The sequence below is a fragment of the Vigna unguiculata genome, chromosome 9, assembly GCF_037176805.1.
Source record: "Vigna unguiculata cultivar grain cowpea cultivar isolate G323 ecotype 2 chromosome 9, ASM3717680v1, whole genome shotgun sequence".
Lineage (NCBI taxonomy): Eukaryota > Viridiplantae > Streptophyta > Magnoliopsida > Fabales > Fabaceae > Vigna > Vigna unguiculata.
Window position 1 is genome coordinate 6,870,741 of NC_140800.1, and position 143,442 is coordinate 7,014,182.

At 31.6% G+C, this 143,442-nt stretch overlaps 14 protein-coding genes, 2 long non-coding RNA genes and 2 pseudogenes across 22 annotated transcripts in view; 7 read left to right on the forward strand and 11 right to left on the reverse strand.

The window, feature by feature from the left end:
- The first annotated feature begins 482 nt into the window (after positions 1–482).
- LOC114162894 (pentatricopeptide repeat-containing protein At5g66520 pseudogene) lies at positions 483–2,269 on the forward strand (annotated as a pseudogene).
- A 66-nt stretch (positions 2,270–2,335) lies between these two features.
- LOC114164144 (beta-glucuronosyltransferase GlcAT14B-like) lies at positions 2,336–5,814 on the reverse strand. Its single transcript, XM_028048689.2, has 4 exons — positions 5,124–5,814; positions 4,002–4,077; positions 3,776–3,891; positions 2,336–3,223 (listed from the first exon to the last, which is right to left on the reverse strand). Exons 1-4 carry the CDS (start codon positions 5,686–5,688, stop codon positions 2,709–2,711), a joined length of 1,272 nt encoding a protein of 423 aa, XP_027904490.1. The 5' UTR covers positions 5,689–5,814; the 3' UTR covers positions 2,336–2,708.
- A 5,959-nt stretch (positions 5,815–11,773) lies between these two features.
- Positions 11,774–15,583, forward strand: LOC114162746 (uncharacterized). The gene is made up of 8 exons (XM_028046710.2): positions 11,774–11,991; positions 12,089–12,201; positions 12,613–12,684; positions 13,965–14,000; positions 14,834–14,879; positions 14,971–15,058; positions 15,269–15,326; positions 15,413–15,583. Exons 1-8 carry the CDS (start codon positions 11,913–11,915, stop codon positions 15,461–15,463), a joined length of 543 nt encoding a protein of 180 aa, XP_027902511.1. The 5' UTR covers positions 11,774–11,912; the 3' UTR covers positions 15,464–15,583.
- A 2,490-nt stretch (positions 15,584–18,073) lies between these two features.
- On the reverse strand, positions 18,074–19,799 carry LOC114164134 (chaperone protein dnaJ 49 pseudogene; annotated as a pseudogene). Its single transcript, XR_014984329.1, has 2 exons — positions 19,598–19,799; positions 18,074–19,413 (listed from the first exon to the last, which is right to left on the reverse strand). The product of XR_014984329.1 is annotated as a chaperone protein dnaJ 49 pseudogene (transcript).
- Positions 19,800–26,964: 7,165 nt separating this feature from the next.
- LOC114162998 (uncharacterized) lies at positions 26,965–28,157 on the reverse strand. The gene is made up of 2 exons (XR_003599339.2): positions 27,942–28,157; positions 26,965–27,579 (listed from the first exon to the last, which is right to left on the reverse strand). It is a non-coding gene; the product is annotated as an uncharacterized LOC114162998 (long non-coding RNA).
- Positions 28,158–31,498: 3,341 nt separating this feature from the next.
- Positions 31,499–37,236, forward strand: EMB1187 (Protein kinase superfamily protein). Of its 2 annotated transcripts, XM_028048502.2 has the most exons (11): positions 31,503–31,832; positions 32,245–32,336; positions 32,563–32,669; positions 33,183–33,288; positions 33,750–33,872; positions 34,397–34,488; positions 35,303–35,387; positions 36,088–36,193; positions 36,271–36,337; positions 36,659–36,751; positions 36,838–37,236. In XM_028048502.2, exons 1-11 carry the CDS (start codon positions 31,696–31,698, stop codon positions 36,964–36,966), a joined length of 1,137 nt encoding a protein of 378 aa, XP_027904303.1. In that variant the 5' UTR covers positions 31,503–31,695; the 3' UTR covers positions 36,967–37,236. The 2 variants fall into 2 exon arrangements, with proteins under 2 accessions (XP_027904304.1, XP_027904303.1); XM_028048503.2 differs by lacking the exon at positions 32,563–32,669 and having other exon boundaries at positions 31,499–31,832; positions 33,202–33,288.
- Positions 37,237–40,086: 2,850 nt separating this feature from the next.
- LOC146883484 (uncharacterized) lies at positions 40,087–41,157 on the reverse strand. The gene is made up of 2 exons (XR_014984571.1): positions 40,742–41,157; positions 40,087–40,620 (listed from the first exon to the last, which is right to left on the reverse strand). It is a non-coding gene; the product is annotated as an uncharacterized LOC146883484 (long non-coding RNA).
- Positions 41,158–45,147: 3,990 nt separating this feature from the next.
- Positions 45,148–50,887, reverse strand: LOC114163958 (nudix hydrolase 19, chloroplastic-like). The gene is made up of 6 exons (XM_028048361.2): positions 50,169–50,887; positions 49,377–49,517; positions 49,187–49,291; positions 48,597–48,696; positions 46,178–46,270; positions 45,148–45,684 (listed from the first exon to the last, which is right to left on the reverse strand). Exons 1-6 carry the CDS (start codon positions 50,766–50,768, stop codon positions 45,392–45,394), a joined length of 1,332 nt encoding a protein of 443 aa, XP_027904162.1. The 5' UTR covers positions 50,769–50,887; the 3' UTR covers positions 45,148–45,391.
- Positions 50,888–52,598: 1,711 nt separating this feature from the next.
- Positions 52,599–55,394, reverse strand: LOC114162544 (peroxidase superfamily protein). The gene is made up of 4 exons (XM_028046467.2): positions 55,109–55,394; positions 54,146–54,325; positions 53,800–53,962; positions 52,599–53,131 (listed from the first exon to the last, which is right to left on the reverse strand). Exons 1-4 carry the CDS (start codon positions 55,307–55,309, stop codon positions 52,704–52,706), a joined length of 972 nt encoding a protein of 323 aa, XP_027902268.1. The 5' UTR covers positions 55,310–55,394; the 3' UTR covers positions 52,599–52,703.
- A 4,237-nt stretch (positions 55,395–59,631) lies between these two features.
- LOC114164872 (SPX domain-containing protein 1-like) lies at positions 59,632–62,236 on the reverse strand. The gene is made up of 3 exons (XM_028049646.2): positions 61,832–62,236; positions 60,781–60,907; positions 59,632–60,399 (listed from the first exon to the last, which is right to left on the reverse strand). The coding sequence occupies exons 1-3, from the start codon at positions 62,099–62,101 to the stop codon at positions 59,951–59,953; spliced, it is 846 nt and encodes a 281-aa protein (XP_027905447.1). The 5' UTR covers positions 62,102–62,236; the 3' UTR covers positions 59,632–59,950.
- An 8,369-nt stretch (positions 62,237–70,605) lies between these two features.
- Positions 70,606–71,721, reverse strand: LOC114164761 (ethylene-responsive transcription factor WIN1-like). Its single transcript, XM_028049519.2, has 2 exons — positions 71,564–71,721; positions 70,606–71,435 (listed from the first exon to the last, which is right to left on the reverse strand). Exons 1-2 carry the CDS (start codon positions 71,641–71,643, stop codon positions 70,889–70,891), a joined length of 627 nt encoding a protein of 208 aa, XP_027905320.1. The 5' UTR covers positions 71,644–71,721; the 3' UTR covers positions 70,606–70,888.
- A 3,377-nt stretch (positions 71,722–75,098) lies between these two features.
- On the reverse strand, positions 75,099–105,676 carry TTN7 (Structural maintenance of chromosomes (SMC) family protein). 3 transcript variants are annotated; one of them, XM_085667083.1, is made up of 30 exons: positions 105,535–105,676; positions 104,993–105,040; positions 104,712–104,787; positions 104,070–104,108; positions 103,904–103,971; positions 103,730–103,801; positions 103,306–103,385; positions 103,092–103,170; positions 102,867–102,984; positions 100,191–100,366; positions 99,094–99,339; positions 98,887–99,008; positions 95,948–96,092; positions 93,550–93,722; positions 93,235–93,334; positions 84,545–84,681; positions 84,116–84,317; positions 81,753–81,840; positions 81,518–81,668; positions 80,619–80,769; positions 80,312–80,503; positions 80,053–80,236; positions 79,898–79,968; positions 79,673–79,824; positions 78,737–78,905; positions 78,243–78,389; positions 77,877–77,969; positions 77,497–77,671; positions 76,513–76,704; positions 75,099–75,344 (listed from the first exon to the last, which is right to left on the reverse strand). In XM_085667083.1, exons 2-29 carry the CDS (start codon positions 105,005–105,007, stop codon positions 76,514–76,516), a joined length of 3,612 nt encoding a protein of 1,203 aa, XP_085523209.1. In that variant the 5' UTR covers positions 105,008–105,040; positions 105,535–105,676; the 3' UTR covers positions 75,099–75,344; position 76,513. The 3 variants fall into 3 exon arrangements, with proteins under 3 accessions (XP_085523209.1, XP_085523208.1, XP_085523207.1); XM_085667082.1 differs by lacking the exon at positions 75,099–75,344 and adding an exon at positions 75,926–76,242; XM_085667081.1 differs by lacking the exon at positions 75,099–75,344 and adding an exon at positions 75,926–76,262.
- LOC114164170 (uncharacterized) lies at positions 89,186–93,228 on the reverse strand. Of its 2 annotated transcripts, none has more exons than XM_028048730.2 (2): positions 89,618–93,228; positions 89,186–89,360 (listed from the first exon to the last, which is right to left on the reverse strand). In XM_028048730.2, exons 1-2 carry the CDS (start codon positions 90,204–90,206, stop codon positions 89,323–89,325), a joined length of 627 nt encoding a protein of 208 aa, XP_027904531.1. In that variant the 5' UTR covers positions 90,207–93,228; the 3' UTR covers positions 89,186–89,322. The 2 variants fall into 2 exon arrangements, with proteins under 2 accessions (XP_027904531.1, XP_027904530.1); XM_028048729.2 differs by having other exon boundaries at positions 89,597–93,228.
- Positions 105,677–122,226: 16,550 nt separating the features above from the next.
- LOC114162137 (Ribosomal protein L20) lies at positions 122,227–125,506 on the forward strand. Of its 2 annotated transcripts, XM_028045924.2 has the most exons (4): positions 122,239–122,440; positions 123,660–123,745; positions 123,824–124,028; positions 125,086–125,506. In XM_028045924.2, exons 3-4 carry the CDS (start codon positions 123,843–123,845, stop codon positions 125,263–125,265), a joined length of 366 nt encoding a protein of 121 aa, XP_027901725.1. In that variant the 5' UTR covers positions 122,239–122,440; positions 123,660–123,745; positions 123,824–123,842; the 3' UTR covers positions 125,266–125,506. The 2 variants fall into 2 exon arrangements, with proteins under 2 accessions (XP_027901724.1, XP_027901725.1); XM_028045923.1 differs by lacking the exon at positions 123,660–123,745 and having other exon boundaries at positions 122,227–122,440.
- Positions 125,507–126,384: 878 nt separating this feature from the next.
- Positions 126,385–128,360, forward strand: LOC114164356 (uncharacterized). Its single transcript, XM_028048994.2, has 2 exons — positions 126,385–126,622; positions 127,289–128,360. Exons 1-2 carry the CDS (start codon positions 126,502–126,504, stop codon positions 128,143–128,145), a joined length of 978 nt encoding a protein of 325 aa, XP_027904795.1. The 5' UTR covers positions 126,385–126,501; the 3' UTR covers positions 128,146–128,360.
- Positions 128,361–132,580: 4,220 nt separating this feature from the next.
- On the forward strand, positions 132,581–133,309 carry LOC146883485 (secreted RxLR effector protein 161-like). Its single transcript, XM_085666381.1, has one exon. It carries the CDS (start codon positions 132,581–132,583, stop codon positions 133,307–133,309), a length of 729 nt encoding a protein of 242 aa, XP_085522507.1.
- Positions 133,310–136,376: 3,067 nt separating this feature from the next.
- Positions 136,377–139,806, forward strand: LOC114196325 (grpE protein homolog 1, mitochondrial-like). Its single transcript, XM_028086935.1, has 6 exons — positions 136,377–136,640; positions 136,907–137,087; positions 137,172–137,365; positions 137,473–137,640; positions 138,572–138,700; positions 139,390–139,806. Exons 1-6 carry the CDS (start codon positions 136,512–136,514, stop codon positions 139,474–139,476), a joined length of 888 nt encoding a protein of 295 aa, XP_027942736.1. The 5' UTR covers positions 136,377–136,511; the 3' UTR covers positions 139,477–139,806.
- Positions 139,807–141,755: 1,949 nt separating this feature from the next.
- Positions 141,756–143,442, reverse strand: part of LOC114162129 (uncharacterized) — a 2,155-nt gene continuing 468 nt past the window's right edge. The window contains exons 2-3 of the mRNA XM_028045912.2: positions 142,494–142,646; positions 141,756–142,123 (exon numbers count right to left, since the gene is read on the reverse strand). Of these exons, the coding sequence (XP_027901713.1) occupies positions 142,022–142,123; positions 142,494–142,646 (255 nt within the window). The 3' untranslated portion in view covers positions 141,756–142,021. The remainder of the gene's footprint in view (positions 142,124–142,493; positions 142,647–143,442) is intronic.

A 143,442-nucleotide genomic window follows, 5' to 3' on the forward strand; every position in this document is an offset into this window, starting at 1 on the left:
TCGTTTAATAAAGGTATAAATACACATTTGGTACCCAAACTTTTTCGGAAAGTTCAATTTGGTACCCGAACTTTAGGAATGTTCAATTTGGTACCCCAATTTTCTAAAGAGATTCAATTTGATCATCTCCGTTAAGTTGGAGTTAACACCGTGTCCGTACAGGACACGTGTCAAGCCATGAATTTTTTTTTTTTTTTAATTTTTTTTTTCCAAAAAAATTAATTTTTTTTTCAAAGAATTTAAAAACTGGCACGTGTCAGTTTATCATCGTGTCACGTGACAGCTTACAATCATGATACGTGATAGTGTAATAGCTGTTTTTAATTTAGTATTTTAATTTAAATTTTTGGTTCAATTTAGTACCCAATTTTATAAAATCATCTAATTTCGTTATTTTTTATTTGACACTAAATTAGTAAATAAGCTTTATTAGAACCTCTAGAGACATGTTACAATTATGGAAGAAATAAAAGAAGTTGAAATTTAATTTAAAGAGCAAATGCATTGAGTTAGTGTTTAATTGTGCAGAGTGCGTAGAAGAAGAAATGCCCCTCCAATCGATGTTCACATGACCGTTAAGAAGGGGTTTCTCACAACCGTGGCGCAAAAATGCAACACTCTAATCAAACTCAAACAGCTACACGCTCACATCCTCCGATGCCGTTACAACGACGCGCCGTTTTCCCTCGCGCCGCTTCTCTCCGCCGCAGCCACCTCCAACGACGCGTCGTTTTTCTCCTACGCTCGCTCCATCTTCCGCCACCTCACCCACCGCAACACCTTCATGCACAACACCATGATCAGAGGCTACCTCCAAGCGCGTTTACCCATCCTCGCTGTGTCCTGCTACTTGTCCATGCTCCAAAACGGCGTTGCCGTTAACAACTACACGTTCCCACCTTTGATCAAGGCTTGCATTGCGCTTCTTCCTTCTTCGAACGTCGTTGGCCGTTTGGTGCACGGCCACGTCGTGGTGTTCGGGTTCCGCGACGACCCTTACGTGGTGAGTGCGTTTATCGAGTTCTACTCTGTTTCTCGTGAGGTGGAACATGCACGGGTATTGTTTGATAAAACGACAAAGAAGGATGTGGTGTTGGGGACAGCGATGGTTGACGGTTATGGTAAAATGGGGAATGTGGAAAAGGCTAGAGAAGTGTTTGAGCAAATGCCTGACAGAAACGCTGTGTCGTGGAGTGCCATGATAGCAGCGTATTCTCGAGTTAGTGACTTCAAGGAAGTGCTGGCTTTGTTTGCAGAGATGCAAAAAGAGGGTACAAAGCCGAATGAGTCCGTCCTTGTCTCGGTTCTCACTGCGTGTGCTCATCTTGGTGCATTCGCACAGGGACTGTGGGTGCATTCCTATGCCAAGAGATTCCAACTTGACTCCAATCCAATTCTGGCAACGGCTTTGGTGGACATGTATTCGAAATGTGGATGTGTAGAATCTGCTTTATCTGTTTTTCAGGGTATTGCAGATAAGGATGCCGGTGCGTGGAATGCTATGATTTGTGGTGTTGCCTTGAATGGTGATGCAGAGAAATCGCTGGAGTTGTTTTATCAAATGGCTGCTTCTGGGACTAAGCCGAATGAGACTACATTTGTGGCTGTCCTCACTGCTTGCACTCATGCAAAGATGGTTCAGCAAGGTCTTTGGTTGTTTGAAGAAATGAGTAGCTCTTATGGAGTTGCCCCAAAAATGGAGCACTGTGCTTGTGTTGTTGACCTTCTGTCAAGAGCTGGCATGGTAGAGGAGGCTGAGAAATTTATTGAGGAGAATATGGGTGGACTTGCAGCCAGTGATGCTAACGTGTGGGGTGCTCTTCTAAATGCATGTAGAATTCATAAAAATATTCATGTTGGGAATAGAGTATGGAAAAAACTGCTTGATATGGGGATATCTGACTGTGGTTCTCACGTTCTTACTTACAATATATATAGAGAAGCTGGGTGGGAAGCAGACGCAAAACAAGTTAGGAATAGGATTGAAGAAATAGGGATGAGAAAGAAGCCCGGATGCAGCATAATAGAGGTGGATAATGAAGTTGAAGAGTTTCTTGCAGGTGATCATTCTCATCCACAAGCACAGGAAATGTGCAGATTACTGGATTCCATTCTCAAGATGGGAATTTCAGAGCACTTCTGATGGGTGTGAGTTATTGTTTACTGCTGTGTTGTTTTCTTACATGCTTTAGGTTAATTATAGTTATTTGCAAAAACCTTGGACATGAAAAGAAAATCAAATATAAATTGTGGTTCCTTTATTGTTGAATTTATGAGGGAAGTGGCTCCACCAGGGAAAAAAGAGCAAAAGAAAGAAAGGAAAGGACACACAGGATTATACTGAAGTTAACATATCATGGCATAAAGAATTTGGAGAATATTTTACACTGGCTTATTTCAGTTTTCCGCCTAACAAGCATCTTGCCTACTTATTACATAATTGATGGTTACTGCATCGATGACTTGTCATTCCGTAAAGTTTAATAAATCGTGTGAACTGCTGATACATAGTGACAGCACACTCGTGGTCCTTTCATAAATTTCTCTGTAGAACATCAAGTCAAAGGTAGCCATTTCTGTTTTTCCTTCTGTTTACTCATTCGTCACAGCATCCTCCAGGCATCAAATGATAAATGAATTGTGCGCCTCTCAGCTGTTGGGTGGTGGAAATGCGGCAATGAACGTAATAGGCATTCCAAAGTCAGGTGTCAAGAACACTGATTTGCCTGAAAATTTTCTGCTGATAATAAACCACTGATAAGGCGTCCAAGCCTTTCAGCTCCAGGCCCTGGTCTAAGGTCGGTGATATTTCCTATGCCAGAATATTGGTCAATGGTGCTTGAATTCGCTTGACTGAACCACTTGCCGGGCACGTAACCATCTGCATTTCTTCCCAAGAGTTCCTTATCAATCTTATCCAAGACTGGTTCGTTCCTGCCAAATTTCCTAGCAAAAGGAGCATTGCTATCCACCATTCTCTGGTAATCATGATCTGTAAGAAAATGGGGATGTTGTTTTGGAGGGTTGTCCCATGATATAAAGTGGAGGTCATGATTAACGGTAGTGTTACGAAACTCCTCCGCATTGCAGATGACTGTGTGAAAATACCCTTCTGGGGAAGACAGAAAGTTGGCATAGTACATCAAGACTATTCTGGGTAAGTTATCCCAACCCCATATACAGTATTCAGTAAATGGGCGAGAGAGCATCATCCAGGCAGAACCTGAGCAAAATCAAGAATCAAATTTTAACAACTCCCATTACATGAAATTGAGACAACCAGTTTCAAATTACTTTAAACTGTGATTTCATGTAACAAATTAGTCGTACATGTCTTCATATTTAGGAAAACAAGTAAAGAGAAACTTTGAAATGGCACGAGTTTGAGCATTTGTAATTATGCCTGATTATGAATTAAAGGAATTTATGAGGATTGGAAGCTCAGAAGTTATGCTTGCCAACCAGCATTGGAAACATGTATATAAATAACTTCAAGATGAATGCCAGAAAATTGAGGACAAAATAAGCAAAAGAACGGGAGCATGTGTAGAAAAGGTATTGAAATTCACACTCACACAGTACTATCAAATATCAATATCTTATCTTTCACACTAAACATTATTAGTGTCGGACTAGGTTCAAGAATTTCCGTAACTGCTCTGAGTATTTGTAATTGTCTTTAAATCTATGCAGGGATTAGAATTAATTTTGAGCACTTAAACAAACTCGAATTTGAAACAGTGATTCGTGAAAATAATAGGTAAGAGTTTGTCACCTGTAAACAGTTTATAAGCCGTGGGCACATTTCTTTTTTCCGATACCCAAAATACATCAGATTTCTGCAAACTATAAAGACCTGGATCAAGTATGACTGGCTTGGCTCTATGAGACCTATTCAAACGAGTAAAGTAGCCCTGGTAAAGAACGGATACATTGATCTTTACAAATTTTATGTCACTTGACATTCATAAATCATGTAACGAAAAGAATTAGTAACTTACTCCTTCCAACCAATATCACTCGTGTGTTCAATGAAGTTCAGGTGCCTGGGAATAGACGACAGCGTATGCAGCAAATCTGTTGTGTATAAGAAACAGCAAATTGCAAAAGTTGGTCATTGACAATGAAAACTGGACAACACAGTCCGTGGTTCTCTGTGTCTATTTTTGAACTTCAAACAACTAGCAAAATTAATCAGTAGATCATTAAATTCTTTCACAGTGTAAATTTCTTGAAGAATATTAATACTTAGTATTATGTAACATTCAATCGCGAATATACTTTATTAATTTTTATAATAACTATCTTAAAAATATCTCAATAATTAAAACAATAAAACAAATAAATGCAAGTATTTTTGTTTAAAGAAAAAATAAATATAATATCAGAAGTTTTAAGTTATGCACGACAAATCTTAAGTCATTATTCGACAAAGAAAACACAACATGGATACAGTTTAAAGATAAAATTATTGTAAAAGTTAATATAATTACTGTGCATTTAATAATTTATAATTGAATTTCTACTTTACAATATTACTATCATATGACTCACCTCCACTAATATAGATTACTATAAATAACCCATTATTTATACAAAATATATATATATATATATATATATAAATAAATAAAGAAAAAGACAGTGAGTTTGCCGACAAAAATAACTATTGGTCAAGCAAGCAAACAAGATATAAAATACTTCTAAAACACAGATTGGATCCTGGTTAGGCTAACAAAAAATCTATACTTAACAGGGAGTAGCGACGAAGAAGACATATAAAAGATAAGAATGTCTAAAGACCCCAAGACCCCAAAAGAAGCAGATTAACAGAAACATCATTATTAGTGATGAAGATAATTTCTTTTTTTTTCTAACAAATTTCTTCATAAGAATAAGAAAACAAAACTGAATAAAGTTAAAACTAGTTATTTACAAATTAGTTTTAAAAAAATATAAATATATCAACTTTTACACAATAATTTTCACTTCAGTTCTGGATAAGTTTCTTATTTTTCTCGTAACAGAAATGTTCAGGAGAGGAGAAACTACGTTAGTATAACCAGGAAAACACGCATACTTGGTAAGTGTAAGTGTGCGAGGGAGAAGGAGAAGGTTCGTACCATCTTGGGTTACCAAAGGGTAATCGGAAGCGCTCAAATTAATGAACCAATCCCAATCCCGAGCTTGATTCAACAAAACGGCCGCGGCGTGAAGAGTATTAGCGACCATAGTGGGTCCTCTGTAGGTAACCAAGTTGGCCTTAACCACCGTCCTCACATTTCCGAATTTCACAAAGAGAGGCTCGTTGGTCACGAAATTCGCGAGCTCCAACCTCTCCCTTGCCGGGGCCTCGAGGTCCAAATGCACCGCGTAGTGGTTCCACGGATGGTACAGAGCCTTCAGCGTCCTCTTCAAACTCTCCCCGTCGCCCGCCGACCCCGAGATCAGGTAGGCGATTCGCGGCACCGCGCTCGTCGATGTGGGACTCACCCTGAGCTTCGACTCCACGAAATGTGGCCGTTCCGGCGGGGCTTGGGCGCGGTGGTGGTGGCGGCGTTGGGAGGAGGAGGTGGAGGAAGCGAGGAGCGAGAGGAGAAGGAGGAAGGTGGATAAGAAGAGAGAGAGGATGAGTGGGAGGAAGCAGTTGTTGTTCTTGGTGTTGTTGTGGTGCTTGCTGGGTTCCATGGCGTGCGTGTTGTGTAAGTTGTGAAGACGCAGGATCTATGTTGGCGTGAAACGCGCGGAGAAGGTGAGTGGAGAAGTAAAGAGTAGAGAAACATGCTACTTAATTCTTAGTGGCCAACCTTCACCGCGATGATTATGAAGGGAGTGGCCCATTATCAAAAGCATCCACTCTTTCTATTTTTTTATTATAAAGAATAAATAAACTTTTTTTATTGATTGTCATATATTATTTAATAAAATATCTAAAGTGATTTAAATATTTTGTTTAAACATGTCTTTTAAATAGAAAAGTGTGACAAAATACAAATTTTAAAAGGAAAACAATACTCCAAGTGTGAAAATGGGTTGGAATCTGCGAGTCAATTTGGTTCATTACGAGTTCGGGTCAGGTTGGGTTAAAATTTTTTTATAAATTTCAATACAAGTTGATTTTTGACCCGGCTCATCTAAAACTCAACTCACTCAGGTTGAACCATGGTGAGTCGGGTTGGCTCATCAACCCGCAAATAAAAAGTCACAAGTATTTTGTGTTAAGTTGGACTTTATATTTGAATCATGCTAGATTTTTTTTTAGCCAACACATATATAATTTGTATTGTGATTTTGATTTGTATTTCGATTGTATTAAAGTTTTTTTAATTAGAATTATAATCTAGTTTAAACTCAAAAAAAATAAAAAAATGTATTCTTTTTTATGAAGTAAGTCCGTGAGTCAACTCGTTTAACTCGCCAACCGCAGTAGGCCAGATCAAGTTGGAATTTTTTATCTTGCTAATTAGTAAGCCGAGTTGGATTGGTTTACTAAATAATCAACCCGTAGTGAGTCGAGTCAGATCGGACTGAATTATCCATTTTGACAACTCTAATTTAAACCATTAATGATTAATCGCCCTGATAACGATAACAAGTTTCATTAAATACTCCATCAGATAATCTTACCTTTTACCGTTTAAGAATAAACTCTTTCCATAATTATTATGTTAATGACCAAATTCTTTTGAAGATTGAAACCTGGTTTATTCAATTATCATTCTTAATTATACCCTTTCCTAATTTTTTTATTATTTTCATTCATATACAAGAAAGTTAATGGTCAAGTGGTCTAATTAAGTCTAAAGTATATTTTAGAAAATATTTGGCAATATCGTATAGTAATCATAAATATTCACAAAAATAAATTAAAGAATCAAAATAATCGTTGACATAAGGAAAAAATAAGGAAAATATAATTAAATCTAAATATTATTTAATTCTTGCACATTGAATGAGACAGGGACCATTTTTTTCTGTTGAAATTTAAGGAAATGTAAATAAATTCAATTATAGTTGGTAAGGTATTCAAATAATTAATATTTTAATGTATAAAATAAGATACTTGAAATATTTTCAATTAATGATCGTTTAAACAACTGGAAATCATTTGAACATCATTTTTTTCTCCTACTGTTTTCTCAATTCAAAAGATGAATTTAAACATTCTTGGAATTTGAATTATTTTTAAATCCATTGAGTTATATTATTTTTTCATAAATATTTCTATAATAATCTAATAATTAAATAAATATTTCGTATGTAATAAAATATGAATATAACATTTATTTGTTCATTTAGCATCAGAAATAAATTAGTAATTAGTTGTTAAAAGAAAAAGAAAAGAATTGACTTGTATTGACTCGTGAGTGGAGTTGGACAGAGGTCAGTGTGTGGTGTCACTCACGTGTGAGAATTATGCGTTCCTTTTTCCCTCTTCGTTGCAAAACTGCACTGCTTACACGCGCCTTTCAAAATAAAGGATTAGGGTTATAAGTTTTATAGGAAAATATTAAAAATAAATTACATTTACTAAAACTCCCCATATATATTGGTAGAAAATAGCTTAGGTTGAAAAAGAAAAATGAATTATAATGATAAACTCTTTAATACATTATTAAATAATAAAATGGACATCATCAAAAAGTTATTTCTTTTGAAACATGATCTTTAAATTCTCTATCATCAAATATGCTCTTTGAAGAAACTATCCAAGAAATGAAAAACTTCCTTGACTATATATATTTTGAGAAAATTCCCTATCAAGGCAAAGTGTTTTGTGAAGATAGTTTCTTTTATATATCTCAAATTTAATCTTTGACTATTCATCACAGTGACATTATTCCAAAGTTTTATGCATTTTTAGCTACACTATATATGTGATGTGTAAGTTGAGGAGTAGTTTTTTTCATAGGTGGTATTTCTCATGGGTTATTCAAGAGATTTTATTAGTTTATATATTACATGTTTTTACGTGTGGAATGTGATTGTAATGTGAATCAGTGAGATAATTGATTCAAACCAATTTAAAATCATTTGTGTAATTTTTATTTCCCGTATCTTTTACTATTTTTGGAAAGGAAAACTCATCTTCGGATTTGATTGTTTTAAAAAGTCTTTAAAAGTTTGTTAATAAACAGAGAAAAGTTTAAATGTATGCTAAAGATGACCTAGTTTTGATAATGTTTGTAAATTGATCATTCATTTCTTTTGAAATTGTTGAATAAAGATTTCTTAACTTAAATAGTCTATGACAACAATGAAGTTTAATATGATCTGAAAGCAAAAAGCTCAATACGCTAAAGTGCCAAGGAGATGTGAAAAGTGTTTGAAGTCGTCCATAAAAGCATGAAAGAGGTCAAGAACGGTAAGAAGAGCACACTCACACAATAGTGAGAAATTGAGGATGTTACGAGAAGAGATATTATATGATGTTCATAAAATGTTCACTCACATAGTGAATCATATCTTAACTTTGGGGAAGAAGTTGGATAGAGAGGAGTTAAACATCAAGATTAAAAGTCTTTGGACAAAATTGATCGCCTAGGTTAAGTCATAAACGATTAGACATGTGTCTACATCTATATAATTGCTAACAAGTCATCTAAGATTTTTGTTATAACAAATAATACTAGGTTTTATGGTTTGTTAGAAAAAGTTCAATAGACCTTATTTGATTTGATTAAGGACTTTTTATACAAAGTATAAAACAAGATTTTATAAGCATCAGATCTTGACAAACATAAGTGTTTTTTATCTGGTTGAAAAAATGCAAAGTATCTTACTTATACATCTTTGCCTAATAAGTTTTCGGTTGGACAAAGGCACAAATAGTTTGAACTAGTTTATGGTACATGTTAAATACTTGTAAATACTTATTCTATGTATGTAGATAATGTTAATATATTATTTTTACAAGAGGGCCTCACAAAGACATGTTTACATTTAACATCTCTTAAAGAACACGTTTAAAGTTGTTCCATTCAAACACTTTTTCGAAAAGACACAATGTTAATTTTGTGAAAATCATTAGCCTTTCTACGTCTTACACTTTACTCCATTTTGGGAAGAAGCTATTTATTAGACCGATAAGTCATGTCATGTATCAAATAGATGCATAAAGAGGATATACGAAATTAATGTTAGATGAAGAATATTTAGTGCATCTCTCAACTTGAACATGGATAAATTTTTGAAGAAAAATAACTCTTGAAGATCTCACAATAACTCCAAAGGATTTGCAATGGATTTTTTTCTTTGAATCTTTATATAAATAAGATAGTTTGAAGAAGAAAGATTAATAACAAACAATAAAACTTTTAACGCTCTTCATATAAATAAGAATTCCTTGTTAAGAGTAAAGACTTCACCAACCGAAGGTTTTAAAAAAAATGACATTTGTTTTATTATCTAGTGAGATGCTTCTATGATTAGCCCTAAAACCACTTTTTCAAAATGCACATTAATTTTGGTAGAAAAAACATGCTAAAAGATGAAGTTTGTTTTTGGTAGAAAAAAAGAGACTTTTAATCTAGAATGAACTTCAAATAATGTAACAAGTGATGGATTGTACCTAAATTTGTGCTTAATAGATTTTGCGTGTATTGAAGTTTTCTAATTAATCTTTTACACATAGAGGGATCCTTAATAGGGTCACCATCATTGAGACTATATTTTAAATTAAAATTCATAGATAATGTAGTTGATTTGTATTTAAAAAACCAATATCATCAAATAAAGATAAAATATATTTTCTCAAATAAGCACCCTTGCTAGATTTGATACTTTTTGAGTCTACAAAGTATTTAAGAGAACTGAGAATCTTTAACAAATAAATAAGAATCAAGGTCTCCTTAGGTGATGTTCACATAAATCAACAAAATGACCACTGAAAAATAAGAATATTGAGTAAACAAAAAATAATAACTTTTAGATCGTGTGAACCAGATTGCAATAAAGTTAAAGAGAACTTGTAAAAATATAGTGTAAAATCTTATTCCCATCCATATTTAAGTTTATTCAACTTGTAAACTATTTCATTTATGTATATTTCCTCAAATAATATTTATTTATATTTTATTCTAATATCAATAAAATTAACATTTGCCTTTTATTTTATATATTACATTTTTACTATTATTCATACTTTTCAAATAGAGGACAAAAACATAATAAAAATTGAAAACTTCTCTTCTGTACAAACTTCACCAAAATTTATTATATATTTTTTTATCTGGTTCAAAATGATCATACTTATGATATTCATAAATTTTATAAAAAAAATAATAATGAGAACGAATTATCATATTTTTACATTAATAATTAAAATTTGAGAGTTTAATAATTTATGTAGACCAATTAAATATGTTATCAATAATTATAATATTGTTTTACTAAATTTAGTAGTGAAATTAGTAATTGAGTTTAATTTAAATTTATATTCACACATATTATTGATGTTAACTATTAATATTCAAAAAATATAAGTATGATTTAAACTAAGAATACTTTTAGCATTTTAATTCGTTATATAATTATTTAAATTAACATTTTAAATTTCACATTTTAAAGTAATTAACTTTTATATTAATTTTACGGTCGCAAAAAAAAAATTAATAATTATCAATCTTAATCATAATTGTATTTTGTATACCTTTTTTAATAATACTCATAAAATAAAATTAAATATTAACAATCACTAATCATAACTAATTAATTCTTATTAAAAATACTTTCTAATAATTATTAACTATTAAGTATGTAATTACTAATCAACTTGATCTAATTGTTTTGGAAGTTTTTTTCTTTAAAATTATCTTCTAATTAATTTCAATGAAAAAAATTGGAAAAGTTAATAAGGAACTTGACCGGATTCTGACTTATTTTCTAGCTCATTCCTACAAATCAAGTCCATGGGACTAATTATATACCTCAACAATTATCAGGTTTATTTTTTTGTTGAATTTACCCGAAAAATCATATTAATAACTAAAACCCTTTTTTTCTCGGTTTCTCTATTTTATTTTGAACACTAAAATAATTTACTACTATTGAAATATATTTGATGTTAAAAGTACTTATCCAATTGTACAGTAAGCATAACCATAACCATAATATGTTAGGATTACACATAAATAGTTATTTTTATACATATTTGACTATGATATTTAATATTTATATCATTTTCATGTAATTTTTTAACAGTAAAGTATATTTTTTATTTTTAAATTTTGACATAAAATTCAAATTTTGTGTTACAAATTTTTATATAATTTGAATAAATACTTTAAAAATAAATAAATATAGTTCTTTTAATTTAATTGTATAAAATTCTTTTATATATTCTAGATAATTAAATTATTTATTTTGTTTGATACGTTCGACTCAAATGTAAATTTAAATTATTTTAATACTTAAAAAACATTGACAATGTTGGATCAAAAGAAGAATGCATATTCATTCTTCAAATTTAAAACTAAAGTGTATAAATTATTGAAAAATAAACGAATTTTATCTTAAAAACATATTTAACTATTTTTTTAAACAGTGAAATAATCAACTTTTAATTTTTTTTACACCTATTATATATTTATTTATTTATCTCTTTTATCATATCATATAATTTATAAATTTATTATTTTATTTTTTTAAATATATATTATGTTGTGAATTATATTTTTCATTGACACACTTTCTTATTGTTTTGTTTCTTTGGTAGTATACAAACAAAAAAAATGCCTTAATAGCAGAGACATTTTTTCAAACAGAAGGAACACATGTCGCATAGACATTGGGGAAACCACGTATATGTGTCTGAATTGGAATTGTGCTGCGCTCAGAGCAACGAAAGCAAAGTCAATGCTTAAACGGTGTGGATTTAAGTTTGGACATGCAAGAGCGAAACGTAGAACAGAATGGGTTGGGTCGCAGACACTCTTCACTCTTTCAATTCCATTCAACTCAGAGAAGTATTCAGCCAGATCATCACTCTCGGTACCATGCTTCTCTTTCCCCAATTCCTTTCATAATCACTACGCAAATTAATTACTTAATCGTTGTTAATTTCTATTGCTCTTGCAATCGATTTCAGGTTTGGTTGTATCATCGGCGCTCGTCACATGGAAAGGGTTAAGCTGTGTTACCGGCAGCGAATCGCCGGTCGTCGTTGTTATTTCCGGAAGCATGGAACCTGGTTTCCAACGAGTAAGTGTCTCTCGCTCTAGTCTCAGATTATGCATAAATCTTCTTTTTCTTTCAAGAACATTACACTGACACACATTTTTTTTACTTTTTTTACTTTGCATATTATCGCTTTAAATTTTGAAAGTGTTACATTTACTCTCAATATTAAAATCATTACAAGATTCAACTATAAGAGTTTTGGAATATGATGAAAAACAAATGATTTTATTTATATACGTAACACAGATGGTAATAAAAAATCCATTGTACAAGTGTAACGAGGGGGAAAACAGGAATGTAATTATAATTTGAGTTAGTGATGAAAAATGATATTTTTGGTTTATTTCAACGTTTGCCGATAATAATGTAAATGGTCATTTGCATTTTCTTTTGTCCCAAGCTTATGTGATGCTGGTTAAATGGTTCTTACAGGGTGACATTCTGTTTTTGCACATGAGCAAGGATCCCATTCGTGCAGGAGACATTGTGGTTTACAGCTTAGATGTATGTACCATCATCATCATCATCATTATTATTATTATTATTATTATTATTATTATTATTATTATTATTATTTTATTATTATTATTACTTTGTTCTGTACTGGTTCTGGATTTTGAGAATTATTTTATTAATTTCTTGGCATTGACCATCAGCCTTTTGTCACTACTATATTTGTCTTGGACAAGAACATGTTTTTTGTCCCATGAAAATATTACTGTTTTTTTTTTTTAATTATTCGTATTGATATAGAAAAATCGTAAAACCGAAAAGTACTCTCAATATTACTGCACAAGTAGCCAATGTCAGGTTGAAGCTGCTAGTGAAAATCCACTTATTTGAACTCAAATATACTTTTAGTATTGTTAAAATATTATTATTTATTATTTTAGTTTTTATAAAGAAGTGTTTAATTCTTTATCTTATGTTAAGATTTTAATCATTCTCTAGATACTGAAAATGTGTTACAAGAGATTAATGACATTATTTTGCTAGTTAGAAACTACAATTAACAAGATTTACAGAGAAGTTCAAACAAAAGCGTGCTATTTTCTTGCGTATAACCCTTTAACTCTCTTTTCTTCTCAACACTTAATTATTCAGCAAAATCTCATGCTGTTCCCATTAATGGAGAGTATATGAAACTATCAATATTGTACTTGTCAACTTATTCTGGAAATAAGACATTTCATGTCTATCTTTTCCTTAATATTAAGCGCTGCAAATGTAGTTTTCTTATACTCTGATAGAGAGAAACATAAGAGATAGGTTGAATGGAAATAAGTTAGTAGAGCATAAATATTTGAGAAATAAAATAGAAATTAGAAGTATTTGGTTGAAGAGAAATAAAGAAGACATGGGAAGAAAGATATACAGATAAGTATAAACGAGTTAGAAATATCACAATGACTCCCGTCAATTTTAAAATTATATTCCTGTTTTTTTTTTCATACTTAAATTCATTTCATCTTCACTCATCCTTTCAGTTTTTTCAACACCAAACAAAGACTGACCTTTTAACAAGTCTAGTAACATTCATGCATTGCAACATTGATGGGATCCTTATCATCTTGTTCTCAGAAGGGTACAAAAAAGTTCTTCACTTTTTTGTGGACTTCTTTTTTTTTGACACTTAAATATGTGTTTGTTATATATAAACCAGGAAAGACAAGCTTTGGCCATCAGTTATGTTCTTGCAATATATGCTAGTCTTGAAAGATTTATTTATTCTTAATGTGGCTGCAACAATACATTTTTATGACAAATGGCTACACATTGTGCAGGGAAAAGACATTCCAATTGTTCACCGTGTAATTGAGGTTTGTATGACTTTATTTTTCTTCTGCTCAGCATTTTAAGTTCTATTTAGTTCACCCAACGTAAGCCAATCATAAACCATGTATCATTAAATAAGAAAGTAGAGATTGTGCACACACTAATGTGTGATGATCTTTCCTTTGCTGTTGTGTGCCTGCTCTGCAACAGTTAGTTATTGTAGTATGGAAAGTTCATGTCATAATCTTAGTATATTGTGCATAATGTTAAGAAGTGGACTTAAGTCAATCCTACAAAATCGGTTTGTAAGGTGTGGCTATGAAATCTTCTTATCTCTAGTAGATGTGGGATTCCAACACTCCCTCTCACTTCGAGGTATATATATCTCGAGCGGAAGATTAGACATTAATGAATGGTTTGATAGTGGTCTGATAGCGGGTGACACGATAGACCCAACAAACAAATCTTACTAGGATAGGTTCTAACTCTTGACTCTAATACAATGTTAAGAAGTGCATTTTAAGCCTAACTCAATCCTATAAAATCGGTTTGTAAAGTGAGATTTGCACTCACTTATATACTATGAAATTGCCTTATTCTAATGTAGAATATAGATAAACGAAAACGAAAACGCAAAGGAATGCATATGAAAAAAGGATAAGGTTTGGGTCTAGGGTTTAGGATATTCTTTTTTGAAAACCTCAAACCCTAAACCTTAACATGCTAACCATGCTAGTTCTAGAATCAAAGGCTACCTGATTTGTTTTACTGAATTTTTTCATTTTACAAAATGGATTTATTGGCTTCTTCTACGTTTAGAATTTGAATATTATTTGATGACTATGATAGATATCACTCGATTTGTTGATTATTTTAGGTTCATGATCGTAAAAATACTGAAGAAACTTATATCCTAACAAAAGGTACAATACAACAGATATGGATGCCTACATAATATGTCCATGTCATATTCCAATTTCTTGTGAATTAGCTTTTTTGGTTTCAAAATTTCAGGAGACAACAATGATGAAGATGACAGGGTTATGTATAATACTGGCCAGAAGTGGTTACAAAAACACCATATTATAGGAAGAGCTGTAGGGTAAATCCTTTTACCTTAGGACTAAGCTTCACCTGTTGCTTCTCTTTTGGAATTTTTGGATTAAATTGAGAGAATTTAAAAATATTTGTTTTCAAATCAGGAGTCTTTGTTATTCATTTCTTTAAAGAAATTTGCAAAATCATTGTTCAAAGTATAAACCAAACATGATTTCATCACTTAAGTATCTATCCACAACTTCATTACTTGCAGGTTCTTGCCTTATCTTGGTTGGGGTACAATAATAATGAGTGATATTCCTGTTCTCAAGGTTTGTTCTTTGGGGCTACAATTTAATAGTGTGTCAATATTAGCATATTAATATTAATTCATCAATCATCACTTTCTTTTTTGCAGTATATACTGATAGGGACATTGGGAGTGATAGTTTTAACAATGAAGGACTGATGCAATTCTTGATACATGGCTTAAACGAACAGTAATTTAGTTTTTTTAAAGACGAAGAGTGTAACAGAGTATTGCATAAATTTATATAAGAATATCATAATCTTTTTTCTTTCTCAAATATATACATACCTCAAAGTTACATACTCTTCCTTGCTTTGGTTTAATATGACAGTGCAATAAAATGTAGTATGTGGCAGTCTTATGGTAACGTAGTACCATTGGTAGGAAAAGAAGGTATACAGAGAAAATGTTTTACCTATGAATTTGGGTGGGTTATAAATTTATCTAGAGATGAGTAGTAAGTTAAGTAGTACATGTATAAAACGTATTAAAGCTTGTGGGTAATAAATATTTGGATAAGGAAAATGTGTATGTGCATAATTTAATAAAAAGTTAGAAAAGAAAAGGTTTTGAAAATTAATAGTATTACTTCTTCATGTTTAACAAACTTTAATATTAATATTCTCACAAATGTTTGATAAGATTAACAGCACATACTTGGATTTTTGTTAGTTTATCCCATCTTGAATTATGTCTAATTTTTTTACTAATTTCAAAAGGAAATTAATATTATAAGTATGATTTATTATAATAGTATACATAAATCATTTTTTATTTGGACTTCGTACACCCCAACTTTTTCTACTTAACTTGAGTTTTGTTTAAAATAATTCTTAATAAAATATTCTTTAGAACGTAACTCTTCCTGACTGAGCGTTATAAAGATAGAAAGTGATCTAAAAGATCGTAAGGCTTTACTCGGAATAACATATCTTCAAAAAAATATCAGATAGTAACATGTTTTTAAACAAATAAAAGATTTTAACGCTTTCATGTCTTTAAACAAATATAAGGTTGAAACTTGGAATACTTAAAGCTTTGGATAATAAATTTTGCAACACTTTGACAACTCTTGATCATTATCTTTCATCAACTTAGAAGATTTTTTCTTTTTATGAAATCGAGAAAAGAGTTGTTGGAAATCTTTTTACTCGTTGATTCAAAACATTATTTTAAAATCTGTCTAAAGATACATTAAATACACTCTTATAAATTCTTTAAAAAAACATTATAATAGTTGGCATGATTATCAAGCCTTTTAATTCAGGTTTTTGCATTAAAATATTAAAACAAACTTCTTCCTAAAAACATTTACAAGAAAAAACTATATATTAACTTATTTATCCAAGACATACATAAACTAATTAGTATAAACACGGTATAATTTCTATATTTTTTTTAATTTTTAACTTATATAACTTAATTCTAATTTATAATTCTTTAACTTTTAGCTTTTAAAACAAATGATGAGCCGTAAGTTTATTCATTTTAAAAATTATATTTTATCTAGAATCAAACCAAATCTACGTCAATATGAAATAATAATGCATAGGCTCTTGACAAGCCATTTGGCCAATTATCTAAATATTAGTTTTAGTTATAAAGAAGAAGACAGGAATTAAAACTCACTGAAATAATTTCCAATAAACATAAGAAATCAGGTATAATTTAATATGTGCTGAGTCACCTGTACCATGCAGGGTGCTCTCGATTGATATACTTAAGGTTGTAATAAGACTTTGATCCTTGGAAAAATGTCGAGAGAGAGAGAGAGCACCCTGATGACCCCACAGTTTATGCCTCTTGTTAAGTACTTATGTCACAACTCAGGACACATTACAAACACACGACATTCTTCATCAAATGTGAAGTCAAAAGTGGCAAGCCAAACCGCCATCAAAATAAGTTGGCCATAAGTTGACACACTACCAAACAAAAAATGGCTATTATCTTCTGACCCTGATGAATTTGAAAAGGAGACGGACTAACATAATCCAATGAAAAAAGACACTACATTAATAAACTTTGCTAGTCCTAGTTCTGGCTCTCCTCAATCATGCAGACCCTAACAAAGGTGAAAACCAAGTCCCTAAGAAACGTGAAATTTAATATCCATGATGATAGATAAGCTATAATAGATCATATCATAGATGGTTCCTGATGGCCATAGACCTTCGACTCTCATTTGTCAAATCTTTTTAGCCACCCAACTATGCCTCCACTACTACCTCAATCAAAGAGCTTCCGCTTATCAAGTATCAAGGAATTAAAAGAAGTGAAATTGAACGTGATCAAGTGATAAGGCATGACAATAAAAGATCATTTTTAATTGAGTGTTTGTGTCCAAAAATCATGCTTCAGAGTATACACTTCCATCGTGTATGTTCATTAATGACATCAATAACTCCACATAATTCTGCTTCAGCAAGCGTTTAGCACCCTCTAAACACTATTTCCTTTTGATGATGATGTAAAATCATGGAAGCGTTAAACTAATCCCTCTCGATCTTTGCTTCCTCTTTTTGCCATCTCCAGTCATATGCTTATCTATTGTTCGCCCATTATCTTCTCCCATTCATCCTACTATATTAAGCTAAAGCATTAACGTAATATGTAAAAGTTGTCACCTAGTAGCAATAAAATCAACCGAATAATCAAGGAATTATAGCAAATTAATACTTACAGATTTACTCTGCCACTCAGCGTACCACTTAGCATGGAATACACTCCAATCAAAAGACAAACGTAAGTACAAAATTGAGCCAATGATTTCAGCAAGTAAACAAAAAATTCATTAGGGAGATAGTTGATGAAATTTGAGAGAACAATTCCAACAAAGAAGCTGGCTTATTGTGAACTTGCTTCACTAATATCAAAGTGAAAAAAATAAATTGTACATTCTATAATATCACAAACAAGTAAAATAGCTGTTGCATCTACATCAAAAGGTAAGACAATAATTAAAATAAGGATTATGATTCCACTTATCAATTCACCGACTCAAACTTCCGCAGCATATCGCAGTGCGGTGTTTCCCGGATATACCCCCATTGGCGGCGCTGCAACTCGAAATGACAATTCTGCCGAAGAACGCTAAAGTAATCCCTCTCCACCCTTTCTTCAAGAGTTGCTCGTTCTTCGCTCTCAGGCGGATACTCCTGAACAAACTTTGTAGACTTGACATAATAGTTAACACCCTTTGGTGTAGTTAAACGATGCTCATAAGGATAGCTCTTCGACAGCGAGTACAAGGGATCCGACGAAGGCAAAAAGTTTAGTAGCAAAATCAGTAGCACCGGCAGCAACTGAATTAAAGCACGAACATTAAACCCACCAGAAGCGTGTTCAGCAGGCCTATGAGCATTGAAGCCGTTGAAACCAGCTGGTCCAAAACTGAATCCTCCAAAATTGGCTGCAGGGGCCATTCCTCCAAAGAAGAAGTTCCTAAATATCTCCTCAGCATCAACATCAGCCTCATAGTAACCATTATAACCCCTAGCAGCTGGCCTCGCGGCACGTTGCTCGTAAATCGATTCATCTTCACCGGAAACATCATACTTTCTCCTACTCTCTTCATTGCTAAGGCACTGAAACGCCTTTGACACAGCCTTGAATGCTTCCTCAGCGCCAGGGGCTTTGTTCTTGTCCGGATGAACCTTAAGGGACAGTTTCCTATAAGATTTCCTCACATCCTCAACAGTGCAACTTTTCTCTAATCCCAATATCTCATAAAAGTTTTTCTTCCTCTTAATTTCTCTGATAATTGAAACTTGCTCTTCGGTATACGTGGCCGAAGAGGACGAGGACGACCCCGCCGTGGCCGCCGAGGTAGCGGCCGCCCTTCGCCGGAGAGAAGGCTGATCGGGGGGCACGGTACGTTCCGCCGCTGCCTCTTTGGCAGGAGACTTATCCCCTGCGTCCGCCTCTATCGTGGACAGTAGATCGTCGACGGGGAGCGTGGGGTCGAGGCGGCGCGCCTTCGTCACGAACTTCAACGCGCGTGAACGATCGCCGTTTTCTAACGCCTCTTTACCGATTCTCAAACATTTCAACGCGTCGTCCTTGTTCCCATCCATCGTCGAGGTAACGCTCGTGCCGGATCTTTGCACCTGAAAAATTAGGGTAACCGAGGGAGTGAACAATTCGAGATTTATATGTGAGATTTGAGATTAATTTTGGGGGAAAATAGAAAGAAGAACAGAAAATTACGAATTGAAATGAGAAATTGAAGAGATGCATGAAGGTGATTGGTGGATCGAGAGGGAGTGAAGAAAATGGGGAAAGTGAACTTACAGTTGAAGAGCGAAGACGAGCGTAGAAGAATTGCGCTATCGAGATCGGAAAAACGAGTCGATTAGGGTTTCATTTGGAGATAGAATTGAGATTGTTACTCAGTTTATCACTGCCCCACGATTGGAAATTAATGGAGCAACTCTTTGATCTTTCTCTTCTTCTACATATATACTTCGCCTCTCTCAACACGCGTATTCTATAAAAATAAAAAGATAAAAGATATATATAATATTTTTTTCTAAAATAAAATTCTTCTATAATCAAAATACTAAAGTAAATTATTAACTATATAAGTATACCTATTTTCTTTGCATATTCAGAAATCCGTGAATTCTAATAATGAATCGTCCAACATAACATAAAAAACAAAAGAGTTCGAAACCCTAAAAGGAAACATCTAATTAATAATTCATTTTAAATTAAGAAATATATTAAAATATTGTTATTCTAAGTGGTTAGAAGAGATGTTATTTTTCTTTTTTACCAAAATATCATCACTTATTTTAGAAATTTGATAACTAATAAAAACTAAATAAAGGTTATTGAAAAATTATATTTATTTTTTGTAAATAACCTATTAAAATAATAAATCACACAATATAATGTAATATCAATCGGTCCGCTGTAAAATAAAGTTTAAACTAAGATATCTTTATTACTAATGTAATATCAATTGGTCCGCTGTAAAATAAAGTTTAAACTAAGATATCTTTATTAATAATGGTTGATATCAAATTTTAAGGAATAAGGATATTCTTTAGAAACATGCAAAATTATTTTTTTAATTTGGATATATTTTTGTTTTCAAATTTATTAAAATGGTTTAAACAATACAAATGTTATTAAAAAAATAAAAAAATAAAATTATTATTTTACAATGTATTAGAAATATAAAATTATTTTATATTTAAAATGATAATTTTGTTGATTATTGGTTTGAGTATATAATAAATAATTTTTTGTAAGTTTTGTTAATAAAAGTTTATTTAGCATGGATAAAATAGAGTATGATTGAAAAATTTTATTTTAAATATTGAAAAATAAAATAAACAACAGTTTATATTTATAATTAAATTTTATTTGACATATAAAATTTTATTGTATATTTAAAGTATTATAGATTGATATGATAATATAAAAGAATTTAAATTAAACATAAATGAAATAATATTTAGAGATGAAACATTCAAATATAAAGATATAAGTTTGCAACTAAGAATAAGGTAAATAAAATATTTTTTTTAATATATACTTCGCTTCTCTCAACACGTTAAATAAAAAGATAAAAAGATATCACATTTCTTTCCATAAAAAGATAATATATATATATATATATATATATATATATATATATATATATATATATATATATATATATATATATATATATATATAATATTCTAAAATGAACTTCTTATATAATCAAAATACTAAAGCAAATTATTAACTACACAAGTACACCTGTTTTCTTTACATATTCAGAATTCCATGAATTGTAACGATGAATCATCCAAAAACAAAAATAAGAGTTCGCACTCTGAAACGAAACTACTAATTAACAATTCATTTTAAATTAAGAAATATAATGGAATATTGTAATTTCAAGTTGGTAAGTTGATGTTTTTTCTCTCTTTTCTTTTTAACAAAATGTCGTCACTTGTTTTAGAATTTTGATAATTAATAAAAACTAAATAATGATTATTAAAAAATTATATCTTTTTTGTAAATAACCTATTAAAATTAAAATTTATAAAAATAATAAATCACATAATATAATATAAATTAGTATTAATCGGTGTGGTGTATCAGATAAAGAATTTTAATAAGTGAGAAAAATAAAGAAATTGTTTTATTATATTATAATGTATTAGAAATATAAAATTCTTTCAGATTTAAATTGATAATTTTGTTGCTTATTCATGAATGGTTTAAGCAAATAATAAATAATTTGTGTTATAAGTTTCGTTAATAAAAGTTTAACATGGCTATTATATGTATAAAATAGAGAGTACGATTGGAAAATTCAATTTTAAATATTAAAAAATAAAATAAAAAACAATTTATATTTATAATGAATTTTTATTTGAAATAGAAAATTCTATTGTATATTTATTAAAGTATTAAACATTAATATGATAGTATAAAAGTATTTGAATTAAAAATAAATCAAACAATATTAAAAAATGAAACATTTAAGGTTTAATTACTCGTATAGTAGTCAGTTTGGGGTTAGTGTGTCAAATAGGTACCCGGTTTTAAAAAGTGTCAATTGCATCCCAACTTTTAAAAATTGTTTCAATTAGGTTCCTTTCAGACAAAGTTGACTAACACTGTTAGTCAACGTGCCACGTGTTAATCTGAGGGTTTTTTTTATTTTTTTTTTAAATAATTTTTTTTTTAATTTTTAAAATTTTTTTAACTTTTTTTTTAAAAATAAAAAAAATGTCACGTGTCAAGTCCCTGTGTGTGCCACGTGGCATTGTTAGTGCCACGTGGCATTGTAATGCCACGTGTCAGTATCACTATCAGATGTCATTATGTTGATTTCGATTTAGTCCTCATATATGTCTTTTTGTTTTAATTTAGTACCTAAATATGTATATCTGATTCAATTTTGTCCCAATTTTTTTTTAATAATTAAAATATTTTTGTAATCCATTTTTTATAAGATTAAAATTAATTAAATATAAATATTTTTACAAAATTAAGTACTGATATTTATAATGTTTCTCTCAATTTCAGACCAAATTTATTATTTCAGATCAAAAAAATCACAGATTGACAAGTGACACGTTGACTAACCGCGTTAGTCAACTATGTCTGAAAGGGACCTAATTGAAGCAATTTTCAAAAGTTGGGATGCAATTAACACTTTTTTAAAATCGGGTACCTATTTGACACATTAGCCCCAAACTCGGTACTATACGATTAATTATACCAACATTTAAATATAAAGATATAAGAGTTTTTAAAAGAGAGAGGGTGAGAAGCAAAATAAACACAACATCAAAGGAGAAAGGAAACGAACACCACAAAAATCCTAAAATCTTAATCCAAACAAACCTCAATCCATAAAAATCTCAATCCAAAAAATCCCGATCTACAAAATTCCCAATATGTAAAAACCCAATTCAAAAAATCTCAATCTACAAAAACCCTAATCCAAAAATATATCATAACTAGAAATCAACCACCATTTGTATGTTGTGGAAGTTGAAGCAAGTCCATGGTCATTAGAGAGAACGAGAAGCGTCATCGAAGTCATTTGAAGTGGGAGAAATGTCATGTGAAGTAGGAGGGAAGGAAATAATGGTTCTCGAAATGGGAAGGAATGAAGGTTGATGGAAGGGAAGTATGGTGGTTACTTTTGTTGTGCGTCACATCTCACCATCTTGTTCTCCCTTGCATCGAGGTGATGGTTGTCGTCATTGTGCGCCTCATCTCCCCATCTTGCTCTCCATCGTGTTCCATTGTATCATAGTGGTGGTTGCTGCTCGCAGTAGTGGTCGTTGCTGCTCGTTGTGGGAACCGTGTACGCACTAGTGGTGGCTCACAGTTTCTCACTGTGGTTTGCCTTTGTGTATGTGTGGGTTTTGTCTTTATTTAGTTAACAAACCTAATTCAATCTCATACTCTACACATGTCCAATATGCAACACATGAGTTTTTTCTTAAGAGCGGGTTGTGGGTTAGCTTAGTTTAACTCACAGACTGCTCTATAGGTTGACAGATTTTACGGGTTGGGCTATTTTGGATTGGTAGGTTGAAATGGCCGACCTAACCTGTTTTTTTTTCTTGGGTTGGCGAATGGCCCGTCAGGCTAGTCCCATTTTGTCATCTCTAATGTTGATACTTGATTGGATAATTCGTTAGAAATCTTCAGCTTAAGGTTGAGGGTCTCGTTGAGCGACCTCAATATTTGCATTTGTCAAAAACTGGAAAACTCAAAAAGTCAAATTAGTGAATCGGTTTCAATCAAATTTCGATTATATTAAATATAAAATACGGGTACAGACGAATTTTGATGGTCAGACTCAGAAGTTAAATTAAAATTTACAAATACTTGTCTCATTTGATATTCTTCAATGTGCATAGGTCTTTTCATCCATCCTTTTCATCGCACAACACTATAACTTCAGCAGAGGCATTGATTCCCTTCTTATTTGATTTTCTTCTTCCACACGAGACAAAATAACACTAGCCAAGACCATCGCCCCACCTCTGCGTCAACTGGCCTAGGTTAGGGTGCGCGAGGTTCAAGTAGTGCAAGTGAAGAAAGGCTCCCAAATATGCCATACACTTTACGTCCATAGAGTCGTTGTTCCTCAGATCAACCTCTTCAATGTTGTGTTTGAAAACCTCAAAGATGGAAGGGTAAATGAGACAACAAGCGAGCAGTGGAGGAGAGCGTCGACAACAATAACTACTCGATCTACTATGACTATGGTGGATCTATTACATGTTCACGATGGTTGTGGCCATTGGATCTATTCAACGACGCACGCGGCACGGAAGAGGTACCAATAAAGGATTCCTATAAATCTGCTCGTAGTGGTTGTGGCCATCAGATTTGTTCGACGATGCATGTGGAGGACGTCTTAAGCAATACAGAGGAGGAGCTAGTAGAAGAGGCATCCTGATGAAAGAGATCTTATATGAGTATAAAACCTTCAGATAACCTATTATCCATCCATTGTTAATCGTATTCAAAGTTACTCGAATCCGACTAACCTGAATTATTAAATGGTCGAATTGGGGGTTTCTCCCTGCACCCCAAACATTTTTTTGTACCTCCAAAAATTACAGTTTTGACTCTAATGGTGGAAAGAAAAATGTGAAACGGATTTTGACATTCGTTTCATTATTTTTTTTGTGAAACGAATGTCGAGACCTGTTTTACATTTTTCTGAAACAGATCTCGACATCCATTTCATTATTTTTTTTTAATTTTTTTTTTGTGAAACGGATGTCGAGATCCGTTTCACATTTTTCTGAAACGGATCTCGATATTTGTTTCATTTTTTTTCTTTTGTGAAACAGATGTCAAAATTCATTTCTCATTTTTCCTGAAACAGATCTCGACATCCGTTTCATTATTTTTTTTTGTTTTTTTTTTGCGTTTTAACTCTTTCAACCACCGAGATAGATAAAAATTTTATTACTGTCAAAACTATAATTTTTGGAGGTACAGAAAAAATTTGGAGGTGCAGGAAGAAGCCTCGTCGAATTTATATTTTATGTGGGGGTCTTCTCCCTACACCTCCAACACTTCTTCTGTACCCCAAAAAAGACTCTTATACCCTTATTTATCAGAGTGGGTGAAAGTCGTTAGGACGCAGTAAATTTCATTTACTGCGTCACCAACCTCCTACACCCCCAACTATTTTGTGCTCGTGTTGCGTTTCGTTTCTTGTCCAGTGCTTGTGAAGCTAACGTATTTTTCTGTTTGCTTGTGCTAGCTAAAGTTTTTTTCTGTTTGCTTGTGAAGTGAAACGGAATTTGTTTTTCGTTTCATAAACTATATAACGCGTTTCAAACTTTTACCAAACGGAATACAAAAGCCGTTTCTCCAAAAAAATCAAAATTTATGGGAAACGGATTACAGAATCCGTTTCATAACACTGTGAAACGGATTCCGTAATTCGTTTCATAAAAAAATTTGCAAATTTTTTTATGAAACAGATTACGGAATCCGTTTCACAGTGTATGAAACGGATTCTGTAATCCGTTTCATAAACACGAAACAGATTCCACAATCCGTTTCCAAAAAAAAAAGAAGTTACCAAACGGATTTCACAATCTGTTTTTGAAAAGAAAAATTAAAAAGGAAACGGATTCCAAAATCCGTTTCCTAAAAAAAAATCCTTTTGCTTTATGCATCCGTGATTACTAAATACACCACCTCACAAATACATAATAAGCTTATATGTCTCGTTGCCACTGCAGAGAAAGAACACTACGTAGAAAGAAATTGTTACTTGATTTTTTTTTCTTACTTTTCTTTTTTACATTTTTTTCTTACTAACTATAATTAATGCATTTTTTTTCTTATTTTTTTTCTACCAAATTCTTAATTTCTTTTAACCTCAATATTTATTAACATTCTTTAAATTAATAGTTATTTAATTTTTCAAAAGATATAAAATATGAAAAGTGTAGAAAAAGGATGCAAATAGTAATCTGATAGGTCAACGATGAAGAGGTCGTAAAAAATTACCCAAACGGATTCCACAATCCGTTTAGAAAAAAAAACAAAAAAAGTTACCAAACGGATTTCACAATCCGTTTTTGAAAAAAATAAATAAAAAGGAAACGAATTACAAAATCCGTTTCCTAAAAAAAAAATAACCCAAACGGATTTCACAATCCGTTTAGAAAAAAAAAACAAAAAGCATGGGAAACGGATTCCATAATCCGTTTCCTAAATAAAAAAAAAACTCGAAAACCCTCTCTCAAATACACAGACATCAACACAACCCACCTTCCACATTATTTCCGAAGCAGGTTTAAGACAAAACAACAGCATTCAAAGCTACAACTAAAATCAATTAAAATCAAAATACACACGTACCGTGAAAAATGGAGAACCGACGAGAAGAGAAGAAACGCGCTTGCCGACGACGCTGGGGAGAACAATGGTGTGTGGAGAAGAGAAAAGGATGGCGTGAGTGTTGTTGTGTGGGAGAAGAGGGAGAAGAGGGAGAAGAGGGAGAAGGTGGGTGTTGCTGTGTGGGAGAAAAGGGAGAAAGAGGGAGAAGGGGAGAAGGGGATGAAGAGTGTGTGGAGGGGGTGCAGAGAGTGCTGCGGAGAGAGTGCATAGAGTGCATAAAATAAAGGTCAAAGAGATTCCATGTGCAGGGGTGCAGAGAATCTGCTTTTGGGGGTGCAGTACGGTGAGGCACGAAATTTTGGGGGTGCACTGCGGTAAAAAACATTAACTCAGTTTTTAACCATGGGCAAAGATGGAATTAAAGTAGGTTTTGGGAGTACAGGAGAAATTATTGGAGGTGCAGGGAGAAGCCCCCTTTTATGTGTTAAATTCAAATCATGTTTGACTAGCTTGTCGGCCCAAATCTGGCCCAACCTTGACCGCTGCTCAGCTCTAATGAGAACAAGTTATATGAGTGTCGACCCAGCACCAAGCAAACACGACCCCGCACATTATGAATGCTTCCAAATCACGCTGGTAAGAGTAAAAACAATTGATACAATATAGTAAGAGTAAAAGAGATTGAGAATTAGTATTTGTAATTGTTGTCGTTCTCTGAAACGGTACCTCACTTGAACATTTACTATTAAAGCAATAAACCATTCATAGAAACTGAAATAGATAAAATGCATTAGTAATTGAAATTGTTCTAACAAAGGTTTAGACCACACAACTAATGAATGTAAATTAAAATCTTATGCGCGGATTAATGTCTGATTGTCATATTACACGACAGTAGTAGATATAGTCAACGATGGTATACATATTCGCAACGAAAGTGCGAGTAATTCTATCATCAACCTATTATCAGTGGAAGTCCATTTAGGAGCATTGTGAAGATACGGTACATAAAATGAATCATTTAGAATACCAAACAGTTTAGTTGGTTTCATTGAGTTCAAAAGTAATACCAGATAATTGTCATAAGTGGTAGACTGATGAGCAATCTTGTTTTGGTAATAATCGAGTGATCCGGCAAGAGGAATTCTCATACAAGCATCACGATTGTTAGCGTACAGGTCAAGAAACCAGTGAGAGATGTAAATACGAGCCAGAAAGGTGTATTTGTCAACTCTCAAGAATTGGATCAAAGTATTCTCTCTTCAACTTGAAGTGAAATGAGTACAGCTCCACTAGGGCGCTGAAGATGTTCTATCTTTCAGTAGATCGTCGACGGGGATCGCCTTCGTCACGAACTTCAACGCGCGTCAACGATCGCCGTTTTCCTTGTTCCCATCCATCGTCGAGATAACTCTCGTACCTGAACTTTGCACCTGAAAAATTAGGGTAACCAAGGGAGTGAACAATCCTCAACGCTCTTTTTCATCAACCATTCTCCAAAAAAAATCAAGGCAATATATTTTTCAATGAGCCACAACAACAAAAATGTAATAAAAAGACAAATAACTTCAAAGTATTCCTGTAATTTGTGCTACCATCCCCATTCTACTCTCTTGACCTAATCCTTCGCTAGATTGATAAGTATCTCTTCAAAGCCTGCTTCCCTCCAACCGCCGCCGCCGCGGCAATTTCACCAACGGCGCCGAAAATGACGGCGGATTCGGGTCCGGTGGTGGCCGGAGAATGAAGCACACATTTAAACCATCAAATGAGCAGGGAAGAGGGCAAAACGTACCTAAAAAGTGCAAAGCGATTAAAGCAGAGCAAACGAAATGGCCACACCCACGAAGAACCAAGTCGGAACTGAAAGGGTGTCACAAATTCAAATTGAAAAAGTGTGAAAATGTAGTTACAAAATTGTCCCCATTTCCCTCGCTGCCGTGAGACCCAGAAACATACATTTGACACGTGTCAAATGAATATCAAATTAGGTTGGCGTGTCAAAGTACCGGTTCCCCTTCTCCATATATACTTCGTTTCTCTCAACACACGGTATTTATATATCGCGAAAATTTCTTTCGTAAAGATCAAAGATATATAATTGTTTTTTCTTAAATAAACTTCTTCTGTGATCAAAATACTAAAGTAAAAGTATACATATTTTCTGTACATATTCAGAATAGTTCCGTGAATTCTAATAGTGAATCATCCAGCATAACATCAAAGGACAAAAATAAGAGTTCGACACCCTAAAAAGAAACATCTAATTAACAATTTTCATTTTAAATTAAGAAATATATTGAAATATAGTTGTTTTAAGTTTCTAGAGTAGATGTCTTTTTCTTTATCAAAATATCATCACTTATTTTTAGAAATTTGATAATTTTAATAGCTAAATAGTGATTATTAAAAAAATATACTTTTCGTAAATAACCTATTAAAATTCAAAGTTATTAAAATAATAAATCACATAATATAATGTAAATTAATATTAATTGGTATCTTGTAAAATAAATTTTAAAATAAAATATCGTTTATTAATAATGATTGATATCAAATTTTAATAAGTGAGATGAAATCAATGAGTAAATGTAGGCTTTGACACCTTCTAACTTCATTATTTTCTGTTCTACAAGTCCAATTATATTTAACATTAATACATTTCACCACAATCCTAAATTGCTTGACATTTTGACTTTAGAGGCGTAGTGATTTTTGATATGTGTAATTAATTTATTTTGATCGTAATAGTCAAACATCTATTTAAACAATTTTGAAATTCCTCAATTCTTAATTGTTATTGTCCATTCGATTCTTGTTCATCAGTGGGTCAGGTGGTACCTGCTAAAAGTATTTTGATACTAAAGTCAACCCAATAAATCAAAGTAATAAATATTGTAATTAATGCAAGACAAAATTTCCAAATACCATACACTTGACTACTTGTATTTATAATTTCCTCCATGGGTCTGTGATTAGGGTTGACCTAATTACGGCCAAATCGCTTTTATTATTGACATGTTAACGTTAATTAGATGATTAGGTGACAAATGTTATTAGTGTTCGATCTGGCTAGCCAGACGACTTGGCACATTATGTATAAAGGACTAGGATGGAATCCTATGGACAATCCATTTGACCCCACTAGGTAGGATCGCTCGAGACGTCTGAGCGACGACCGATCACATCTTAGGAGATCTTCTCAAAGTAATCTCACATGACCGATGACTTAGGCGTCTGGAGATCTTCAAAGTAATCTCACACGACCAGCCCATACGGTACACAATTTATTCCTCAAATTTTGCAAAGAACTAATCTCAAATGTAATGTCATCGATGGTTTACAAATCACATCCATATAACTCTTCTAAAACATTTTTTAAAGAGATAGTTGAAAGGTCATGTAACATGTAATAAAAGAGAGCACGAATAATGCAATCTTTATACTAGTTTATCCCCAAATTGAGTTATGTTAAGTTCTTGTTTACAATTTGTAAGGGACTTTACTAAATAAATTGATTACTACTATCACTTTTGGCTTACAATGAGCACACAAAGTCCCTCGTAACTATTTGATTATGAAACACCTCTTAAGCCTAGCTACACAAAGCCTCTCAAAGCTAGGAAAATATATGCACATCAAGTTAAGGTGAAGTTTTCATGGTAAGACACTCAAAGTTAGATGAAGTCTTTCAATATAAAACTTAACTTTCTCAAAATGCATGGCACCTGCCTTTATTGGATGAAGACTTTTGATGCATAAATAAAGACAACTAGACGTAATCACATAAAGTTTTAGTAAAGATACAAGTCATGTCAAGTTGAAAAATAATAAGATACAATCACTTTGAACCTCACATGCATTTTACATGTATTAATGTAAGACACGTCGCAAAATGAGAAACGTATAACAATTATACAAAATTGAATTAGAACTCATCCCATAGATTATTCTAACACAATGCATGAACCATATAATAATGCATGTTCAAAATGGTGTCATAAATTACAATAATCTGAGTGTACCACTAAAAGATGTTAGCCAAAAATGAAGCATATTATGAAAATGCATTAACCTATGGACAAAGTTATAATGCATAACTATAACAGTCTAATTTAGGACGTGTATAAATGGATTTTTTTTTGTATATAATAAAGTAATGAAAGCATGAGATAGACACGTTTCACGAAAAATTTTACATGTAAAGAAAGTAAAAAATCTTCAAGTATCAAGTAGAATCAATGGATCAATAAACCAAATTTTAGAAAGAGCTTATATAAGTAAACTATTTGCTTAGTAAAGTCAAGGCTCTGAAAATAATAAATGTTTATCTATAATATCTTCTCAGCGAGAGTTTTTTATAATACCAAAACAACTCATTGTTATATAGCTTGAAGAAACTTTGTATATTTAATTTAAAGAAGCACTATGTATTTAATAATCAATCTCAATTAAAATTAGAAGATATCCTAAAAGGATTTTATGCACTCTTATAAGACATAAGTGATAGAGTATAATACTTATCTTATAAGAAATATGTGTGATCAGTTGAATTTTACTTATCTTATAAGAGACATAGTTGAATCTTTTTGTTGGCTACGTAGGAGAATTAAATACATAATCATATAAAACTAAAATTTATACTACCTTTTTGTTTCATTTATCTCTCTAGCTCATCATCACCTAAGGATTTGCCGACCTATTTTTAATACCATCAAACAACCGACTTTAGCATCTAAGTGGATTAATTTGAAAATTTTTTCCAAAACAAACTCATGTTACAACCTTCATTAATAAAGTTTTCTTTTACAAAAGTTAGTGCATGTTTTTTTAAATTTATATTTTAATTCTTTCTGAAATAATTAAATTAAACAATGAATTAAAATTATAGTAAAAACAAAAAATTAGACAGGTGCCCAAATTTGTAGGAAAGGAAAAATTGAAAAGATAAAATGTTACAAAATTTAGATATTAAAAATAATATTAGATGGTCAGAAAAAATATATGTATTTTATTTATATGACGTACAGAATCTGAAGTAAAATTTGACTAATGATTATTCATTTTAGGAAATGACATTAAATTAACTAACTAAGAATCTACAAAATCAACGAATTACGGAGGCGTCAAATCACAATGACGCCGACGGGGCAATAGGCGGTGGCGTGCGTGCTGTCCAAATTGGTCATTTCGGAATTAAGATCCTCTGCAGTTTCAAAAAAGGTGCACAGATCTCAGCCGTACTTAAACTTAATTATAAATCATTTTATTACACCAAGGAGAGAGGAACATAGATTAACGGTGAGATTTATAGCTGCGCTTGGTGCATTGCTCTTTCCGATCGCAGAAAATCCATTTTCGTTTATATAGTGGGACAACAACAAAAAATCCTCTTAACGCCATTGTAGGAGACACCTCTCTGATTTGAACGTACACAACGCTACACAACAAAATTTTCTTCGAACATCATTTCCCATCACCGTGTTCTTCTATTTTGCCCTTCTTCGTTATTTGTTTTTTTTTTTCTCTCTTCTCGTTTGGTTCAATCAATGGGTGCAGAGGTTAAGATCTGGAACCCCGTTGAAGTCGCAGAGCAAGCTAGCCACGACTATGACTCGCAGATTCATTCCTCGCAGCTTACCATCGACCCTTCGCTCGAGCTTCCTAAAATGACACCTCTTGTCCTGTTCGTGATTTTCACTCTTTTTCTTTTTATTTCTTTTGTTTTCAATAAAAATAAAGAATAAAGTATTAATCTTTCCTTTTTCGCGCGCTTCTCTTTTGAACTTTCATGTTTCTGGGTATGGTTGCAAGGAAAAGGTGGGAAAGTGGGTGGGTCAGGTTTTGCTGGGAAGCCGTATCAATTGGGGTTTGGGGATTCTTGATTAATTAGAAATGTTCAATTTCTTTGGATTTGGTGTTGAGTGGGGGTGTGATGCCTAAAATAGAATTCTTTCAATGTTGAACCGTTGAATTCTTGTTTGTCTGTTTGTTTGTTTATGCTTTTAAACGTTGCTAAATCAGTTTCATCTCTATTCCTGAAATTGCATCATTTCCGACTACTTTTCTTTTTCTTTTTTTTTTTTGGTTTCTTGCAGAAATATGTGCAAGGACATGTTCAAGGCGTGGGCAGATTTGAATGATTCTTGCTTTGCTGTTGAGAAAATTTCCGGGGGAATTACAAATTTGTGTGAGTTGTTCTTGTTAATCTTGTTTTTTTCGAAGAAAGAATGAAATTTTTGTTCATCTGAAGATTGATTTTCACATGCTGAATGGCTATGTCTGGTGATCGGTTTACTTCACGAATCCAGAAATAGAGTCAGCTAAACTTTCATCTGGTTGCTTAATTACTTGTCGCTCATCCGTAGTATTGTGTTGTTTTTGATGTGGTTGATGCATTTGTCATTGTCTGTCAGTACTCAAGGTTTCAGTTAAACAAGAAAATTGTATTGAGGAAATTATAACCATCAGATTGTATGGACCCAACACTGAGTACATTATAGATCGTCAGCGGGAATTGCAGGTTAGACACTGTACTGCATGATTACATACAAAACTAGCCATGTCACTGAATGCTTTTGCGTCCTTTCTTGAGTCAAATATTGCAGTCATCGTGTTGATGTAGCCGTCTATATCTTGTTATTTCTGCAATGTTGTTCTTTGGTTGTGAATAATTGAAAGTTAATGTTAACTGAAAAGTACGTATGCTTGTGGCAAGCTTGCAGTAATGCTTTCCACGACTTCCAAAATTGTTGAAATCCACATCAACATAAATCCCTTATAGATGATGTGCTGCAAAATTTTGTTCATTAATCCATAAGAAAAGAAAGAAAACCTTGTTGAAATTGTACATATACTATTCATATCTGCCCCTGCTTAGATGTGCACTGAGGATCTCGGTTGTAGATTGTGATCAGAGAAAGATATGAATTCTGATGGTGCAAAAAAGATTATAGTTTATAATTGTTAAATTAGTTGCTTATCTGTATTTTACTCAATGTTTTACTTGAAGTTTGGTGTAATATTTGGTGTTTAGGCTACCAAATTCATCACAGCTGCAGGATTTGGTGCTAAGTGGCTCGGCATATTTGGGAATGGCATGGTGCAATCTTTTATTAATGCTCAAACTCTATCACCTTCAGGTACAAATGGGAAAACTTCGTGTTTTGAACATGGGTGACCGTCTCAAGTTGATTACTTCTAATAGATTTTGTTAATATCATATTTTTGGGTGTTATTGATAATATTTATAGTCTTTGTAACGAGTTCTTTACTAGATATGTTTCCAAAACTTTCTTCTTATTGTATAAACTTTAACTTAATTCTGATTAGGATTACTTTTTACCTTTATGGTTTATAGTTTTGTAGTAAATTCCTTAAGGGATTACTTTCAACTTACATTGATTTGTGTTCGCTAGGCTTGACCTAATGTTCAACTAGTTTAAATGTAGCAATTATGTACTTTCCTAACCCAACCTAAGACTTGATGCTGACTGTTGATCACGAGGAGGCTCTAAGCTAAAGTTCTCAATTATCTGTTATTATACTTTGTTTACCGCTATACTGGTTTAATGACTTCATGAATACATTTTCTCTGTTGCAGATATGCGGGAACCAAAGCTTGCTGCTAAAATAGCTAAGCAACTTCAAAGATTTCATGATGTGGAAATTCCAGGTTCAAAGGAACCTCAACTATGGAATGATGTTTGGAAGTTCTTTGAGAAAGGTCTATTATCTTTTCTTTCTTCTAGTGTGGTCTCTGTCCAATTCTATTTAAATTCATGAGTTACTTCTGTAATTTTGTTTGAAGTCAATTTGATTTGTTGATTTCTATTATTCCTTCTCTGAAGTTTTGAACTCCATTTTTCAGTCTTTTCAGTTTCACCATTCTCTGATTTTTAGTTTTGAAAGAAACTGGTTTTTTTAAAGATCACATGCTAGGCAAAGTTTTGAAAGTAACTTATAATACCAGAATGACCTGTTATGTCTTGTGAAGAATCTGTCATTGTTTTTGGACTGATTTAGAATTATTTATAAATATACTATCTATTTTTTTTTGTTACCTAAAAGTTTCTTACGCTCTTCATTCTGTATTCTTAGTCCTATGTGTGATGATGTACTGCTTCAACATATTAAAACTATCATCAAGCTAGATTAACCTCATGCTATATGCTTTTGACAACGGCTTCTGTATGTATATGCCTGAAAGATTGGTATTATTAGTATTTGAGTAGCCACTTTTTCTTCCAGCATCTGTTCTTGAATTTGATGATAGTGAAATGCAGAAGACTTATGAAACGATTTCATTCAAGGAACTTCATGATGAAATTGTTGAGCTCAAGGTAGTTGCTCTTTCCGACGTTTCTTAGCTGTTATATTTGTTTTTATCTTTGATTGTAATGCTGGGGTCAAATGAATATAAATTACCACCATTTTGGAAGTCCAACTCTAATAACTAGATTTGCAAGTTAAGTTTATATTTTTAGCGGTGACTACCATCTTTTTTGCTGTCAATGTCCAAACACTTTTACTAAATTTTTATTAGGACACGCCAACAAAGAAAGGGCCAAAGTTTCCAGGCATAATCTTTTCCATCTCATTTGTGCTTGTGAAGAAAACTTACAAATTTGTGATTTTTTTTGGTTTAATTAAGTCTTTAAATACCTCATCAATTAGGGATATTTTCAATTAAGTTCCTACTAAAGATTTCGTTCTATTTAGTGCATAAAATATTTTTTGTTTTCACCTTAGTATCCTACCGTTTGATTTTGGGGGATGGGAAGGCCATTACTTTCATCTTCCCATCTCCAACTTGCCAATCAGCTCTCTTGGAAAGGGAAGGAGCGAGTTGGAGAGAAAAAAATTAATTGATCGGTGAGTTATAGATGAGAAGGTAGAAGTAATGGTTACACCATTCCGTAAATGGCAAAAATCAAATGGAAAGGTATTTTAACGAAAATAAAAAAAAAAATTCAGCATTCTAAAACTAATTTTTTTGATAAGGATTCAATTTAAAATTCCCAAATTTATGAGATACATAACTTAATTAAACTAGTTTTTTTATTTAAAAGGCTAAATTAGTTTTAGTCTTTGATTCATTTTAGTTATGGTAATAATTTCTTCTTTTGACTAACTTTTTTTTTTTTTTTGAGACAGGGATTGTGTGATCTACTCAAATCTCCTGTAATTTTTGCTCATAACGACTTGCTTTCTGGAAATATAATGATTAATTATGAAGAAGGTATCTAAATACCTTGCTTGTAAGCATGCCTGTGCTTCTACTGTGTTAATGTATTTATTTATTTATTGTAGAAATGACAGTAGCTTATTTATTCTGCTTGCTATTCTATGTACACGCCATGTCTATGAACTCCCTCTCAAGAGTTGGGAGTTCTATAGCATCACTGCATCCACACACACACATATATATAGTTTTAATATTTCCTTTATCTTTCTTCGTAAAATGTGTGTATGCTATACTCATGAGCCAAGCATTGCTATAATTTCTTATTGCGGATTAGGAAACTTTAGCAACATTAAAAATGTAACGGTGTTACATTGTTCTGTTCAAGAAAAGTTGTCATATCTGTTTTTCTTCAATGGTTGCTAAAGGAATATAAAATTACCTCACTGTTAGGATCATGAGCTTAGTATACTAACTCCTATTTTAATTATTCAGGATTTAAACTAAAGCAGAAGAAGCAGACAACATTAGTCATAAACCAAAACATAATGAGTATTCTTTTGAATAAGTAATGCGTTTGTTTGTTAACAGGAATTTCTGATGTGAATCTATTAATTCTTTCATTTTATAACAGGAATTCACAAATATGTTAACATTCACATGTGAAGAGATGATGTTTAGATAACCAGCTTATATATTATTAATTCATGAGGTTTTCATCTTTTGTCTTTGTTAATTTACTCTGACATTTCTCCAGATAAACTTTACTTCATTGATTATGAATATGCATCATACAACTACAGAGGCTATGACCTAGGAAACCACTTTGCAGAATATGCTGGTTTTGATTGTGACTTCGACTTGTGAGTTCTTTATCCTTGCTTCTCTCTTTAATCAAGGTTTCTGTTAGTTTCTTCAGTTCATCATTTTCAAAATGCAGGTACCCAAATATAAACGAACAATATCATTTCTTCAGGCATTACTTACAACCTGAAAGACCGCATGAGGTATCAATCACAGTCAATGGGATTAAATATTTCTTTTTTATTTTATTTCATCGTCTCCAGATTGTCAATCATCTGTGAAATAAGATTCACATAATCCATCAATTATGCCATGATCATCTTATTTCCTGTTTATTTAGGATTAAATGTTTTACCACATGTTATAAGGGGTCATAATGTACATAGAATATAAGTTTTTAGTACTTAGCCTTGTTGCATATATATTACTTAGAAATTTTGTACGTAGAATACACTTCAGGGTACATAAGTTATTGGATATCTCCTTTGTTTCTTTAAGATCATCATTTACTTAATATAATACAGGTGTCCGAGAAAGATCTTGAAGCTTTGTATGTTGAGGCAAATACATTTTCCCTTGCCTCTCACGTTTTCTGGGCATTGTGGGGTTTGATTCAGGTAGTATATTCCTCTTTTATTTTCTCAATGTTTTCTTTAGTCGAATGATGTCCTTTACTGTTGATATTGTTTGTGATGATGAACAGGCAAAGATGTCCCCAATTGAATTTGATTATCTTGGTTACTTTTTCCTTCGATACAATGAGTACAAAAGACAGAAAGAGAAGAATTTCTTGCTTGCACGAACCTATCTTACAGGATGCAAGAATGAGTAGATGAGAGAGTTTACTGAATCACTTGTTAGTTTTTGTATGTCATGTTTGTAGCATGAATCCCTTGATTCATGTAGTTTATGTTTGCTTAAAATTTCATTCTAGACGCTTTTCAGAATAATGGCTTAATTAAGCGTGTACATTGAGCTATAGGCTTTTCTACCATCTGTGTTGTAATCCTAGAACAGGCTATAAAATTGATGCCATTCTTTATTCTCCTCTACAAAAATCTATTACATCCAATCTATAATGGAGGCAATTCAATTAATTAAATTCCTTGTATCACCACACAAAAAAAAAAGTTTCCTCTTTGCACATGAGATTAGTTCATGCTCAAGTTTGAGTCATGAATTCAATAACATGCAGTGTCAAAACTTGAAATAAAAGAAAGGGGCAAAACATAGAATAAGATAAGTAGATAATACATAAAGACAAGTGAGATGAAGAATTACTAGATTTTTTAAGAACCTCAAGATAAGATTGAGAAAAAGAGAACCGCACTATCAAGAGAAAATTCTCAGAGTTTACCTAAGAAATTCAATTCATTCGAAAGGGTAAAACAATGACACAAGGTGGCCTTTTATAGCTAAGGTTCTAATATAATGTTTAATACAAAAGAGAGAATGTCGAAATCCAAATCCAAATGAAAAATCTAAGATCTATAGATGAGACGCACCTCAAGCTGGCAAAGTACATGTGATTTCTTTTCTATATCCCTTTACCTTAAGGGTGACTATGGATTAAAATTTTTAGAATCCTGTCTAGATTATCCAATAAAATAGATTGATCTATAATTCAAATTATTTTAACTATATCAACTAGATTTAGATTTTTTAGTCCAGTTTAAATTGGATTAAATCTAGATTTAATATAATTTGTTAATTACATTAAATACAGCAAGATCAATTTGATATACTTGACCATTAAGTTCATTAAACATGGGTTAGACCAATTCGGCTCAACTTGGACCTAGACCTAGGTTTGGTTTACTAGACTTGACTTGGATTTGAGCCACTTTACCTTAGTAACATCCAAAGCTAACTCAAATAAACTTAGGCCTGGATCGACTTCACTTAAATTGAACCTGTGTTGACTCTACTCTACCTGAGCCCAAACAAACTCTTAGCTCGACTTGGGATCGGATCAATTGGGCTAGACCTTATGCTGACTTAGTCCAACCTTGACCCGAAATGACTCGCTATACCCTGTCCCAAGACAACTGAACTTAATCCTTCGACCTGGGCCAGTTCGTTTTAACTTTCTACTTTGAGCTAATTCGTTTTCACCTTCGATCCGAACCGACTTGTTTCAAACTTCAATCTGAGCCGACTCGTCTCTACCTTTTATCGCAATCGACTCGTCTTGACCTCTAGTCGTGACTAACTTGTCTTTATTTCTGGGAAAAATATATCTCAACCTTTGCCCATAGACAATTAGTGTTGATTGATCTCTGATCGGGGCCAACTCGTCTTGGCCTCCAACCCAGACCAACTCATCTCGAATTTCAATATTATTTGACTCATCTTGACCTCAAACCCATGATGATTCAGTTTGACCTTAGGTTGGGAACAACTTAGCTTGACCTCCTATAAACGCCTACTTAATTTGACCATCGGACAGGATGATTAGTAATAATGATAAATTTAATCTTGTATAAAAACTGATTTATTTTGAGTTTTTTACTTTCTATAATAAAATAATCGGTAATTCATTACTAATTATGTTTCGGTCACTAATTTTCGTAAGTTATGCGTTCTTAAATTGATTTCAATTTTATATTTTATATATGTTCATATAAAATTTAAGTCCAATTCATAAAATTTTCAATTGAAAAGGCTAAATTAAAATAAAAAATAAATTAAGAAGTCAAATTCTGTTTTAGTCCATTTTAAAAATAACAATAAATTTTTGGTACAAATGTCCTGTACAAAAGCTTGAGTTTTTTTTTTTTATTTTTTTAAATAAAACTCATTAAATATCATTATTTACTTTGATATCGCTAACGTCCTAAAGAACATCTATCTTTTATTATCATATAAAAAGAAAAAAAAAGAAAGACCAAAACAAATTCATGTAAAACAAATGAAAACATTTTTCAAAAAAACCTATATAATTCTGATTATGGAAAGAAAAAACGAATAAAAGAACAAACTGTCAAGAAAATTTAGACAAATCTGAACATAAAAAAAAAAAGAAAAAAAGAATCGTGTTATGAAAGAATTTCTTAGCTATATAGCAGGAATCAAAACCGAATACCTATTATCTTTATTTCATTCAAGATAATTTAATATTATAGTCTTATTTGGTCATGATTGCAGACATAATTTCGTCTACTAATATAAGCAAAATAACTTGGATAATTAAAAGGAAAATTATCTGTTGCTTGAACATTTTCTTTGTCTGCTATATACAGTACACTGATATAGATAAAAAGACAAGGCATTACTCTTTTCTTTTGATAACATAAATCATAATGTAATCCACAAACTCTCAAGCCTTAACTCATTTAAAAATAGAAAATAGACATTGCTCTCTTTCCATTGAATGTTATTACAAATTGCATCCAAGTTTTGATCTTCGTGTAGATTATTCAATCATGGCATTCATGATTCAGTAAGATCATCCCAAAGGGATGCTCAAGATTGGTCACATCATCTCTCTTTCTCTTTGTATTTGTAAAACAAATCTTTGCATGAGATTTGATATCATATCAATATCATCATAATAAGAACAGCTACATTTCTTTCCAACCATATTCATCTATGATGTGTCTTCAACTAGTGGAAAACATTTCAACTAGTGACCTCATGGAGCAGAAAACACAGTAACACATTCTACCATTAATAACTCAATTCTGATAAGAATTTATGAATACACTATATTCTGTCTCAGAACCCTCTTATTCAGCTTTGAAATTGAGGCTATAATTCCATAAACAGGTCAAACATGATGAAAAGAAAAAAACAAAGTTAAAAACAGAAAAGAGCCATAATGCAGAGGCTTTCCTAGAGTAACCATGTACTATATATATCATTATGTCTTCATACCAAAATGAAAGTCATTGTTTTAACAGATAAATAATCTTAAGACAAGCTGTTCAATTTTAGTTTTAGAAAGAAAGAGTAATCAAAACATAATAATATCATGATCCTTGTGACTGTATTGTATATACTTGTAGGAGAAAGAAATTAAGGGAACCAACTTGAAAGTATTCACCTACCATGAGTTCTGAACTGCATATGAATGAACACTTTTTTTCATAGTCTAAACTATAGTATACTGAGTTTTGTCCCAAAAGCTTGGTGGGGCTTGGCTCCTCTGCATAAAGTGATGATAAGGTGGAAAGAAATGAATAGTGTTCTGTAATGGAAAATTTGACACTGAACTGATTCTGTCAGAAAATGTCTAGGTGTTTTACTGAATCACATTTGGAAAAAGAGATTGGTCAAGTTCTTAAAAAAGTCCCTGATGTTGTTTTCTAAGGTTCAGATCTTGTGAGTTTGAAAACAAGGAATGAAATGAACAGCAATGACTATTGTGATTAAAGAAAGATGTTGCTTTGAATCATGAGTTGAGCATTCTTAATCAACCTTAACTTTGGTTATGCAAAACCAACATGAAATTATAAAGGTGACCTTATCATAATCATGGCACCACCTGCATAAAATGTGCAAGAACATGAAGTGAGTAACTTAATCAATCCATAAATAAATTTGGCCCCTTAGAAAGAAATTGCAAAAGTTACAAGAGAAAAAGGGAAAGGAGAATGACACTGTACTTTTATTTCAGATTTTCTCTTCATTACTTGGCCAAATATGAACTTGTGCACCAAATTTTCATGGAACACACTGATATCTAATGACAGAAAGTTTGAAAAGGCTTTGATTTGGTAAAGACAAAGGAAAAGTATATGGGAAAGTGAAGAAGTAGGAGCTCCCTTCAGTCCAAAACTGCATCAACTTGTGCATGGAAGCTTTGGGCTGCAAGGAACTCCCATTTCTGCAGCTTTCACAACTCCAACACATTTGATGAAGAAAAAGAATGTAAACAGCTTCATTTATACAAACTCCTCTTCCTTACTTGATTTCAACCAATAATGGTCTAAAAGTTCTGTTCAGTTCTACTCAATTTCTAGCAGTACCCCAGATAAAATTATGTAAAAGAAAAAATCAAAGTGTAATCATTTATAACTGAAGTTACCGTTACAACTTTCAAACCACTAAAAACAAAGTGCCTCCTTTTTGACAATTCTTGCTTTCATTGTTCCTCAAGAAGTGATTTTAGGTGCTTAAGTAGCACCTACCCACCATAGGCATAGCTGGAAAATCATTTTCCAATGCTACATGACTCAGTTCAAAGGGCAACCACATAAATGCTAGCTGGCAACACTTCTTTTTCAAACATACAGTGAAAAAGTTTTAGTCTTTAATAATATCTAAGTTAAAAAGAATAATATCTGTAGTACAATGAACCTGATAAATAATTTCTTATACCTATGAGAGTGCCTAACAAGAATTAACAACATTCTTATAAAGGAATATAACTCCCACCACTCTTTAGTGTCATTTCCCTTTTCCTTTTCCACTTAGGGTTACTGAGTTCCTATGATGTTGTTGTGTTTTTCCAACCATTCTTACTCTGTGGTCCTGTCTCTGCCTCAGAATTTTGCTGCATACACACACACACATATATACATACACATATATATATATATATATATATATATATATATATATATATATATATATATATTGGTCTGAACAAGGATTCTGAAAATCTCTTTAATTTGATGAAAGTAAATGTTTTGCTTTGTGTCCCATCAAGGAGTTGAGATGGGTGTGCATTCCTATCTTGATTCCTTTTATGAGCAAGTGATAGGAACTGCATTTTATTTCCAAAAAACTTTGGTGTCTTTTTTATTTTTCCCTTTCCATTTCAATGACTTTGATTCCCCTAGGGTCCTTCAATTTTTGCCACTAATTAATCTGTAGCAAAACTTCTGAAAGCTCTTCTAATCTTTTCTTCTGTCACTCCACTATGAACTCGGTGTCTTTGGCTTTCAACTTACCCTTTTAGATTGTTTCATGGTTTAACTTGTTTGTTAAAATTATACTCATTTGGTAAAGCTTTTAACATATTGTGAGTGATTATTTTACTGGTAGTTGATCACAAGGTACTTCACATAAAGTGGTACTTCACTTAAAGTTTGAAGTAGTATTAAAATATTATTTTAGTCTCTTTCCTCCTCACCATTTTATCTCAATTCATTTTTTGTTTATGTAAATTTTGTTAAAAATTTATGTGTGTATCTAAATTTTAGATTGAATAAATATAAGAAAATTGAAAGAAAAAAAAAACTAGTTTTATTAATAAATTTCTTTCATTTCAACTTTCAATTACCAATTTTAGTTTTTTCAGCCAATATTTCAATTTTAATTTGCTTGTCTAGAGTCGTGATACAAATATTTAAGTTTTTTTTTTCTTTTTGAATTCTTTACATATGTTCATGTAAAATTTACAAGGTTTTATCTCAAAATAGTTAATGTAAAAAATCATTTATTGTTTCCCTTATTTTTAATGTTTGGAACTATTGACTAAAGAGATCAAGATAAAAGACAAAATAAACTAAATTCTTCCCATGACTGAATTTTTCTATAAAGTTGAAGTCCATAAATTTATTTTAATTCACATGCGAAACTTAAAATTATAATTTTTTTTCTTTTATAATTTTTTATTAATATTTTAGTGGTGTTTTTTATTATAGATCTTAAACATATTATTATTATTATTATTATTATATATATATATATATATATATATATATATATATATATATATATATTTATTGTATAGAAGATCTTATATTAGCAAACGAGTTTTGATTTTCAATATGTAGAATATAATTTTCTACAAAGTCATAAAAAATTATATTACGAAATCACTTGCTTTAGATAATGTTAGAGAAAATGACTACTGTAAAACTCATAAAAATTACTTAAAATTTAAAAATGAGACCTACCATTTAAATGAAATTATAAAAAATCATATATCTTCACTGGTATAAAAATGAAAATTTATACTAAAACTACTTTATATACTTAAAAATATTTATATGCACATAATTAAAAAGTGCAAATTTATTTTATAGGGAAATCCCAACGGCCTCTTTAATTTGATTCTCCCTACTTTGAAATAGCTTATAGGCTTAACTTTTTAAGGTTCCTTTCCTTTTCGTTCATAGGTTCATAGCCAACAAAAAAAGAAAAATTTTGCACATAAAAACACTTAAGAAAATGAATTACTTGTATGCAGAAAACAATGACGTGACTACTAAATTTAGAAAAAAATGAAATTAGGAAAAAGAAAAAGAACCGAAAATGACAACCATAGAACAACTCTACTTGTTAGAATTTGAAATTCAGAAATAGAAGAATAAAACTTATTTAAGGATTGATCAACCACTAGATTAGGCATATATGTTGCTGCTATTCTTCCTTTTACTTGATTTTTAGTTCAATAGTAAATCAAGTATAATGCATGTAATAAATAATTTTACTAAGTGTGATCTCTCATGTTAACATAAAAGAATATCCATATATTATATTAAAAATATATGAATATATTCAAAATGTTCAGTAATTGAGATAATTTTCTTAATAAATCAAGATGTGTTCAATATAACAATAAAATCAAAGGATTATACAAGATTTAAATAAAAATGATTTATTTAAATATTGATGCTTATGTGGGTAGTTAAATACCTCTTTATGTTTGATAACTTGATTGTAAATATTGATGAATGATTTAACTTGATTTTGATTTTGTCTCGATGAAATGTAACATTCAAATATAAGCATATACATCCTCACTTATTGTTTCTATAACTTAGTGTTTTCTAAACATTTGAAAAATAGTTCCTTATATGTACAATAGCCCGTTGGAAACTGCATGTTATTTAAATATTTGCAATCATATATAAACTTATTCTTTATATATTTTTTATTATGCAAAAATAATATTTGTGATTACAATATTTTAGTACAAGCATTTATTAATAGGATTAATAAAACGGTTAGACTGTCTTGTTTGGATAATGACCTTCATCATTGAACACATATTAGAGGGTTCATAGCATGCAAGAATAACATGTATAGCATCTTACAAATGTTCATGTTTGTTATCATAAAAATGTTATCTACGGAAGAATGGTTAAAAATTTAACCTTGTGTAGAATAGTTTTCATAATTAAAAAATTAATAAAATAAAAAATGCGGAAGGGATAAAAAAATAAAGAAACTCAAAAATAAAGAAACTCAAATTGATGAGTAGAAGATTGTTACTTTAAAAGATTTTATCTATGATTCCATTGGAGGGTCTAATGGTTTAAGACAAACATCGTACGTTGACTAATGTCTTGTATGTCTCATAGTTCAACAGAAACCTTAAATTAGATGAAGTGCCTTGTTAAAAAAGAAAATTGACACAAATTTCATGGAGTTTTCAGGGACCAAATGCAACGAAAGTTGAAGAACATAAAGGAATTAAAGTGGTTTTCAAATTTTCTTGGAGAAACTTAAACTTCTAAGTCAATGGGAAAGTTCCTTATGGAAGAAGTTTAATCTAGTAACCTTTAAGAGCAAAATACATTCATAAAATTAAGATCAATTCTCATTCCTCAAGTGACCTTTGAGAGAAAAAGATGTTCATAAAAGTAACATCATTCAAACGTGATTTCAAGATACAAGAGAAGGCTATTTATATCCTTGGACAAACTCAAATGCTAATATAAGCTAAAATGAAATACAAATAAAGCTTACATGATGATATTGTAGCTTTTAATACACTTGAATTTTAGCTTCTATAAGACTCAATCATTGAAATTCATAAGCTAATACAACTTAAACTAAATGCAAATGAAGCTTCTTAGACACTCTTCTAATAGGCATTCGTCTAAGCTTTTCTTGCATTCCAGATTGTACAATCTGAGTACAATCTGAAATATACTTTCAAATCAGGAAATAATTTAAGTTTTTATTAATTTTTTATTAAAATTAAAACAGTAATTTCATCACGTCAATGAAAAATACTGCAAGAAAACATGGGGTGCAGGAAGGAATTACCTAAAATTAAGCTTTCATGATGTCATACTTCTGCCCTACATAGTCTGTGCTCAGCAAAGAAAAATGAAATATAATGTAGTCAGTCTTATGATGAATCATAATATCGAACATGTGTTTAGTATGAAAAACAATGTAAAATCAAAGGTAGGTGTCTCCAATTCTTGGTGTATGGATTCTTCACAATTTTTCACTAGAATCTCGTCACCTGCGAGGACATCCCTTCTTCACCTTCGTGAGATACACAACAATAACAAGAAAAAAAAAAAAAACATTATAACTAAACAGCCTTCAACAATAATTTGTCACTCTTACAAATTTGACATAGATCCACTAGGTTGTTTTGAACGGCATTCAATGCCATTTACATCTTTATCTGGGAATGCCCAGGAGGATATAAGGTGATGTGCTATTGCAAAGGGTCCAGGAACAAACATTGGAGCAAGTTCACCACTTTCCACATTGAACTCTTTAGACAAGCTGTGAGTCTTTTCTACTCCCTTACACATTTGTTCTACCTTTGATGCTGCAGTTTGTTGGGCTTTCTTGTATTCAGTAAATGCCAGAGCTTTTCTTACTTCTTCTCTACTATGCCACTGAGCATCTAGATAAGAAAATTGCAACATATCACTTGTCACAGCTCCAAAAACAAAACCAGAGGAGATAGAAAGTGCAAAGTGATGATAAGGTGAATGTTTTGGTAGTTAAACCTCTTTACAGTTCTAATGAAAGCTCACAAGATAGGAATGTAAATAGAAGTGAAGGAGAACAAAACTTAAGTTTAACAGTCTTCATATATACATCCACTATTTCCCATCCTCCCCAATCTTTTTCTTGTTGCCTCCAAAAGAAAGAAATAAAACAAAGGCCAACAATGATTGTAAACCAACAAGACTTCTAGAGGTTCAGGTTTACCAAACTACTTGGCATCCTCTAAGGCTCAATTTTCAGCCAGACAATGCACCTATACTGAGTGTGTGGCACAAGTACAGATTCTCCACACACAATTTACAGTCACACATTATAATTACATGAATTGAAAGTTGCGTCAGGTGAGAAATAAATAGTACGTCAATGCACGGAAATGCTGGATATACCTTCCAACTCTTCTTTGTCCACATTTATTTCAAGGGATTTTGCATATGCAAAGAACCCTACCATCAGCTGACATGGCATGCTATTTGGTCCAACTAGAAACAAAGTCAATAGAAACAACAGTTAATAGATATAAAAGAAGGAAAAAATTAAAATTTGTAATTTTGATGAGAAAGAAAACACAAATGTATGTTAATTGGGTACACTAGATTATCTTAACCTTTACTTGTTTGCTTTTGAAAATTCTGTGTACAAAGCAAAAAGAAATTTACAGTTCACAAACATGTTCTACATTAACTCCGATTTAAATTACTTTGGATAGAATCTTTGAACAGAATAAAAGCTAATAACTCTTCAAAGCTCTCTGTATGTCAAAAGAACCACAGTACTTATATTCTAGAATTATGGTGTTAAACATATTCTAGACATTAACTATGACTTAAGTTACTTTAAACATGATCTAACCACCATTGGCCTGCAAGTGATTGATTTATTAGTTATAATACTGTAAATGAAGAAATATTGTAAATGCAAAAACAGATCCTAAACTAACATGAAATCTGGAAGAAAATATTCTCATCTTTTTAAGAATTAAAGGGTCCAAACACAGGCCCTAACATAGAAGACCCATTACTAAAAGTGTACTGCAGAAGAAAGAAAAATTATCAATGTTAAAGGAGAATGAATGGAGGAGGAACAGTATAAATTGAGTGAATAGCTGAGATACGTGTGGATTTTTTCTTGTAATTGAATTGTATGTCAGCTTAAGGAATATTTCACTAGGCAGAGAAGTAGTCTCTGATGCAACAGTTTATTGATTCTTTCTACGCGACGAAGGCTACAGTCTAGAATTTAGAATCTCCAATAGAGAGTACATCAAGAAGTAGTCATCACAACTAGTGTTGTCAAAATCACAAGTAAACTCGTGGATTCATACGATCCTATGAGTTTTGGGTGAGTTTCGTGGTCACTTGCATAGAAGATCACACCTTGCACAGATAGTGTGAGTTTGAGTGGAAAACTGTTAGATCATTGATGAGATTTTAGTGTATTGTAGAGGCGGTGGGGTCTAGGTGCATGAATCAAGTGAGCAATTAGGGTTCACATGTAAAAGAAAAATGACAGTGAACATAGGGTTTGGGAGTGCAAGGATTGATATGTGAAATGAGCTTTATGTTTGGGCCGATTAAGGCTATAAGAGATCATCCAATTGAACCTGAATTTCCAGTAGCGTTGCATTGAACAATGGACAATTATCAACCTTTACTGATTTAGGCACTGGAACAGTGAATAAATTGAATACAGAAATTCCTGTGGTGTTGCTGAATTTGCAGGACAAGCTTCTCAAAGAGTCTACTAGGGAAGATCTTTCCTATTTTGTAATCAGTTTACAGATTTCAACCTTGCAGACAAGGTTGTTTCTGAGGGATGGAGTATTATTAATAATGAATTTAGGGAGCATCTAAAAATAGAAAAGGCCTTTACAGGTTTATTATAGAAAGAAAAATAAGGGAAAGGGTCAAATTGTAAATAAAAGTTTACTACAGTTGACTAGGTCAAGTAGTTAGTTATTTCCTTTAAGCATGTTGGAAGTCTTTTACGTATAGGATTCATTCCTATTCAGGAGAGCACTCCTTTTGGGGGTATACTTTGTATACCTTGGTTCTTGTAAGAGGTTTGTTGATAATCAATGCAGAAGTTAGACAGTTCTTTTTATGTCTTGCGATGTCTTTGTGTTGCTCTTTGTTTGGAATCCATTATCTTTTTCATTTTAGTTCAAGAGATTCCTAACAGAAGGAGCAGATATTTTCTTTGTAATTGAACTGTATTTCAGTTGGAAGAAAACATTTCCCTTGGAAGAAGTGTTCCTCTAATGCATTAAGTCATTGATCATTTCTACTCAGTTCTCTTTCCTTTCTTTTAAAACATAAAGACCAAACAATATCCTCTTTTAACCTCGTGTAGTTAAGCAAAATAAACAAAAAGAAGTAAGTCTCACTTTAAATTAACTTCTAGCTCACAAAAAGCTGAGTGTTCTTTGGTTTATGAATATTTATCAAGAAATTAAATGAAATAGAATCTAACAAAGTTGAGGTACAAGTTGATTTAAACTTATGCAAGAAGCTAGATTTCTTTTACCCTCTTGATTCATTATGTTTTATTTTTCTACAGTTAAGAACTTCATCCAAACTGACTCCAAAAGAATACTGATAACTAAATTTTTGGGATATGATACTCTATAGATAGAAACATCAAGTTATCACAAACAATTTTTAATGGCACAAATAACCTATAAGATTTACTATCAGATGTTCATAAAGACAAATCTTCACATTTTTATCTCATATAAACACTGGTGAAATGGTAAAAGAAGTACAAAAGGCTAGGAAAATGAAAATTGTTATATAGAATACACTATACCAGGCCATGGCTGAGAACTATGATATACAACTTCTCCTACTTCAATACCAACTTCTTCCCATGTTTCTCTTCTTACAGCCTCTTCTAAGCTTTCTCCTGGCTATAGGCAATGAGAGTAGACAGGACAAAAGTTTTACTGTATTGGTCGAGGAGGAATAAAATTAAACAGAAAAGCAATTGTATAATGAATTCTAAAATCAAAGAAACCTGACTTTAAAGATATCCTTTAATCAGTAGTAGAAGGTTGAACTTTTGACTGTTTAAACCTCCTAAGGAAGCATTTGCAAGGGCTTCTATGGAAACCAATTAGGATTATTTTATCATACACATACTTGGTTAAGCTTATGCAAGTAGCAGTTCGCCCCAATAGGTTCAATTTTGCTTGGTTTGATAAAACAAGCATAGTTCAATACCCTCTCAATTGCTACTAGCAATTATTGTGTTAAGATCTAATATGTGATAAGATCTTCAACATGAAATTAACTAAACTGTTTACTTCCTAAAAAATTAAGCGGTCTTAGATTAGGTAATAACAGCACAAGTTCAGTTCCTAAAAAATTAAGCGCTCTTAGATTAGGTCAAGCATGCACCTCTATAAAACCTGCCAAGCAGCTCCACATTCTAGGCACAAATCTTGATTGTTTGCTCAGAAGCGCACGATCATTCTCCGAATCAATTACTAGCATAATGACCACCTGCATAAGTTTAGATGACCATTGGAATTCAGAAAAACTAGATCAACCATTGATCACTTAACTATTAGAACATGGGATGTCAAACCGGGTCAACTCGTGGATATATCCTCTTTTTGCATGATTCATCTGAACACTGTTTCCGCCTCCCAGCTTCCATTGGCACTGTTTTCTCTCCACAATGTCCACAAAATCGTGATATATTATACCATTCAAGAAGTGCCCTGGCCTGGCCAAACCCAGTAATTAGAAAAGTAGAATTGCCTATTGCCCTTTGCTATCAGTATTGCAAACTGAAGTAGGATAAAAGGTCAATAAACCAAGAGAATTAACTAACTGCAAGCAGCTTGCATAACTATTTCAAAGAATATGATTGATCCATAAAACAATATAAAACAATACAGCACAAAGTATACCTGATTCCAAGCTCGTAAGTAGTAATAACATTTTTGTAACGGGGCTGGTTAGTTTCAGACAATAAATCTTTAAATGGGAACAAAGGGAGGGGAAGTAAAGTAGAAAATGAACATAAGGAAGTAGAAAATAACTTTCTGCCTCCTAGATTTGATGCCAAACACGAGGTCAATAAAATGGTAAGAAAAATTAAAATCACATACTAATCCCTGACAGAGTCTTGTCCGGATAGTATATTAAAAAAGAATGATAGTTTATTCATAAAATTTTAACATGTATACTTTCTCTTCAACTATTCACAGATTGATTTCACAGCCAAATATTGTGCCACTTAAATTGATTTAACAAGTAGGATTTACCAGCACCATTAACAAGGTCTTAGATTCAATTACCTAACATCTAAACAAATACCATGTACTTCTGCATTGCAAACCCAAGTCAAGAGCAATAAAGAAAATGAACTTACATGACCGGCAATGGCCAAGTTCCCCATGGCCTTCAAATCGACCCAGTCGGTAGCAACCATGAGCGTTCTCAGCTCGACAAAGCAGAGCTTCATGGCACCAAATTCAGCCACCAAACTACTCTCCCTTGACAAGTCGATCGCCCAATACACCGAATCCTCGTCCGCGTCGTACCCCAAATACACGAACGAGTCCGCGCTAAGGTTCACGCCCAGCAGCCTCTTCACTTCCTCCAACCTCATCCACGCAAGCTGCCACGTGTCACTGCTACCCGAAGACGCCAGGGGCCTCCCGTTTCTGAAAGGTAAAACCTTCAAATTCACCGACACGGACTCGCCCGCGCTCTCCGCAATTCGCGCTTTCAAGGTCTCGTGCGCCGCGGCGGGGGAAAACGGTTCGACCCGGTTCGGAGTCCGCGATCGGAGCGGGTTGCCGGCGAAGGCGTGTGTGCGTAGGTTTACGGACATGGTAGTGGTGGTGGTGGCGGGGTGGTGAGAGAATGGTGGTGCGAGCGGTGGTGGGAGTTTGGTGGAGAATGAGAGAATGTATCGTGAAAGGAATTTAGAAGATGAGGATGGAAGAAGATTGAGAAGCTTCAGCATGATGGTTCCATGAACGGTGATGTAAGAAGGAGACAAAAGAAACCGAGGACGGTTGCTGGTGAGAAAGCGTCACCGAGTGACATCTGTACCCATTTCTCCAACATGAAACCAAAATGCATATCCTTTGACCCTTTCTTTTCATTTTCTGGTTTTCTACATGTTTTGAAAAGTTTCATTAAGAAAAAAATATGACTTAATTTAAATTATTTATTTATTTAATTTAATTTAATTCATTTTTTTTCGTTTTTTTTATTTGACTTTTATGTGTACATTCTAATAATGGGTACTTTTAAAATGAGTTAATTATATATTTTTTCATCTACTTATATTTATTTAGTTTTTCTAATTTATAAAATTGTCTAAAACATCTTTTCATCCGATAACATTGTGAAAGATTTGTCACGTGAAAAAAACTTGTTATATTTTATATTACTTTTATAGGAATGAAATATGTATAAGTTTAATTTAAAGATAAAGCATACTTTATTAAGAACAATTTCTATGTATTCAATTTTTTTTTTCTAATTTCAATATAATTTATAGACATGTCAAAGTGAGCCAACCCGGCTCACACGGGTTGGCTCACCACGAGCCAGGTTGAAAATGAGTGAATCCAACCCGGCTCACTTTCTAGTGAGCCAGAAATTTTGTAACCCGGCTCAACCCACCACGGGTTGGTGGGTTAAGTGGGTTGGCTCACCAACCCACCTAAAAAAAATTTTTTTTTTTAGTATTCAAATATTTAAATAAATTTTTAAGTAACCCATGAGATGACAATCATAGTAAAATCAAGAACCAATGTTTTGATCATGCTCACCATCAATATATGAAGAATTATTTCCAAGAAAGTATCCATTAGTCTAAGAAAGCATGACTAATATTACAAATTTTTTGTCATACTATTCAACAAAACATAAATAAAAAAACTATACATTTTTTTCATGCTAATTTAGAAAATAATTGTTTGTAAGACGGTTACTTGAGTAATTTACTATAAAGATTATAGTTAAAGATTAAAGTATCAACATATATATAACTTGAAAATCAAATTAATTAAACATTCAAACTATTCAAATATAATTAAGCAACATTCTAGCATTTTAAAATATAAAATTGTGAACAAATATAATAGGAGTAGTAAATAATTATTAAAAAAATAAAAAAAAATTAAAAGAAAATTTAAAAAAATAAAAAAAAATTGTAAAAAAAATTGATGGGTTAAGTGAGCCAACCCACCTTCAACCCGGCTCGAACCCGTGGGTTAAGTGAGCCGGGTTGAGTTCAACCCACTTTTGAAAAAGTTGAATTTTTCTCAACACAACCCGGCTCGAACCCGTGGTGAGCCGGGTTGGCTCACGGGTTGAAACTCATTTTGACATCTCTAATAATTTAGTGTATCTCTTTTTATGTTAAATGTGTTCTATTATTTTAGATAATTTATTTGAAAGTAATTAGTTTTTTTTTTTATGAAAGAGTGATATATTTTTGGGTAAGTTTCGGAAAAACTTTAATTTTTTCGTCGAAGATATAATATTGAACGAGTTTTGAAAAAACTTGAATTTCTTCATCAAACTAATGGATTTCTTAATGTTGTGTTTTGGTTATCAATTATGAATTGAATTTATAGAAGATTTTTGGATGCTCAAGTAATAAAACCTTTAAAAACATAATATGGCAACACATTCCATCTCAACTACATCCTTAAGGTCTCTTGCAACGAAACGATATGTATTTGAATGCCATAATATGAACCCAATCTAAGTATATTTTGAAAGAAACCTCTCTTTAGATAAACAGGCACAAAAGAGAAAAGAAAATGACACCAAATAGTTGATAAAACTGGTGTAGCTCTTAATAATTTGGTGTGAATTGTTGCCACAATTAGAACATTACAAATTATTCAACCCAAGCAAACCATAACTAACTCATAATTGCTTAATAGAAATTAACTTTTGAGCACACCTTTCTAATCTCTCCTTGAGTACCAGTCTTTACCTCTACACTACCCAGTTTAACCATAGCCTTTCGAAATTCGTAATCAAATTTTAAGCCCAATAACCCTCTTATATTCCCTGCATAATCCTGCACTATACTTTGTGTGGCAGGGTCACCCCACAGCCTCTGATCTGACTCTAGAATTGCATTACCATCGCGCACATTTTTGAAGAAACTAACATCAAATTTGGTTGGACTATCTATGTCCAACGATACTCTTTTCAACCCATTTCCTTTATTTGGACACAGTGCTTGAAGTTGGGCTATGAAGTCTTGGTTTATAGTTGGATCTGAATTCCCAGTGGTGGTGAAATTATACAACCTGTAGCTGAAGAATCTGCATTCTGTTTGCCCTATGGTATGTGCCCCTGTACAAACATAAGATCAAGTGTCACATTCACATTCTTTTTACACCATTTAATATTGAGTCCAGATTCTCTGCTCACTTTTTTTTTTATGATTTTTTAGTATGAGCCTTCAAAATACAGTGATACTGGTATATTTTTATATAGTTTAAAAGATAAATATGATTTTAATTTTTAAACTTTGACATAAAATAGAAATCTATCTCCGTCCCAAATTTTGATACAGTTTTGTTCCTAAACTTTAAAATTAAATAGTTATAGTCTATCTAACACAACTGAATTAAATTTGTTTAATATGTCAATTTGCATTTAAAGTTAGATTTAAGTTGTTTACATAATTTGATATATTTAAGCTCAAATATTAATTTGAAACACGTGAAAGAAAATTAACTCTATTGAGTTAAAAAGATCATTCTCATTCATTTTTAAAATTTAACAACTAAAATGTATCAATATTTGAGATATAAGGGAATTTCAATTTCACGTCTAAATTTAAGAAATACAAACATATTTGACCCTATTTTAAAACATCAAAATTAGTATATATCGATATATTTCAAAAGCACAACAGGAGTGGCACCAAAAATTCACCAAGAATCCAAATTCTTTAACATTAGGATAATTATGAATCACAGATATAATACATGCAATAATAATGTAAGAAAGCTGACCAACAAGGGTTACAAGGTCATGGTCATCTAGGCCTTTGTCAGAAAACTTTTTCCTCTGCACAGAAACAGGGTCAAGAGGAGATGGCATGTTTGAAGCTTGAGATGATAAAGAAACCCTCCCATCTCTTCTTCCAGTAGGTACCGACCAACTTGGACCATCACTCTGCCATTTTAAGTGCTACTTTGTTAACAACCAACAAATCATCAATAAACTATATGTGTTGTTCATCTTAATTCCTCACTTTATCAAAGTGACATTTTAACAGTACTAACCTTTAAAGTAATGAGAAAGTGTGTGTTTTTATGAATTGAATGTGTGGAGTTAGAGATTGTATTTGTTTAGTACCAAGTCTACAGCATCACGTGCTGCCAATGCTAGTATGTCAGCACATGAGACAACACCAGGACACTTGGCCTCAAGTTGTGACTTTGCATCCTCAATCACTTCGAAGCCTCTTAGACCAGCGTTAGGTAACGCATTCCTCTCTGCAGAAGACCCTGCGATCAAAACTGAACCATCGCAGCCCTGAGGGAAACCATGTAACATTACTAAATAAACAACCATGTTCTTATACATTAGTACAAGAAAATCTCACGAAATGACTTATAAGATTATACTATAATTTGATTCTTCAAAGTATACCTCATTTAAAACTAAACATCATTCAAAAATGGATTTTTTTTAGTTTGACTCAATTTAATTTCACGAAATCAGCTTTATGTTCAACTTATATTATGTAATATGACTTTGTCTCTGATCAATATGCCATTTCCAACAAGTGTTTTTGTAGCAAATGAATGAATACAGGACATTGTCAAGAAGTGTGTAACATACAAAGTTGTTGAAAATTTCACTTTTAACCGATATATAAGTAAGACAATCTTTACTTTTTAAACCGGTTTTATAAAATCGAGTTAGATTTAAACTCGTTCTCTAATATATTATTAGACACTATTCTAACAAGATTTGTTAAGTCTATTGTATCTTGATGAACCTTCATGTCATTGTTAAAGAATTTTGTATCCTTGTACGAACGGATTAACCTTTTCGTAACAATTGTATTAAAGCCTTATAACGAACCCAATATCTCAAGTTCGAACCTTGGAGAGAACCTACTTCAACAAATTCAACAAAGGAGGAGTTCCGAATTCACTAGGGTGTCAGGTGCCGGCCTCTAGAAGAGGGACATTTGTTAAAGTATTTTGTGTTCTTGTACATACATGTTAACCTTTTCGTAACAGTCATAAAAATTATGCAGAAGCACATTATTTATTATGTGGGATGAAGATGAAGATGAAATTAGCAAACCTGAACAAAGCAATCATGAAAATGAAGCCTGAGAAGGGCAGGAGCAATAGTAGGATCTTTATTGAAGTATGATTGAACAGTGGACCGAACTGTGGCCTCTGCGTTTGGGCAGGAAGAAGAGTAAAACCCGGTTTTGAGCTGGCCCTGTGAACCCATAATGGTCAAAAGAATGGTTAATGAAGCCAACCATAAGTCTCCCATTTGGTGCTAACAGTGATGCAACTCACAACTTGGTATTTGATCGTTCACTTTCCCTTCATATGTTGCAAGCATTTGCTCGCTGCTTGTTACTTATATAAGGGTGTTCTAAGTGGGAAGAAGTGGATCCTCCATCATCATATCGTTAATCAGGTTTTCTTAATCTGTGTTATGACACCAACTTTAATGTGGTTCTGATTATTTTTCAGTATTCAATAATTTTAATTTTTCAAATTGAAGAATTAATAAATATTGAGCTATTTGAAATTGTTTTAAACTCATGTTTCTATTCAGAACACTACTGGTCCTTCAAATTCGAGATAAAATCAACGGTCTTCCCTGATATCATAGTATAAATACAAACACAAATAAAATACGGTTAAAAATTCAAGTGTGAGTTTAAGTTTCATATTGGATAAAAATGAGAAAGGAGAACACTATATAAAAATAAAGACTCATAAATCTATTGTCTTAAAGTTTTAGGTTAAGACTGTGTCAATACTTTATGTGATTGGACTCATGATAGCACCTGAAGGATTCTAGACGATCAAAACATTTTGCACATCAAACAAATATGAACTTGGATTGACCTGAAGACTAAGACATAAAAAAAATTAATAGGATCCGACCGGTCATGTAACAACTAGTATCTTCTAACATTAGTTCACATATTAACTCAATAAAGAAAAACTGTGATTGTTGCAGCGTGACACTACAATCACAATTTCTCTGCATAGTGCGTTCAGTTGTGTCAGATAAATACAAAATTAAGAGAACAATTGGAATGGCCATAACTTATGCAAATCTTCACAAAACAATATAGTTTATACTTTTATTTGATTTTGGTACAGTCAGATACCATTTTGGTAGTATTAGAGTGTAATAGTTTATAAATTTAGCAATCTTGACATGCCTTAAACAGGGAGAAAAAAAAATGTAACGTGGATTGCATTTCAAGAATCTCCCTTAGTCTTCTAACAATATTTTATGTGAATGTGAGGCACACAGTGGCAACATAAGGAAATGGCCACCACAATCTAAGCACTTTTCATCAAATTGTCTTCCTCAATTTATATTACTAGCACATGAGTACTTATTTTAATATATGGAGTACAATTTTACTTATTAATAACCTTTTGTATGTATTAGTATTACTAGTTGCTAAACATGTGTGATTCAAAACATTTTAATTTAAAAATTAATTAGGCTTTGTTTTTATGATAATTCAGTTTAATAACTTAAAAATATTGAAGAACATAATATATTTTATAGTTAATATATAAATTTAATTATACAATAAATAAATAGAGGGGAAACAAAACTGATTCATAAGCTAAAATTTGTATCTATTTATATACTATAAATTTGTTTTATTCGTGATCGATGTAAGATCTCTCCAATATACAATTTATGGGTAATTCGATAATACTTGATATAATAGGTCTAACAAACAACAAATTTCATTAAGATATATTTTAAATGAGTCTGATATCGTATTAAGGTAGTGAATTTAAATCTAACTAAACCAAATTAATAAGGTTGATCTTATGTTTCGCTATATGAATATATAGTAGAAAAAATATTAATAAGAGGGTAGTTTAAGCATATGAAAAGTTTAAAATTGTTTTATAGATAATTTTATAAAAATAAAATATATAACAATAACAAAAGTGAATGAATAAATAATATTTTGACAATCAAAAAGTTATAAATTATCATAGCAATGAATTGGAAACACTAAAATTAAATTAAAAAAAATATGAATAATTACATGAAAGATAACTCGTCAAATTGTTCTTCAAGATCACATGGAACCATTTTCTGGGTTTTGTCATTGGTGTAGAGTTACAAAGGTCTTCGTCAAATGAGGGTATCATATTTTGAAGTTGAACTATCACTATGGACCCTTTCAAGGTTATTGTTGTTCTTATTGGAAAAATGGTAATTACTTCCTATTTCTCTATGGTTTCTTTCTTCATCTTTGGTTCAAAGACAACCAAAATGATAGTGTAACAATTCTTTTCCCTTACGTGGCATGTGACATGGCATTAAGTTTTTTTTTTAAGTTTAAATTTTTATTCCACGGTGGTCTCAATTGGAGAGTGATTTGAAATTGTTTTCACATAGGCTTCATTTGGGGAAAAAGTTGTCTAGGTTTTGTGTTGTATTCTCCCATACACTGTCAACCTTGCTCATTGGAACGTTTTGTTGCGCTAGTCTTCTCTTTTTTTCTTTTGATCTTCTCGAGTCTTCCAAACAAAGTTTGTTGTCCTATGTATTTAAATTTTAGGTTTAATTAGTCGAATAGTACTTACTTTTATTCAGAAATTTCAATTTGGTATCTGCTTCTAAAATAATTTCGATTTCGTCTCAATTTTTAAAAAAATGTTTCAATTAAGTCTTTTTAAAAAAAATTATTAACGCTGTTAACGGCGTGCCACGTGTCAGCCTTTAATTTTTTTAATTTTTAATTTTGTTTTTGAATTTAAAAAAAAAATTGTCACGTGTCAAATCCTTAATGTGACACGTGGTATTGTTAGTGCCAAGGTACCAATAATTTTTTTCTGAAAAAGATCTAATTGAAACACTTTTTTAAAAGTTGGGACGAAATTGAACTTTTTTTAAAAGCGGATACCAAATTGAAACTTCTGAACAAAAGTGGGTATTATTCGACTAATTAAACCTAAATTTTATTAGATAATATGAAAATTTAAAATTAAAAGTATAATTTTGTTTGGGTTCAAAAAAGAAACAAAGCAAATAAATGAGGGAAAAAAATAAATCCAAAACAAATATGATGACCAATATAGAACCAAAATTTGGTAGAGATTGAACTTGGGGACAAGTGTGAAAACTGATCTTGGGATCCACTGAGAAAACTAAACTTGTAAATCATAGCAAAAATTGGGTTTGGGGGCTAGTATAAAAACTGAGCTTGGATGTTGGTGACAAACACATATTAGACACTTTCATTGTTCTTGATCTTTCAAGCTCTTTTGTCTCTTTTCTTATTATTTGATAAACTTAGGTTTATTTATTTTTTACTCTATAAACAGAGTAGTTCTTGCTATTTCTGAATCCTTAGAGAAATTCATGAAGATTTTGTTGTACCCTAAAGGATTTGTACATGCATCACGAATAAATCTTATTAGAATATCCAATGCTATAAGTGCAAATAAAATGGGAAGCACACTTGAATATTTTTGAAGGTCAATAAATTTTAGAAACAAAACATCTAAAATGGTAAAATAGTTATAACACCTTTCATTATACTTTATAATATACAAATAATAATTTTAATTATTAATCTAATTGTTTATATTTTATATACATACATATATATATATATATATTAATATTAGTTTGATCAAAATAGATAATTTGATCGGATTATGCAAAGCATATTATCAATCAAAAAAATGGTGAAATTCGTGCACATTAATTTAAGAAACTTTGAAATTTTTGTTGGGCTCTAGAAACAGCGTTGTATAGTGTTCCTTATGTACGGAATCAACTTCACGAAGATGTCTGTTGTTAGGCTGTTGCTTTCTGCATCCCATGATTACTAACTGCACCCTACTGCTGCACCACCAACACACTTTTTTTGGAATACATGAAATGCATTGTAAAAATTTTGTAGGGGAAATCTCATTCCGAAAATCATATTTCGGAAATTCCAAAAAGTTTGTTCTAGAATGAAATGTATACGAAAACTTTTGTTGAGAAAATCTTATTTTGAAAATTTTGAAAAGCTTGTTCTGAAAAATAGTTAGAACACGTAATTTGAAAATCACTTTTACAATAGCTAAAATGTTATTTTAAAGATTTGAAGGATGTGTGAAAAAGTTGTGGGGTACAGGAAGTAAAAGCCTTACTGTATAAGCTAGACAAGAATCTTCACAATCTAAACGCTTCTCGCACCAACCCAAATGTTTGCGGCATATTCTAACAAAAATGATAGAGAGAATACGTTTTTTCTTACTTGATAATCCATGAAATAATCTACTTGTACAAATGTAAATGAATACCTTGTCCTTTTTATTGTTCTTTTCTAGATTATATTTTATTCAGCAGCATATAAACATGCCATGTTTGCTAAGAACAATTACAACTGTTTTATGATCCAATTTACATCATCAAATCATAAGTTTCTCTTCCTTATCTAAGAAATGTTCTGCAATTTATTCCTTAATCTTTAGTTGCCTTCTACGTCTGATACCCATTTTCTCTCCCAAGTATATGAACTCACATTTTGTCATTACTATACAGAAGGATCCAATAACATTATAAACTAAATTTATGCCCAGACTAGAGCGCGGGAAAAATGTCAAAACATCACAATTTCTATAAACTCCAAGTTTTATAACTACAGAGCCAAATTCAAGGAACTCTGACCAACTATGAGACATGTGTGCGTATAAAGTGTTTGTATGTGAGCTTCAAGTATAGATACATTGTTTTGCACATGATCATAGTTGGAGAAGGTTTTTGGTCTTTCTTATATGAGTATATAATTCTTTTGTGTCAATATATATTCTCTATCTTCAGCATTTTACATCCGTGTTGTTTGCTATCTGCGGCATGTTACATCTGAGGCACTGGATTTTGAAATGAAAGAAAAAAAAGGTGAACTCTGATGGCAGGTTACTTAGCTGTCTGTTCCAGAATTGGGATTTTGTTCCATGTTTCTTCCAAACCACTCATCTGCAGCGGTGGCAATGAAAACATGCTTACTGTTGAGCTTCCCTTTCTAATTTCCTGCAAAACATGTAAAGCTGTAATGGTGCTCTTCATGTAGAGGCTCTCATCAATGTGCTGGTTGGCTGCTAACTCTTTAGGCATCACCAGATCATCATTATTCTTTGTGTTCGTTGAAGTTGAAGTTGAAGTTGAAGCTTCACACCCCTCAGCTTCCCCAGAAATCGAAGGATCGTTCACCGGAAAAAGGTGATCCAGCATTGTTTCACACTCCTTCACAAGTTTGTAGAGCAGGTCAGTGGTGAAGAAAGGCTGTTGCAAGACCTTCTGAATGAAAGGCAAGCGAATGAGAGCACCGGTTCTCTTATCATACTTCTTCAGTATTTTCACTAGTCCTGTACACACAAAATTGAAGCATTGAGATGAATCTTAGGCAAACCAAACTTCAATTTAGCAGAAAGTACTTTCGACTCAAAACACTACTATAAAGCTATTCAATTTGAAGCAACAACTTTTGTCTCTGTCTTTGGTTATAGGACCATGTCCGAGCTTTAAAAGGCGAGATATCAATTTGGTATGTTCAATTGTTGTGGCATTTCACTTTTAGTTGATGTGATCTTCGAAAATTTAACGCCGGAATAATTGCAGAATTCGTTATTGTGATCAACTCATGCATTGGGTTAGATAGCATGCTTCAGTTCAGATGTCAAAAAAATAGTGCCTATTGTGAGCAATCTTATGTAAGAACATATTAATATGTGAAAAGTTGAATGTACCTGTGTAGTTAAGAGCACTATAGTTTTCGAGCAAGACCATCTCTCCATGGAAATCCACAATTTCCTTGCGAATTTCCATTAACTGCTCATTACAATCTTTTACTTTGGCAACCCTATCTTGTAGCTCCTGCACATTTCAACCACAACTCACTGTTACTTGCGCGCCAAATCTAGGGTGCTCTTTATTAAGCTAAAGGTGCTGCCAAATTTTCAATTCATCTCAGTTAAACTTAATTGGACTGCATTAGGTAAGGGTTATCTTCTTGTATTTAATAATCTGACCTAATTATCATTCAATTAGATTGGATTGTTAAATTAGTAATTTAAAAAAATAAAATCATTTTCTTAGAAAATATTAATTTATAAAATTAAACTTTATATAATTTTTCAATGATTAATATTTTAGTAATCAGATATAGAAAACAATAACAATTAATACCAAGATATTATTTATAGAACTGGAATTAAATAAAAGAAAGATATTAACACAAAATGTATACATGAAAAAAAAAATTCAAATTCTGCAGCATAGCTTACATAGTTAAGAACCCATAAAAGATTAATTTTGTCAATCCAGTCATTCAATTATAATTCATTATTTTCATCATTATTCATGTCAATTATTTTAAGTGGTAAAGTGTTTTACATTGAATATATTAAAAAAATGTACGTCACATTAATTTATAATATTCTGTAAAACTTACTATGGTATCCCTCTGTATTAATATTAAGGGGTATCCGCTTCTCATTATCAAGTTGATAACTAAAACACTTCTATCATTTACATACATTTTTATATTAACAATTTTTTATTTTATTAATAACATAAAGGTTTATTCCAACTATATTCGCATCAGATTCCAAAGCTATCCAGATATCAATTTGTTAACAGTTTAATTTTAAGAATTTTCAATTAATATAATTCGAAATATTTTACAAAAAACAAATCACACAATAAACAATCTGAAAAAAGCTGAGTGAAGGGGTATTTAAGCAATGAGAAAAAAAAGAAAATGAAAACTCTAATGAACGATGAATAAACTAAACCTACCTTCAATTTGATGATGCACTCTTCCTCTTTCTCCTCAAAGAAGGTGTTGAATTTGTGGAGTTCTTGTTCGAGCGAGTTCCTGAAGTCAATTTCCTCCACGGACATGTCCGCATCGACCCTTGCGCGTTTCACTGGGCGCTCCTCGGAGGATTTGGGGGCGGCTTCCACGAGTTTCAACTTCTTCTTCAGTTCCTTGTAGGAGAGAAACTTGTCGCGCCACTGAGGCAGTGTTTTCTCGATCTGGTTGCTCAGGCTCTTTCCGAATTTCATGGTTCCGATAACAGATTGAAGAGATCAGAGAGAGAAAAAAAAAAAGAAAGAAACTTTGAGAAAGTTATGAGAATGGTAAGGGAAGAAAGTGAATGTGGTGAAGAATGAAGTGGTGGGGTTAAAAGGAGGGAAGAGGAATCGTGTGACTGGTATAAGGGTAACGAGGAAGAGAATATTCGCGGGTGTTTTTGGATATCCAATACGAATAAGAGTATATTTAGGGTTTTATTCCTTCTGTATGGAACGTGGTCGTTTAGTTTTCTATTCCCAAGTTATTCCTTCTTTGTTCTAACTTTTGAATAAAATAATATTTTATCTTATTTTAAATAATTTCTTTCTTAAATGGTTTAAGACATTTATTAAAAAGGGAACGTTTTCAATTAAAGTAAACATGTTTTATATACTATTATTCTGTCATAAATTTATATTCATTAAATTTCATTAACAACACAAACCTATTTCTTTTAGTTAAGTTTTGACTCAGTTCTAATTTTTTGAAGAGTTATGATAGGTTAACAAAGTTTTTGACAAAATTTCCTATTTAGGTAAAAAACATTATTTTATTAATTTATTTTAATTCTATTTTTAGAAACTTTGTTAAATTTGTTAAAAGTTTTTGAATGGGGGAATTTACCAACTTGTTAATGTACTCTGCTTGAAGAATATTTTCCCACAACAGTATATACCGTTTTTGTAAGACATTTATCCAACCCAACTTTTGCCAAAATAATAATACTGAAAAAGAATTTAAAATTATACAATAATAAATAGAATTTTTTTCTTCAAAACAATAAATTTTAATCGAGAAATTTTTTATTACTGAATGAATTTTACAGTTTCGTTAAAAATAAAAAATAGTTTGAAATTCTAATTAAAATGCCAATGAAATTATTTTATTAAAACACATATATTTGTCAGTACAGTACTAATAAGCTATTAATAGAACAATTAGTTGTAATGTAATTAAAATTAAAAGATTATTTTGACTGTCTTTTAAATTTATGTTATATTTATATAAAGTTGTTTATAAATTAAAATAATTTAAAAAATGTCGAATTTAAAAAACAGTCAAATTAATAAAAAAAATTCAATTAAAAGATAAAAACAGTTAATAAAGGATAAATTTAGAATAAAAGAAATATACAAAGAATAAAACCAAATGAATTGAATCATCGTCACATAGTATAAAAGTATAGATCATTATTATTATTTTAGTTATTATTATAATAATATTATATTTATAAAATTATTATTAATATTTAATTTGAATTTGTTGATTTAATTATTTTAAATTATTGACCAAATTATTTTTCGTAGCCAAAGTAAATATTTTTAATTTATTAATATTTTAAAGTTGCGTATGTATTAGATTAAAACATAAAAATATAATGTAAATATGCAAAAAGAACTTTAAATTAATATTTAAATTAAAAACTAGTGATTATATTTTTATTAATTTAACCATTCTGTAAATTTATAACTAATATTATTATTAAGGTAAATTTATTTTTAATATTAAATTTGTAAAATTAATATTAAGGCTTAAATAATGGTTTGGTCATAGTTTTCGTTTGGTTTTTTCAATGTGGTCATACTTTTTTTTCTTTTTCAATTTGGTCTTAATATTCGTCAATTTTATTCAATTTGATCCTTTTTGCTAATACCGTTAAAATAGTTTACGGATGTGAACAATAACTGTTACATGTCATTTTATATTTTTTTATTTTTTTTAAATATACATGTGTTAAACTCATATCATGCCACGTGTCATTTTGTGATTTTTTATTTTTCTTTTATTTTATTTTTAATTTAAAAAAATCCACGTCTCACGTCAATATCATGCCACGTGTCAGAGTCACTTTTTTATATTCAATTTGGTCATAATATTTATTATTTGTTTTCAATTTGGTCCTAATTTTTTTAAAAATTTAACATTTTTATTCTTCTCCAAATCGAGACAAAATATAATTTGTATATAAATACTATATGGATATTCTTATTAAAATGCATGTTTTTATTAAATATTTTTAATTTAAAATTATAGTTGGTTTAAAATTAAATATTTTTAACCTGTTAAAGTTTTAAATTAACGGTGTTATTGCTTTTTTATTTTAATTTTAAACTAAAATTCTAAATTAAAATTATTTAATAAAAATATGTATTTTAATAAGAATATCCATATAACATTATATACAAATTAAATTTTGTCTCAATTTGAAAATGAACAAAAATGCTAAATTAAAAAAAAAAATAGGACCAAATTGAAAACAAATAGAATATTATGACCAAATTGAATATTAAAAATTGACATGATATTGGCTTGACACGTGAATTTTTTTAATTAAGAAATAAATAAATTTAAAAAAAAGTAAATTTAGAAAAAATAAAAAAATCATAAAATAACATGTGTCATGATATGAGCTCTTGTACGTTTTTTCTCTCTCCATTGGTTATTAGGTTGAGTGCATCATTAAACCTGTTTTAGTCCTATGCGTGTGCAAGAAGTTGGAGCTTTTGTATTGGGCATGTGCAGGGTGATCAAGAATTCTTCCCGCTGCTGTGTTTCTCCATCTCCTTGGCCTCTTTCTTCCTGTACCTCAAAATTTTTTTCTACGTCTCTAACTTTTTTTTTAAATCTCAAAATTACTTTTTTTATCATTCAAGTAAAGTCACGACATCTTCAAATTACTTTTGGAAGTAAAAATATTTTATCAGAAATCGATTTTTCAAAATCAAAATATATTATCAGAAATTAATGTCTGAAAGTCAAAATATATTATCGGAAGTAGGGATGGCAACGGGACGGGGCGGGGACGGGTTTCGCTATCCCATACCCATCCCCGCATAAAAAATTCATCATCATCCCCATACCCAAACCCAACGGGTATCAAACTTTTTTCCCATCCTCATCCCCACCGGGTAACGGGTATAATCTCGTACCCATACCCGTACCCGTGTTCTAACTACTTCACTATTAATTTTTATAAAAGAAAAAAAATTACGGTAAAGAAAACATAATATTATGAAATATTCAATATTAGGAGGATTTTCTTTGATGCCAAATACCTTAAAATAAATTATAATTGTTTACATTTTATATTAGAATACCAAATAAAATTTCATGTGAACCAAAACATTTATTAAATTTGCAAACTACAACATTGATGAACTTAGTTGATAAAATTAAAAAATATTTCAAAAAAATATAAAAGGAAAACAAATATTCAAATTAAAATATATTTTAAATGTTTGTTTACTTCAATTTTTTAAATTCTAATGAATCTCTTTTTTATACACTAATAAAAGTTATAATATATCACTTGATCAAAATGACACAAAGAACAAATAATAAACATAATAATAAAAGGAAAAAAAATATTCAAATTAAAATATATTTTAAATGTTTGTTTACTTCAATTTTTTAAATTATAATAAATCTCTTTTTTATACACTAATAAAAGTTATAATACATCACTTGATCAAAATGACACAAAGAACAAATAATAAACATAATAATAAAATTTTGACATAGATTTTGTATCTTTTGAACTTCAATATATGTTGGATAGTGACAAAAAAATATTCATAGCAATTACATTAAATTTTTATATTGTAGTAAATAAAAGTTATTTATACAATTAAAGTGAAAAAAATTACAGTATGATTAATAGTGAGTTATAAAATAACAAATAATTAGATAGAATATATCGAAATATTATTCTACATGATGAAAATAAACAATAAATAAAAATATTAAAAAACTAACAAATGTCTGTTTTAGAAATAATTTGAGAGACTATCGAAAGAAATCGCACAAAGGAAATCAAATGTATAATTAAGGTATGATAAAATAAAAAATACATTAGAGAACTACTTATTAAATTATGTTTGAAGTGGTTAAAATTAAATAGAAATATCATTAGTGACCAAAAAATTTGTCATTAAATTACAAATAAATTAGTAATTAAATTGGTCATTAAATCAAGTATCGATTCGATCATTGAATCAGTCACTAATTTAGTCATTGATTCAGACAATAAATCAACTACTACCACCAATGATGAAAAATAGTGACTGATATGGGTTACTGACTAAATCAGTCACCATTTCATATTTTTCTTGTAGTGAATTATCATATACTATTCCTAAATATCATTATATATATATATATATATATATATATATATATATATATATATATATAATTTTAACCACTTCAAACAGAATTGAAAGTGAAAAAATTACATTATGATTAACAATGAGTTATAAAATAAAAAATAATTAGATAGAATATATCGAAATATTATTCTACATGATAAAAATAAAAACAATAAATAAAAATATTAAAAAACTAACAAATGTGTGTTTTAGAAATAATTTGAGAGACTATCGAAAAAAATCACACAAAGGAAATCAAATGTATAACTAAGGTATGATAAGATAAAAATATCTTAGAGAACTAAGAAAACTTTTCAAATATCAACATATATACTTAATGGTTGAAAAATAACGAAAATTATTTCAATGAAACAAAAGAGTTCTTCAAATTAAACAAAAATTAATAATAATAATAATAATAATAAGTAAAGAATTTTTTTATATTATCTTAAATTGAGAGTATAAACATTCTCATGTGAAAGGAAAATTTATAATAAATAAAAATATTAAAAAATAATATAAATATTCAAATGTGAGGCATAATATTTTTTTTTATTAACATACATCATTTTAACATAATTACATAAAGGTTATGATAAGATAAAAAATATATTGGAGATGAGAATGAGTTTCATGACAAATGAAATAATTAAAAGAAAAAAAAATAGAAAATATATATATATATATATATATATAGGAGTTACTTAATTAATTGTGAATATTTTAATAATTTAAACGAGAATGGAGATATGGCGGGGACGGGTATTATGGCGGGTATATGTACATCCCCATACCCATCCCCATACCCAACTGAAAAAGTCGGGGATTCCCCATACCCATATCCATACCCAGTCAATGCGGGGATTCCCCATCAAAACGGGGACGGGTTCGGGCAATACCCACGGGGACGGGTTTATTTGCCATCTCTAATCGGAAGTCGACTTTGAAAATCAAAATTTATTATAAAAAATCAACTTCCCAAAGTAAAAATATTAATTCTGTTTTAAATAATATTATTAAAATTTTGAATAAAAAAATTAAAAAATAAAAAATTTATACTGTATTTATTTAATTTTATTTAATATTTAATTTTTTAAAATAATATATCTTTAAATTAAAAAAATTATATATATATATATATATAAATTTTATTTTTATTTTTTAATTATAAAGTTTTTTAATTATTTTTTATTTTTTTTATTAAATTTTGAATAAAATATATTTAAATAAATTTAAATTTAAAAGTATAAATATATATATATATATATATATTTTTTTTTTAAAAATATGCTTAAATTTAATATTTAAATTATAAATAGAATTAAAAAAATTCAAATAAAATATGAAATACTAAACACATTAATTATATAAATAAAATAATTATAAAAATACTTATAAAATATATAAAATTAAAATTAAAATACAAAAATAATTTAAATTAAAATAGTAAAACTTTAAATTGAAAAAAAGAAAAAATATATATACCGAAGTCTGATATCCGTTTATATATATATATATATATATATATATATATATATATATATATATATATATATATATATATATATATATATATATATATATATATATATTAAATATTAAATTTTATTATTTTAATTTAAATTACTTTTAAATTTAAATTTTAATTGTTTCCTTCAATTTTTTTCTTATTTTGTATTTTCTAAATTCATTTTAGTTAAATTTATATATTTTATAATTTTTAATATGTGTTTTAAAAATAAAATAAAATTTTAATATATTTATATTTATACATATATAATTTTTTATAATATATAAAATTAAAAGTAATTAAATTTTAAATTTAATAAAAAAATAAAAGCAAAATGCAGAGGAAATCTCGTAGTAAAGATTTTGCAGTGAGGATTGTGTGGCACAATGCGGAGAGCTTCGCAACGAAACTTCGTGACGTTGGGTGGACAACTTTATGAAGGAACATTGCGATGTGGGTTGTACAATATGATGTGACAGAGACTCACGATGTGAGGGAGATCGATAGTGCTTCGCATGATGTGACAAAGGTATGCATAAAAAGAAAATAAAAGTGTAGGGTGAAGAGGAAGCGCTCAAATGAAAGTCGTGCTAGGGAAAGAAGCTTGTGCTTCTTTTTGTGTGTGAAAGTATTGTACTTTGAATGATATATAGTTCTCTATATAACCGTCATTATTTTTATTTTGCCTGACTTTTAACGATGATTCTTGATATAATCGTTGTCATTTCGACTTTTAACAACGATTATTTAAATAATTGTTGTTAAAAGGTTTGTTGAAATTGATAAAATACTATCGCATTTTTTTTCACAATGTTAGTTTTGTAACTGTCATTATTTGACGTCGTAGAAACTCATTTTTGCACTTGTGATTCCTCATTATTGGATACACATATCCTTCCTTTAAATCATAAAATCCCATCATCAACCATTGTAAACTCCTTGGCTTGTTCTTTGCTTGTAACAACGTTGAACACAATGCACGAGTTAATTATAGTTTAAAAATGAAAAGGGGATGAAGAAAAATGAGAGAAGACCACAACAAAAACCGTAGGTGTTTCCAAACGAAAACCAATGAGAACAAGACATGAAAAAATTTATCTTTTGCGATGGAGGATGAAAACAATGAGTACTGTAGTGGCAAAAGATAACAAGAGTTTTCGTAGGTAAGTACGAAATGAGGAAAAGGGAGGTGTAGACTATGGTTCCCTAGAGAAATCGTAACCTAAAGTGAGATAGTCACACTTTGGGCTATTGTTTCTCTTCATTAGTGCAAAAAACACATTTGAAATAGCTTAACAGACTTTGGTTTCAAGAAAACCAAAGTCTTTCAAAACGCAGTGACATTTTTGAAATAATTTGTACAATTATACACTTCGGTTCTAAAATAATTAAAGCCTATATTGTTATAGTTTTCGGTTATTTACATAACCGAAGCTTATTCTTTTAAAAAAAGTTTATTCCCTCCCACAATATCCATTGCAACTGCAAAAACCTCAATGTTTGTTTTTCTCCATCTTTACTACATCATCCTTTGTCTGATGACGTTCTTCTCCATTTTTTCCACCACTATAGTTCTCTCCATTTTTCCTCTATTTCCACCTTGTTTCATTTTCACCGTTAGTTTACTCGTGAGGTTCGTTCTCTATTCCTTCACCTTCTTTTGTTTCATTAAGATTTGTTATGTTTTTCCTAACATTTTGTGTTGTCATTCGTTTCCAAGTTTTTCACGTGACATTGTTGTAGCATGTGTTTCCTTGCTTCCAAAACGCGTTTTGCACTATTGCAATCCTGCCCTCACTATTCCGGTACCTTTTGCGCTCCTATGTTCTTAAAATTATATATATATATATATATATATATATATATATATATATATATATATATATATATATATATATATATATATATATTATATGTTGTTAATATATGTTTTGTATGTTTTGTTTCCGGTTATTTTGTATGTTTTGAGGTAACTTATAGTTGTTTTTTTTTTGTACATGTTCATAATGTAGGCAGAAAGTAAAAAAGAAAATATCTTTTTAAAAAAAATTCTAAAATAGATTTCGGTTATAGCAACAACCAAAACATATAATAAAGAATAGTCTTTAGTTACCTTAGGAATCGAAGCATATAATTAAATATGTTTTGGTTGTTTACAAAATTGAAGCATATTCCCCACTTTAGAATTTTTTTAATTGCTTTATACTTTGGTTAAAAACCGAAGTCAAAAATTTATTTATTTTTACTTTACTTGGATATGTTTGGATCTAACAGAAGAATAAATTTGAAAAAAACTGTAACAAAAAGCTTACACTAGGTTTTATCTTATTCATAATCTATATTTTGCAGTACTTTAAAAAATATCACCACCTCGTCAATATATGCTGCGTTTTCATGATTACATCAGTTTATCTGCAGTGCTGATATTTACTCGAGTGAATCTGCCATTAATGTGAGTTTTAAACTGTATACACAGTCAAAATTTTGAATGATAGTATTAAATTTCCTCCAACATTTGACTTGCAAGTACCTTTCTAACAACTCCAACCATGTGATTGGGACAACCTACCCTTGTATACGCATAAACTTCATCTTCGCATACAACGTAAAATTAGTTGCTAGCTAACACAAACCGTATCATATTATATACCAAATAAATTATATTAATACTTTTTGCATGAAATGTTCATAATAAAGTTAATAAAAATATATATTCATGTACATAAAAAATTTCATCAATATTTAGAAAAAGAGTAAAAATAACATGTCTATATAATATATGACGTAATACGAAGAAAATAAAAACACGTGTTTAATAAGTTTATATGAAATAATATGATCCAAATTCTGAAATTTCTTTACTTTTCATTTACACACATATCAAGGAAAAGAGAAGAGGCAAAAAAAAAAAAGTCACTATTTGTCTTCCATTCACCCCTCTCATCCTATCAAGTGTAAAATGGAAGTTCTGAAAAAACAAGTACAAGAAGACTAAAAACACGAGAGCAAGAACAAAACACAGTAATAACATTGTAACAACTACTTCTTAGGCAACAACAACTGAGGAGAAAATTCTTAAAAGAAACTGATTCCAGAAGAAACCTTGAAATTCTTTGTTCTTAACACATGTTGTTACATGAAGAAGGGCTAGAGGGCCAGTTTCTGCTGAGGAGTTCTTCTATCATCTGCATAGCGATTCTCTCTTCCTCGTCCATCTCCGTTCTCACATGTTCCTGTCTTCTATTCTGATCACACTCAGAAAACGAATCAGAAGAACTACGAGTGATCATAGAACTGTTTCCACCTTCATCACCACCCTTCTTTCCGAAGGGGACCATCATGACCCAGTTGGAGTCAGAACAGTGACCGGCGCGTTTCTGCCACACGCCGATGTGGGAGTTCTCTGGGTCGAGCCTCAAGCAAGTCATGGAAGGCGAGGGAAGCTTCCCACACTTTCGAAGCTTTGCGTGAAGAATCTCTTCTAGTTCCTTTGAGGTTGATGGGGTTTGGTGCGTGGGTGTTAGCGTCTTTGGGTCTCCCTCTGGGGTTTGAAGCATTGGAAAATTGGTTTTTGCGTTTCGTCCACTCATCAGAATCGCAGCTTGATCGTATGCTCGTGCTGCTTCTTCTGCTGTTTCAAACGTACCCAGCCACACCCTCCTTTTGCTGTTTCATGCACCCAATATAAAAATCTTGTTTTTATTACGTAAAAATGAAATAATGATGTAAAAGTAGAATGTTATTACGTAGAAGATCCTAAAGAAAGTGAGATTTGAAGGTGGAGAAGAGCTTACAGAAGAGGGTGGCGAATTTCGGATACCCAAGAACCCCAATGGCGCTGCCTGACACCTCGGAACTTTCGTGTTTGCACCATGATAATGATAATGAAAATGAAAATGGAAGTGAGTGATTTGAATTGAGTGTGAAGAGAAGTTATAAAGGGAGAGAAAAAGTAAGAGGAAGCAGGTGAGTTTAATGAAAACCTTTTCTCTTGCTCAATTTAAACATGCTCACCTAAATACTCTCCCTCAAAAAGGCAACTAACCCTTCAATAAATGCTGCTCTTTCACTTCCTCTCCACCCACTCCAATCCTTCTCTAATGTACATTTTACATTTTCTTGGCTAGGCAAACACCTAGATAGATTTTTTAAATTAGATAAGAAATAGGTATATATTTATCTAGTGCATATGTTGAGTACTTATTTTTGTTCTTATGATTATAAAGGATTTGGGATTCTTAAAATATTTTTTATGATTGGATTGGGAAAAATTATCTTTGTTGGTGAAAATATGCACTGAAAATTATTCAGGATACAAGTTTATTAGGTGTCAATCTCGCAGATTTTCTAATAGAACATCATAAGTTAGCGTTGACTTCCAAAATCTTATCGAAGACTATTTGGACGATTAATCTAGTTGTTTGTTTTGTTTAGTCTATACACATTTTATCTCGGTTTATGCATAAATCTCATAAAGTGCATTGAGAGACAACACTAAGGGTATTGAGATATTTGAATAAATAAGGGTGGTATTCTACTCCGATTTGATAATAAATTGGAACTACAAGATGGTGTGATTCGGATTGGCGGATTGTCTAAAGTTGTTTGACTGGTTGGGTGATGCTTTGTTCTTATCCAGTATCTTGGACAACTAAGAATGTTGCTCTATAGCGACGAGTACTTAAAATGATTGGTGATTTGGAGTGACTGATTCTAAAAAGATTTGATTTTATTGTGATAGTTAACCAACATTATATATAATTAAAAATCTGGTTTTCCATAAAAGAATAAAACATATCGGGATTGAGTGTGATTTTGTTCATAATGAAATAAGCCTAATTTGTTCTTTATATGTTCTTATACCAATGTACTTAGAGATATTAAGAGATATATTTGTAATCATATCTATGAACATAATTATAATCTTATTTATGTATATTATTTGATCAACATATTTTGCCTTATTTTGGTATTTATGCCGATAATTTGATGAATAAAGAGATAAGAATTTTGTTGCAATAGAACTTACTATGTATAATTATATAATTTATAAAATTATAAAACGAGAGTCCTATTTAATATGTCGTGGATCAATTTACAAAATGAAGAGACCTATGCTACCGTACTTAAACATGTATAATAGGTTCTTGCGTTCGTTGAAGACATTGAAATTGTAGATTGAGAAATGAGCATATATTTGATCTGAGGCACAACAAAGTAATGATTTGAAAGTTGAATATTGTGGTGAATCTTGTACCTAAACGTTTCAAACTAGTCGGCTAATTTAGTAGCCAAAAACTAGGGTTAAAGCGTTGCTATCTAATTTATACTGTTGCATATTGTTGGGACCATTTTGCACATGTAATACATCATGACGAAGTTGACGCTCAGTCAGATTCTATTATTTCCCATTATTATCTACTCACTTCCAATAATTTAACTTCTTGAAAGGAACCTAAATTCAAAGTGGTTGGTGCATAATTAAATCAACTATGGTAGTTCCTGCATAAACGTCTCAAACCACTGTCTAAGATCCTCATCTATATATGCATGCTCCTATATCAGAATCATAATCACTCATTTTATCTTATTTAACTAAAACCACTTTAAATAACAATCTCACTCTGTTCCTTAAATATACACGTAAAAAGCATAAATATATAAAAAAATCTGTCTTTTAATCTCAATTCAATTCGAGTGACATTACAAGGGTCAATCAGTACATATAATATATTGTTTATTTTAAAACTCAGTTTTTCTTTTTCATATTTTATCTTTAAAAAAAATCCAAGAATTAGAGAAGAAATTAGTTTATATCTAAATTATTCTAATCTCAATTTTTATGCATTGTAAATTAAGTTCAAGAAAAAATGAAAAAGTTAAGATATAAATAATAATGTATATAAACTCATTATTTAAAGTTTTAAATTGAAAATAATATCATTTTCTTATGTCTCGGTCTCATGTCTTATTTGGTATCGTGTCTCTCCATAAATCTTCATAAAAAAAAATCTGTCAATCAACGAGAGAAGAGAAGTGTAATATCAAAAAATATTGATAAAAAATACAAAAATCAACAGTGACATACCTACGTATACATCAAAACTAGTTTTGTTAAAATTATTACTAAGTATATAAATAATATTATTTTGCTATTTTGCTTCCCTAATCTTATATATTTGACCCTGATGATCGCTGCTCTATGATAGACCTACGTAGTTGAGAATGTAAAAAACACCACTTAACTTATCTCAATCAACTTAAAGTCTTACTGATTACCAACATTCTAACTTGAGTTAAAAAGTTAAATTCATCAAAAACATTAACATGAACCACTCCATTGTTGTGATCTGGAAGAAAAGTATCGTGATCACTTCCACAAAATTATATTAAACTCTATCATCTAATATTAACACCTCATCGTAAATAAAGCCTATTTGGTATAAAATTGGCCAATAATTTAGATACAAAACAGTAGTTAACATGAAATTAGTGTAGTTTCTTGAACCTATTTTGCAAGATATTGTTAAAGAAAGTGGATAGAAATTTAGGATTTTTAATATATTTTATTCAGGAGTAAGATGAAAATAAAACATTTTATGGGGGATGCAGGAAGAAGAAAGGGGATGCAAGAAGAAATGCTCGTAACCAAATAACTTACAAATCAAAATTCAAATTTCTTACATATTTTAAACAACATTGCAACTAAATAGAGCAGGTATGAGTTTGAATATACACGTGAATAATGACTCCCTAAAAATCTTGTTTTAAGGTTCTTTTATCATCGGACTATATTAGATAGTATAGTACTAATATGCATCTTCTATCACTTTTGGTAGATGGGCTTAGTAGATTTAGTCTTTGAGCATCTACCCAGACATGGACCATCTAAAAGAGCCGTTTATGAGATTGTCCAATTTTGTAATAAAAGGATTGTTCATGTGTCTTCTTCGTTAATTTAGACACATTTTGCACATGTCAATTATAACAATTTTGCACTATAAATAGGATATTTATATCTTCATATGAAACTAACATTTAAGTTGTATTATGGGTGAGAATTTGTTGAGAGATAAACTATAAAGTTGTAATCTCGGAGTTTTAGTGAATTTTCTCATAAATGTAGATTGAAGTACATTAACACTTTAATAGAATCATACTAACTTATGAGTGATTCTTTCTTGTTTCTTTTATTATTGTTTCCTTCTACCGTTTATAAATGTGGTTTCTCTGTTATCATTCTTTGCTTGTGTTGTAAAAGCTCTATAATTAGTTTGATTGAGCTAACCCTTACAAATTGGTGTAATGAACATAAAATTACGAAGTATAGAGTTGAAGATGAGTGTTCTTCTAATTCAACAAGGCTTCTCAAAACTTTGGAAGCTGAATCCAAGCTTGATGCATCCATGGTAGAGAAAGACAAGAACAAATTGTTGGAGAAGGCTCACAACGCAATTGTTCCTATCTTCAACGATAAAATGTTTAGTCAAGTCTCAAAGGAGAAAACTACAGTTGGCCTGTGGACTAAGCTTGAAAACCTTGTACACGACAAAGTCCTTGGTGAACCGCTTGAATCTGAAGCAAGCGTTGTACTCATAAGATAAATAGTGAGAAGGCAATCAGTGAACACTTGAATGAATTGAACCGCTTGAATCTGAAGCAAGCGTTGTACTCGAAGATAAATAGTGAAAAGGCAATCAGTGAACACTTGAATGAATTCAACTGGTTGATCCTCCTCATAGGTGTGAGGAAGAATGACATGCATGAGTGTTGTAGCATCTGAATCAACATCTATTGTTGAGAAAACTATTTTATCCAAGTCTGAAAATTATTGTGGAAAATATTTACTTTATCGATTCATTGTAATCAAATTAACAATTAGAGTAAATGATAACATTTTCATGTAAATCATTGTAAACTTTGACAGGTCTCACTAGTCTTGTTTGGTGAGTTTATTTCATGGACACTTTTGTACATGTCATGGGATATTTAAATATGGATAGATAAATATAATAGTTATAAGGTCTTTTTCAAAATACATTTCTTTAAAAGCATTTAATTTTCATTTTAATTTCTATTTTAAAGAGACTTAAGAACGAATATTGTTTCAAATATTTAAAGAATAAAAAAGTAATCTAAATATTTTCAGAAATTGATGGCAGATCAATAATTTTGCTTCATACTGACTAAATTATGAAGACCATCTATGGAGTCAGGAATAGTGTAATCATATTACATAAAGTACTTTTTCTCTAGGATTCGGAATGGTTCATTGGAATCATGATTCACTTTCACATAGGGTTAACTTACAACAGACAAGGATTGCCCAAGGTTGTCCTCACACCAGCCACTACACTACAGACAAATAGTAGGTCGAGGAATTTGAATGAACTTGAGTCTCCAATCTCTACATAACAATCTTCGAAGAGTGCCTAGTGTTGACATCTACTTCATAACGTGTGAATGAAAGCATCTAACAGCACATAAATACCACTTCAAAAACAGACAAAACATAACCGACTGAAAAGTTAGAGGCTTAAAAAACTCGCTCAAACAGGTTACACGTTTATGAAGCTCAGAGAAAAAGCTTTGTAATTTATCAATGAAAAGCATGCAACAATGGTCATAAAAATACAATTATTTTTAATCAGAGAAGGAATAACTCCAAATAGAAGTGGGGGGATCATAAGAAACGCTAAAGTATCATAGATAGTTACAATTGTGGAAAAGTTATAAGGCTTACCTTATTCAGCATTGTGCGTCTGGTCATGCTCAATGAATTCCAATGCATCTTCCTTGGATACAACATTAACACGACTGACCCTGTTTTTATGTGTTACACCATATATTTTGTCAGCAACTTTCACTAGCTCTGGGCGAAATGTTGTTGTGATAAATTGAGTGTTTGCTACGTCAGCCAAGCGACGAATCATATCTACGGATAGTTAAGAATCCCAAAAGGGGCACGATATAACGGGAAATCTATATGCAGTTCAGAAAGAATATCACAAGCATGAATTAATTTTTTAAATTTCAATAGATAAGAATCCCAAAAGAGACATGATATAACCCTGAAATCTACGTGCCATTCAGAAAGAATATCACAAGCATGAATTAACATTTTATATTCCAATAGCACCAGAAACACAAACAACCACAACAACAAAAGCTTTTTCTCACCAGAACAACCAAAACAGAGAGAATAGATACTGTATCTAACAATGGGATTATCACACTAATTAAATTACCAATTCTGAATAAATAGGAAAAAACTCATGAGATAAGAAAATAGGGTAATCAATGTTTACAGAGAATCAGAAAATAGGGAAATTAACCCTACAGGATAATCTTTTAAGATATGATCGCAGATTTTTTAAATAATAATTAAGAATAATATGTAAAGGATAGAATGAAACGGAATCTAATGATAATGCTTTCCATTCTGTCCCAATAACCCCTTCTTTTCCCTCCCTTCCAATTTAAGGGGACAAATATAAAGCCACCTTTTTTCCTATTTCATCTGAATAAACATCCAAACAATTAAGTGACAACTTTATTCTACTCCATTTCATTGCATCCCATCCCATTTCACACAGTAAAGTATCCACAGAGTTCTGAATTGAGCCACATTTTCAATGGAAGATGAGGTATGCAGTCAATCGAGATGGATGAAATGCACAGGACCAATCAATTGAAACAATATGGTAGCAAACATAAATATGGATACTTCCAACAGCCGTTCTGTACTGTGGATCCAGAGCTGCATCAATTTCATCAAATAGATAAAAGGGAGCAGGATCACATCGCTGTATGGCAAAGATAAGCGTAAGGGCAACCACAGTTTTTTGACCCCCAGACAACTGTTTCATGGACTGTGTTTCCCCTTGTCCAGTAAATGAGACCTGCAAGCAATAAAGGAGACCAGAAATGTCAGAACTTAGATGCTATGTACTTGTAATAGCAGTGAATAGGGCATGGCTATTTTAATGCAGTATGCTTCTGTCACCTTTCTTTCTCTCTTTAATGTACAAAACAAACCCACAAACATTCTGGCAGAAACTTTACATTAATTTTCTTTCTAAAATGGCACAAAAAGAATACACTTGCCTTCACTTTCACTCCAATGTATTTTTCAACTCTCCCCTCTGGATTTACTTCACGAGGACCATCCTCATCTTCGTCATCATCATGATCACCATCCTGAGGGAAAGAAAATTTAATACAGAAATACCACAGTTATATCAATTACAATAACTAAATAACCTTTCTGGAGAATCCTCACTATTTTGCAAAGCACAACCAAATAAAGCAATAATCAAGCACCACATTGAAACAACAAAGAAAAGAGGACATGAATACATTAAAAGAACAATGGCAGTAAGTTTTAAACATGAACCAACAGAACAAGCTACAAAGCACTATTTTTCCCATTCAAAAAAGAACTTAATGTATAATTCAAGAACCATCACAGACCTTCTTTTTCATCATAACCAGATGACCATGGCCACCCTGCACAAGTTCAGAAAATACTTCCCGAAAATGCCTAGCAACACCTTTGAAAGTGCGTTCTATGGATTCGTCCTTCCGCTGATCAAGCACTGATATCAGCTCCCTAATTTTCTGTAATTATTCAGTAGGTCAAAGAAATTAGTAATGCATGATACAACATAGCCAAAAATGAAAAAGTTGGCACTGGAATCAGTCTGATGTGCAAAATCAAGCTTGAAATCAAATAATATAAACATTCCTAGATTATTCCACGCATAGGGGATTGGTAAATAAGACCTACTAAAGAGGCACAAAAAGAAACAACAATGATTTGAGTCATTACAGAGCAGAGGCACCCAAATCATTTAGATAGCAAAGTGCAGAACTAAAAATATATGCTAGGCAGTGTAGCCATCAAAATTTTTTTTCTCTGGAAACAATTGTAAAGGGCATTCATAATTGAAATCCCTGTAAAGTACCTCATCTCCTGCATCAAGTTCGGCCTGTCTTTTCTGAAGTTCTTCTCGTTGTTCTGTAAAATTTATATACTGGTCCAGTGCTTTCTTGTTTACATGACTGAACTGCTGCAATTGCTCATTGCACCTGTGCAGCATTTTGTGCAAATCTTTTATATTCCTTCGTCTATACCTGTCATTTGCAATGAGGAAAGGAAAAAAGTAAATAACAGTAGCTAAAACCAAAGCACAGAGGAAGTGATATATAGCAACACAAGCAATATACTGTAATAGCATCATATCCGCCAGATCCTCAAATTGTCATGGTATAGAAGTCATGATTAACCCCAAGGAAAGACTGAATACCATTAAGTATAAAAAATGAACAAAACAATCCAGATAAGGGTTTTGGAAATTTGTTATGAACTTACTTGAGAGTGAAAATAAGAATGCTAAAGAGATTAATTTATCTTTTAGCTAATTCTTGTTTAGAACAATCCTTACATCACATATACACAAAAAGACTGAAAAGATTACACCTAGGAGACAGATGGGTACTGAAAAAATAAGTTAAACTATTCTAACAAGTTAACCTATTCAAAAAAGCTAAACAATTCCAACAGACTTTATGCTCTTGTTTGTTCATAAGCTCTGTCTCCGTGGCTGCAGGAGTTACTTCTGCCATATTTAAAGACAATGGAGCAAAAACGAATGTGTTCACTGGAAATGTGTCAAAGCAGAAGCTTGATGAGCACAAGGCTTACTTAAGAATGTGATAACATCAAATTCATTGTGGATGAAAATTGTCACTTTTCCTTACACAAGATATTACTAATAAAGAAAATGGAGAGCTTTAATACTTTCCATATAACTGAACTGTCATTTTTTTTCATATCCCTCTAATATAATTCATCTTATGCACACAGAAAAGGGAAAAATATGATGAAAGGAAATATTTACGCCTCAAAAGCATCTGATGTCAATGGTCCCAGTTCCCTTATTTTCTTGGCATACTCTTCTTCTTTAGCTGCATATGTATTTTTTTTACTCAGCAATTGCTCTAATTCTTTTGCTTCTTCCTGAAGTTTTCTTTCATATTCGTCCTCCAAAGACTGCAGCCAACAGATTTCATCATTGTTTGGAGCAAAATTACATACAACCAGCATCAAATTAAAAAATCGTTACCTTCAATTTATTCAATTCATCTTTGATCTTTTTAATTTGCCTTGTTCGATCATTTATACTTTCAGCAACTCCTGAGGATGAAATTTGATCAGAAAAGGAAACATATTCAAGATATAGATAAAAGACTATATTGATTTAAAATTTGAAGGGCTTACTTCTAAGCTGCTCTGTTAAGTCATCAACCAACATTTTAGCATCACTAAGTTCCTGCCCCTTGGATTCAGCCTCACCAACCAGAGAGTCAGAATCCACCGATGATATTACAGCCTCCAGCTCTTGTTTCCTTCTCCTAAGGTTAGTAGTAAGATTGGTCTCCAGTTCTGCTTTCCTTGCTTCAGTCTGTTAAAATTTCAAGTCAAAATAATAACACTAACATCAAAAGATTGTGAACACCAATACAATTGATTGAATAACCTCAATTCGATCAGTCTTGCAAGCAACAAGCTTCTCTTTAAGGTCTTTGATTTCAGGGTTCAAATCTGACAGGAGTTTCTTTTCCTCCGGTGTTAAATGATCAATTAGCTCAGTGCCCATCTCGGCATTTTTCATTGCAATACTAGCCTTAAGCTGTTCAATCTGGTTCTGGACATCCCCAACAGACTTTTCCTACAAGCAATAAAGGAAAAAGGTAAAACAAATAGTTAAAAATTCCTCAAGGCAACAAACAACCGAAAAGTAGCTCCCAGACAATAATTAAGAATAACCTAAAAATTCCGTACACCTTTTTTGCAAGTGCTTTAGAAATCAACTGCTTCTGCTTATTAGCATTAGCGATATCTTGCTTAAGCTGTTCTATCTCAGATTTGTCATGAGCACGCTTGGCATCAATCTTCTGCTGCTCAGCAACAAGTTCATTAATCTTTTGGTCTATCTGTAAGACTAATTCAGCGAAAACAATGGGAGGAAATTGTTTCATGACAAGGAATAGCTTAGGCACCAGAGAAGACATTCACAAAATAGAAATACGACATAACTCACATTGTCAGGACAAAAAAAAAATTGAGACTCTCTTACAAAAATTTTAGCACAAGATGATGCAAATAAATCACAGAAAGGAAAAGTAATCACCATCAATAAATAAATAAATAATTAAAAATAAATAAAAAAGTTCTAGATAATAGAGTCCCAAAGAAACACTGAAGTAAATGCTAAAGGAAAATGCATAGTGCAGTAAAACTTAACTTTTTGTCCCTGAAAACCCAGGTAGAGAATCTCATTATGGTTAACTTAAGCTTGACAAATTTCAAATAAAACAATTATATGGACCAATCGCCCTTACCCACTAAAACATCTTATAAGGCATCAAGATGAATATGACATGCCCCAATAAACAAAAAACAATAACTAGAAAAATGGAATAAAATTAAAGTGGTAAAACTGCAGTTAATTAGACAAATAGGCATCATAACATAAAGTGAACAAATGCAACTAAAGTTTCCTTTATCCTCACTCTTGGAGCTTATTTTTTTCCGACCAAAATACAATCAGGTAAACCAGACCATTTGGATTTTCTTTCCTTCGTTTCACCAAACATTTAATTTGCAGATTCTAAATAATGAGTTCTCACCTAAGAGAAACAAAAATTAAAAATTGAATGTAAATTTATTAACACAAAGGATATCCTGTAGATTAAATCTAACTTTCTCCAATTCCTCCTCTCTAATGCGAATAGTGTCTGCATTCTGCTTAATGATATTCATAAACCTTAATCTCGATCTTCGGTGATCATAAAATCCTCCTGTCATACTACCTTTCTTGCTTACTTGATCACCTGTAATAAGTCAGTGAGTTTGTCAGGGAAAACACAAGACCAGCCCAAATAAAGAAGACAGACAACGAAAAGAAGTAGGCCAACCATCCAGTGTTATGCAGTCCAGAGCATCAGTACGAGCAACCCTTGAAGCCACATCCAAATTTTTGCAGATGACCGTTCTAGCAAAAACCTAAAAGAAATATCACAACTGACTTTAAGGGACATAAAAAACAACTGAATAGTTATGTATTACTATACTGTCATCCAATATTTTTCCTACATCAGCATACATATGTAACTGTATATCTAAGATACCTTTTGGAAACAAACAGGCAGAACAACATTACCTTCCATGAAAATCCAGATCAATAAATCCATCGAATTTGTATAAAGGTGTTCAACTCCCGTCTTGTGTATCACAAGAATAATTTTAATTTGCCCAGACAACATTTTGCACAGAACCCGGGAGATTGACCATTACATGAACATGGCAGAAAAATTCATCTTATAATTTTACTAAAAAATATTAGACCTGGTTCATGTATATTGAGTAACATATGTAGGGAGACATGAATCCCTTAAATGAATCTCAATACTTCAAAGCATTAGTAATTGGATTTTAGCCAAGGGATACCCTAGATTCATGAAGAGAAAAAAACAATAAAAAATTATTAAAGATCAACTATTATTATTAATTAAAATGTTTACATAAGTTAACTGTGACATTTTAATTTGAACATTACACAGATCTCCCCTCAATACGGTACCTTTGAATTTTCATCCAAAAGCAACCATCTATGCTGTTGGACTCAAATTGAGGCCCGAAAATGAGAAATAAAAAAATTACATGCTGAAAGCCTAGGCAGTTGCTTCCTACACCCTAACAAAATCCTTCCTCCACCTTATCATTCACAATAAATAATTCCGGAATTTTTTTTTCCAGAGCCTGTTTTATTACGGAAAATATTTTCTGGAAAGAGTTTTGATGGGTTGGATGAAGAAATGTGAGGTAGTTTAGGAAGCAACACCCGATGGCCTAAGGACCCACAACCCATCAATTAGATTAGCTAGCGCCACAGCCTCAAAGTGAAGCGGTTCTGTGACAGAACACAAAGGGAAGGTCCGCAACAGCATAATGGAGGTTGTCCAGTGTCAGGCACTACTGCAGCTTACAGTTCGGCTTCATAGCGACAATGCTCAAACACCCTTAGCGGCCCCACACTGCCACTATTGCAGCTGATCCAACCACAACTCAAAAAAGCAACATGACAGATTGTCACAGAACCCTGCTCCACCGCAATGGTGGCCGCTCCAGCAGTTACTGATAACATAGCTTGTATCCACTGATGGACACATCTATATTTGTTTATGTTTTCGATCAAAGGGATAGTTATTGGGTCAGCAGCCACATTTTTCCTGCTTCACATTTCCCATCCTAGCCTTAAACATTTGTTAACATCATAATAATGTTTTTTAGGGGAATACACAGGAAATATTCACCACCATGTCATCAGCAAACCATGTAATAGATTATGACACTACCTTCTACTTAAGATTCTTAACGATCTTCCCCTCAACTAAGTTGGATTTTCTTTACAACAGGATTCTGCCACAACAGGACACTCTTGTCCCCACCATTTATCTCAGCACACTACCCCTGACCCCTAACTACTATTGATTTTTACCACGACAGGACATGCTTCCATATGTATGAACCGGTCACCAAGACAAATCATCAATTTAGATACTACTGTTCGGATTTTTCTACACGGATACACTGAGAAGATTCATCACCAATGAATCATGAGCAAATAGTTTGTTTTTGTGGATCTTTTTTCCTTATATGTAACTAAACTTTCATATTTCTACTCAATGTGACACTTTTAACTCATTTGCTTTCCAAACATAAACAAATTTCAATAAAACAAGAAAAAGACATGGCACCTATAACCCACAACCACAAGAAAAAGACATGTCAACAACCACAAATTCTCACAATTCCAAAGCACAATCCTCTAGGAAATCAACTCAAAACTCATTAAGAGATGGCACATATAACCCAAAGATAATAAAAATCCAAGACAATCCCAATAAAAAATTAGTTTCCTAATGCGTATACTAATGAAACAAAATTAACTATGAAATCCAACATGATAAATATTCTCCTAGGAGGCTAGGGGCATATAACCTATTGAAGATAAAATTCCCAAGAGTAGGGAAGTTCCCTTAAATAAGAGAAAATGTTAAATTTACTTTTAATAAAAGCATATTAATAGGCCATACAAAATAAATAATAATCAATAAATATCACAACTACTATAATTAAATTTCTCCATTATGCATCGATTTTTTCATGTTAAGTTGACATTTGATAGACCAAAACATCAGAATTATTTTATTACCAAATATCGCCTAAAGAAGTTGTACCCGCATGAAATAAAATATAACAATTTTCAGAAGCTAACCTGACTGAATGCAGGAGTATAGTCATGTTTAAAATTCAATTTCTTCAAAAGAGGTATGACATCTGAACTCTGAGGATAAGTGATGCGTGGAGCCTTTACTCTGTTAAGCGGAATAAATGTAACTCTACCACCTTTCTGTGAATTAAGATGTCTAATTATCTGGGTTGACTTGTCATCATTTTCAACAACAACATGAAATAAGCTGTTCAAAAAAAGATGTTAAAAATAAAAAACATTACGCCAAATGTGCAAAAGTATAAAACCAGTTAAGAAATTAGCCCAAGAACAAAGGACTGAAAATAAAAAAATTGAACAACTACAGGCTAAAGATGAGGCAAATTCTCCTTTCTTTCCCTTCACCCAAATACAATGTAGGAAAATATACTCAATGCAACAAGTGGTATTAAAATAAATATCAGTGAGAATGACCTGTTTCCTGCTGTAACTTCAACGGCAGTGAAGAACTTTTCATCACAATTCAGCAACTCAATAATTGGACCATGAACTCCAGAAATATTATACTCCCTGCAAATCTTTCTAACTGAATTCAGCCCTCTTCTCACATCCTGAACATCATAATAAATTCAAACATCAAGATAGTTAACCCTAACACTCAACAGAAAAACAATGGAATAAGATCTAAGTACCAATACACATTAAAAAATATACATACACGGACTTGGACTCATACTTGTGTGGATAATAATTTTAATCATCTTACCCCTTCCTTGCCAGTTGGATTTCTATTTACGCATATCTGTATATGCTACCCACATTTTAATGCAACAGAGTAATCAAAAAATATTCAAGTATTCTTTCTATAAAAGATTACAAACATAATTATAGGGATATAATACACTTCCACAACAGCAAATTTATAAACATTCAAGTCTGATGCAACAAATGTACACCTATACAACAAGCCGGAACCTATTTGCATTGGTTGAGTTAAAACTGTTAGAATGTTGTAAATATAGTAACAGTGAATATTTTCATTAATTAAATTGATTAAATATTTGTTATTAGCCTAGAATAAGGTAACTGAATATTTTGTTATTATGTTTTCACCCTTATAAATTTAATAGCTCTGTTGTGGTCTATAAACACGAAATACCCCATCTTCTCATTTCTCCCTCTCAACCTGTTATTAGATTCTAACAAGAGGCTGACTTTAGGATACCCCAAAGAACCCATTGTTCAATTGGAATCCAATGCTTTTTCCATGACATTGGTTCAACGACATTGTTCACACATCATTGTTCTCACCATCTAACGTGGTCTTTTCCAACTGAAGACCCCACCATAGCATCGTCTCTTCAACACCAGCCAATCCTCATCGGTCTAATAGCCACCAAAAGTCATTTGTGCCCACACATGTTGCCTCTCTTAGCGTTTCTTACATACTGCCAATTTTATAAGGCTCGACAGCACATTCAGCCTCAATTCCTGACATTGTCAACTTGGCTTTGCTTGCCTCTCTCCTCTACCTAGATTTGGTCATGGATCAGTAATTGGGCCTCTCTTTGCAGATATTTTTGTCCTATTTTAGGCCAATGATATTGTTAGGCATTTCCTCTCTTTTTCTAAGCAATAGCTACCATGGCATTTTGCAATCTAACATACATTTTTGCCTACTATGTTACTACCCCGCTCCCGTTTAAGTAGTTAGATGCTAAGAGCCACTCCTTTTGGGCTTCTCAATAAAATGGTAGATGAATTTTTCCCCAATGCAAATCATCCTTTGTGGAAAACGGTTGGCACTCAATCATGTCATAAGATGGAAACCACCATTCACCAATCTTTTCACGAAGTATTTCGCACTCAACTACATAATTGTTTGAACGCTGACTAATATACTTTATACAAACACTTCAACAAGCTATATCAAGTTTGCGAAGATCTCATGAGCATCCTTTGTGATCGTCAAATTAAGGATTCAATATCAACTTTTCTGAGCCAGGTCTCTGGCTTCTTTGTGACTTCAATGAATTCTTTCCTCTCATTGCCATTCATGCTACAAAGCTTCAAAATGACCAATTGTTGTTCATGTTCTTAGCCTTATATGATCTACTCATAGCATATTCTTTTGTTCGTCATGCTTAGATCCTAGGTAGCCCCACAACGACTAACATGAACAATATTTGGATGACTCTTGTTGTGTTCTTGCAAAAAGCCTCTTATGAGTATTTGTCTTGAAGAGATTACAGATAAATGAAACAGTGAAAAAACTTATCATTGTTACTGTTTTACTACTGTTTATATAAGAAAATAATAAACAGAATACAAAGAGTCAAGGCCCAGTCCTAACCCTAATCCCAAAGAAGGGATCCCATACATGATAAATAAAATATTACATCTCAACACTCCCCCTCAAGCTGGAGCATATAGATCATATGCTCCAAGCTTGGAACATATAAATTGAATTCTAGGCCCTCTTAAAGATTTAGTCAGAATGTCTGCAAGTTGTTCATTAGAGCCGACAAACTCTGTAACAAGATCCTTGGATAGTAATTTCTCTCTAACAAAATGACAATCAATTTCTATATGCTTTGTTCTCTCATGAAACACCGGATTGGAAGCAATGTGAAGGGCTGCTTGGTTGTCACAATATAACTTCATCTGCTCATTTTCACAAAATTTCAACTCTTGAAGGAGTTGTTTAATCCATACTAGTTCACATGTAGCTAGAGCCATAGATCGATATTCCGCCTCTGCACTAGATCGAGCAACAACACTTTGTTTCTTACTTTTCCAAGATACAAGGTTCCCTCCAAGGAACACACAATACCCTGTGGTAGATCTTCTATCAATTGGACAACCAGCCCAATCTGCATCAAAATACGCTTCAACTTGAGTACTTCCCTTGTTCTCATACAACAATCCTTGTCTTGGGTTCCCTTTTACATATCTGAGAATGCAAATCACAGCATTCCAATGATCAATGTGGGGATTTTGCATAAATTGACTAACAACTCCCACTGGATAAGAAAGATCAGGTCTTGTTATAGTAAGGTAGATGAGTTTTCCAACCAACCTTCTATATCTCTCTGGATCTGAGAAAAGTTCACCTTGATCTCTTGTTAATTTTTGATTTGAGTCCATAGGGCTATCAATGGGCTTGCAATTTGTCAGACTTGTTTCTTCCAAAATATCAAGAGCATATTTTCCCTGTGCAATGATGACACCTTCTTTTGATTGCGCCACTTCAATACCAAGGAAATATTTAAGACGACCCAAATCTTTGGTCTGAAAGTGGCTAAACAAATGGTTCTTCAATTGAGCAATTCTAGTGATATCATTTCCTGTGATAACAATATCATCAACATAAACCATAAGATAAACACATTTGTCAGGAGAAGTATGACCATAAAATACTGAATGATCCGCTTCACAACGTTTCAATCCAAAATTCTGCACAACACGACTAAATTTACCAAACCAAGCTCGAGGAGATTGCTTCAAGCCATAGAGAGAACGATGCAACTTACAAACTAACCCAGACTCCCCCTGAGCAACAAACCCAGAAGGTTGCTCCATGTATATCTCCTCTTCCAGATCACCATGAAGAAAGGCATTTTTAATGTCCAACTGATACAGAGGCCATTGGCGAATGGCAGCCATAACAAGGAAAAGACGAACAGAACTTATTTTAGCCACAGGAGAAAAAGTATCACAATAGTCAAGGCTGTAAACCTGAGTATACCCCTTAGCGACGAGACGGGCTTTGAGTCGGTCTACAGCACCAGTCGGACCAACCTTAATAGCATAGACCCATCTACAGCCCACAGACTTCTTACCAGGAGGAAGAGAGACAAGTTCCCAAGTCCTGCTGTGTTCAAGTGCCTGCATTTCATCAATCATGGCTTGTCGCCATCCAGGATGACCAAGTGCCTCATCAACATTCTTAGGAACCTTAATGGTAGACAAGGAGGAAACAAAAGAGAAATATGGAGGAGACAAACGATGATAACTCAAAAAATTATAAATAGGATGTGGATTACGAGTAGAGCAAATACCTTTCCGAAGGGCAATAGGCCAAGTGTGATCGGAGTCAAGAGAAGATGAAGAGGATGAAGGATCCATGATTCGAGAATCTGGTGGAGAAGGATTTGAGTCACAGGGGTCTTCAGGCAAGGAAGGAGTCACTGGAGTGCGACGCTGATATGTGAGAAGAGGTGGTTGAACAATGTCATTGGCATTTTGAGGTTGAGTTTCAGGAAGAACCAAGGGATCACAAGATGGTAAAGGAAGGACTTGTTCAACAGATGAACTCTCCTCCATGGAGGACAAGAAAAAAGGTGTGTCCTCAAAGAATGTAACATCAGCAGACATATAATACCTTTTGGTTGAGGGAGAATAACATTTATACCCTTTCTGAAGGCGAGAATATCCCAAAAAGACACACTTAATAGCCTTTTGCAGAAAGTTTATCAAGACCTGGAGAGACATTATGAACAAAACAAGTACATCCAAACACACGTGGAGAGACACGATACAAAGGATCATTTGGAAAAATTATCGAGTGAGGAATTTTATTTTCAATAGAAGAAGAAGAAGGCATCCTATTGATTAGAAAACAAGCAGTGAGGACTGCATCTCCCCAATGATGAATAGGAACATTGGTATTCAACATGAGAGAGCGTGCAGTTTCGATAAGGTGTCTATTCTTTCTTTCGGCTATGCCATTTTGTTGTGGAGTATGAGGACATGTTGATTGATGTAAAATTCCTTGGGAAGATAAAAATGAGGAAAACGCAGCAGAAAAATATTCCTTAGCATTATCACTTCTGAGAATTTTAATTGTCTTTCCAAATTGGTTCTTAATTTCATTAAAGAAGGACACAAATATGGATAAAAGTTCCAATCTTTATTTCATTAGATAAACCCAAGTACATCGAGAGAATTCATCAATCAACATTACAAAATAGTTAAAACCAAAAGAAGTGACACGACTTGGTCCCCAAATATGAACAGTAGAAAAAGCAAAATTACATCGTGTCTCAGACTTTTTAGGGAAGGAAGATCTAACATGCATTCCTAACTGACACGATTCACAATCTAAGGCTTGAATGTGTTTGAGACTCGGAACCATCATCTTCAACTTGGACAAACTTGGGTGACCTAAACGATCATGCAAAAGTTTTGGGGATGAAGTTGCAAAACAAGATACTGAGGAGCTTGGTTTTAGGAAATAAAGTCCCCGTGACTCATGTCCTTCTCCAATCAGACGACCCGTACCATGTTCCTGTATAGCAAAGGAATTAGCAGTAAAGGTTACAAAACAATTTAAGGAACGAGTCAATTGACTCAAAGAGATTAAATTGTAAGGACAATGAGGAATGTACAAAACAGAGTTTAAATTTAGTGAAGGTGATAAAGAAACTTTGCCAATTCCTTGAGATGCCACTTTGGATCCACTTGCAACAATAATAAAATGAGGACTTTTGGGAGAGGAAATGGAGGAAAATGAGGAAATGTTACCAGAGACATGATCTGAGGCACCTGAGTCAAGAATCCATGGACTAAGACCTTCCACATATTGAGAGATGCATGCAGTTGACATTGAAGAGGATGGGCCAGGATTGTTGGATTTCTCAGATTTGTACCTCAAGAATTCTTGGTACTCTTCACCAAAAATTCTAGATTCTGAATGATCAGACTTGGACACATGAGCAGCTTTATCGGGAAAACCATGTAAGGAATAACACTTGTCTTGGGTATGGCCCATTCTATTACAATATGAGCATTGAGGACGCCCATTTCGACCACCACGTCCTCCACGGTTGCTCCGACCTCCTCCTCTTCCTCGTGGTGCTACCATTGCTGATGTTTCAAAAACATCAGTTGAACTTTCATGTTTGACCAATGTAGGTACACGAAGAAGTCTAGTAACTAAGTTGTCCATCGAAAGGATTTGATCACCAGCTAAAACTTGATCACGCACATGATCAAAAGTCGAGTGTAGGCTCCTCAGAATTAAGACCATGTAAAACTTATCAAGTTTTTTGTTGATATCTTCTAATGAATCAGCCACAAAAAAACTCTTCAATTCTTCTACTGCAGCCCTAGCCTTTCCTATATGAGAAACCATATCATGATTGATTTGTTTGAGTGAGGCTACTCTTTGAGTTGCATCAAAGAGGCGTTGAATGTCGTTAGCAAAAATATCTTGTGCCCTTTTCCAAAAAGAGAAGCATGTCTTGTAAGGTCTCAAAATGTCTAAGACCCCTTCGCCGGAGTATACACGCCGGCGGCGACGGCGGACGGTGCGGTGGACGGCGGCGTACAGTTGCGGAAGACGGCGGACGATGACAGTCACTGTGACAAACAGTGAAGATGAACCAGACTCATGTTCTGGCTCTTGATACCATCTTGAAGAGATTTCAGATAAATGAAACAGTGAAAAAACTTATCACTGTTACTGTTTTACTCCTGTTTATATAAGAAAATAATAAGCAGAATACAAAGAGTCAAGGCCCAGTCCTAACCCTAACCCTAAAGAAGGGGTCCCATACATGATAAATAAAATATTACATCTCAACAGTTCCCTCCTATTTTTGTATGACTTTCTACATTGATTTCTGACAACAACAACAACAAACACCACAGAAGGCAGGCAAAGGATGTCTTTGATTCATATATTTGCACAAGTCAAGACACAACTTATAAGTGTTGGACTTCACATGGTTGACCTCTTTGCACTACTAGATTATTTAGAGTTACACCCCTCCTTCCTTAGCTTCTGCTTCCTTGTTGCCTTTGGATCTAGTCTCATCACCTTCCTATGACAACTTTTGCAAAAGTGATATGAAGACCATTAGGCTTCAGCCCCAATATAGTATTGCACACACCGATAATTCCTTTGTCGACAGTCCTTGAGTCCTTGAAATGGGGACACAGGTTAAAGTACTAGTAATATATCCATTTTTGTGCTCTAGCCTTCTAGTTATTCACATTTTGTTACCACGGTAAATGGTTGGTTCTCAAACACAATCCGGAGGTTTTGGTATTGTCCATCCTCTACCTTCCTTTTGTATTCATAATCCTCTACATTTTGTAACCCATCTCATGCAATCACAAAGGAAGTTGAATTTTGTGCTTGGCATTGAAGAAAAGAAACATAAATTTCTAAAACTTTTCCTTAAATTACATGACTATCACTCTCTCCTCCACACACACATGAGGGGAATGGGAGCACAACGGCAGCATGGGTACAAAGGTGCCCAAACCAACACCCATCTTCATCAAATTTCATTGTAAAAATATTCATAAGTAAAAGATGAGAATCAATCAATTAAAAGTTGAAGAATCGATAGAATATTTATTGATGAAATAATTCACTTCATCATAATCTAAAGAAACACTAGAGGAGATGATCAATTACATGAGGATAAAGATAGGGTTCTATTTACATGTCAATACCAACAACAATGAAATTTAAAAGGAGGAAAAAATGTCAACTTAAGAAAGCATGAGTTCAAGCCCCTCAATCCCCAAAAGGCTTGTTTCACTTTCTTTTTTCCATGTTTGGAGTAAAAGAACCTTTCAAGAAGATAGTATTTTTAAACTCTCAAAAATGGGATCTGTTCTATGGTTCCTCACACTGATAGGGTACAAATATTTAAATTTCATATTTTTTTGGATACTTTTTCAGACCTATTGCCAATACTAAGTTGCAACCATATATGTGCATCCATTGCTATGATATCATCCATGGATGATATATATTATGGAAAATTTAATTTGTCATGTTCCATTGGGTCTTGAAGTCAACAGACAAAGAGATGTCCATTAAGCAGGTCACCTGCGCCGATGCCCATGCCCACAAAGTGGGTTACACTAGCATCATGAGTAGTTTTAGCAAATATCCATAATATCATTGTCATTCCTAAACATTACACACTGTATTTACATATCCATTGTTAAAATTAGATTTAGCGATTAAAATGTTACAAATAATTATCATGAATTATTAAAGAGGAGTTATGTTTTTATTTAAAGAATGCCAAAAAACCATGCTCAAAATCGGAAACAGAATAAGGTACATCCTTAACCAACATTAATGTCAAACTTTGACTTTTTCCTTTTTACGTGTGCAAAACTTAATTAAAGTGATGGACAGTACTTGCTAAAAATCACACATGAACTAGAGATAAGATTAATTTGTAATATATAAATGGGTACAAACCTCACTTTACAGGTCAGTTCTGTAAGGTTGAATTAAACTTAAAATCCACTTCTTAAGATGTATGAAAGTCATCTGAAGTCTATTCTAAAATAATGTGTTGATTGTTGGGCTATTGTACTACCTGCTATTGGGTCACTATTGGATTAGCCCATTAAATTTAATTCCCACACCCGAGATGTATATACCACACACAGGTGGGCGTGTTGGAAATCCCTCGTCAATGAGAGATAAGGCGAATTTATAATGTATAAGTGAGTGTAAACCTCACTTTACAAACCAATTTTGTATGGTTGAGTTAGACCTAAAGTTCATTTCCTAAGAGTACTATACACATCTAAATTGTATTCTCATATTTTGTTACCTGGTTGTGGTTAGTTGGACTCCAACAAAATAACAAAGTCAGATTATGCTCTTTTATAGTCTTTGTTTTAAGAGACTCGATCTTAATTTTCTCAGAAACTCCTAAATGGATATTGACTTACACAAGTTGCAACCTAGTAACATTTTAGTGTTGTACTAAGTGGTAGCAAACCAGCAATTACTCAACTCATTTACCAAATCAAAAAATTAAAAGCCTTTCCCAACAGAACAAAAACATTTTATATCTTCTATCATTCTAAGTGTAGCATAATATCTGGAAGTAAAGTGTTTCTGCAATTCCCTTAATCTATATGCTGCATAAAAGATGTGAAAAAACAACAAAAGCCATGTCAAAATCATTCATATACTTTAGAGTGACATTGATTTACAAATGTCATGACACTATGTTAATTCACATCGAGTAGGTTATAAGTTAAAACAAAACTCTACACTTAACAAGCCCGTATTAGGCTGTACATGTTGAAAGATGCAATGCCTAGAAATACCATGTTGATAATGTTTGATAATTTAATGGCATTTACAAAAGGGATGTAAAAGAGGGATTACTCACACCAGGAATTGCATGATCAAGATTCTTTTCAGCCTTCTCAACTTCTGCTCTCAGCTTATCAATTTCAGCAGTAATTTCATTCTCTTTTGTCCATAGGGACCTAAAATGTAACAATTTATTATACTCATTAGCAATATATTATTTACTGGCAGTTTACTATGCTCCTCCTTTCTGCTATTGGTTAGGAGGGCAGGTATCCTACACTGTCAGTGTACTCATTCTTTAGTGTACCTAATTCTTCTTTCATCTAAGAAAAAGTATATCTATAAATTAAAAAAAAAAAAAAAAGGTGACAGAAGGAGGACTATTACATACTTCCTCTCGAGATTTAACTTGTCTCTCTCCAATTTGAAATGATTAAGCCCTTTAAATGACTCAGCAATGACAGATTCCAAAGCAGTAATATCTGATTTACGTTTATTTATGGTTTCATCACAATCATGCAGTTCTTCTTTAAGCCGATCAATTTCATCCAAAAGCTTTTGCTCCTGCAGACCAAAACAACAATTTATAACAAGGGAGCATGGTTCAAAAGAACACTGTCCACACAACAGAAGATAAAAATAATGATTTAAATTTGAAAATACAGAAATAAATAATGGAATTATGGCAAGAGTCACGGACCACATCCAAAGTTATATACTCAGAATATTCATATGTCAACACTAACAAGTTGAGCACCATTACATACTTCAATACAGGAATTTTAGAGACCTATGTTGCAATTGTAGGTTGTGTACACACAAAAGTTTTCTTATTTACAGCATAGAAGAGATATAGTGATAAGGAACAAAATTAATGACTATTAGTAAGAATTGTCAGCTGAGATATTGCTAGTGTTGGAGTCAATTGTCAGTTTGAGTCCCCCAAGATGAGTAACATATAAGGGAAAAATTCCATAAATGACTTCAATAAGTTTGCTTATTTCTTTTCTACTACACCTACCATCACAAGTCCAAGACTCAACTGGAAAAATTATCTGTCTTGGTCTGCCTACATGGAGTAATGGTTCCTTGTGTCAAGGATACCATGACCACATAGAAACTCAAGTCCGCTCTATTCCTGATGCACACCAATCTTAGTGGCAAAAGATTGACTTCCATTTAGAAACTGAAGTCGGCTTTATTCCTGATGCACACAGATCTTAGCAGCAAAAGATTGACTTCCAACTATGTGTTGTTTTATGGCAGTCAGTTGAACCCAATGTTTTAGAGATGCTCATATCCATCAAAACATGTGTCTTCTTATGAGAGAATGCGCAAGACATTTTCACTAATGACATTCAGCACCTTTTTGATGGAACTCAAAAGAGTAACTTTTTCTCAAACTAAAAAACCATGATATGATCTGAAGCAAAATCACGCTCCGAAAGCATATTTCATGGCCACTATAAACCTTTTCACATCGAACCTAGACCAAACACTTGGAACAGTCTTTTTCTGTTAGGGAATGTTTCTACTGCAGCACTAGCTAACAGAATAGTGGTGGCAAACTAGTGTGTCAAGTCCTAGTTAGGGTTTAGGGTTGTGTGTATCCTATTTAAGTCCAACATTTCTTGGTGGGATTTGTTGAACCAAAAAAAAAACATGGATGAATCTTTAACATGTTAACGAGCAACTGCATAACAAATTAAAAAAAAAGCATAATAAATATAATAGTATTAAAATATTTAAAACAGCATATAATATAATAATTATGTAATAATAAACTACTAAAAGCATAATATATTATGTAAAAATTTAAAATATATAATAAACTAAATAGATTTTGATCTCTCAATTTCTGAATGTAATAATGGATATTATAGTTTTCTATTTAGCTTTATTATGGAATTAAAATGCAGAATTATTATGCTATTTATTGGTATTGTAACCCTTTTTAACATTAAATCTTCCGAATATATAAGTTGTGCTTATGGAACCTCAAAGAGATTACTTGAACTCTCAATTTTTACAACGTTCGTAGCCAAACAATGTTTCTTGGATGGGGAGCCTAATAGAGACACGAAACCAGAGAACAATAATAACACTCAGAAAAGAATAATAGGGAAGAATTTTATTAGGAGTTGGATTTCTAAAGAAAACTGAGGGAGACAATCCAATTGCCTTCCCAGCCCAGCCTCAAATTCCTCAACAAAATATTCCCCCTCTCTCACGTATGGCTGCCCCACACAATAAAAAAAAGGTCTGACACTCTCAGACCTTGCCTCCCACTCACTCTCTCGCTCCCTCACTCTCTCGCTCTCTGCCAGCAAGGCAGAACCGTTTCACTCAATCATTGGAAAGATCTCGTGGTCCCCACATTATGGGTTTCCACTTCCTTCTCTCATGGACATTTTGTATATGCCTATTATGGCCCTCAATATTCTCACCTTTATCAGAGCCTCTCATGATTTCTTTTTTATTCCTTAATAACACACTGCATCTTAAATACGATCATTCACAAGATATAATCACCTTGTTATCAAAAGCTATCTAAAGAAGTTGGAAAATGTAGGTAATTATTCTCCCAAATAGACATGCACTCAATCTGTTAAGCAGAAAAAACATTAAAACAAGCATATACAACAGAGTAGGAAAATAATTTTGTTATCACACTTAAAATTAGTAGAAATCAAGATTAAATAAAAACAGACATCTTCATGTCATGAATCTGTTAAAAGAGTGTTCAGGAAAAAATTAATTATAGCTCACATAGATAAATGAATACTTGCCTGCCCCTTATTTGAAGAATGCACCCGTTCAAGATCATCAATCTCCTTTTGAAGCCACTTATCACGAGCCGCTTTACTTGAAAACTGGGTAGCTCGACCTTGCTTTTGATAGAGTATACTGAGTTTCTTTTCACGCTCCATTATTCTAACAATTCATTTATTTGAGACAAATACTGATTAGATCTGTTGAATATCCTCAACAAATGATCGAAATATGTGCCAAAACATCTACTAGACATAAACATGTAACATATATTAAAGAATTGTAGAATGGGAATATTAACTGGGTTGTGTCAAGTTAGTTTGCCCTAGCTAGCCGGCAAGTAACATCGAGTTATATTATCTCTGTTCTAACTTGTAACAGAATGCTGAGAAATGAAATACACTTTTTCTTCTTTCAAAATTCTGTCTCTAAATCTCTTTGTAAACTTTGACACAGTTGGGTATCAATATCCTGAAGGTAGAATACTGTACCCCATCTTGTTCCTCAAACACTGGCTCTCGTACTCGATCTCAAAGGAACTTAAGTCAAGTTAGTTCACCCTAGCTAGCTGACAAGCGACATCGAGTTATATAATCTCTGTTTTAACTTGTAACAGAACGCTAAAAGAATGAAATACTCTTTGTAAACTTTGACACAGTTGGGCACCAGTATCCTGATGGCAGAATACTCTACTCTATCTTCTTCCTCACAAAATGTCTCTCACACTCGATCTCAAAGAAACTTAATGACTTTGGCAACAACACGTAGAACTTATAATCAAGGCACAAAGCCTTCAAGAATGTTGAATCAACATTTCTAAGTGACTAAGATTCCTTTGTGATTTCAGAGTGAAGCCAACTGCAACATTGCAAAAGTAGTCCAGAGTACAAAGCCTAACAACAAGAGAAAATACTCTTATCATGGCTTCAGTCTTCACTTTACAGTTCCCTTCTCTCACAAGCTTTTTTGTGAGCATTCATTTATATCATGTTAAGGATAAAATTCTTGATTTTTTTCAAAAGCAAAGATGCACAAAAGTACACAGCTGCATACAGAACTGCAATCTACAACACTCTCCTTCCAAGAGACAATATACCCTTCAATAATAATTAATATGTGCAGGCATCCAATATGATCAAGTGCCTCATGATTAAAATCAGGAATAGTGGTAGCAAAACCAAAAAAAAAAAGAAACAATAGATGGCAAATAGACAACGATAACTCAAGAAATTACAAGATACGAATTACAAGTGGGCTGAATACCTTTCCTAAGTGTAATAGGCCAATCTAATGTTGAATCATGTGAAAAAATTGATGAAGAAGGACATGGAACCATAGCTCCACAGAAGCAAACCAAGATAAGTGGTTCTTCCAGTTGAGTTTTGTTTTGGTAATGGTAAGAGTAGATGAAAAGTAAGAAGCAGAAATAATAGAAGTCATTCCAGAGACAGTGCCACAAACATTAATGAGTATAGAGGTAAAAACCCTATGCCGTGAAGAGAGAGCCTTGGCCAGCTATCTAAGTGTGTCGAACCAGAAAAAAATAAAATAAAAAAGGGTAAGAAATGTGCCCAAAAGACATTGAACAGTGGTCCGATCTGATTTTGTACTGGGAAGGTTGAGCATGCAACACAGTATCTGGTGCGGGGTTGACAGATGACAGCACATCGTGAACCTTTTAGTCACACAACTACAAGGGGGGTCGCACTCCTCCAAGCACACCAAACCTTAACTTTGAGGAACACAATGACGGCAAACAGCGGCCGAAGATAGGACTTTTCCTTCTTCTCAATAGTAGCATGGCAATTAGAGAAGATGGGGGAATTTGTTAGGGATGCAGGGTTACTGCTGGAAGCCATTTTTCAGAACCTAAAAAAATACTAAAGTTGAGGGCAAGAGAAAACTAAGATCAAAACACCAAATCAGCTCTGACGGAGCAGAAACTGCAGGGGTACAGGGGACGACGAGGCAACCTGGATGAGATATGCACTGGTGGTTGGTACTCAGTCACTGCTGCATTCACTGGCACATTCCAGCAAGAGGCATGCAGCTATGCAACTGTGCGTGTGAATATGAGGGGATGTGGGTGGCTTTCTTAAGCTGTGATTTGTCCAGTGGCGTAGATTAGCACAACGCAATCCCAACAATACGTTCTTCGCCAGAGAGAAAAAAATGTCATCGGAGACAAAAAATACTGCCGTCAAGAACAGTGGCAAAACCTAGAATGGAACAGAAGGGTTTACTAAAAAATTCCTCCAAAAACAGTGGGCCCACTGAGCAAGCACAATTTACAAGAGGCTCTAGATACCACGTTAAAATATAAGATAAAAAGAAGCATTGAACTGAAACCTTGAGCTATGATAGCACTGGTCATTTATTTATGTTGGGAAACTAAAATCAATACAATAAATAGAGCAGATTTGGTTTCCTCAAATAATATAGACATGATAGTAGAATAAAAGCAAATAAATGTTACATACATGTTCTTTATTTCTGCAATTATAAAGATATGGTCATTATTTCTGTAATTATAACTAAACCCACAACAAAGAAAGACATTAGTTACTTTTGTTCTGCTTCCTGTATTGGCAAATCGCACAGGTTACACTCTCCTTTATCTACAACTAAATACACTTCACCATTAGAATTTAAGTTCAGTTATGAGGACCTTCCCCTGTCCCATCTTCAAATGAATTTCAATATTATATTTCTTTTGTTGAAAGCAGTACAAGCATGTTAAAGATTAAAAGATATATTTTACTATCCTATATCCTACCTAATCCAAGATTATCCCTAAATGAGACATTAAAAAAGATAAGATTAATCCAGTATAATAGAGTGCACTAAAATACATAACTACCATGTCAATGAGTCAGAGAACATAAACTAGGAGAGTTAGATTAGATACAGTAAGCTGATTCAAGCATATAAAAGACAAGTACAACCATAAACATACTGCATGGCAATGTCTTTTTCTTTCTGAATTTGATCCTCGTGTAAGGGAATGATTTTTTCCAGTTCAATGGTTGAATCTTGAATTTCTTTCTCAAGTATCTCCAGTTGTCTTGCAGCATCTTCCTGAAAGCATGTAGGTAAAAAATGAGCCGTGTACAAAACAATCCCATCAAAAACAACTCACAAAAGGTCTTCTTCAAATTAGTACCTTCGCTCGGATGTTTCCAGAGATCTTCTCTTGCAAGTCTTTGACATCAAGCTCAAGCTCTGTGTGCTTCTTTAGCGCCACTGTTCGTCGCTTTTCAATAGCTTCTTTTTCTTTGTTAAAGTTTTGAAGTTCTTTTGATACATCTTTTAATGTATTCTCTAAATCTTTGGATTTCTCATGGGCATCAAGAACATCATTATACTTTTTTGCTGATGTTTCAGAAACCTTGGCCCGAACATCTTCTATCTAAAACAAGGTGACAATCATTGAATTATAGAAATCAGAATAACAGAAAAGGGATTAAAAATGTCTGAACAATAAATATTTGACACTCAATATTATGATTGATCATAAGAATGTTTTGTTCATGATTTGTCTCTACTATTAGATAAACTCTATGCTCGTGTTTTTAAATGTGTCTTCTTAGGCTATTCTAAGCTTCAAAAAGGGTATCGGTATTACTCTCCTAAAACCAAGAAGTATTGTGTCTGCTAATGTCACAATTTTTAAACAGACTTCTTACTTCTCTTCATCTCTTCAAGATGTCCATTCAACCTAGCATGTCCTCCCTATGCCATTAGATGAGTCCATTATTCCTAGTGCTTCTGACAATCCCAGTCCTAATCAAAATCCTTCTAAACCATCATCACCTCCTCTCATTACCTACCAATACAGAACCCAAATGACCAGTCCAATGCTCCAAAATGAATCATCTTCCTAAAGTTCTTCTCAATCATTGGTCAATACCATGGCTCCTAGTGATGGTGATTCAACCTGGCCCGTTGCCCATTGAAAAGGTACTCTTTCTATTAATAATTCACATCCTATTTATAATTTTTAGTTATCAAAGGTTGGCACCTTCCTTTTGTTCTTTCCTATCCTCGGCAACAAGCAATGATTGCAGAGATGAACGCTCATGAAAACATAAAATGACAGATCCATAAAAATTTATTTAAACTTTCATTGTCTTATCTTTAGTTATATACTTGTGATTTTGAAGAACCAAACCAAAAGAATAATCACCAAAAATAAAAAACCAATAAGTCCAACAGTAAGAAATTGTGCAAATAATTATGAGATAAGATTTAACCCAAAACCTCTGTAAGTTTCTGCTGAGCATCTTGAACTTCTTTGCTAAAAATAGCATATTCTAATGATTTTCTTTGTTTGTCAAGCTGTTGATATTTTCTAAGTTCCTCCTTTTCCTCATCTAGTTCCTTCAGCCTTTCATCTAAATACTGTACAACTTGGATTATTTGCTTTCTTTTGTTACCTGTATAACAGAAAAATGCATGAGAATAACAGGAATAATAAACACTATATGTTGTAATAAACACTATAATGTAATACTTTATTTTCATATTATCCATTATTTACAAACAATGATGATATTAAGTCAATTTTTTTTACTTTTAATATATATATATATATATATAGATTATCATAAAATACTAAAATGAGTTTGGAATCTTAAAAACTTGATACTAACTTATTCAGTTATAAATTTACAATATAAAATGTATCTCACATAATAAAAATAGTTCTTTTATCTAATTATTACAAATCAAAATAATATTTTATACACTTTTTAATTCTTTATTGGAAGAACTTAATAGCAATACTTAGAGGATTAAATTAATACTACCTCTGGCCCTATGTACAAGAAACAATGACTCATTTTCAAACCTACTTGCTATTAAATCTCTTTTATGCCCATAATTTATTGTAAAGTCGATTTACTAGGAATTCACTTATTCTATATAAAAAGTAGGGCACTCACTACTTCAAACATTTAACAATAAGGGTATACTTAGAATAAAAATTGAATTTATGCTATCATTAATTACAAAACTAACCTAGCCACTTTTATTGATCTTGACGCATTAGTTATTTCTTTTTCACATATATAATTATCAAGCAAATAGAAAATTAACGTTTCATTCCTAAAAATGTTTAAGTATTAAGTTTAAAAAGTTAATTTATAATTTACTATATTTTTCATATTACATCAATTACACACAAACATACCTGCATACATATACACATACAAACGAAATGATTGATTAAAAAATAAATTATGTTTACCTACCCTAAACCAAAGAATTCTTTTCACAAGTAAAAAAAAAAGTATTAATCTAATCAAACTTAATTTAAATTGAATTTCGTAGAAAGAAAATTAAAGGTAAGAATTTGAAGGCTAATAAAATCTCTTTTTAATCTCATCCCAACAAGATACTTAAAACCAATTAATATATTTATTCATTAATAGTAATCAATTTATCAATTTAATTCAAATAAATTAACAAAATTTTATTTTACAATCCATTTGATACATCATAATTTTTTAACATTATAACAACAATCAGTTTTAAACTCAAAGTTAGAAAATTTTGAATACATTCAAATGCAACTAATAGTTTAATTAACCTTCACTACTTCTGAGTTGTTTCAAAAAAATAATCTTATTGCATTGAATAAATAATTTACCATATACATCAAAATTACATAAAAACAATATAATCTATGACAATATATAATGGGGATTCCCACATTTGTCTATAATCTATAATAATATATGACGGGGATCCCCCATTTTGTGTACATAAATTGTTTTCCTACTTTACCTCTAATAATACTTTTATGTCACAATACAAAATTCAACACGGATGTAAAAAAGCTAAAAAAAAAAATATGGTGGAGAAAAAATAACAAATAGGAAAGAGATTAACATATAGTGGGAATCATCCGTACAATTAAGCTTTAAAAGTTTAGAATGATTGATTCTATATAATTAAACCTTTTATTATAACATAACTTCAAGACAATGTAGAATAAAAAATATATTTAATCATCATATTTTCACAATAAATAAAATCACATAAAATAGAAAATAATACATACATATATATATAATTTTTTTATTATTTATTTATAGAAAGTTATTAATTATTTGTATCAAACAAGTTCTCAATGTGTTCCTTTTGTCAATAACTAGTAACAATAAAATTCAAATGCATTATGAATATAAAAATCAAGTATAATAAAATAAATTTTCAAATTCTTCTATCGAAACTTTCAAGAATGTGTATCTATACCATTAATAAAGGGGATTCTCCTTTTTTGTGTACACATTTTTTTCAGTTTTAACCTTTTAGTAACTACTTTTTTGAAGTCAAATAATTACTCATAATAAAAAAACCATTTACACAATAAAAGGATTACCTATAATAAAATTATAAGAATAATTTATTTTTATACTTACCCTTTTGTGAAATTTATTTTATAGTTTATTAATATTTTTTTCAATAATTAAAAATCATTTTATAGTTTAATAAAGCTTTTGCTATAGTAAGAAAAGAGTGGACATGCATGGGTATAGTGCATGTGTTTCCACTAGTGTACTAACGCTGATACTTATCATATATATACACAACAATTCAGTTTTATGATAAACTTGTAAAAAATTGTCAGGTCTGGCAAGTATAAATCTACAGGTAAGTAAAGAAAGTACTAAATGGACATTATGTTAATGTGTATATTCATTGTTCTTTATTGTGTGTGTAAGAATGTGATATTTCATTAAAAATCATAATCCATTTCTTAACTCCAGAATTTAGAAAAGAAAATTATGAGAAAGTGCCATGTGGTAATTTTAGAAGAATAACCTTATTATTAAAAGTAGATTACAAATCATGAACTCAAAAACTGAATGATAAATAAATAGGAAAGACTAGATAAATCATGAACTTAAAAAAAAAAAATCATAAACTTACCAGTTTCCTGCATTATTTTCAAACTTTCACGGCGCCTCTCCTCATAAACTCTAGTACCACCAATTTCCTTCAGCAAGTCCAGTCTTTCAGAGTCTTTCATCAAGGTTAATGATGCTATCTATGCAATATATAATGGAACAAGTTTAGAAATCAACTTCAAAGTGTATGAATATAACAACAATAAACCCCAAACCAAATTCAAGCACTGCCACCAAGAGTCAATACCTTTCCTTGTTGTACAACATAATAAGGATTTGAACGGGAGAACCCAGCACTCTCCAGCAAGTTCATCACTTCAGTTTTCCTGCAGATAGTACATAATGCTTAGAATCAGGGTAAATACTCATATTCCAAATCACATATGATAAAATATGTAGTTTTTCTCAATAGTGAAAAATAAAAGCAAACTATATTTGAAATGTACTTCTATTTAACTCACGTTATGTGTTTTCCATCAAGAAAATACTCATCCTTTTTCAAACCAATAGTCCGCCGCAATCGCACTTCCTCCTTGTCAACCTATTCACCAACACAGATAGAAGCTAAGGTAGAGTATATTTTATCAAGCAAAAATCACTATTCCCACAAAAAATAAATGACATTTGGTCTGACAAAGAAAGTAAAGAGAATCAGTTCAAAGCAATGCAATTATTACATCAATACCATTAACAAAATTTTACAGTTTAAGCTGAAAAGGTTATTTAATTGAAATTGTGGTGTAGAAGCTCTATGAAACAAAAACACTGCAAAACACGTCATTAACTGTATTACTCCTGAGCTAGCACAAAATATGCACCATCAAATAAATATGAAACCATGATATTGATCACTAGAAAAACAAGTTATTATCCTCAACATATTACCGGGATGCGGTTGTCTGAATTATCAAAGACAATCTCCACAAAAGCAGATAAAACTTGGTGTCCAGCTCCTTCCTGTGCACAAAGAATAATTTATTTAAGCATATTCAAAATCTATAGTTGATTATATATAGGCGACAACTACAAGTATAAATAAATGGATGAAGTGTGACATACATGGAGTAGTGCCTGTCGATCTTCACCACGTAGGTTTTGAAAAAGATCACTTAATACAAAACGGATGGCTACAAAAGAAAAAAAAAAGGTGTAGCAAAGTGAAGATCGGAGATTTGGCTGTAGTTACTTCAAAATTGTACACAGAAGAAAAGGTGGTCTTTTTTACCATGAAAAAAGTTAGTCTTCCCAGATCCATTAGCACCAACTGCAAAAATAAATAATTACCAGATATATTAAATTAAAAATAAATACAATTTAGATGCGTTCATCATTTGAACTAAAAGAAAAGATGATGTTCATCTTTAAAATGTAATTTAAGAAAAAGGAATGATGTGTAAGAGTGGAAAAAACTAAGTAATGAAAATGAAGGTAGTGAAGAGAGTAAATAATGCAGTTATGCCAAAAATACCGCATGCACCCTTTACCTTGGTGTGAGAACGTATCAGCTAATAATCAAGTACTACCGGATCACAAAATTCTTCTTCTTACATATCCCTCACACTTTTTTATGGGTAGAGTCTTTCATGACAATATTGACGAATAACCTTCTTTCTTAGATATCAACTAATAAGTACTATTATATGTATATTTGCAACAATGAATAATTTACAAATTTTGATGATAAATATTAACTACTATTATATCTACCTTATTACGTAGTCTAAGGAAATATGTCTGAATTCAAATAAAAGTTGCATTTCGCAGTCATCATAACATGTTATGAATGAAATGCCCACATCATACATGTCGAAGAGTTTCCAGAATCAATAGAAGATAGGATCTAAAAAATTGTCATTAAAATTATTACCAACACAGTTCACTTTAGAGCTGAAAGGCTCTGTGGAAATTTGCTCTCGATAACTCTTAAAACCTTCGATCACAACCTAAAAGCACAAACGAGCAAATACATCAAAAAACCATTTCCAAAGAGAAAACTCCAAAATTAAAATATCAACATAATATGTGGTGTCTATGATAGAGGAAGTGTTTATGAATCATAATACAAAACAGAATCTAGTCAAATCTAATAGTTTAGCTCACCGTGAAAAGTAACAAAAATTAAATAAACAAACTCCAAAATCAAATTACCTGCTTGATGTACATGTTCAAAGTGTCATAACCGTACCTTTACCGAAACTACAAAAGCAAATGAAAAAATTCCATAAGCGCAAGCACATTACAAACACACCACAGTATTGTACACACTTCCTCGAGTCACAGCAACGGTTTTTTTATAAAACAGAAGACAAGGTACTATATAAATCACGATAGCATTAAAAGATAATACAATTAAGCGTATTCGTATGAAGTTACTGCAGCTCTCACAGTCAGATGAAATGACCGAATCCTCCACAAATGGAAATTCAAAAATCAATACAATTTGGCTTCCAAACCAGAAAACACGCTGCTACTATGAACAATCTAGGGCAAAATCAGGGTATGAAGAGTTTTAGCAGCGAAATCAGAGTATAAGAACGGGGAAATTCAAACGAAGTCAACTATGTGGATGGTATTAGGGTTTTGAGGAGCGAAAACTTTGATAGTGAAAACGAAAATTGCGGAGCGAAGAATAAAGAGAAGCAGAAGCATATGAATAATTTGTATGAGTTTATGAGAGTGAAAAAGAGTACCTCAGAGAAAGTTTAGTGACAACAGGGTGGTAGTAGCCAAAGTTGAAGTTGGAGCGATCAGTTTTTAGTTTAGCGGGTTCCGGGGGTGCGAAGGATAAGACCTGCGCCACAGGGGCGAACTTTAATACCGTTGGTCCGAGTGAACGTGGAGGGAAAGCTAAAGTGAAAAAAAAAAAAGAATATAACAAAGGGGCAAATTTTGAGAAATGATTTATGTTTTCGTTTTTATTACTAACTAGTAATGTTGGACGACATGTTTGGTTTACAGTTTGTAGTTTAAGAAGAAGAAGAGAAATCAAAACTTATTTAAATAAAAAATTGAAAAAATAAAGTGGAATAATAAGCAATAAGAGCTCTATATCCATGTTTTTCTGATAATAAAGTAATTATTATAATCTATAATTATATATAAAGAGGATTCCCTCTTTTTAGAGATGTCAAGATGGGTTTGAACCCGTGAGTCAACCTGACTCACCACGGGTTCGAGTCGGGTTGGGTTGAAAAAAATTCAACTTTTTCAAAAGTGGGTTGAACTCAATCCGGCTCACTTAATCCACGGGTTCGAACCGGGTTGAAGGTGGGTTGGCCCACTTAACCCACCAACATATTTTCACAATTTTTTAATTTTTTTTTTAATTTTCTTTTAATATTTTTTAATTTTTTTAATAATTATTTACTACTCCTATTATATTTGTTCACAATTTCATATTTTTAAATCCTAGAATGTTGCTTAATTATATTTAAATAGTTTGAATGTTTAATTAATTTGATTGTCAAGTTATATATATGTTGATACTTTAATCTTTAACTATAATCTTTATAGTAAATTACTCAAGTAACCGTCTTATAAACGATTTTTTCTAAATTAGCATGAAAAAAATGTATAGTTTTATTATTTATATTTTGTTGAATATAATGATTACTCAAGTAACCGTCTTATAAACGATTTTTTCTAAATTAGCATGAAAAAAATGTATAGTTTTTTTATTTATATTTTGTTGAATAGAATGACAGAAAATTATAATATTAGTCCTGCTTTCTTAGATTAATGGATACTTTCTTGGAAATAATTCTTCATATATTGGTAGTGAGCATGATCAAAACATTGGTTCTTGATTTTACTATGATTGTCATCTCATGGGTTACTTAAAAATTTATTTAAATATTTGAATACTAAAAAAAAAATTAGGTGGGTTGGTGAGTCAACCCACTTAACCCACCAACCCGTGGTGGGTTGAGCCGGGTTACAAAATTTTTGGCTCACCAGAAAGTGAGCCGGGTTGGGTTCACTTATTTTCAACCCGGCTCGTGGTGAGCCAACCCGTGTGAGCCGGGTTGGCTCACTTTGACATGTCTACCTCTTTTGTATCCACATTTCATAATTACAACTTTACCTTTTACAATTTAATTATTTATTAAAATTTTAAAAATTAACAGTTACTTTTACAAGTTTTTATAAAATTATTTTTCTCATATTTTCTTCCTACATTTCACTTTAATTTTTATAAATATATTTTTATTTTTTTCATTAACTTAATAACATTACAATATCATTAATTATTAATATAATTCAAAAAATGTGTACATACAGGCACCATAGTGCCTATGTTTAGTTCTTCATCTTTCGAAATACGTACATTTAGTCATTTCAATCAAGTTTTGTCAGGTTTATGTGATGTTTTGTAGACATTTTAAGATTGTATTTGAGTTGTTTATACTGTATGACACATTTTGTTTTAATATTAAGTCAAATATTATTATTAAACGCGCTTGATTAAAATGACTAAATCCACGTATTTTAAAAGATGGATGACTAAATTTGTTAAAAATTTTGAAATTTACTAATTTTAAAATTCACTGAAATTTAAAGGATAAAAACATATTTAACACTTACAAGAATGATTCCACACTAATATGTGCAACACTCACACAAGTAGAACAAGCAAACCACTTACGTGTTTGGTTGAATGGGAGTAACTTTATATTGTATTTGAAATGTTTGCTTCGTGTCATCATATAATTTAACAACATTGAAAAGCTGTACAAAAAATAATAAATTGCTTGCCACTTAATTGTATTATGTGCACCAAGTATCAGACTTTATCGTCATAACTTCTACGATCCTATCTTGAAAAAGAAAAAATCAACAACACAATCAAATAAGAACATCTTTCAAAATAAAAACAACTCAAACCATAAAATCACTTTAAGTATAAGTACTTGCCCCTTCATTCTTTTTGAAACTTTGTTCAACTACAACACATCAAAATCACCTTCACAAACTGAAAAACATTACAATCATAACAGTGAAATCATCAAACTAGACCCTTCTACTGTCTATGTACAATTTCCTTTTGTGAAAGACTAAATTCTCAACATTTAATTTTTCTAATTTTGCAAGTTGTTTGCTCTTGAAATCCTATTTTCTGATGAACAAATTCTTAACAATATTTTCTATAGTTTTATAGATTTTTATATTTATAATAAATTACTTTATTAAAAATTTATAATTTTGTGTGAATATAAATTTAAAAAATATATTTAATTTAATATTTATAAATTAATCGGAAATAAATGAATGATTATAATAAATAAGATACTTTAAATATATTCGTAATAGAAAAATTATCATAATAAAATATTGTAATTATGTTTTTTTTTAATTAATTTTCATAAATGTATATTTATTTGGTTAAAATAATTTATGTAATGTAATAAGTTAGTAAAAATAAAACAAAAATTGTAGGTGGAAATATTTTAAAAGAATTTTGATGTAAAGTTAAAAATTAGTAATATAGATTTAAAGCATTTAAGTTTATTTATAAAAAAAACATTTAAAGAAAATATTTAAAAAGTATAGAATTATTTTTAAAACAGTTTTATTTAGAATATATATATATATATATATATATATATTTGAAATATAGGAAAATAGTAAATTTCATAAAAAAATTTAAAAAAAAATTAAAATACAGAAGGTATCATGTTAAAGAAATTTAAATTCAAATTGGATAATTATTTATTGAAGTTATAATTATTTAAATTAAAGTTAATAATTAAAAATAAATAAATTTCTTGTACTAAAATGTTTAGTTTTTTAAATAAAAAGGTTAGTAATAAATGTATATTAACAAATAATAAAGAATAATTTTAAAATCCAAATTCATACGGGTTTGTAACATATTACAATTTTTTAATAAAATAACACAAGAAAAAAATTTGCATATAATTGTCTTTAAAAAATTATAATTCCAACCATAAAATATATGCAAAACTACGAAAAAAAATTGATAAAAAATCAATATTTAGCAAAAGAAATTGTACTTGACCAGTAAAAGGTTCTAGTTCGGGAAAGCAATTTCTTAATCGTCTACTCAAGTAAATAAAATTTAAAAATAGCTTATAAGGGTAAAAAAATCCATAACAAAATGAAGGAGTGGAATGTTACAGTGTGTTTTGGATGAGGCAATTTAAGAAAATAATTCATTTATTTGGAGAATTTAAAATTCTTATAGGAAAATAATATGTTTTGAGGAGCAAATTTAAAAGAAATTGAATTTGAAAATTTTTAATAAGGTATTTCAAATAACTAAAAAAATAGAATTTAAAATTCAATAAAAAAAAAGAAGGAATTGAAATTCCTCCTAAATTGTGGAATTGCTCATTGGTTAAGACAAAAAAAATATACAGGTCCAATAAGTCGAGTCGGCCCAGACAAAAGGTTGAGACGATTCGGTTCGGGTCGAATGTCAAGTCGAGTCAGGTCGAATGTCAAACATGGTCAGGTAAAAGGTCAAGTCGGGTTAGGTTGGGCTGAAGGTCGAGTCAGCCATTTAGAATTGAAGGTCATGCCAGGTCGAGAAGAATGTCAAGTTGGATAAGTTGAGCCGAAGGTCAAGTAAAGTCGAGATGAACGTCAAGTCAAGTTGGCCCAAACAGAGTCAAAGGTCGAACCAGGTCAGGTCGAGTTTTTATTGTTGTCACTTGTAAATTCTTTATTGTGACACGTAACAATGTTAATGCCACATGGTAGGACAATGCTACATGTGTCAAATATCATCGTCGTGATTTCAATTTAGTCCCTACTTTTGTGTCTTTAATTCAATTTTGTCCCAATTTTTTTTAATAAGTGAAATATATTTTTATAATTCATTTTTTATAAGATTAAAATTAATTAGGTATAAATATTTTTATAAATTTAAGTACTGATATTTATATTAAAATTTAGTGGTCAAAGAACACATCGACAAAATATGGGTTAATAATATAATATTTTAAAAAGTAATTTTTAATAAAAAAAATATTAGTATAACATTTAAACAAATAATAGATTTGGTCTTAAATTTAAGAGACACAATATTGCTTTATTTAAAAAAAAAAAGTGACTGAGTATATTGTTCTATTAGTATAACATTTTTTATCACTAAATTTTAATGTAAATATCAATACTTAATTTTGTAAAAATATTTATACTTAATTAGTTTTAATCTTATAAAAAGGAGAATAAAAAAATATACTTTAATTATTAAAAAAAAAAGTGGAACAAAATTGAACCAAAGACAAAAAGTGAGACTAAATTGAAATTAGAACAATGACATTTGCCACACCAGCACACATGGCAACAAAAAGATTTTGCAAAAGAAGAAAAATTAAAAATTTGAAAAAAAAAAAAAAACATAGAATGACATGTGACATACTATTAAGGCGTTAATTATTTTTGTCGAAAAAGAACCTAATTGAATCACTTTTCAAAAATAGGGACGATTGACACTTTTTAAACAACGGATACCAAATTGACACGCCCCTACCAAAGTAGATATCATCTAAGTAATTAAACCTATTTTAATTTATTGAAATTGTTAAAATCCTCCGTCCAAACACAATTATGTATTTTCATAATTTGTTCAAATTTTTCCTGCCATGCCATTGGAAATTTGAACCCACCATGAAAATAAAAAAGGAATTCAGTCACCACTTACAAAAAATTATTCAAAATTAATTTTATAAATATATCAAAATTGTGTCAACAAACTATGTAAAAATATTATTTTCGTTATTAATGTAATGCTTCTCGTAACAAATATTGTTTAGTTAAAAACTAGAGTTGTTATCTTTTATACTACAAGACAAGACAATATTACTTGTACAATATAGATCTTAATGAAATATGGTATCAATGGGTTTACTGTTTTATATTTATGGTTTAAATACTTTTTTTTTTTCAATTTTTATTAAGTTTTTTCAAATAAATTTTAATTTTGGTTTTGTGTTCAAATAGGTCTCAATTTTCGTCAATTTTTTTCAATTGGATCTTTTTTGCTAATACTGTTTAAATCATTAACGGCTCGAACAGTGACTGTCACGTGTTACCTCTTGGTTTTTTTGAACTTTATTTTTATTTTTATTTTTATTTTTTTATTTATTTTTATTTTTTTAAAATGTACACATGTCAACCTAGTAGTGTGCCACGTGTCATTTCGTGGTTTTTTTTATTTATTTTTATTTATTTTTAATTTTTTTAAATGTGCACGTGTCAACTCAGTAGCGTGTCACGTGTCAAAGTCAATGTTCTATATTCAATTTGGTCCCTATATTTGTTATTTTTATTCAATTTAGTCCCAATTTTTGTTAACATTAACCAATTTGGTCCCTATCGAAGATGCGATCAAATTTAATTTTTATATCAAAGTTATAATGATGTGAATTTTAATATATTATATAAAAATATTTAATAAAAAATGTGAATTTTAATATAAAAAATAAATTTGGTTTCAATTTGGAGATAAACCAAATTGGTTAATGTTAACAAAAATTGTGACTAAATTGAATAAAAATAACAAATATAGGGACCAAATTGAATATAGAACATGAACTTTGACACGTGGCACATTACTAGGTTGATACGTGGACAATTTAAAAAAAATTAAAAAAGTTTAAAAAAAATCACAAAGTGACACATGGCACGCTACTAGGTTGACACGTTTACATCTAAAAAGTTTTAAAAAAATTAAAAAAATCAAAATCAAAATCAAAAAAAATCAAAAAATCAAGTGACAAATAGATCAAGATGTATTCTCACAATAGGATCTACTTGGATTAACAATGTTGTATGTTGTGTTTAAAAGGTTGATGATTATATTATATAGATATGAACCTTTTAAAGATCTTTCGTAAACTCTATAAGAAATCCAAGAGTATTAATCAGAATACAAAAGTACAAGATGACAGTTGTATTATAGATAGAATAGTTGTACATGACACATGCCTAAGTGTAACACGTGCCTAAGTGTAATACAATACTAAGCACGAGTGTTATCATACACCCCATTAACAATAATGAAAATATGAGTTTCTCCTTTCTCCCATTCTTGTCCTCTTCATAAGAAGAAACAAATAATAAATTTATTTCATTATACATAATAATGAAAAATTAGTTTCCAAGATACTATGTGGTGAAATATTTTGGTATAAAATGAGTGTAAATAGAAAATTGCAATCGAATAACCCTTATTGACATTGCATGTCTGGACTTCTCCTTTGTGGTTAAACTATATTTAGTTCTACATGACTCTTTTTGTTTTTTTGTTTTTATTTACGGAATGTTTGATAGAGAGAATTTTTGGTGAAGAGTTGAAACAACTTATTCTGATACTGAGTCTCATAATAATTACTTACATTGTGATAATGAAGTGTATTGTTTCATTAGCTTCACTTGTTTAAATGAATATATTTCATGCGTAGTGAATGATAAACTGGTAGGTAATTAAAGTTATGATGCGAGGTGTTTCAATGAATATATTTCATGCGCAATGAATGATAACCAAATCCAAATAAATGGAACCATTTGGATTTATGCTTGTTTTGGTCACTAATCAGAGATGTAATTTCTTAATAAATATGTGTCTAGAACTAACTGGACCATTGGATTAAATACACTAGACAATGATTGGAGTAGCTAAAATATTTGATACCACTACAATATTGTCCTTTTAAACCTTGAACTTAATGGAAAAGGTTCAAAACAAATTAATTTAATTAAGTGATAATTTGTAATATCACTACAATGTTGTCCTCTTAAATGTTATCCTACAAAAAATAATATTTGTTTTCGAAAAACAAGATCTCGTAAGTTTTGAAGGTTTTGATGTGTTCATCATTAGGATAATTGATCCATCATATAATTTTGCATTGAGGCACATCCATTTTTGGATGGAAAGTTTATTTCCATGGTCTCACACATGATTGTCATCAACAAATATGAAAAAACTACCTTATTCTAATTAATTAATACAAATGTTCATGTATATAGAGATGACAAATAAACTCGTCTCATGGGTATTGCCCAAACCCGTCTCCGTTTTGACGGGGAATCCCCGCATTGACTGGGTATGCGTATGGGTATGGAGAATCCCCGACTTTTTCAATTGGGTATGGGGATGGGTATGTGGATGTACATATCCCCGCCATATTACCCGTCCCCGTTTAAATTATTAAAATATTCCTAATTAATTAAATAACCACACACACATATATATATATATATATATATATTATTTTTTATTTATTCTAATTATTTGGTTTGTCATGAAACCCATTTGCATTTCAATTATATTTTTCATCTTATCATGACCTTTATGTAATTATGTTCAAAATATGTATGTTAATTAAAAAATTTTATGTCTCACATTTGAATATTTCTATTACTTTTTAATATTTTTATTTAATGTATATTTTTTTTTCACATGAAAATGTTTAATACTCTCAATTTAAGTATTTAATAGCACAAACATTTCGTTTATTAGGTAATATAAAAAAAATCATTTACTTATTATTCTTATTATTAGTTTTTGTTTCATTTGAATAACTTTTTTTATTTCACTAAAACATTTTTTGTTATTTCTCAACTACTGAGTATATATGTTGATATTTGAAAAGTTTTCTTAGATCTCTAAGATATTTTTCAACTTATCATACCCTTAATTATACAATTATTTTATTTTGTGCGATTTCTTTTAATAGTCTCTCAAATTGTTTGTAAACATTAGTTAATTTTTTAATATTTTTATTTCTTGTTTTTTTTCATTATGTATAATACTATTTCAATATATTTTATTTAATTATTTTTTATTTTTTAACTCATTATCAATCATACTGTAATTTTTTCACTATAATTATATAAATAACTTTTATTTACTACAATATAAAAATTGAATGTAATTGTCATTAATATTTTTTTATCACCATCCAACATAATTGAAGTTCAAAAGATACAAGATCTATTTTAAAATTTTATTATTATGATTATTATTTGTTCTTTGTATCATTTTGATTAAGTAATGTATTATAACTTTTATTAGTGTATAAAAAAGAGATTCATTAGAATTTAAAATATTGAAGTAAACAAACATTTAAAATATATTTTAATTTGAATATTTGTTTCCTTTTATATTTTTTTTAAAAGTATTTTTAAATTTCATCAACTAGGTTTCATTAATGTTTGCAAATTTAATAAATGTGTTGGTTCTCATGAAATTTTATTTGGTATTATAATCTAAAATGTAAATAATTATAATTTATTTTAAACTTTTATTATGATTATTATTTGTTCTTTGTATCATTTTGATCAAATGATGTATTATAACTTTTATTAGTATATAAAAAAGATATTCATTAGAATTTAAAAGATTGAAGTAAACAAACATTTAAAATATATTTTAATTTGAATATTTGTTTTTCGCTTATACTTTTTAAAAAATATTTTTAAATATTATCAACTAGGTTTCATTAATGTTTGTAAATTTAATAAATGTGTTGGTTCTCATGAAACTTTATTTGGTATTATAATCTAAAATGTAAACAATTATAATTTATTTTAAATTTTTATTATGATTATTATTTGTTCTTTGTATCATTTTAATCAAATGATGTATTATAACTTTTATTAGTGTATAAAAAAGATATTTATTAGAATTTAAAAGATTGAAGTAAACAAACATTTAAAATATCAATTATGTTCTTTGTATCATTTTGATCAAATGATGTATTATAACTTTTATTAGTGTATAAAAAAAATATTTTAAAAGATTGAAGTAAACAAACATTTAAAATATATTTTAATTTGAATATTTATTTTTCTTTTATATTTTTTAAAAAATATTTTTAAATTTTATCAATTATGTTTCATTAATATTTGCAAATTTAATAATTGTTTTAGTTCTCATGAAATTTTATTTGGTATTATTATATAAAATGTAAACAATTATAATTTATTTTAAAGTATTTGATATGGAAGAAACAATCATCATTCTAATATTGAATATTTGATAATATTATGTTTTCTTTATCATAAAAATTTTATTATTTTATAAAAATTAATTAATTAATATTGAAGTAGTAAGAAAATGGGTATGAGTATGGATACGAGATTATATCCGTTACCCGGTGGGGATGGGGATGAGTCAAAAGTTTAATACCCGTTGGGTTTGGGTATGGGGATGAAGATGAATTTTTTTTACAGAAATGAGTATGGGATAGCCGCCCCGCCCCGTTGCCATCCCTGCATATACATATCTTTACACCTCCACACATCAAGATAGAGTAAGTGTTTCATTATATTTAGTAAAAAAAAAATAGTAAATACACATTTTCTTTCTATATTTCTACTTTACCCCCTTAATTCTTTCACTCTTTCCATCATATTGTATAAATCACTTGAACATAATATAATAAAAATATGAATCATTTTAATTATTTTTTATTTATTTATGAACATAATAATAAGGAATAATAATTTAAAATCATAATTCAAGAACTAAGTTAATATTTTTTAAAATAAAATTGCTCATGTTGTTATGCCATTATACTATAAAATGCTTGGTGAATCTATACGTTAATTCTTATTTATATTCAAGCAATAGCGAGACTTAGACAAAAAGTTCAAGGATGCTAAATGATATTTTTTTATATAAATTAGTTTTTAATTAAAAAAATCTTCATTTTTTCTCCTAAAAATAAGCATACACAATAGTATAATAAAGAAAATGACTATCATTCATTATCATATCATACAATAATCATAAAAAACTATCATTAAATGTCAAACATTACTTTTAGTCAAAGTGTTCCTCTAAGTTCTTTCAATTTTCGATAACTTTAAATCTTTAATAATTGAATCAAAACTAAAGTTTGGTACAATATTCCTTTCAATATATATATATATATATATATATATATATATATATATATATATATATTAGTATATAACTTGCTAAAGAATTTTTAACTTCATTATATGTAATTTTATGAACTTTTTTTTTTAAACATTTCTTCAATTTTTTAACTTATGAAATTTTTTAAGTTTAGTTGATGTAGATCCATTTTTTTCATCTTCATTGCAAAAAAAAAAAAACAATTCTTTTACCCTAAACCTTTAACCACATATAAAAGGAAAATAGATTGTTTCATAAAAACAAAGGTAGAAAATTATCTTACTCAAACAAATAAATTGTTTCATTGAAAATGGTCCTTAACTCCTCAATCTCAATGTGGTGGATTTTAAAAATAATCAAAGATTGAGGTTGTTAGAAATGTATAAGCCATGAGAGAAAGAAGAAAGGATGCGTACAAAAAAACGCACAAGAAAAGTTTGGGTAAAAACCAAAAGAGAGTTTGCTTCCAGATTTATTAAAACCTTTTGTTCAATCTATAAAGTACAATGTCCCATCATATTGAAGGTAAAATAAAAAATAAAATAAAATAGAATATTTGATAATAATAAAAGAGAATCAAATATATGATATCTCTATCAATATAAATAAAAGTAGGAAATATATAATATCTTTATCAGAGGTTGAAAATTCAAATAGAGAAAAAATGTCAAAAAGAGATAGAAGTATGAAATAGAGAGAAAAAAAATCAAGAAGGAGGAAATGTTGTTTTCAAATTGAAAAAATATATATATTTTTAAACTAACTTGTATATATAGAGTGGATTTTATTATTATAAGATATAAAGCATAATTTATTGAGCAGAAGTCAATTTTGTGAGTAATATAATGTTTTTTAATACAAATGTTTGTGTAATTGAAAATGGGGAAGTTATTTTCTCTAATAAAAACAATCTAAAAGGAAAAGGTAAAATCATGATAAGAAAGAACAAACTAGGGGACAAAGATTACATCAGATAACAAAAACTGTTCAAAAATTTATGGGTTAATTTCTTTTTTATATTACCAATTTGGATCCATTTAAAAGAAAAAGTAGGGATAAAGTTAAGTCGTCTTTCGTGTGTACAATTTTATTATATTGAAGTCACCGATATTAAATGCAACTTTAGTGTTTTAAAGATGTTTTTAATGGTATTGAAAGTGTATTTCATATACAACTTATTCAAGATGCTTCAAAATGAAGTTGTGTTTCATGCGCACAACTTAATCCTATCTATAATTTTTTTTAAAACAAATCCAGATAGGTAATATAAAAAAATTATTACCCCCTTCATAAATGATCCAAAATTTATGCATTAATCACAATTTTGTACACATCTTACTCTCATTTGTTACTTGTAGTTATGTGTAGGTGCACAAATTGAAGCTAAAAATATATTCTCACACAATTGTTTGATTTGGTATGATAAAAAATAATTACTATAATAATTAGGTACAGGTGATAAAATACGCATAAAAAAATGTTACAATGACATAGATTAATCGTTTTATACACATACAAGTCGCAAATACTTAGATTAATTATTTTATAGATTAGTGTTTATTTTATAATTAATTATTATCTTTTATATCATTATATATAATGGATTCTCCCTTTTGTCTATACATCTTCTCAATCAATCATGCTAGTAACCTTTTTAAACTAAAATAATTATTTTACTAATTTTATTCTTTAAGTATATTTAAAAGTTAACTATTCTTAAATTTGATCATCTTCTACATTTTAACAATTTTTATGGAAGTACAATTCAATTAACATGACAATTAAATATGTTCATGGACAAATCACGCCACATAACCTTCTAATTGCTTCTACATCAAAGAAACACAATTCCCCATAATAATAACTCATTCATATATTTATTTATTTGGACAATAATATTTTAACCTACTCTTTTTGACATGCTTTTAATTCACTACTTCAATCATCATTAGATTATCACATCACATCATTAAAAAGAATCAAAATAAATGATCTAATGATGATTGAAGTAGTAAGTTAAAAATGGGTCAAAAAGGTGAGTTAAAATATCATTATCCTATTTAATTTTTGTCATGGATTCCTTTTGTTGAGTAAATATTTGTTGAATGACTTTATTAGGTTCAAAGTGGATGAAAGTGACAATGTCCATTTGGCATGATAAAGAATTTGATATTCACAATACATATTTTATATTTTATTTTATCTTTGTCTTTAAAAATTAACATTTTAAAGAGATTGAGTTTTACCATATCTTTTTTCTTATTTATTTATAAGATAAATAAGAATCTAACTTGAATGACTAAACAAACTTGGGATGAATCGTAAGAATATATCTACCGTAATCCTAAAATAAGATAGCAAATTCAGAATTTGTTACTTTTAATGTTGTGCAGGAATATGGACAAATTTAAAAGTGCATGATCAAATACTTACCAAATTTTGATCAAGAATCATTTTCAAATTAAAGTTAAATTTGAAGAATTAAAAACATATTTACCCTTAAGAATATTCAATATAATTTTATGTTTAAATATGGATGGACAAAAGTACTTTTTTTAACATTCATAATGATTAGAAAAAGATTATTAACTACACTTTTTTCATATCTTTTATATGTAAAAGATATAGTTGAAAAAGGAAAGTTTATGAAATTAATGATTTTCGTGTTATTGAAATGATCTCATGAGAAATTCATGTAGCCATAGTTTTGATAGAAAATACACTCTCATATTCATAAGTTATATATAAGAGTGAATTTTATATATATTTGCTGTAGGACATTATTTTCTCTCTTGTGAGTAAGCTTATGACCTTTCGTATCACAACTCTTTGTTTAATCATGAGTAACTACATTTCAAAGAACAAGAAGTGTTTTATCTTTAAGTGATTGATGACTAAATAATACTTTGTTTATAAATAAAGAGTGAATCAAATCCAAAATAATATTTGGTTGTATTTTTTGCGGTGGTAGTTTGCATGCGAAATTTGATCAATAATTGGACGCAGTCCTTGTTAACAAATGAAATAATATAAAAATATCAAGAGTAAATATTTTTCTTGACTTTATCTCTTTGTAATTGCATTTTATAAAATGACATCTAATCAAAGAAGGAGAGTTTTTTGAAACAAGATTCATGAACAACTTTTGATAGTGCATTTATCAAGTTCAAATTGTGTTTGATCATAGATGTTAATATTTTGAAAATCTTTAAATAATTTCAATACACAATTCAACCCTCATTCTTTATATATTCTACTTGTTTTCACAACTAGTATCAAAGCTTAGTTTCTAAAGAATTAAATATCTAGCAACTACTAGAGGTAAGAGATCCAACATAGAATGACATTTTAATGTCAAGGCAGCATCCCTTACAAGGTCAATATTATTCTTAAGGGAAGAATTTTCCTAGTGAAAAGACATGATATAAATGTTTATCAAGTTTAGTCATGGAAAATCATAATTAGAGGAGATATTAAGATTAATGCTCCAAACAAGATTGGATGCAAGAGAATATTGACTTTATGTAGAGCCTAGTACACATTTATTTATGTTTTATCAAAAGGTTGAATATAAAAAGGTTTGCAAGTTGAAACCACCAAGGAGATTCAAGACTTCCTTAAGATCAAGCATGAAGGAAACAAGGATGTTCAGTTGAAGAAAGTTGTCACCATGTTCCACTGAGTCATTTACCATGAAGATGGAAAAAAGATGGTGACTAGTTTGAAAGTATGCTAGTTCTTTTGAAGAGGATAGAAGCTTTAAGATAAAGCTTCTCTAAAGCTTAGATTAACTTGAACTTGTTGGATAACATGCTGAAGGTTTGGGAACATAAAACCACAACCATTCATGAGCCATGTGATTTGAAAAGGCTCACATGGGATGAATTTATATAAACCTTAAAAGTGCATGAGGTGTGTTGGGTTTTTTGAGAGAGGATCACCAGAGAGATACAACACCAATGAGACATGAACTCAACTCACACAGAAGGGATTAACACTACCTCTAACCCAAAACCTTAAGACAATGAATTTATGGGTCTTCATCCTTATATGATATGTAATTTTCTATTTTTACTCAATGTGAGACTTACACTCACACTTTGATTCCCAACAATCTCCCCTTCAAGTGTGAGTCCCTTCATATTGGTACTTCCCCCTTGAGCAAAAGCATTTCAAGCCAAGTACTCATTACTTGTACTATCATTCACATAACGGGACACACTTGCTTGACCCTTTGTCAAAAAGACTTTTGATACTGGGACTCGTATAAGTCGATCACCACACGAACCTTCGACTCTAATACCACTGTTGAGTTTTTTGAGAGAGGATCATCAGGAAAATACAACGCTGATGAGAAATGAGTCCAACCCACACATAAGGGATTAACACCACCTTTAACCCAAAACCTCAAGGCAAAATAGTTTATGGGTCTTCATCCTTATATGGTGGTCAATTTTCTCATTTTTACTCAATGTGAGACTCAAATTCAGACTTGGATTCCCAACAACATGCATCTCTAAGATCGTGAACAAAGGTCTTCAACAAAGGTTTGCATAAACACGGTACATACATAAGGAAACTAGAGTTCTGAAGGCTTTAGAGAGAAATAATGATTCTTTTGATGAGTTGTAAAACTCAATTGATGAGGAAATATTGTTGATGTTCAAAAAGCTTAAGTAGATGATTAAATTAAGGGTAAGGAAAGAGATAATTTGGCAATAAAAGAAAGGAAAGTCACATCTAGGAAAAAGAAGGACGAAGATAACCAAAAGACCATTTGGTACAAGTACATAAGATTAGGGTATATAAGGGCAAAATACCCCAAGCTGAAGAAGAAACCAATATTCAAAAAGAAGAGTCTAATGACTATGTGAGATGTTAATTCATCATAGGTAGGTAGTTTTATTCATGAGGTTTTAACTATGTAGAGGCATATGCTCGTGCCTCTTATCTTACACTTAGATGCATCATACTCTCTTCTTGAAGTATTACAAAAAACTTCAAATTTCCTTTGTTGACGAGAAATGATTAGCATTGGCGAAATGGTGAATCTTTCCTTCAACTTGGAGAAACTTCATTCACATCTCTCATCCTATGTGAAAGATTGTCCTTGCTTAGTGAGTGTGGTTAAAGATAAAGCTAGTTGGGAAAAATCCTTAATAAATTTCATTTAATACCTTCCCAAACTTATAAAAGCTCTTAGTGTGGGAAATGGTTTTAGGTCTCTTTCATTCCAATACAACACTCACCTTATCTGGTTCTAAAAACACTCACCTAATTCTTGAGTATAAATTCATCTTGTGATTGAGTATTTTTTGGATCGCAATCACTTCTAACAAAAATTGAGTATTATTTGAAATTCAAACACTCTTGACTAAGAACACAAATTTTATAAGGGTTAAATATGTTTTTGGTCCCTTAACTTTTAGTCAATTTTGGAATTAGTCCATTTCAAAATTTTAGACCAATTTAGTCTTTCATTTTTTGAAATACGTGAATTTAGTCATTTTAATCATATTTTGTTAGGTTTATTTGATGTTTCATACATTTCATGATTGTATTTGAGTTGTTTATAATGCTTGACACATTTTTGCTTAAATGTTAAGTCAAATATTATTATAAAACACCTTTAAAACGTCAAATAAACTTAACAAAATTTGATTAAAATGACTAAATCCACGTATTTCGAAATATGAAGAACTAAATTGGTCCAATGTTTCGAAATTGACTAATTTCAAAGTTGAATAAAAATTAAGAGACCAAAAACCTATTTAACCTATTTTATAAAATATTTGATATAAAGGTCCACGATTTTTGTTCACTAGAAAGAAAAGTAACGTCTTATGATTAATACAAAGATTATCACTTTTCTATATCGCTAAATGATGATAAACAAAAGTTTTTATAGAGCTTGGAGCACAAAAATTTAGCAACGTTTCAATACTTTGAATATGACTTTTTCTCCTGTTTTTCTTCTAGAAAGAAAAATTTATATATGGTGAAAAATAAAGAGTAATATTGCCAATATTTTTTGACCATCGATTAACTTCAGCTTAAAAAAAAAATCTTTTTCCGTCTGGTAATGCGTGAACATATAGTTGTATTGACTGTGCACTAGGCATGCGGTAAATGCTTATATTTTATTTAAGTAATATATCGATAGTTGACGTAATAATTATTTAAATTAAATGATAATAATAATAGTTAATTAAAAATATTTAACATTTTATGTTAACCTAATTTCAAAATAGTAATTACTTATTATTGTTACTCATAATTATATTTCACAACATAATACTCATAAATTTAAATTAAATATTATTAATCATTCATCATGACCGCTTCAGTCCTATTAAAATCTATTTATAAAATTTCAGAACTTTATTTATAATTTTTTAAAATATGAAAAATATATTAAATATTATGGTTGATAATATGAAATAATATTATTTAAAACTATCAAATTTAGATAGGGCATTTTGTTGTATTAACTTGGTACTCACCAAAAATAATTTCTCCTTCTCTACTCTCCTAATATCATTTACCCTTTTGAAAGCTAAACCAAGCTCTCCTCTGTGCTTGATCGTGACGGCCGGAACCCGCTCGCCTCCGCTCTGCTCCGCCAGTACACCCGTGAGAACCTCCGCTCCACCGTCACCCGTGCCGTGAGAAACTCACCTCACATTCGCGTGCTCTCTGTGAGTGATTGTGCCTCTTCTAGGGTTTTTCAAGGGCATTTTTTTTTTCTTTTGCGAATTTAAGAAACCAGATATTCTTTTTCTCTTTCATGGAATCAATCAAATTAATATTATTCTTCTGTAATTTTTTTTTATATATTTATCTGGGTGATGTATGCTTAATGTTAGTGAGTGGCATATTGCATCAGCATATAGTCGTCTAAATCAAATGTTTGCACTTTGATCATAATTGAGCACACCCTAACACGTTTTGCTTGCCGAATTAACTGTTCCTTCCCTCACCAGAAAAGAATTACGGTTTTCAGTACATAATTGTAAGAATTTGTTAAACTGCAGTGTAATACTCAAGCTTGTGTGCCCATCGATGACACTTTCACTTTCAGTCCAAGCGTCCATGTCATGATTCTTGATAATTTGAAAGAGAAAAATATAACTTATGGTAGCATAACAGCCACCATAATTCTTTCTTGACAGCATTTGCCTTAAAAGGATGTGTCTGGTGTAAAATTTATGGTAACATAACAAGGCCCTGTCTGGTATTCTAATGACAGGGTATGATCATGTACTCAAATTTCTTTGCACAAATCACACTCATACGTTTAATTTAATTTTCACCACTATGATCAATTTCGTATCACAAATCACACTGTTGATTACAATCCATTATCAATAAGTTAAATGATACACTATCTGACTACCCTTAAGTGGAGATCTTGGCAATGAAAATGCTCAAGTTTATTCATTTGCGAGACTCTGAATCTTTATAATCTTAGATTTTGAATTCTCAAACTTGCAGAGTTTTAACTTGATTTAGTTTTCCATTGTTCTTACCAAATAATATTAATTTGATTGATTCAACCTCACAGGGGAGAGAAGCAGTGAATGTGTGGTTACATTATTTGGTGATTTCTGCTCTTGATTCTGATTCTTGGATTTGTTCTGCACTCTTCGCTGTTCTCACAATCTTATATTCCGGATTAGATTTCTCAATCTTTATCCCTTTATTTTTATTCAGTTCAATCTCAAAATATGCCTCCTTTTACTGTTATTGTCTGCTTTGCTTAATGGGATATTAATTATGCAACATAATCAGGATAAACTTTTACCTACCAAGCTCCTAAAAACACAAAGTAATCTTTTTAAAAATATCCACTGCTGTGATACCTGCAGGTATAAAATTATTTGAATAATTTTCAAACTGAAATGTAGCATGTAACAGGGTATTTTTTACGGGTGTCTGTCTATTGACTATCCGTCTCTACCTGTTGTCATCCACAACTGCTGGGAGGGCATGGTTTGAGCAATGTCTGATAAATTATAATAGGGAGTGTTCTTACTTCACCCTTAGTTTGAGATTTGATGAATATGTGTTTTGCATTGTAGAAAGAACAAAGAGGAGAAAATGAACAAGGATAAGATCTTCAAGTTAGCAAAAGGGTTCAGGGGTAGAGCCAAGAATTGCATAAGGATTGCAAGGGAGAGAGTGGAGAAGGCCTTGCAATATTCTTATAGAGATCGTCGTAACAAAAAGAGGGACATGCGTTCTCTTTGGATCCAAAGGATCAATGCTGGTACCCGTGTACATGGGGTATGTCTTCTCGCTTCTTTTCTTCTCTTACAAATCCATAATCTTTCTCAATTTTATAGTTGACCAAGAAATTCAGTGTTAAGTTTTCAAACTTTCATTGCTAAGTGTGTGTTTGATTTTGGTTGAGAAAGAGCCTAAAATATGCTGATTATAGAGAAATAGTTATTACTGTTGCGCTTGCATGTTTGGGGATTGTGTTATCAGAAAACTAAACATTGTCAGCCGTTTTGCTAATTCTTATACATAACACATGTGTACGCATATAACTCTAACACCTTCTCCAGTTGAATCTTCTGCCAGAGCTTGTAATATCAGGATGTTTTCACACATAGACGTCTAACTTTTGCAACAGTTCCACTTGAAAGCTCTGGAAGCAAAACCTTTGTTTTATATAGTTAAACTGTTGCTTCCTTAAATAGGCTGCATGAAAAATATAATGATTGCCGTATTAATTTTGCTTTGTTGTGATGTTACCTATTAGAATAATTCTTTGCTATAGCATTGTCTGCAAACATAGGACTGGCTTCTCTGCTCTCGAGTTTTGTGTTTGCTTTTCTCTTGTTGGTCGTATTTTATATATGAAGTAACTTTCTATGAGTCTTCTCTTTCCCCAATCATGTCATATATATCCAGCATCTCTAGACCGAGCAACTGCTACTGCTCTCTTGTCAATTGGTTTTAGTTAAAAGCTCAGGATGATGTGAGCTTTGTCTGATGATTAATGGGATCAATGAATTTATGTTCCGCTAATACTTTATTTATTAAGGAAGCATAGGAGGATGCACGGGATGAACAAATCATTCAGAGATGGATTTTGTCTCTTTTGTATGATAGGAGTATGCCATGGAAATGAAAGTGTTCTTTGGTGTAAAATAGCTCGCTTGTTAGACAGATTGGATTATTTGGTGAACTTGCATCTGAACCTTATTCGCTGTAGTAAATGGCAACCTTTATTGTGCATTAATACCTTTATTTAGAGTTTATATTTGCATGTCATGATGAGGTATTTAATCTTCTGCCAATTTCTTTGCTGAACATTTTTTCCTTTATTTGCCAGGTCAATTATGGGAACTTTATGCATGGGCTGATGAAGGAGAATATCCAACTTAACAGAAAAGTTCTGTCAGAGTTATCTATGCATGAACCCTATAGCTTCAAGTCTTTGGTTGATATATCGCGAAATGCATTTCCAGGAAACAAGAATGTTGTGATTCCTCCTAGAAAGGTCGCCTTTTAGGGGTCATGACATGACACTTTAGCAAACATTTAGTGGTCGTTTATGTTAGATTCCTTAACAAATTTTGAGGAGTTCGGGTTTCGTACGCTATCTTTTCAATTTTATATGTCTGTAATTCACGAAGACATTATTATTGAATACTCTTTATCTGTATGATCTTCCTCCTTCGCTACCCCTTTTCAATGTCAGAAATGTTGGGACAATAATAAGCCTTAATCCCAAGTACGGTGCATTTTGCTTCCATTGGCCTCTACCAAAAATTAAGATTTTTTAGTACATGTGTCTCCAAGGTTTTTGTTTCCTCTTAGAACTGTTCCTTGAATCTGTAAGTTGAAAAACCACAGCTATTTTTTGTTTCATCTCGATCCTTAGCAATGTCACTATAATTTGATTATCTGAACACATTAGAATGTTAAATTCATAAGACAAGATCATCAAGATATCACAGTAAATTTTATTTTAAATTTCTGTGCTAAGCGGAGTTTGTCTAATGTTTTCATTACACATACAGTACAGATTTGATGATTCACTCTTCGAAAACTATTACGAAAATATTACTTTCTTTTCTCATTTTATTTTACGATTATAAAAATTTACATTCTTTTAATAATTATAGTCTCCTTAAAAATAGGTTGTGAGGTTATAAAAACATTATTTTAAAGGAGAAATTGAACAGTTACACATGCAGGCCTTATCAAATGAATATAAACAGTTACACTTGTCCAATGCTGCCCATTAACAAGTATACAAATTGTGTAAAGATAAGAAGGTCATAGAAATAGATAAAATAGAATGTGAAGAAGTGAAAATTGAGAATGAATGGTGCATTCAAACACCAAAGAATAGATCTGCAAATTTTGTTTAGACACTATTATATAAAGAATAAGCAAACCCTTATAGCAAGGAACAATCTCAAGTTCTCGTCTTAATTTACACATTAGATGTGTGTTTTGGAGAAGGCACATAGCTCACATCACCGAGCATACAAGCAAAGTATTCTTTGGAGAAACAATGTGTTATTTTCTCCTTCTCTTGCATAGGACAACTAAGAAAAGTCCTCAACATAGTTAAATCAATCTTTGCACGAAAAGGAAGAACTAGGTTCCAAGAAAACATATATAGCTAGCTGCTCTCAATGTGTATATAATCAACATAACTTCACATTTCTTTCACCAAGGGAAGAAACAAAGATACGTACACTGCAAAATAAGAGAAAAAGAAGAAACAAAGGTGAGAATGTCGTTAGATGAAAGGACAAATGCACAAGCAGCTGCTGAACCTGTTCATGAAGATTTTATACCACCCTCCGATTGGGATCGCCAGCAAAATAGTGACACGCTGATTCTTATGCTTCCAGGTTCAGTTCCCTTAGTTTATGCCTTATATATTTACTTAAAAATGTTACTCAAATTAATTCCATCGATTAAACTCATTTTCTGATAATACTAACGAAGTTATCATATTAGAATCATCACGATTTTATTTTTAAAAGACACTTCAGAATATGAAAAGAAAAAGTTGTAATTAAATTATGATTGGTCTTCACTCTTAAACGATATAAAAGTATTGGATGTTCTGAATCAAGTTCCAATCGAGAATATCTCAAATACGATGATCGATCTTAACGATATTATTTTAATGGACTTGAGGTTGACGTCATAATATTGACTGTGTTTGTAAAGGCAAAATTTCTCTTAATCCTCAATTGTGTTGTTCTAATCATTCAATATTCTTATATGGCATATGCATAGAGAGGACAATTTAAATACAACTTTATCTTTCCATGTTTAATATATTCTGCAATGACAAAATTATAATGAAAATTTCATCCTTCAACGCGAAAAATAATTTGAATGTAATATTAATCCTAACAAATTTATCTCGATACACACGAGAACTTCGACAAAAAAAAGAAACATAATATAAAAACGAAAAGGAAAAGTAAATTTTCTTTGTAGGTGTACAGAAAAAATTCTATGAAATTAAATAATTAATGTGTATGTATGTATGTTTGATATAACAGGGTTTAGAAAAGAGCAATTGCGGGTTCAAGTGTCCTCTAACCGTGTCCTAAGGGTGAGTGGTGAAAGAAAGATCAGTGAGAACAAGTGGCGTAGATTTCGCAAGGAAGAACCCCTTTCTGATTCTCATGACACCAGTGGAATCAGTGCCAAGTTTGAAGCTGGAATGCTATACGTAAAGCTTCCCAAAGTCATGAAACCACCGTCGTCATCACCACCACCATCATCACCACCACCACCCCCACCACCGTCACCAACACAACAAAAACCTTCAAAGCCCCACCAACCAACAAGTACAATAACCGATGATAATCACAAACCAGATGCTACTCAACAACAACATCATGATGAAAAAGACTCAAAAGAAGACACAACTGAAGAATCCAAGATTGAGGAACAACAACCACTACCACCACCACGACCACCTCAAGAACATGAAGACTCTCAAGTGATGCTGCAAAGGGAGATGAGCAAAGCAGAAACCGGAGACAAAAGCAGAAGTTATGAAGAAATGCATGAAACGACACAAACGACAGTGAAGGAGCAAAAGGAAGGTGATGAAGATTCTGAAAAGAAGGTGGCACAATCACAAATAAAAACAGATGATGATGAGAAAGATATGAGGGAAGTTATAGGTTCTAATAAGGCTGAAGGAACTGGTCTTGAAGGGTTAAGTAGGATTGGTGTAGCGAAGATGAACATAAGGCTAGAGAAGATTTCTGACATGGTTTTGGAGGTTAAAAAGCAGAATAAAGTAGCCAACTTAGTTGTTCTTGTCTTTCTTGTGTTGCTTATTGGACTCTACGTAAAGAGTGTGGTCAAGTCATCTTTTGCAGGACCCAGAAACCAAGAACTTTAATCAATTGCTTCATTTTGTGGGGTTTCTGTGTCAACATGCATGAAGGCCATGAGATTATAATTAATTGATTGTGATCTTAAGTTCTTATAAATAGATTGTGATCTTAAGTTCTTATAATTACTTTTTGTATATTTCTTCCTTTTATCATGTTCCTTATTATCCAATGTTGAATCTTATAAGAAAAAAAAAATCCAATGTTGAATTTTGAACTTGCACAGTCGGAAGAATTCTAGGCTAATGTCACAGTCAGCCGACTAACCCGATGAGTTTGGATATAAAGTTTGAAGCTTTAAATAAATGATTTCACTGTTTTTTTTCAAACATAATAATATTTTTATTTTGATCTAACTTTTTTTATTGACTTTTAATCTACTATTCTAATTATTTTTAAATTATCACATCACTAAAAAAAACTAAAATAAATAACTAAAAGGTACTAAAGGATGATTGAAGTGATAGGTTAAAAATGGATTAAAAAAATAAATCAAAATATCATTTTTTTTAATATGTGTAAGCAACCTAAATCATGATTAGACAACAAATAAAAAAAAGATAAATAAATATAGAGTTGGAGTTATCTTAAGATAAATAAATATAGAGTTGGAGTTATCTCGTAGCTCCATGCACCTCAATTGTTGAAGCTTGAACGGTCTACACTTCCATGGCTTCAATGCTCCACACGTCCTTGCTCAAAGTTTAGAAAGAAAGTGGTTCGTCCTTGTTGCATAGTGTGTCTCGGAGAATGAGGTAAATGGGTATGAGTTTTGTTGTTTTTGACATTGTTGTTGTTGAGATTTAAGTTAATGTGTATGTGCCTATGCATGGGGGGTTACGTGCATGGGATTAATTTTTCGCGTTTTCTGTCTAGTCTGTTACTTCTATTCTCGGTGTATATAAACATCACAATTTTCATACTTCAGTAATATGAGAAAGTCTTCATTCTCTATCGGTAGCTCTCCCATTTACATGGTATCAAGAGCTCTTTACGGTCCAAGGACGTGAGTTGTGTGTGCCTGCGACCAAATCAGACGTGTGTAGTGCAATGTAGTGATAGTGCATTCTTCCAGCAAAGTGGAAGGAGTGGTGTCTTGGTTTGTAATCAAGAAAGGTTCATGTGCATTCTTGATCCGGTTCGTGGTGTAGCATGGCCGATATGGGTGGGATGATACAAGGGGGTCTACCTATCTTTGATGGTAGCATGTTCAAAGACTGGAAGATTAAGATGAATGCGATCTTCATCTTTCAAGATGTGGCTCAAGTTGTTGAGCATGGTGTTTCACCACCGGGTGCGAAGGCTACTGATGATGATAAGAAGGCTTACAAGATTCAACACAAGTTAGATGGCAAGGCAAGGTACTTGATCTATCAATATGTTAGCTCACCGATCTTTAATAGGATTTCCATGGCGGGCACAACCAAAGAAGCGTGGGATATCTTGGTGGCTACGTATGGTGCGGGGGATAAACATAAGAAAGTAAAGCTGCTGGCTCTACGAAGACAATTTGAGTTCCTCATCATGGAAGAAAGTGACTCGGTGGTTGGGTTCCTCAACAAGATTCAAGAACTTGTTAACGACATGCATTCTTGCGGTGACAAAGTGTCTGAACAACATATCGTGAACAAGGTTTTGCGGTCACTTCCTCCAAGATTCGATCATCTTGTAATTACCATTGAAGAGACGAAAAATTTGGATGCACTAACCTTCTAGGAGCTGCAACATTCGCTCGAAGCCTACGAGTTGTGCATGTCTGAGCGGAGATCCTATCAAGAGCATGTTCTTCATGCAAGAACAAATGGAAAGCAGAAAAGAGATTCCAAGAAAGGAACTAAGATAAAGAAGAAGGGAGAGTCAGATGAGTATAAGAACAAAGACCAGAAACAAAATTCTAGAGAAGATAAGGAGAAGAAGTATGACAAGAAAAAAGTCAAGTGTTATAACTGCCAAAAGTTCGGGCATTATGCATGAGACTGCTGGGATGGTGACGAAGCCAAGAACAGACCAAAGAAGAATGTGCGAGTTCATCTTGCAGAGGAAGAAAATTTTGATGAAAAGACTGTCATGTTGATGGTTGAGACAGATGCGAAGCTCAACGGTGAAAATTTGTGGTACTTGGACTCTGGGTGCTCCACGCACATGATCGGGAAGAAAGATTGGTTCGTGCAAATAAGTGATGTAAGTCAAGAAAATATACATTTCGCAGATAATAGTTCCTTCACAGCAAAAGGAACTGGTAGAGTTGTGTTGCGAAGTGATGGCAAGGACGTGATAATTGAAAATGTTCTATATGTGCCCGGGTTGAAATCAAACCTTCTGAGCTTGGGCCAGTTGATGCAAAGAGGTTTCAAGATGACGCTTGAAGATAAATCCTTATGTGTCTTTGATCAAACCCAGAAGCTGGTTATATATGCTGGTCTTTCCTCCAATCGGACCTTTCAGGTTAAGATGGATGCATTGAAGCACCAATGTTTTGCTGTTGTCAGTGACAAGTGCGAATGGTTGTGGCATCTCAAGTTTGGACATCTTAACTTTCAGGACTTGAGAGAACTTGGACAAAAGAAAATGGTAGTTGGTATTCCTCATATGTGTGTTCTAGACGAAGTATGTAGAGAGTGTATGGAGTGCAAGCAAACGCGAAAAAAATTCAATAAAGAGGTATCTTCGAAAACTTCGGAGAAACTTGAGCTAATACATTCAGATATTTGCGGTCCATTGCCGGTTGAAACACATGGGGGCAACAAGTACTTTATTACTTTTACAGATGATTATACGAGAACGTTATGGGTGTATTGCTTGCGAAAGAAGAGTGAAGCGTTTGAAATGTTTGTGCGGTTCAAGTCACTAGTTGAAAATCAATGTGGCAAGCAGTTGAAGAGGTTTCGTGTTGATAATAGGGGAGAATTCAACTCTCTTGAATTCAAGAATTTTTGTGCTGAAAATGGAATAGCTCATGAGGCAACACCACCATACACGTCGCATCATAATGGTACTGCAGAAAGGAGGAATCAGACGCTACTTAACATGGTAAGGTGCATGCTTAAAAGCAAGGGTGTTCCAAAATATCTTTGGGGAGAAGCGGTTTCAACTGTTGCCTATGTTTTGAATCGCTCACCAACAAAGAAGCTTGATGGTATAACACCAGAGGAAGCCTGGTCTGGTTAGAAACCAGATGTAACTCATATGAGAGTTTTTGGCTCTCTTTGTTATCACTGCATTCTAGATTAAACACGTAACAAACTTGATGACAAAGGTGAGATGGCAGTCTTGATTGGCTATCACGTAACAGGCGGCTATAAATTGTTTGATCCAAACTCTCGAAAGGTAATCATATGCAGAGATGTGGTGGTTGACGAAGGCTCGTGTTGGAACTGGCAGGAAACGAGACAATAAACTCAATCAGGTACAACACCAACAATTTCACTAACTGATGATGTTGTAGGTGATGTCACAATGCAGCAGGAGCCTCATGAAAAAACTAGAAGATCACAGCGAGTTACTCAGCCACCTACACGCTTCAAAGATTATGAAGTTTTCAATGATCTAGCGGTAACAGAGAATGGAAATTTTGTGCATTTCGCCCTGATAGTTGAGGAAGATTAGATAGAATTCTATGATGCTATTTGAGACACTCATTGGGTGCGAGCCATGGAGGAAGAGATTGAAGCCATAGAGAAAAACAAGACGTGGACACTGGTTGAACCACCACCAGACAGAAGACCAATCTCTTTGATATGGGTCTATAAAATAAAAGCAAATCCTAAGGGTGAAATTGTGAGGTACAAGGCGAGATTGGTCGCCAAAGGATTCCTCTAGAAAACAGGAGTAGACTATGGAGAAATCTATGTTCATGTGGCTCGACTGGAGACTGTTAGAATCATTGTAGCAATGACAACGTGGAAGGGTTGGTCCTTGCACCAACTAGACATGAAATCTACCTTCTTGAATGGCTATTTGGAGGAGGAAATATATGTAACACAACCATTGGGTTTCATAGTCAAAGGAGAAGAGCACAAGGTATACATGCTTAATAAGGCACTCTACGGGCTTAAACAATCTCCTAGAGCTTGTAACCATCAGATCAATTAGTTCTTGGAGAAGATTGGTTTTGTGAGATATGTTTCCGAACAAGGGGTGTACACCAAGTGCTGGAAAGACTAAGACAAAGAAGAGAAAATAATAGTATGTCTTTATGTGGATGATATGTTGTTGACTGGGAGCAAGCCAGAAGCAATTGCAGAGTTTAAGTCTTAAATGCATAGTGAATTTGAGATGAGTGATTTGAGAAGACTCAACTACTTCCTAAGCATTGAGTTTCAGTTCACAAAAGCTGGAACTATTATGCATCAGATGAAGTACTCACGTGATCTTCTCAGCAGGTTCGGGATGAAGGATTGCAATGTTGCAGTAACTCCAACGGAAATGGGTCTGAGATTATAAATGGGCACTGAGGAGGAAGATGTTGATCACACAAATTTTCAAAGAATCATTGGGAGTCTGAGATACTTGTGTAACACCATACTCGATTTGAGCTATGGTGTTGGCATTGTTAGCAGACATATGCAAAGCCTGAAAGTTAGCCATATGAATGCTGTGAAACGTATCTTACACTATTTGCGTGGAATGTGTAATCTTGGTATAATGTTTCCATACAAGAAGCCATTGGATGAGATGAAGTTTGTGGGATTTGCAGATGCAAATTGGTGTGGTGACAGGGAAGACAGAAAAAGCACTGCAGGTCACAAATTTTACTGTGGCGAAGGACCAGTGTCCTGGAATTCAGTCAAGGAACTCGTGGTGGCTCTCTCCTCTTGTGAAGCAGAGTATATAGCTGCTGCACATGTTGCGTGTCAAGCAGCATGGCTTAGGATGCTATTGAAGGAGATGAATGCAGAATTTGTCCAACCACCAACACTATTTGTTGATAATAAGTCTGCAATAGACTTAGCTAAACACCCATCAGCTCATGGAAAAAGCAAACATATAGAGATGATGTTTCATTTTTTGAGAGAGCAGGTTAATGACAAGAAGCTTGAAGTAGAGCACTGCAGCACAAAAGATTTGAGTGTAGATATCTTTACAAAGCCTTTGAGGCTGCTAGATTTTGTAAACTCAGAGAGTCTTTGGGAATTGTTCGGTTTTAACTTATGGAGGCATGTTGAGATTTAAGTCAATGTGTATGGGCCTATGCATGGGGCATGGTTACGTGCATGGGATTAATTTTTCGCATTTTCTGTTTAGTCTGTTACTTTTATTCTCAGTGTATATAAATATCACAGTTTTCATACTTTAATAATATGAGAAAGTCTTCATTCTCTATTAGTAGCTCTCCCATTTACAGTTGCTAACTGAAGTGTATTCATGGAAAGGGATTTCTCTTATAAGATTTTTTTTTCCAGATTATGAATACATATCAAATGTTGAATGAGATTTTGAATCTGAAAACATACAATCAGGTATGCTTCTGGATCTGACTTTAGTCCAACATATTGAATAATTCAAAATACATTACAAATGGGGACGTCCTACACCACATGCATACAATTGTTGGGAGGAGTGTCTTGACCAAGAGAGGTGCTTGGAGCTGCTTTTGTTTGGGGAAGATCCTCGACAAGACCAAATCTATAAGTGAGTCAGTTCGACTGATACGGGTTCACTCACCATGAGTTAGGTTAAAAATGAGTGAGTTCAGCTCGACTCTTTTTCTGGTAAGCCGAAAATTTACAACTCAACTCAGCCTATTACGGGTTAGTGGGTTAAGTAGGTTGACTCATTAACCCATATCAAAGATATCAATAAATGTAGAAAAAAAACTATGAAATCAGGATTTCTTTTTTTGATTCAAAGATAAAAAATACGTTTTTTAAAAAATAAGTTGATTCTGAGTTAAGTGAGCCCAAACCGTTTTCACTCATGACTGAAAAAATATTCAATTTCTCAATTCGGTCCAACTTAAATTCGTGACGAGACTGGTTGACTCACGAATTTGGTCCGTTTTGACATGTCTACTTATGAGGTGAAAACAAGGCCTTTAGAAACTTAGTCTACGGTGATTGTGAGTCTTTTAGAACATGAAAATTTTTTAATGGAGAGAAAGAGCAATGAAATTAGGGAGTTTAAAGGTTACAATAGTAAAAAAAAAAACAAGGTGATTTTTTTGGGAAATGCCAAAACAAAAAACAGGATGAATCCATCTTTAAAGTCTTCTCACCATTGATGGAAGAGATCGAGGTGCAAAGGAACACATTGAGAAGAAGCAAAAGGTAAACTAATTTTAAGTTTTTTGTTTTATTAAATTTTCCATTAAGGGTAATGAGGTAATGTCAATAAAACTATAGGGGTGTAAGAAGAAATCATGGAGGTGTAGGGGAATGAATATAAAAACATATTGGGCCTACTAGACCATAAAAAGAAATATGTGTAAAAAGAAAAAAAAAGGATGGTATATATGTAAAAATGAGTTGGGCTTTTAACAACATAAAAATAAGGTGTAAAAACCAAAGCAAATGTGGTGTAAAATGATAAAGTTCCCACAAATCATAATGAACTGATTCAAACAAACTACTTGCAATATGCTCACTTGATAAAAAATTCTTTTTTGTTTAGTACAAGGACAAACATCACATTCTATTATTATTACTTTTACTAAAGTGACTCACATGGGGATGAAATTTAACATCTTGTATGACGAGTGACCCAAATGTCTATATGATTGATCAATTGACAAATCTTTGTTAAATATTAATGCATGTACCTTTCGAATGCTTTGAACAAAAAAAGTCCATTCATTTGTTCACCTGTTTCAATCAATGTCGTTGTCTTTGGATCCTACATTACACACAATGTATGATTGAATTGAACAATACAATTGGAGACATCAATTAATTGTGATATAGAGATTAATTTGCAAGTTAATCAAGGCATAAAAAGGACATTATCAAAGTGCAAAGCACTGTCTAAAATCACGCTGTCCTCCTTCGTATATGTGACAATTTACCCCATTCGACAATCCTACCTGATTGTGTTGTAATCATTTTCAACAATAAATTTCTTGATGATGTGAGACTTCTTATTATGAAGATAGTCCTTGATTTTGGAAACACTCAAATATAAGAAGTTGTTGTCGTTGCTCAGTGATGTCAAATATTCATGTTGGCTCAATTGGATTTGAAAGAGCATGAATCTAACCATCGTCATTATTTCTACATGATATCTTGCATTTTGAAAAGAAGAATAAAATCCTATAAATTTTCTAGGTTTTTATACCATGATAAGCTTTATATCAAGAAAATTTATTTTTCTTTATTTATCAAATATATATATATATATATATATATATATATATATATATATATATATATATTACAAGATTCTAAATAAGGTAAAATTACATAATTATAATTAAATATGTTAAGAATATATTTCTTATGCAATAATAAAATGAATAATAATAATAATGATAATATAATAAATTGTAAATGTAAGTCTTTTTCTTTTTTTATACTATTTTTTGTATTCCTAAAATGCTTTGTACATAAAACTCTTTGTATATTTTATTATTGTTGTTTAAGTGTTTGAAATCATTATAACGTGACTTTGAAAAAAGTCACTATAAATATTAAAATGACGAGATATTTGTATTATTTTACAAAATATTAAGAAGTAATTTCATGTGATTTAACATCAGGTTAAATAAATTTTGAGCAACTCTAAAATTAATCGATAGTAAATTTTTTCAGTCCTTTTTATTTGAATAATTTAATAATTATATGAAATTAGCCTTATGTAATATTGTTAAAACATTTCAATAAGATGATTATATGTCAATAATATTTACTTAAGGTTGGCAAAATGACTTTCAACCAAATTTATATTTTTATTAACTTTTGATGTAAAAAGCCCTTATTGTTTTTTTTTCTCAAAATATTAGTTTTTAAACTAACACAAATTTGTTTGATGTTTTATTATTTAATACACGTGACATACATAATAACACGTTAAATTTTTTTAAGTTATAGATTTCTCCCACCAAAACATGATAAAAAGAAGAAAAACAAAACATTAACTAATATAATAGATGATTTTCCTCATCAGATTGCACATCTATTTTTCTAGATTCTTCTAGTTTGGAAACCCAAAGGGAAATTCCCATTTCATCACAAAGAAACTAAACATTGCAGTTTCTAAACCCAAAACAGAAGGGTAATATCGTCAACATAGAAATATTTCCCTTAAACCCTAACCCCCAACATTTTGTTTTCTTTGTGTCCAAGCAAATTTTCCCTTCTTCATTTCCTCAGTTTTCAACTCAAAAATCACTTTCTCTCTTCAATCCCAATTCGGATCTCTGCTCAATCCGTTTTCTTCGGCCATGTTCTTCCACAGGGTCTTGTCCCGTTCCTCTGCAACCCTTTGTCGAAGCTTCACCCTCTCTGTTTCACGGAATTCCCAACCTTTCTCCAATCACTTTCATTCTCTCCTTCACCCATCACCCAACAAGGTAACCCTATTCTAAAAACCTGAACAGAATTTTCTTTTTTTGCTAATTTTAGTATTGGGGTTTAAGTAGGGTTTTAGGGTTTATTGAAAACATTACAGTTTTGGCATTTTGTATTCCATGTGTGAGTTGAGTTTATCATCATGATATTTGGCAATGAGTTATTGTGTAGATTTTGTAATTGTTCTATTTTGTTCCTTACAATTATGTGTTCAGGAGATTTTGCTTTGGCTAAGTATTCTCATCATGTGATATTTCTGATGTTTCAGCTTATTCCAGTTCAAGCTACTTTGCGGAATCCACTGAATTCATCCTTGACTTCGAGATTCGGAGTTTCTTCTTCGGCCTCTTCTGAACCTGCCAGCAATGACCCTGTAAAGGCATGTGAGGAAGCAAAGGTGACTGATCAGTCTGAAGAAGCCAAAGCTGCTGATGAAACCAAAGAATCAGGTTTCGTTTCGAAATCTCGGTCTTAAGCTTGATTGGTCGAAATAAATATTTGAAGTTTTGAATGAACTGCGTTTTCTGCTTCAGATGTAGAGAGTGAATGTGATCAATCCAGGGATGATTTAGTAAAGCTTGTTGCTGAGAAGGAACAGCTTTTGAAGTTGAAACACAAGGAGATTGCGGAAATGCAGGACAAAGTTCTGCGAACTTATGCGGAGATGGAGAATGTCATGGGCAGAACAAGGCGTGAAGCAGAAAATTCGAAAAAATTTGCTATACAGGTCTTGACTTTTGACCTTTTTTAAATTCGAAAAAATTTGCTATACAAGTCTTGACCTCTTGGTACTCGCTCTTCAATTTTTTGCTGAGTGGCTTTAGTGTGATGTAGAATTTTGCGAAGAGTCTACTAGATGTTGCTGACAATTTGGGAAGAGCTTCCTCTGTTGTAAAGGAGAGTTTTTCAAAAATTGAATCTCCTAAGGAGTCTTCGGAAGCAGCGCAACTCCTGAAAACACTTCTTGAAGGCGTTGAAATGACTGAGAAACAACTTGCAGAGGTAGGTAGACTGTTATACTCTATGGCTTTGTTGTTTATTTGCAATAGTCCTAGCTAACATAATGTATTTTCTCAGTGTAAAGTTGTTTTACCTCTTGTTGCAGTGTTCCACATTTAGATGGGTTTCTGGGTACATAAGGTTCATTGGGTTGGGTCTGTTTGAAAAGGGTTTTGGAAAGTTGATATACCAGGAATAGGAAGTGGACTTTGGCTTAAGTTGGTGACTGTCAAGCTGTCAGGGTGTTATCTTCACTTTCTAGGATTGATATTGGTTTTAGAGAATCTTAAAGGAAAAATTAACTCTGGTACTTTGGTTTTGGTGGGTTGAATCGTCCATATAGTCTGCAAGGGAAGTAGCCTGGCTCTAGAGAAAATCGAAGAAGACAATAGAAGAGATTAGAAGAAAACTAGGGAATCAAACCTAGGGTCTGATTGTGCAAGCACCTTCTAGAAGATACAAATTTGCTGTGAATTTTAATAACTAATCATTCTGTTTTTTATAAAGCGTTTTCAATTAGACATCCTTCAAGCATTACGATAAGAATTCTAATCTTATGTCCCTTGTATTTAAGATTTAAGAGAAGCTTGGACACAAATTAAGAACACATTAAAATCCAGTTTAAGCCTGAGTCCAAAAAAGACCAGTACAAGAAAAGTGAATGCATAGTTAGGCTAATACATAAGTAACAGTCATGTAGTGATTGATGGAATATTAAAATCAATCCCTACAATAGGTCCGTGTTTCGATTAGAGTTGTCTAGAGTGGTTCATTTGGGAGCGAAGTTGGAATAGAGTTCATTACAGTGGTTGGTAAGGGAGTGAAGTGAAACTAAGTTAATCGTTTTTATATATTTTGCTTGACTTGATGTGCTCCTAGAAATAGTTCCAGTGTGTAATCTTGTTCATTTTGGTTGACAATCTATTGCTTATAGGTACTGAAAAAACATGGTGTAGAAAAATATGATCCTACAAATGAGCCATTTGATCCACACAGGCACAATGCCATCTTCCAAATCCCTCATGCTACCAAGGCCCCTGGCACTGTTGGAGTTGTTCTAAAGGTATTCTATATACTTGTTTGTTGTAGTACTATGGTTTTTTCCCAGTGTCAACATTTTTTTTTTTTTTCAAAATTGTGTTGTATTTGGAAAACCTTTTCGAACTCGAAAACTATACGAAGCTAGGTTGACGTGTTTCATTATTAATGATTCGCTTTTTGTTTATTGTATTTGCCATACTAATTATTTCCATCAATGTTTATCAAAGGTCTCAAGAGGTTTTGTATTTATGCTTGAGTCCTTGATAGAAAGGGTGTGTTGGAGATATCACTTTGACTGGAGATATCACTTTTACTTATAAGATTGTACGATTACCTATATTACCAAAGTTTAAGTCTATAGTGTTACTTGCTATTCAGCTGTCATCAAATCACTTGCAAATATTAAGTTTCAAATTCAAGATGTTCACTCTTCTGTGTAAGGAAGTATGTTGAAAATCTCACATTAATTAAAGATAAAAAATAATTATAGTATATAACCGAATGCAAACTTCATCTTTCATGTAAGTTTGATGATAGTGAGTTGGATTTAAAATCCACTTTTTGAGAGTTTGGAATAAATGTGGTCTTGTTCTTAGGTTTGCTTGACGGTTCATTCATAAATACTCAAACAATACCACCATTAGTAATTTCCTTTGTTTGCATCCCTTACCATCAATCCTAACAAGGCTTAACCCCCGGTCACTTTTACAGGCTGGATATATGCTCTATGATCGTGTTCTTCGTCCGGCAGAAGTTGGTGTAACTCAAGAAGTAGATGATAACAAAGCAACTGAGTGATGATGGCATGAAGGAAAGCCTGATAGTGAGTTCTTGTTGAATACCATTCAATGTTTTTTTTTTCTATATGCTTCTATTGTTCGAAGTCTTATTTTTTTAATAACAAAAATACCATGTACGATGAGCTTAATTCCATGAGATTTTGATAGTATGCATGCTATTTGCATGTTCATTATAGTAACATCTTTTGTAACCTCTCAATACCCGCACTGAGTTCAGGAGTTTTAGTACCTTTTTTCAATCATAATTTTACAAGGGTGAAATTGTAAGACTTTGGTGCCTGAAGGTTAATTTTCACATGCAGCTGCTCCCTTCCCCCATTTTTGTCCATTTATTGAGTTCTGTATGGTTTTCTACATATCATTATATCTAATGAATACTTGGGTCAGTAATTACAATTCTTGGTCAGTTAAAAGATTTTTTTTACTGTCATCAAATAATAGATGGTTAGGTATGCATCGCAGTCCAGGTTCTTTGCTGAGATTTTGGTGGTGTTGTAGAATCTTTAAAATATACTTATGTTAGTATATTAAATTTTTTTTAATATATTTTAAAGCATAAAAATTAGTATTCTTCAGGCTCTTTTGATACTCAAAACTCATTCAAATTCGCATGCATGGTGTGGTTGCCAATTTTTTTCAATTATTTTAGAAGTCATAATTAAAATGATTTTAATTGGTTGATGCAAATAATTTGTATTGAGAGTATATATTGAAATTATGATTATTTTTAGTTTGTGCTTTATATTATTTTGTTTCACCAAGGTTTCTTAGATGGGGCTATTAAAAAATTACATGATTTTTCATATAACAACCCTTAAATGTCTAATCATTTACAATATATACTATATTGTAACAGGCCTTAGCAAAAATTAAGCTGAGGAATTTAATTTCTTTTAATAGTCCTTAGCAAAAATGTGTTACTCGTCATTAATACGTTCAATTGCAGAATTTGCAGAATGGCAGAATTGCAGTTTCTTCTGAGAGTTTATGAATGCGATAAAGATTCAATCATTATTATTGGTATCAGTAAAAAACTGGAAAAAAAAATTGTCATTTTCAAAGATTAATGGTCGATTTGATTTATGAGTATTTGATATAAATTACATGATTATAAGAAAAATTGTCATCCAAAACAAAAACGGAGTATCTCAAGTGATATAGAAACGAAGACGGATAGTAGGTTAAAGTGAGAACTAATTTTATTTAATTTTTATGTAAATTAACAAATTTGAATCCATTTTAAAACGAAATTGAATCAGGTTGCAGATTCATTAAATTTCTGAATAACATTATTAATATTTAAATAGAATTTACAATTTAAGTAGTTATATAATGAAAGGAAACTGTACTTGTACTTAAACAATGTGACATGCCATTTTAAAAAATAAAGGTTAATAAATAAAGCTTAGTGTTAAAATCTAATTTAGATGCATATCAATAGAAAGAAGTTAGTTTAACGTCTAGAAAAACGTTGAAACAGAAGACGCCGAAAGTTATAATATATGGTTCTAAATTCAATTCTGTGGATGTGGATAATTTTTGACAATACTAAGTGTAAGTTTAAGTTTAGTTTAAATTCAATTGTTTTATAATTAATTTTGATTTTCAATAAATATTAATTTTTCATATAAGAATTAAGTGTCTAATCATATACCATATATACTATAAATGTGCATTTATCAAGGGAAAAAAACCCACTACAGAAATATTTAGGAGCAATTAGGTCCACTTAGTTGGGTGGTAGACAAGATAAGTCTGTCATCTAAAACCGAAAAAAGAAGTACAAGATAAGGAAAAATTATTTATACAAGTCACGTTTTCTCTTACATTAATTAAATTTTTATTCATAAAAGTCATATTTTCTCTTAAATTTCCTTCAAATGTGAATTTTTTGTTTAATTTTAAAAGTATTTTTAAAAAAAGTAATTACTAGCAATTAGGTTATAATTAGAAAAAAAAAATTAGCTAAAAGTATCTCTTCATGTCAATAAAACCAAAATCTGTAACAATTTTTTTGATATACTATTTCAAATAATGTATTGAAATAAATTGGTTTTAGCTTTTTTCTTCTAATACTTTTTTAAAATATTTTTTGATAAATATCTAAGCAAAAAAGTAATTTTTTCTAAAAAAAATGCTAAAAGAAACTCATCCTTAAACTCTATGAATCTAAACAGAGAGAAATTTGTTTCTCTATTACTAAAAATTGAGAAATTGCATCTAAATTTTGTCCTCCAAATCAATATGCAAAGACTAAAATGCAGAATAAGAAGGCAGTACACAGTAAACATCACATCATGCATATGATTATCCATCATGAAAAATAAGTGATCATCCCTTGTTGACCAAAACTAGTCACTGATCATTCCTATACTAGTGGCAGCACTATACACAAGATTATGGCTAATTACATTACATGTCAATGTACGATGGTAGGTGATAACAGGTATTATATACTAGCTCACTATTTCTTCAATCAACACTTCGCTGCCTCACACTCATTTTCTACTTACACATCACATACTCAGTTCATGGACCAACCGCTACACATTATTTTCCAATTCAGTATCACTCTTCTTACTGGTTTCATCATTGTGGCTTTTCAACTCCACCAAACCATCATCCTTTTTCACCATGTTTGAATCCTGCAACACATTCATATGTAGACCAATGTTAACAATGATCCTCTTTTATTTGATCCTGGGACCATTTTATTTAGTACAACATATGCAATGTTTATAGTGTTATTATACCTGAGTTGGAAAAATAGTTTTGTAATCCACTAGGGACAAATAATAGCAGCAGTCTATAGCAAGCACACATGATTGTTCTTGAATGTTGACACAAGGTTTGTTTGTGTCAATATTGTAACTTAGCAAGCAAAGGGTAATCTTAGAGGAGTATAATGAAAGAGAGGAAAAGATATTTTTCAAGCACATCAAATCCGGTAACTTTGAAAGTCTGAGGAATGTTCTAAATCATTCATAACAGGAATGAAGGACTCTGTCACTTTACCTTTGTTTCCTCCGACATTTCATTCATGTTCAGTTTCCCTTGCATTTCATGAGTCACATTTGTCTCTTTAACTTCAGATTGGTCACTCTCAGTTGCAGCAGGTTCGTTTTCTTCCTTAACCATATTCTTTTTCTGTTCTTCTAGCACAGCAATCTGCATCATGAAATTGACCAACCAATCCTCGGTATGATGAAAATGACTCATTTGACAGAAACAATGATCCACCAACCCATCATCCCATACACAAATTTATAACATAACGAGTTTCTACCAGCAATAAAAGATACAAATTTTAACACTCAATGGAACCACAATTTCCACCCAAATAAGGACTAAAGCAACCTTGTACATATATGTCCACCTTTTTCTCTTATATCATTTCCTTTCTATTTTGCCCCCTTATTTCTCAATTGTAATGCCCAGTTATTGTTGTTGTTGTACTTTTAGAAGTTAAACTTATTTTTTTCATTTTCCTTCAACCAAAAACAAAAAGAGAAATGTGTTCTTTTACCTACTTTTGGTCAAACTACACTTAGTTCCTATACTTTCAAAATTCTCCAAAGATATGACTTTAATTAACCCCTTTTCCAATTTACTAAAAATTAAAATCAGTAACTGAAGATTGATCATGAACTGGGCTAAATTACATATTTTAAAAAATTAGAGATCAGAATTCATCAATTTCAGATTACATGCACCAAAATTCAGTTTCATAGAAAGCAGAGGCATTAAACACATTTTTCAACAAAAAAACAAAAAAACTTTAAACTGTACTTCCTTCTCTCTCTTTTCTTCCCTCTCTAACACATATATCACCACCTAAAATTCACACATAAGGCAGCTAACAAACCACTTTATCACATCCCCAAACCCCAATTCATTTCTTCATTACAGAGCATAACTCCAAACCCACCTAACACAGCACAGGAACAAAATTCGAAACTTTTGA

Bases quoted from the DNA above. Each gene is read 5' to 3' on its own strand.
- LOC114164144 (XM_028048689.2), bottom strand. From the start codon at position 5,688: ATGGAACCCAGCAAGCACCACAACAACACCAAGAACAACAACTGCTTC. The intron at 4,078-5,123 runs GTACGAACCTTC...TATACACAACAG, and splicing joins CCCTTTGGTAACCCAAGATG to ATTTGCTGCATACGCTGTCG. The intron at 3,224-3,775 runs GTGACAAACTCT...GATTTTGCTCAG, and splicing joins GGCTTATAAACTGTTTACAG to GTTCTGCCTGGATGATGCTC.
- LOC114162746 (XM_028046710.2), top strand. From the start codon at position 11,913: ATGGGTTGGGTCGCAGACACTCTTCACTCTTTCAATTCCATTCAACTC. The intron at 14,001-14,833 runs GTTTGTATGACT...TGATTATTTTAG, and splicing joins TTGTTCACCGTGTAATTGAG to GTTCATGATCGTAAAAATAC. The intron at 15,327-15,412 runs GTTTGTTCTTTG...TCTTTTTTGCAG, and splicing joins GTGATATTCCTGTTCTCAAG to TATATACTGATAGGGACATT.
- EMB1187 (XM_028048502.2), top strand. From the start codon at position 31,696: ATGGGTGCAGAGGTTAAGATCTGGAACCCCGTTGAAGTCGCAGAGCAA. The intron at 31,833-32,244 runs GTTCGTGATTTT...GGTTTCTTGCAG, and splicing joins AAAATGACACCTCTTGTCCT to AAATATGTGCAAGGACATGT. The intron at 34,489-35,302 runs GTAGTTGCTCTT...TTTTTGAGACAG, and splicing joins ATGAAATTGTTGAGCTCAAG to GGATTGTGTGATCTACTCAA.
- LOC114163958 (XM_028048361.2), bottom strand. From the start codon at position 50,768: ATGCTGAAGCTTCTCAATCTTCTTCCATCCTCATCTTCTAAATTCCTT. The intron at 49,292-49,376 runs GTTTGACATCCC...AAACTTATGCAG, and splicing joins TATATCCACGAGTTGACCCG to GTGGTCATTATGCTAGTAAT. The intron at 48,697-49,186 runs GTGCATGCTTGA...CATTGCCTATAG, and splicing joins GCTTGGCAGGTTTTATAGAG to CCAGGAGAAAGCTTAGAAGA.
- LOC114162544 (XM_028046467.2), bottom strand. From the start codon at position 55,309: ATGGGAGACTTATGGTTGGCTTCATTAACCATTCTTTTGACCATTATG. The intron at 54,326-55,108 runs GTTTGCTAATTT...GGTTTCCCTCAG, and splicing joins TTCATGATTGCTTTGTTCAG to GGCTGCGATGGTTCAGTTTT. The intron at 53,132-53,799 runs GTCAGCTTTCTT...ATGTTTGTACAG, and splicing joins TGACCTTGTAACCCTTGTTG to GGGCACATACCATAGGGCAA.
- LOC114164872 (XM_028049646.2), bottom strand. From the start codon at position 62,101: ATGAAATTCGGAAAGAGCCTGAGCAACCAGATCGAGAAAACACTGCCT. The intron at 60,908-61,831 runs GTAGGTTTAGTT...TGAAATGTGCAG, and splicing joins AGTGCATCATCAAATTGAAG to GAGCTACAAGATAGGGTTGC. The intron at 60,400-60,780 runs GTACATTCAACT...TTGTGTGTACAG, and splicing joins TAGTGCTCTTAACTACACAG to GACTAGTGAAAATACTGAAG.
- LOC114164761 (XM_028049519.2), bottom strand. From the start codon at position 71,643: ATGGTGCAAACACGAAAGTTCCGAGGTGTCAGGCAGCGCCATTGGGGT. The intron at 71,436-71,563 runs GTAAGCTCTTCT...TGCATGAAACAG, and splicing joins GAAATTCGCCACCCTCTTCT to CAAAAGGAGGGTGTGGCTGG.
- LOC114164170 (XM_028048729.2), bottom strand. From the start codon at position 90,206: ATGGTTTCTCATATAGGAAAGGCTAGGGCTGCAGTAGAAGAATTGAAG. The intron at 89,361-89,596 runs GTAACATTTCCT...TTTGCTATACAG, and splicing joins TGCCTCAGATCATGTCTCTG to GAACATGGTACGGGTCGTCT.
- TTN7 (XM_085667083.1), bottom strand. The intron at 81,841-84,115 runs GTTAGCTTCTGA...TATTTCTTTTAG, and splicing joins ATACTCCTGCATTCAGTCAG to GTTTTTGCTAGAACGGTCAT. The intron at 79,825-79,897 runs GTAACGATTTTT...TGTTGGCTGCAG, and splicing joins ATGAATTGAATAAATTGAAG to TCTTTGGAGGACGAATATGA.
- LOC114162137 (XM_028045923.1), top strand. From the start codon at position 123,843: ATGAACAAGGATAAGATCTTCAAGTTAGCAAAAGGGTTCAGGGGTAGA. The intron at 124,029-125,085 runs GTATGTCTTCTC...TTTATTTGCCAG, and splicing joins CTGGTACCCGTGTACATGGG to GTCAATTATGGGAACTTTAT.
- LOC114164356 (XM_028048994.2), top strand. From the start codon at position 126,502: ATGTCGTTAGATGAAAGGACAAATGCACAAGCAGCTGCTGAACCTGTT. The intron at 126,623-127,288 runs GTTCAGTTCCCT...TTGATATAACAG, and splicing joins GCTGATTCTTATGCTTCCAG to GGTTTAGAAAAGAGCAATTG.
- LOC146883485 (XM_085666381.1), top strand. From the start codon at position 132,581: ATGGGCACTGAGGAGGAAGATGTTGATCACACAAATTTTCAAAGAATC.
- LOC114196325 (XM_028086935.1), top strand. From the start codon at position 136,512: ATGTTCTTCCACAGGGTCTTGTCCCGTTCCTCTGCAACCCTTTGTCGA. The intron at 137,088-137,171 runs GTTTCGTTTCGA...TTTCTGCTTCAG, and splicing joins TGATGAAACCAAAGAATCAG to ATGTAGAGAGTGAATGTGAT. The intron at 138,701-139,389 runs GTATTCTATATA...TCACTTTTACAG, and splicing joins CTGTTGGAGTTGTTCTAAAG to GCTGGATATATGCTCTATGA.